Genomic DNA, 144,179 nt, shown 5'->3' on the forward strand with positions numbered 1-144,179 from the left:
ACCCCCCAACATATTGAAATTTTCTCTCATACAACAGGCTGAGTTTCCTGAACATGTCCATGCCTACCAGGAACAGCCTGGATATCAACATCCAGCATGAGGGGAAAGGATCCCAGAGTCACATACACCTGGGCTAGAGCAGCCAACACACTTTCTCCCACTTGTCATTGTCTCCATTCAGACTGAAGGGTGTGCCTTAACTGTAAGGAAAGTTGAGTACCATTTAGAACTTTGTTCAAAAATTACTTTAAAAAAACTTAAGAAACAATGGTTAGGTTGGATCTAAGACTTCCATATATACATCTTTTGTAAATAAGATTTTCGTAGAAAAAGAACATCATTAACTGTCTTTCCCTATAAAGCAGTGGCTCTGGCCTGTACCTGAGTATACGAGTGGCCAATATCTGAACAAATCTGAATGTAATCATAGATAATGCTTTTCTTTCAAAAAGGCCTTAAAGCTGTTCTACCCAGTGGTCAGCACTTGGCAGTTGAAGCGGACTGCGGATGGACATTGTTCTGTGCCCATTTGTCTTCTTTCTTCTTTGGAGGAAGTAGAGTGCTGCTGCTAGGAGCCAAACTGTCTCTTTTAGTTATGAAAAGTTTTTTTTTAATAAATATTTAAATGCCATATTCCTCAGATCTCTGAGCAGTTGAGGGCTGTCTACAGCTACAGTATAGAATCTGCCTGGAGAGCTGTGTCTGAGCTTGACTGTACTGGCTCTCAACTTAACAGGTAAGATTTACACTCGTAAAAAGAGAGAAAGAAGAAAAAACTCTTTGCAATAGACCAGGCCCAGCTGCTTTCAGAGACTTGCAGTGTGGTCTCCTTGCCTGGGACTGTCTGCTCTGGGGCCCCGCTCAGGGATCTTTGGCATGGTCTCATGGCCCGCTGCTGCTACAGCCACTCGGGGAGCAGCAGCATTTTTATTTAATCTATTACATTTGTTTCTTCCTTTTCCGACTCTTTCTCGAAGAGGCAGCTTCTGCCTCTCTTCATTCTCCCCTTCCCCTCCTCTTCTCTCCTTCCTTCCCCCTCCATAACCCGCTAAATAAATATGCAATCGCACTTTGCATGGCATGCCTATCCATGTCTCTGTCTTTTGCCCAATGCTGCGTGTCTCCCTGCCCGGGACCAGCACAGCACTCGGGGACCAGAAGCCGTCCCTGCCTGGGATTGGCTGCTCTAGGGACCCCCTGCCCACTGTCCGCAGTCACAGGGCCTGCTGCCTGTGGCCACCAGAGATCTGCAGCATGTTTAGTTAATCATTTCAGCATTAGTGTTCTCAAAGGCTAGCTGTTTAACTACCAAAAGTCCTGCTTCTGTATCCCCAGTCACCCTTTTTGATGTCTCCATCAGTCTGGAGACAAAGTCTTGAAATAATTCGTCAGGTCCCTGTCTTAGACTAGACTATTCCTCAGCCTAATCTTCAAATGATGGGAGTCTATTCCAGCCCTTCCTAGCAGCTGCATTTATTTGGGCTTATGCTGCCATATCAAAGTCTGACTGCTGATCTGTTTCTGTATAAGGTCCCTCACCTACCAGCATTTCAGAGGACATAGGAACTTGTTGGGCCCTGTTTCTCCCAGCAGTGGCTTGACATTGCTCTGCAAACTCAGTTTTCCACAACAGATAATCCCCTCCTGATAGGCAAGCTTTGATCAGCAGCTTCCAATCCCCTGGGGGCAAAGCTGTGCTGTGGCCCTCAGCTATCTGCCAGGCTTGGAACCAGAGACAACAGCTCAGAGTGCAGTGGAAGCTGGGAGCAGGGCGTGTTGCAACTGGGCTCTCTGGGCCTTTCTCACTGGGTACTTGGGACCAGGAGGTGCGGGTCACTCATTGCCTGCTGTTCCTGGGCGGGGCACACGGTCAGTGGTCTAACCACAGACCTTGAACAGCTGGCAAATTTAGCTCAGGTTCCCAGGTGTCTGCCATTGCCGCGGCTCCGAGACTGCCATGTCCACAGACTTAGGCCGATATAGCTAAGCCAATTTTTAATATCTTTGCTTTTTTTATTTTAAATCTTGTAATCACAAAATTAGGAGAATTCCTGAATCTTCTTCTCTGTTAAAAGCATATATTTACCCATATGAGCTTCTTGGCTCATGGGCCAAGTAGCCTCTAGCTATTTCTTGTTGACTGGCTCCAAGTGCTGGCTGTGGGAGACAGAGTCCTCCAAGCTTTCCTGTCTTCCCCCTTTCCTGGCTCCGCAACACAGAGCAAGCAGGTTCAGCTGGCTACAGCGCATGTGTGTGTGTGAGGCTACACTCTCAGCAGTAACCAGACCACTGCCGGGCTGCAGGCTGCACTCATTTCATTCTTCCCACCCGCTCAGCAGTGGCAGAGGCTGCGGTTCGGTGACCATAGCATTATATACACATGTTTATAGACTCTTTGTTCTCTAGAAGAAGGTATGCACACTATATCTTTGATCATGTTGGGATATTAAGCACTGCTGTAGATTATTGGTGTATTGTGTAGTTGTGTATATATACACATATGTGTAGTTGCATGTATACATGTAGGCATGCGATGGACAGAGGTGGATGTCTGATGTCTTCCTCAATGTCTCTCCACTTTATTTTTCATTCGTTTTGTGAGACAATGCCTCTCACTGACCCTAGAACTCTGCGACTGTTTACGTTACAGTCAACTATCCTGGCTGTCCAGGGACTTCAGGGGATCCACCTGTCTATCTCTCCAGTGCTGAGGTTGTATGGGTGTACCACCACGCTCTGTATACTACACAGGTGCTGGGGGGCTGAACTCCCACCCTAATACAACAAGCACGTAACTAACCAAGCCCTCTCCCTGAACCCCAAATAGAGCACTCTTATTTTGTGATGGAAAAGTGGTCAGACTCGCACCAAACAACTGTTTTGTTTGTCACAGCTGCTCTTCTGGAAGGGTAAAGTAGAGCAGCTCACTGTGCAGCCCCAGGCTTGCTGCCTTTGAATTGCCCTTGCCAATCATCCTTCCTATTTTTCCTCAACTAACTTCAATGTTTGAGGAAGGTAATTTTAGCATCACGAACTCACTATGGATGATCTATTTTGCAAATCGTCACCAATTTAGTATTTTGTGGTTGTACCTTTTGATTTCTTTATCTGACATGAGAGACAAAGCTATTGAATTTTTATGAAATTATTCAAATTCATCAGTATCCAAAAGATACTGAAAAGAAGTTTTTTGGGGTGGTGGGTGGTAGGTGTGTTTGGGATTAAAATAATAATAATTATTATTATTATTATTAATGCTAGCACCAAGGCATTATCTTGTAAAGTAGAAGCAGCTTGCTGTGGTAAGAATACAGCCAAATTCCAGGGTGCATATATATTAAGATAATGAATGAAAACAAGTTCATTTCTTTGACTAAGTCAGCTGCTACTCTTTTCTGAATTCTAATCTTCAGTCACAGTGTGTTGGGCTTATAAAAAAAAGTCAGTTTTAGTTGCTTCTCAAAGGTTGGAATTCTAGCAACCTAATTTCTTAATGGTACACATTTGTTCATCTGGAGATTGGGAATAAGAAGGCTGTTTTATCCTATTAGGGTACACTGATAAGGAAATAAAGAGAAATATTCAACTCACACCTTTACAAACCACTATACAGACCATAGTTGACACAAACATTAATGATCTTGGGGTCAGAATGACAAAGACCCAGCCCATGGTGTTTTCTTGTTTCTGACATTACCTCATGCTCTTGGCCATGGCTGCTGACCTCCAGGGCACTGTGCCAGAGATACCTTTTGTGTTTTTATTCCGTTTCTGGTTTCCTGGTAGCATTTTTTTTTGCCTCTGTTTCATGCAAAATTCCATTATTTGCCAAATACACTTCAGTTAACTATGACTTTTATTTTTAAATAGACAAAGTCCTGTTATTTGTACTCCTATTTTTATTAAATTTAAAAAGAGTTTACAACAAAATTATTAAATGCTGTTAAGCTCAACAGAACTCAAAAAGTATGGCAAAGACTTGAAAACATATAGGAAGAAACAAAGAAATCAATTGTGGTATCTTAATCATGAAAAAGTTATATTTTAGGCAGAAGTTTGTTTTTGTGAAGAAGAAACATTTTAATGAACAAAACAACGACACTTTATAATAAAATCAACAGAAAAAAAAATCTGTACCTGGTGGTTCATTGTAACGTAGTGAGACATTCAAAGAAAAGCACGCCAAGTTTCCTGGTGGCCCTTTGCAGCCCACTGCAGCAGTCAGGGCTTACTCAGACTTTCCCTAGAACAGCCGCCATCTGCTTGAGTAGTCCGTTTCCTTAGTATCCTGCCCATTCTTGCTATTTAAGTTTCTTCTCTATTTTAAGAAAGGTACTCGTTAGGGATGGCCATATCTGTTATCACTTGAGAAGTATACACATTCAAAAGAAATAGATGTGCACCTTGGTGTTTTACTAAGTATAAGCAGGAAAAGACTCTCAACTTCCTTTCCTTTAAATGCTAACAAACCATGGCATGATCTTTAATTTTTCCTCCCTGCTACCAAACCTGTAATTCCATGAATATAAAATAAGAAATCAATGCTCAGTATAGGCATTTTTTTTTGTGACAGACACATTATAAACATAAACAGAAAAAAAATGACATCTGTTAAAAAAATGAAGCTAACTGGAGCTAAAAATACATAACAAATATAAAGCCTATTCTAATTATTCGGTCTTTAAAAAATCTGAAATGGGATGCTGAAAAATGGTATAAATGTTTTCCCCTTCAACTTTCTAGAGAGTACATTCCATATAGGTGAGAATTTCTCCCCCCCCCCACTGTATCTTGAGTATTAGGACACATAGTAAAATCCAGCTCCTTATGTCAGAATCATAAAATGGTTTTTCAAGATTCCCAGCCCCTTATGTATTCATACCTCCTCTCAATTGCATAAATGCTAACTTAGATACTGATGTAATGGGATTTTATAGATGTAACTAATACCTAAAATCATTGACCTTATGATAGGAATATTATTATGATTAGTCTGACTTCATCACAGGAATCTTTAAAGACAGTTTTCTCTGACAATTGTGTTAGAAAGCACAAAAACAATCACTTACTAGCTAAAAGAAAGCAATAGGTATATTGTAAATATGACCCTGTGTAGCAGACAGCAGTGGACAGGAGCTGAGAGCAGCGCAGTCTACAGTCAACAAAGCATCAGGGAACTTAGTCCTGCAACTACAGCAAGTGAATTCTGCCAACACAAAACACACTTGGGCAGTAACTAGAGCCTCAGGTATAGAGGCAGTGAAAACATTTCAGTCTGCTAAGATCCAGAACAGAGAGTTAAATAAAAACTCCTGAGTTTATAAATGTGTGTTCTTTTATTCTGCTGTATTAGTAATGATTTATGACACAGCAATAAAAATACCATGTTATATCAGATATGTAATACATAATTATGGAATAAATAGATGCATGAATGATAGTTTAGTATGATGCATGGTAAAGTTAAGATATTTTTATAACAAGAACAGGTCATTAAACTACGTGGAAAAACAGATTAGTGACTGAAACTAATTTCCATTATAGGGCAGTGCCAGCATCCCGAGGAGACTGCTCCTTTCCTAACCTTTCTTTACCCTATCGGAGAAATGTGTTTCACAAGCTGCTAATTGTACCAAGTATTATCAATGCCAGATTCTAATGATATTATATGCAGGTGGATCCAAACAAATGATAGTTACCACATACAACATTCTTGTGGTTTTATGCCTAGGTTTTAACAGCTATACATATTGTACTCTTCATTTATAGTGATTTGATATCAGTATATTTTCAAATAAAAACAAAGTACTGAAGCAATAGAAAAGGTATGTATAAAGATATGTATATAGTAGTCTCTCAAAATTCACAATGATTGATTTCAAGATCCCTACAGATATTAAACTTCATGGATGATATAAAATGATGCAATGTTTGCATATATCCTATGTACATACTTCCATACACTTTAAATCATCTCTAGAATACTTATAATACTTTATGCATGATTTTTCTATATAAATATTTATTGTACTGAAATGTGCAGGAAATAAGATGCATAACTTAAAAATATGGAAGGTTAACTGCATGTCTATTTACATTTTATCTTCTAAGAAAGTAAGCTTATATTAAGTACTAGTAAGTACTAATATATTTGTACACAACACCACTCAATTCCATTTTGATTTGATGTATACATAACACACACACACATTTTAGTCAAAGAGGCAGATTATTTCACTTAGAATAGTTGGACTGTTATGTTTCTTTCTCTTTCTGAGACAAAGTCTTCCTACATAGCCTCTTCCTACATTTCCCCAGCCTTGGAATTACAAGAAAGTACCACCGTGCCTGGCTAACTTTTGGTCATAACAGTATTTATTTCTTTGTCATTACTTTTCTAGAACAAAGCTAAGCAACCAATAGTTCTAAATAGTTGTGACACCTATGCAGTACAATGACAAGCATGGCAGGATATCCCTAAGGGTGCAATAGTTATTGATTTTAGTGGACTAATTGGATTTATAGCCTGCTGAACAGGAGGTGAATCTTGCCTGGTACGAATAACAAAGCCAACTTCCCCGGGTTATTGACATCATGGATCCTGGAAAAAAAAAACCTACTACCTCCGTTTTACTAAAGCATTATAATTCCTAACTGTATTCTAATACTCATCCTTACAGCCACAGATAAGCGAATGTCTGACACAGCATCAAGGAAACTTCCCTTTGCAGCAGATGGAGACTTAAAGAAAATTACAACTGGTCAAAACGCAGACAACGTCTGATACTGTAGCTTCTGGCCTCAATGTCTACACTACAAGACAACTCCTGCACAAGGCTCAGAGAACAACAAGGAAAGGGCACCGGAGAGAGAAAGATTATAAGAGACGTACGGTGAGAAAACCTATGCGATATTGTGCAGTGCCTTCCGGTGGATAATCCTTTCGCACACTGTATTAACATATATCGTTACAATTGGTTTAATAAACAAGCTGATCGACACAGGCCAATAGCTGAACAGGATAAGGCTAGGCGGGAACGCCAAACAGAATGATGGGATGAGGAAGGGAGGAGTCAGAGGAATCGAAAGCCGGACAGAGTCAGAGTCGCCAGCCAAGTTGGAGGATCAGTCGATCAGTCCGCCGTGCAGGATAAGGATAGAGGTAAACACCAGCTGCGGTGGGGCTGCACATAAATTGATAGAAATTGGTTAGTTAGTAACAAGCCTGAGCTATTGATTGAGCATTTATAATTTATATTAAGCCTCTGAGTGATTATTTGGGAGCAGGAGGATGGGGGATGGAAAAACTCCACCAAACATGGCTCCTAATGTTCAGAACATTTACACGGAGCCTGCAAAACCTTAAAAAGGGGTTCTAAAACCACAAACAAAGGAAATGCAAGTGGTTTCTTGGTAACTGTCTTTCCTTAGGGAGACTGTTTGTTTGTGGCAAATAGAGGCGTGGCTCCATTGAAACTCAGCTTCTGTTTTCCTGTTTCTTTCTGTTTTTCCCAGTTAGGGCTTCTCTATGTTACAGCCCTGGAATTTGCTCTGTGGACCAGGCTGACCTCAAACTCACAGAGATATGCCTGCCTCTGCTTTCCGAGTTGGGATTAAAGGCATAAAGACGCAGTCTCTTTAAGATTCGACTTAAGACACAGCCTCTAAGACTTGGCTTAAGACACTGCCTCTTTCAAACAAGGCATGTTTAACTGCTGCCTTTTGAAGAGGAGGTATCAATTATCCGTGGCCTCTTTAAGATGTGGCGTCTTTATCCGTGTCCTCTTTAAGGCGTGGCATCTTTATTCACGCATATTTTTTAAGATCGGCATCTTTATCTGCGGCCTCTTTAAGACTCGGCTTCCATGTGGTCTCTTTAAGACACGGCATATTTTTCCTGCGTGCAATTTATCCATGGCCTCTTTTTTTTAAAAAAAAATTTATTGATTTTTATTGAGCTCTACATTTTTCTCTGCTCCCCTGCCTGCCTCTCTCCTCCCCTTCAACCCTCTCCCAAGGTCCCCATGCTCCCAATTTACTCAGGAGATCTTGTCTTTTTCTACTTCCCATATAGATTAGATCCATGTTTGTCTCTCTTAGTGTCCTCATTGTTGTCTAGGTTCTCTGGGATTGTGATTTGTACACTGATTTTCTTTGCTTTATGTTTAAAAACCACTTATGAGTGAGTACATGTGATAATTGTCTTTCTGGGTCTGGATTACCTCACTTAATACTATGTTTTCTAGATCCATGCATTTGTCCATGGCCTCTTTTTAAAGAGAAGGATTATCCGTGGATTCCGCGGCAAATTTATCCGCGGCCTCTTTAAGACGCGGCAAATTTATCCGCGGCCTCTTTAAGATGCGGCAAATTTATCCACGGCCTCTTTTTGAAGAGGAGGAATCTTTTATCCATGGTCTCTTAAAGATGGACCATGTTCATCTGGAAGCCTCTTTTGATGAGGAGGCATCTTTCATGCTGTGGCCTCTTTAAGTTGCAGTGATTTTAACCATGGCATTTTTTAACCACAGCATCTCAGTGCGGCTTTTAGATGGCTCTTTTTGTGGTCCTACTATGGAACACTTAAATGGGATTTATGAGCAGCAGTCAAGACACTACTTGGTGACAGTATGAACCCCATAATTGGGGCAATAAATGTGGCTCCCCATTGCTTCTTCCACCATGCAGCTCAGCCTGCACGGACCAAGGAGTGGGCCTAGCCACCTCTGCTTAGCTTAGCAATTTAAGACTCACGTGGTCAGAAAAAGAGAGATATGCAGTAAAGACAGATGCAGATTAAAAAAATCTTTTTTGTCACCAGTCTTTCTCTGTCTCCCCAGCCAGATCACCAACAATGAGAGTGATACTTTTTTATTTTTTGGATTTTCGAGACAGGGTTTCTTCATAGCTTTTGGTTTCTGTCCTGGAACTAGCTCTTGTAGACCAGGCTGGTCTTGAACTCACAGAGATCCACCTGCCTCTGCCTCCCAAGTGCTGGGATTAAAGGCATGCGCCACCACCACCAGGCTTGAGAGTGATACTTTTAACAATTATGAAAACTGTTTTGAAACTGCCATGTCAGCTGCCATGTGACTCAGCTTAGTGAGAAACTGTACAACGAAGAAGGCATGTCTGGTTCAGTGTATGTGGAAATGTGTGCCCCCACATTGACATCTTTTATTTGATCCCAGTGTATAGTTGTTTTATAGTATTAAAACGATACTCACCATGAATTCAGGGGGTTTGGAAGTCAGAAGGTTGCACAGAGTTGCTCGGGTAGAACAAACAAAATCACCTGAATTAGATAAGGAGCTGAATGACATCCATGAATGTTAAAGCAGAGGTGGGTTTTTGAAGGTGCTTCAGGCCCTGTGTAAGCCGTTGCTCACATACACAAAGAACGCCTGTGGCAGGAGCAGAGCAAGTGGTTGGGAACTGGAATCCCACCCACCCTGACACTCTCTGCTCTTTGCTGAAGCCATTCACTCCCTTTTACTTTTGCTTCTACCTTATTAATACCTTGACAAGAATCCAAGACACAGAAAGGAAACTGTGTACTTCTCGGTCAGAGGGAAATAACTGGCAAAAAAGAAACAATTTAGAAATAATGAAGATGAAAAGTTTCTGATCATGAAAAAAAAATCTGCAAAATACAAAAAATAGGGCATAAATATAAATGTTAGTAGACATAATTTTTATCCTTTACTCTTTTAAAACAGTATTTTTTATATTTAAAGTTTTTATTATATATTTTATATTATATATTTTATTATATTTATTTTGTATTTAAAGGCTTTATTATAAATAAGTTGGATGTTCTAGAGGGCTCTTAATTTCTTTGAAGGTTGCTTTACTGCATCAGAGATCAAATTATTCTTTTAATTTTTCCATAATATTTAGGTTTTATAAATCATTCTAAATCAGTAAGATTCATAAAGTAATCTCTGAATGAGAATGATCCCCATTAGCTCATATGTTTGAATCCTTGGTCCCCAGTTGGTGCACTGTTGGTGGCACCCAGTTGGGTGGAGTGGCCTTGCTAGGGGAAGTGTGGCACTAGGGGAAAGCAAGGACTTTACAAAAGGGCCGATTCCACTCCCAGTGAGTATTCTGTCTTCTCCTTTCAGCTCCCAGATGTTTCGGCTGCCACACCTTTGCTCAGACATTATGACCTCTAAGTTTCTAAAACTGTAAGTCAAATTAAATTCTTTCTTTTATGAGCTGTCTTGGTCATGATATTTTCTCAGAGCAATAGAAAAATAACTAACACAAAAGTCAGGAAGAGGGCTATTGCTGTGATCTGACTGTGTGTGGTCCTTTGGAGGGATGTGGAAGACTTTGAGGCTTTAATAAGAAATGTATTTGGACGATGTGAGTGGGGCTTAGTGGGCCATCCTAGTAGGATCTTGAAAGATAGTAGCGGCTGGCAGCAATGTGTTCTGTGGATGTGGAGATCAAGAGGTTTTAGAAGGCAACAATGTTGTGACTGAGCTGCAGACCAATGCTGTGGTAACCAGGCCCGCATCCTAAGGATTTGTCAGAGGCTAAATTGAAAAGCAGTATACTAATTTCTTTGGTAGAAGAATATCCTCCTGACCCACCAATGAACAGTGCTGAGGAATGGAAGTTGAATTTGAGATTCAGCAGAACCATAGGACTCCAGGTGAACTGCTCAAGAGCTCTTTACCGGGCTTCTCTGAAACTTTTATTCCAAGATAGCTAAAGTTTCAAAGCAGGGACAGGAAAGCAATGATAAACATACAGAATAATTCTCATTACTTTCATCACATGTGCTCAGGGTACAGAAAGTCTCATCCTTCCCAATTCCGGTAATGCATATTGTGTCATTGCATGTTGGAAGTATGTAATCTGCTTTTGACTTTTCAGGGGGTTACCATTAAGATGTCTCAGGAGAGACTCTGGACCTTTAAACGGTGTTGAGACCGAAGGGCTTATGGGGACTTTTGATGTTGGAATAAAGGTATTTGCATCATTTTATGGCTTCAATCCTATGGGAGCCAGAGACTGGAATGTGGTGGTTTGAATAAGAATAGGCTCAAATACTTGAATGCTTGTTTTCTAGCTGGTGGAACTATTTGGGAAGGAGGAGGTAGCTGTGTCACTGGAGCCTGGCTGTGAGGTTTCAAAAGACTCCTGACATTCCCAGTGTTGCCCCCTCTGCCTCCTACGTGCAGTTTAAGATGTGAGCTCTCAGCCAGTTCTGCCACCATTTGTTGTCCCAACATCATGGACTCTAATTCTAAAACAAAGCCTGGTTAAATGCTTTCTTTGATAAATTGCCTTGGTCACAGTATTTTTTCATAGCGATAGAAAAGTAACATTGTTGGGTCCCTAGAGGACAGGCCTTCGTACCCCCACTTGATCTGTTTTGCACTCTTGAGTCAAGGGCCACTGTTTCACCCAAACTGGATCATCAGATTTCCAAGTTATAGGAATTGGGGCAGGCATGGGAACAGTGACCCTAACTAAAAATGGCCTAGACCACTTGGGTCTCCCAGCATTCTGGTAATTGGTTTATCTGGTGTCACTGGCTGCAACTGGCCCTGCAGATTTTTTCCCAGCCCCTGTCCTGGTCTCCATCCCAGTTGCTGCATAATTTGGGACGCTGCTGGTGGTGGTGTGGGCTGAGTGGTCAAGACAGCTCCCATCTCACTCAGGATATCTCTTCCCCAGAGATTAACAGGTAGTCCTGGGAGGACATGGATGAAAGTAACCCTCATGGCTTTCATTATCCTGCCATTTTAATATTTTTGTACTCTTCTTGGGCTTGCTTGACCTATTCCTTGTAGGGTGGCAGTACTTCTTTCTAATGGCCACTTCTTAGGCCAGAATTCTAAGGACAGGACGGAGACATCAGCCCCAGAATCTAAAATCCCATTAAATGACTTCTCATCAATAGTCAATTCCAATCGTGGCCTTTCTTTCATATGAGCTACCCAAAAGGCTGCAGTGCCAGATGATCCAAAACCCTTAGCACCCTGACTGGACCTGGCCGCGGGGTTGGAGGTGTTAACTAAGGGTGCCAAGACCAATTGGGCAATATGATCCCCCTGAGGAATTATTGTAACTCCTTGAGAAACTGATGTCATAATTTTTATTTCTCCTTGATAATCTGTATCAACAACCCCAAGATGAATTTGAATTCCCCTCAAGATGGTACTGCTTCTTCCCAAGATAAGCCCCAACGTCCCTCTAGGAAGTGGTCCAAAAACATTAGTGGGTAAAGCTTGAACCCCCATTTGGGCTGTCAAGACTGCTCAGGCGGAGGTACTGAGGTCCAGTCCTGCACTTTCTGGCGTGGCGCGGGCAAGGTCTGCAACACAAAAGGATTGCCCTGTGGAACAAACTGGATACGGCCACTGCCGGGGTGGGACCCCCTGACTCCTGGTGTCATTGCTTCATATGCTGAGGTTCTAGGGCCCTGGAGCCTCCACCAGTTTCCCTGCTGTTGGCCTTGGATGGGCAGAAGTCTTCCATCTATATCTGTCTTAGATCTATAATCATTTGCCCAATAGGCCCCCCTTTTACATCGTGGGCACTTTCCTTGTCTGGCAGCATTTCCCCTAGTGAGTTGTGGACATTCCTTTTTAAAATGTACAAGGGCACCACAGTTAAAGCAGGTTTTATCCCCAGTTGTTTGGGATCCTAGCCCACTGATGTCAGCGGCAATCACCTGGCCCTGAATGAAGCGCCCCTCAATATCCCAGCAGATCCGAATGTATTTGTTTAAGCTTCTTGTCTTATGTGGCCGCAAGGCTTTCTTACAATATTTATTGGAATTTTCAAATGCCAGCTGCTTAACTATGGGCATAGCTGTGGTCACATCACCAAACAATCTCCCTGCCAACTGTAATATCCTATCCACATAGTCCTGAAATGGTTCTGAAGGCCCTTGTAAAACTTTTGACAGCTGATCCCCCGTGGCCTTGTTTGGCAGGGCTTTCCAAGCTTTGGTAGCCACAGTTGCCATCTGGAGATATACGGCAGGATCGAGCACAATTTGATTGGCCAAGTCAGCATAAGCTCCTGCTCCAGTCAGCATGTCTAGATTGTGCTGTGCCTGTCCCGCTTGCGCATTTAACCTAGCCGTTTGTAAGCAATTTTCTTGATATTCTCCCCTCCACAATAAGTAATCTCCTCCCAGTAATACTGCATGGCATAGCTGCTGCCAATAGCTAGGTGTAAGATTCAATGCCGCAAAAGACTCTACCATGGCAAGAGTAAACGTGGCCTGAGAGCCGTGTACTGCCATGGCCTCTTTCAATTGCTTCATCTCCTTAAAGCTCAAGGCCACATGTTGTCTCAGCACCTGTCCTGGATGGTTAGGATCAGGTACCTCTATAACCGGAGCAACTATGTGCCGGGGCCGGAAACAGACACCTCCTCTTCTTCCTGAGCCCTCTTCAGCCTCCCTGTCATCTGTCAGTCTCCCCCTCCTTCCCCAATCCTCATTAAAAGCAGGTGGGGCTGACAGCACACATAAGGAATCCTTTGCCTTACAGCGCTTCAGCCTTTTCCGAAGTTCCTTAATTTCCTGCATTAGCTGTGCTTCCTCATCAGATAAACTATTCTCTGCACTAGGGCTGAGGCTGCCTTCCCCATTTTCTGACTCGGAGGTTATTTGCAGACTTTGTTGCTAGCCTTAGTCCTGTACCGGATTCCAAAGTTCCCCCTGGTACCTCTGACATTTCCTTTTGGTCCCTATGTGACTCTGCCGATCCCATAGCCTGTGCCCCTTCAACATTATAGTTTCAAGACATGCTCCTAATTAGAAAATGTGCTCTGAGGAATCATAATGGATGTCAACAAATGCAGTGGGGGATATCAGGGCTAGTGGTAATAATGGCTTCTTCAGTGGAATCTTTTGCCATTAGACAAATATACACACCAATTGGGATAGCCGAGAATGTGCGTAGACACAAACCCACTTTGGAATTCCTAAAGATAGTTATAAGTAATTTATTACTTCTCACTTAGCTGTCCCATCAACATATTTTCACATATTTGTATAAGCACATTCAGGTTCTCTGCTATGCTCAATGACTGAGTCAGGATTACCTTTTTTTTTTATCTACTTAATATATGGAAGATACAGAAATAGTTAGGAGTGTATTATATTAATATCTGAGTTAATAATGAAATGAGAACAAATATATTGTAAACTTTCATTACCTCCTCATGAATGCCTTTTCCTAGGTTTTTATTATTTATCATTAAATACATTTACTAATACTAAATGACCCAAACAATTTTTGTAAAATCACAGGTATAATCAATTATTTTACCGAATGTAAAAACTGTTCTGCCATCCAGGACCTTTAATACTCTCTGTGAATTTAATTAAGACTGTTTACTTCCCTTTGTTACCTGATGTTAGTACACAAGTCCATACCTAACACCAGTTCCTGCAGAATGTTTGTCAGTTCCCTCTCCAAACAAATACTTTAGTGTTTAAGTAAAAATTGTTCTTCAATTTTTGACTCATGAAGCGTCAAGAACTTTAGGGACTTAACAAGAAAAAGAAGCCATAGAAGCACATGAAACAGGAAGTAGCAGGGGAAACATGAGCGAGGTAGAAAAGGAAAAAAGGCCAAAGGCGAAACTAAAGGAAGTAGGAACATTAAATAATTTTGGGCAAACTAAACGGTCACAAGACATAGAAGACATTAGAGATTTAAAAAGAGTAGGGGCTGGAAAGATGGCTTAGCAGTTGAAGGCATTGACTGCTCTTCTAGGGGACCTGGGTTCAGTTCCCAGCACCCATATGGTAGATAGCAACCATCTGCAACTCCAGGGTCTGAAGTCCTTTTCTGACCTCCATGGGAAAGACACAATGTCTTCTTCTAGACTCTGCAGATAACACGTGCACTTGGTACACAGTCATGCATGCAGGCAAAAAAAAAAAAAAAAAGGAAAGCACTCATGTATATAAACTGAAATATTCTAAAAGTGAGTTGCCTGGCACTGCAAATAGGAATAAATATATATTATACATTACTCTCTCACACACAAACACACAGTTTACAAATAGATATACTAATTACTGACTGCTAGTATGAAATTTATTTCCAAAGAGGTATGGTGATGTTTATTTATGCTTTTAAAGAATGAAGCTCTGTTAAAAGCTGTGAGCATATCCAGAACTGAGCTAGGGGAAAAAGTAGACAAATGGGTTGTTTCTACAGCAAAATTTTCTAGTTACATATATGTAAAAATAACTGGGAAAGATATGGAAGTGTGTAAGAGGAAGCAGACTGTATTAAATATTGATACTTGAGTGCTAAAGATTTTTCAGAAAAGGAGGAGGTAGGTTTGTGATTAGAGTAGAGAGCCAGACCTGGATTTTCAGGAAGATGCCATTTGAACATATACCAAGGAAGACGGTAAGGAGAGCTGGTCACAGATAACCCAAACCAGTTCACAGCCTAACTTCTATCTCCGAGGGTGGTGATAAGGTTTAGAGTTGGAGAAGTAGAATTTATGTGCCACAGGTTTTTAACCTCCGGCTTTGAAGAGAGTTGGTTTGTATTTGTGCTTCAGGCATTCAGTAGGCATAGGTGGGATTTTAGTTTATATTTAAAAGAAAATCTGTTCTAAGGAGCCCACTGTAAGAAGCAGTATTTCATTATTATTTCAATGATCATGGGTCTGATTCATTTTGTTCTCATTTGCAAACCAGTACCCACATCTTACCTATTCATCTAACCTTAGCAAACCAGTACCCACATCTTACCTATCCATCTAATGAATGACAAAGTGCCGCCTTAATAAGCATATTGCAGTATAGATAGAAGTTCTCAAATTTAAGGGTGTTAACAATCACTGGAAGGACTCATTTAAACACAAATGGTGCATTTTCCAATTCAGAAAGGCTAAGATGAAGTTTCTTACAAGTTATTATTGGTCAGAGTTCTACCTCAACCATTCCCTTAACTAACTTACCTTCACCTCCTCAGCTGACACACTGCAGAAGTGGCACACACCACTGTTTGTTGGATTGTTGCTAAAGACAGCATATACCGGAATACGCAGCCTGATGGTGGGGGTGTCCTGCACGTACATTGTCATTTCCTTTAATGGTACCCTCACCCCGTTTTCTCTGGTACCTCAACCTCTTGCCATCTTCAACAGGTTGGTTTGGTCAAACTTTCCAGAAAAAATATGATCAGTATTCAGCAGCATTCAACCTGGCATTCTCGAAAAGGTAGTACAGTCCATGAATCCTGAAGGACAAATTCCTAAAACAGATAATTTCAAATAATCAGAATGGCCTCTTTCTATGAATTTCTATGAACTATCTGCTCTCTATATCATCTAACTATATATTTGTGTGTGGCACACACCTTATATGAAAACATTTAGAACTTGCACCTGCACTGAATATGTACTATTTTTGCTCTTATTCCTCAACAATAATTACATAAAGGAATTTAGGTCATATTAAGTATCGAAAATTACCTATCAGTGATTTAACATGTGGGAAAATATGCACAAATTATCTAAGATACTAAATCATAATCATGTTCTGGAATTCACCAGAGCTCTGGAAGTTATCCCCATGGAACGCCAAAAGATAATACCTTGTGAGTGTGTGTATGAATTTATATACACACGTACATAAACAAAACTTTTCCTTTGGCTACATTAAAGGTGACATCGATCTGTGTTTGGTACTTTTGGAAAGTTCAGACTTTGATATGCCTTGCAGAATCTCGCATCCAAACTAGGACAAACTACATTTATGATTTGTTTTCTGTGGCACTTTTTCCCCCCCACACTTCTTTCCTATCTGTTGTGCAAACGTGTGTGAGAGAGACGGCCCGTAAAGGGAACTTAAGTATACAGTGGTAGCAGTCTGGCTCTGTTTCAACCTTCACAGTTTCCTCTGGCTCCTTTCACCATTTTTTTTTCTTGACTCCCAGATTCTAGGTTTGAATTATTTATATCATGCAACGAAAAGGAATAAGCTAGGACTCCTTTGACCTTCGTTGCCGATTGCACCGGTGGCTGAGACCATTTTTCTAAAAAGTTAGAAAGTAGGGAATGGACTTCCTGGCATCATCCTTTCCTTCCCTCTGCCTCCTCGTCCCTCCAGTCCCTCGGGCCTGGAGATTCTCGCCCCATTAACAAACAAAGCCGGGCGAGGTAAGCTCTCCGGGAGCCCCTTGGCGTGGAGGGACCGCGCCACGCGTCGCTCGCGGCTGGGTTGGCGAGCGTGCCACGCCTCCGAGCGCGCGCCCGCCGCTTCCTGCCCGGCTGCTTTTCCCTCGCCGCCCTCCTGCCGCGCGCCCGGAAGGCGCCTGCGCAGAGGCCTCGGGCTTCTGTTCCCCTCCCTTCCTCCCCGGCCCGCCCTCCTTTCTCTCTCTCACTCGGGTTTCGCTCCCGAGAGCTGCCCGGAGGCAGCCGTCGAGCCGGGTTCTGCGCGCCCGCCCCCTTCCTCCGCCCCTCCCAGCGCTCGGGTCTCCAGCCGGCGGAGATGAGGCTGCGGCGGCCGCGGCTCCGGCAGCCCCGGCGGTGGCTGCGGTGGGGGCGGCCGGAACCCGGGCCTTGAGGCGCGGCGGCGGCGGAGGAGGCAGCGCTGCCCCGGCCGCTGCACGGGCTCCCCTTCCTCTTTAGCGCAGTCAGGAAGTTTGGCGCCCTGTGCAGTGCATGTGTGCGCGTGAGTGTGGGTGTGCGCGGCCAGCTCGGGTAGCGTTTCTTCAGGCGCTGGGCTTTTTTGCCCGCGTCGCTTCCCGTAAGCCAGCCGCCGCTGAGCTTGGGCTGTGGCCGGAGGAGGGGGCGCGGCGGCGGGCGCTCTCCTTTTGTTGTTGTTTCCTCTGCTTGGAAAGCTGCAAGGGGACGCGCCTGGGTGGGGCGGCTCGCAGCCCGGGCCTGCTGGCCCCCGGGGCTCCCGGGCGGCCGGGGTAGCTAGAGGAGAGCGGGCTTCAACATGATGGCGGCTGAGGCCGGCAGTGAGGAAGGCGGCCCGGCCACCGCGGGGGCCGGAGGAGGTGCGGCCGCGGGCTCCAGCGCCTACCCGGCGGCTTGCCGGGTGAAGTTGCCCGCGGTCCTGCCGGTGGCCGCGGCCCCCTGCCCAGGCCTGGCGGACACCGACCTGGCTGCGGCCCTGGGCGGTGGAGCCGCGTTGGGGTCCGGGTTCCTTGGGACGGGGCCAGTGGCGGGTGTCCTGGGGGGCGCCGCGCTGCCCGGCGGTGCTGCTGCTGGCGTGGTGGGTGCTGCTGCTGCCGGACCTGCCGGAGATGTTGCTTTCACCAAGGGGACTCTGTCTTTGGCTGCTGAGACCCTCGGGCCGGGTGGCGGGTTCCCTCCTCTGCCGCCGCCTCCTCTGCTGCCCCCTTTGGGCTCCGGCCTGGGGACGGTGGATGAAGGTGACTCCCTGGATGGACCAGAATATGAGGAGGAAGAGGTGGCCATACCGCTGACCGCACCTCCAACTAACCAGTAAGTCAGAAATGCTGTTGAGGAATTGTGGAAGCTGGCTCCATGAAAGAGATGGGCAAGAAGGAACAAAACATACCATGCTCCTGCGGGTGTAATTTGTTTAAAAAGTTTTGAAGTTTCAGGTTCCATATATAGGGATTTAATTTGATCAGTCATCTTCCCTACAGGCACTGTCCCAGGCCTCCTCGTGTATTTATTGCTCTTCTGGGACGACGTAAACTTTTAAGATGGGAAGCTGGGGAAACTGTATCCAGTGAGAACCGGATATGGTTCGGCCCCTTCCTAATTGAGATAGTGGCCGGTCTTCAGCAGATCTTGGCACTATAAAGGCAGCCACCGTCCATGCTAACTCCCATGCTCCTTGCTCAAGCTAGATTTTAGTGGGAACCGTGTTTAAATGGTATTGCATAAATGGAAGCTGGAAATTCAGTAGTCAGAATGCTTTGATTTTGCTGCAGTTGCAAGTCCCTATTTACCGTCTATGATTCAGAAAAAAGACCAGATCCCTTTGGAAAGCTGCAGAGTATGGAAAGAAGTTCTGTGAATTACAGGTGCAATTAAGGGTGCACATACTGAACACTAACTGGTTCCTTCAGATTATTTGTTAGCATTCGTGTAATACTTCTGTACTGAGACAGTATAAAAATGTTAAAATAAAAACAAATTAATATTGCTCTCAGCACGTTGGTAGTGGTTGATACGGTATTTGGAAATTAATTTTAATAGTTTATTGTGACATAATCAGGACACGTGGCTTTCCCCTTTAAGTTAGACTTGTCTCTTTAATGTGTTCTTTTCATAAGTGAAATGGGTATGCATTTGTAAATGTAGGTTGATCTCGATGGGAAGATGTTGAAATGCCAAGTGGCAATAATTGGCAAAACGTGTTATAGAGCCTTCGAGTCTGTCATAATTGGCCTTTAGAATTTCAACAACATTGGTGAATATTAGGGAAAAAGATTTGGTTCATATACTGACACTTTCTGAACACTTCAGAAGTTTTCTTTGGGAGGGTCAACTTCTTAAGAGGCTTAAGAAATATCTTTAAAAGAATCAGGGAAACATTTTGTAAATGCTAATCCACTTTTGATTTAAGCTACATTTTCTGCTCCTTTAATGGGTGTTGTGATTGGGAAATGAAAGAATGCTTGGTGTTTGTTGTGTCTGCAAACTTCCCACCTATGGTGAAATTCAGCACAAAGTGTAAGCTCTCTTTCTGATTTTATTCTAATTTGTGTCTTTGTATTGCAGTCTGTCCCAGGAATGTTCTGAAAGTGTTAGAAAATTTGCAGCATTGTGTATAATATACCTTTTTGCCAAATTAATTATGTTTTTATAATAATAAAATACAGTTTTTAATACTGAAAGAATGTGGTTCTGCACCATTTTTGTAATTGAATTAATTTAGGCATATTTAGAATCTTTTTGGTTTTTTTGGAGACACAGTTTCTCTGTGCAACAGCATTAGCTGTCCTGAACTAGCTCTTTAGATCAGGCTACACTGGAACTCAGAGATCTGCCTGCCTCTGCCTCACTCTTTTTAAAAGGCATTTGAAGCTTTAGCTATTTTTAATTTATGAGTGTTTGCCTACATGTATGTATGTGCATAGTGACAATATCCAGTGACCGAGGCCAGAAGAGGGAGGGCATGAGAGTCCCTGGAACTGGAGTTACAGAGGGTTGCTGCTCTGTGGGTGGCGGGAACCGAACACTGCTCCTCTGCAGGAACAGCAAGTGCTTTGAGCTGCCGAGCCATCTCTCCCGCAGTATATTATTCTTAAATTATTTCCAGTGGATTCATTTATTTTATTTTGTTCTTTAAGACAGGCTGTCTTCCTAGCGTAGGATGGTTTGGAACTCGCCACGTTGTCCACGCTACCCTTGATTTGTGGTGATCGATCCCTCTAGGCTTTTAAAGAGGAATTTAAACTTGAGAGCAAAGTTGAATGGAAAAATACAAATTCTCACACTAAATTTCTAAGACCAAGTGTGATTATTTGGGGGAAAATTTTGTTTGTGGAAAGTTTATTAGTGATTTTCATTATTTTAAAATATATTTAGAAAGAAACATAAAATTTGACCAAGTTGTTCATATTCTAAAAAGTCTTCTATACTTCTCATATTTTTACATATATATCTTTGTTATTTTTGAGATTGTAATTTAATTACAAATAACATTAATTTCTCCCTCCCCATTCCTCCCTCCAAACCCTCCCATATATATCTCCCTGACAGCCTTCAAATTTATAGTCTCTTTTCATTATTACTGCATGCATGTAGATATTTGTATGTACATATATATTTCTTGATATAACCTGTTGAGTCATATTTAACTTTCATAATTTTTTTGGTGCTGGGAATCAAACTCAGAGCTTTCCAGTTGTTAGATAAGTTTTCTACTACCATGCTGTATGTCTCCCTCTGCAAATTTTCTAGTATGGTTTTAAAATTTACCACTGATTATACAAATTCACTCCTTTCTTTTTAAAATAAGATTTATTCTTGATGTCACAATCTGAAGTGGATTGTAGGGAAGCTAAACTCCATGCGGTGTTCAGGGAACTCAGTTTCCTCTGTCTAGTGCAGTGGTTTTCTTGGAGTCAAACCACCCTTTCATGGGATGATTCTTAACAGTATCAAAGTTACAGCTAGGAAGTTGCAACAAAAATTTTAGGTTGGGGGTCACCACAACAAAAGGAATTGTTTTAAAGGGTTGCATTGTTAGGAAGATTGAGAACCACTGTACTAATGGTTCCGTCATCTTCTTTTCTATTTGATGTGTGTGTATGAATGTGTGAGTGTGGTACACACATGTGATGATGTTTGCTCACGATGTGTGAATGTTCATGCCTGTGTGTATGGTACAAAAAAATAAGACTGTCAGGTGTTCTCTTGACACTTTTCATCTTGTTCCTTTGAAGCCAGGTCTCCCTAAACCTTGAGATCTGATTCATTTTGGCTAGGCCAGCAGCCAGCACATATTGTATTCCAATAAATAAATAATTTTGCCAAATAACTATAATTTTCTTATCATAAAAGAAAATTCTTACTAATTCTTTTGGAATAGGGATACCCTTATTGGTAGCAGGTGATTAATGTTTTGTTAAATCAAAGATCTCAAAATGTTGCCCAAGATGAGGTTGAATTTTTGGTCTCAAGTGATCATTCTGTTTGAGGATCCTGAGTAGCTGGTATTATAGGGATGGCCATGTCACTGGTTCAGAAAACTATTTTACTTAATTTTTTATTTATTTACTTATTTGAGACAAACTCTTACAATGTGCCGCAGCTTGGTCTTTAGAACTCTGTCTTGAATATTGGGATAATAGGTGTGCTGTCTTTTGAGCTCAAGTGCTGCTTTAAGACAAGGCTTAAACTTTTTCCACTCCTGACCCTTTTTGCCCATTTTTGTTACAAAGGTGTCAAATACACAAGCATATAAATCAAACAGTTACTGATAATTACTCATAAAGAAAATGTATTTTCAACAGTTTTTCTATTATATAATTTATTAAAGACAAATTGCAAATTAAAATAGATATTTTTGTCTAAGGAATTAAGTCTTGACTAAATATTTGATACTGGTTTATAGTTGTCAATGGTGAGAATGTTTTTCGTGGGAGAGTCAAGATAGGAAAAAAGGCAAATGCAAGTTGCATCCATAAGAATAAAATGATAAATTGCCTTTCAGCTAGAAACAGTTTTTAGTTACTGTTGTCTGATGTGATACTGCACATCAGTGCAGGTTGTGGTGTGGTGTTTGAATGTGTAGATACTTGCAGGTGTAGTGCCGTGGAATCACGTGCAGTGTGTTTTGTTTCAGAGGAAGTTAAAAATAGTTGTTAGAACAGCTTAATGATTATCTTTTTAAAATGTCTTCACACTTTCAGCAGGATTTGAGGCATTTAGGTGATTGTATTTTTTTTTAATGAGTTAATAAAAGAACACGGGGGAAATAGATGAGGTATTGTTGAGGGAAATAAGATAAAAAAATTAGCCTATAGAGATGTGTTGGTAACCTTTTCAGATTCATAGTATAGTTGTTTGAGGAATTAAAATACTGAAAGTAAATGGAAGAATGGCATTGAAATTTCTTAACATAATCTGGTTGGAAAGTTTGATGCTTACTTTGTAGTGTTGATGGTTGCTATTGTATTCATGATACAATAATCATTAATGACAGAGGGAACCCTGTCAGGCGTAGAAACAAAATTCTGAGTAGCATCTTAGGTTCACATAACTGCGTAATGGTAGATCTGAGATGGAATCCTGTCTCATAAATTTTCAGATTTATTTATATGCAAAAAATTTTCATAACTGTTGGCTTTATTTTGTTTTTGAGGGGTAGCAAGGCAAAGTCTTAGTACCCCAGATTTACTAATCATTTGCTCATGCATGTGCACGCACACATACGCACACCCCTCCACTCCCCACATACATATATACACGCACACACATACACACAAGCCATTCATTCCTTCCACGTTTCTTGCTATGTAGCTCAGCTTCCTTGGCCTAGAACTCATTATTTCTCTTGCTTCTCCTGAGTGCTGGGATTCATTGTGTGTGCTGTCATGCCCAGCTTACAGATTTTGTTACTTATTTTTTATAACTATACAATGAAAGTTGATGCCACACTAATATGTATAATTGGGAAAACTTGAGTGATGGAGAAAATACAGATTATTTTTTATCCAAAATACGTGGGGCAAGTATTTGAAGTTTCAATTTGTCAAATTCTGGAATATATGTGTACATTTTATCAATCCAGCTGGATATGCTGACTTTGAATCCACTTAAAAATTTGGTATTTAGATTAGGAATACTCAGTCTGTACTTCGTAATAGAACTTTTTCGTCAGAACTGCTGATTCTCCAATAATGACACAGACTTACTATTTATGAAAACTTGGCCGATAGCTTAGGCTTGTTTCTAACTAGTTCTTATAACATAAATTAACCCAATTTTATTAATTTCCTTTTTGCCTTTGTGCCTTTATTATGCCATCTCTATAGTGTCCATCCTGCTCAATCTGTACCTCATAGTGTCTCTGCCCTGCCTCCCAGCATCCTTTGGGCCTGGAAATCCAGCCTAATGACTGGCTGTCTAGCTTTTTACTAAACCAGTCAGAGTGACATCTTCACAGTGTACAAAAAGATTATTCTACAACAGTACTTTGCTTGTTTTTCTTTGTATTGTCTCGATCTATGATAGAGAACACACATACACACATATGCACTATGTAAAAATAATACCTCAAGGCTATCTATCATTGCTGTTGTTGTTCTGAGTTGAATTATGTCCCTGCCAGTGTTCATCTTGAAGCCCTCACCTGTGGCGTGGCTATATTTGCAGGTAGTGCCTTTAAAGTGGTAATTATATTAAACAAGTTCATAAATAGCATGGTTCACAAATTTAGCGGCACTGCTGTCTTTTAGGAGAGATGCTGGGAGTGTGCACATACAGAGGATATCATGGCACGATAATGAAAAGTTCACCATCTGGTGCAAAGGAGAAAAGCCAGCCTTATTATACCCTGGTCTTTTAATTTCTAGCTTCTAGAATAGTGAAACAGTAGTTACTGTTGTTCAGGCCGCTTAGACTGTACTATTCTTGTTTGTTATTTTTTTTTATGGCAGCCTGAATTAAAACGTGGTTAATTTGAGTTAATATTAAAAATTTGAGTTGGATAATTTTTTGGAGGTGATTAAACAAACGTTACTTTGAGAAGATTTGTCATTTTATTCCCTTCCATCTCTGTAGGAAAGAAAAGCTTGTGTTAGTTTACGCTTTTTCTTTGTCAATAACATTTCTCTTTTGGCTATATCTGTGTTGACAAGGTAAGGCACATTCAGATGGAAATACATTTAAATTCATGTCTGTAATTGTATGAAAAGAACCTTCACATGATTATGATAGGTATTGAAAATTGTATGGATGGAATTTTCTGATGTGTTTTAAGTTTTGATTTTTTTTTTTTGAGACAAGGTTTCTCTGTAGCTTTGGTGCCTGTCCTGGAACTAGCTCTTGTAGACCAGGCTGGCCTCGAACTCCCAGAGATCCACCTGCCTCTGCCTCCTGAGTGCTGATAAAAGGCATGCGCCACTGCCGCCTGGCTGAATAAATTTTTATTACAGTATTTTCATCTTTTAGAATTTCATACATGCATACAATGTATTTTGATGACTTCCACTCCTCCCCTTAACTACTCCTACATCCTCCTCACCTTCCTTTAGCCTCTTACCCCACTCCCCACACAACTCACTGAGTTTGATTTGTGATGCCCATATATTCATGAATGCGAGATCATCCGTTGGAACATGGTTGACATACCAGGGACAGCACCCTTAAAGAGAATGGACCCTTCCTTCACTAGCAGCTGTCAACTGTCAGGAGTTACTTGGGTGGGTACTTCTCTACCAGATCGTTGACTGGCCTGATGATCCTACGCAGGCCACCAGCCACAGCTGCCTGAGTTCATGAGCGCAGTAGTTCTGGTGTGTCCAGAAGAGAACCATTTTGCCCCAGTCTTCTCCTGATCTGTTTTTTTTTATGCTTTATTCTGAGATATTCCCTGAGCCTTGGGAGATTTGTGATGATTTGTGATGAGATTTTGGGTTAATTGCTGAGTACTTCATGGCCAGATATTCTCTGTGTGTGGACCAGTTGTGAGTTTCTGCATTACTGCTCTCCACTGCACATAGAAATTCCTTGGATGACATCTAAGAGCGGGACTTACCTGGGTATGAATACATATATTTTTCTAATTAAAAATTTTCCCGTTTTTGTGTGGATGTATGCATCATGTATGGGTGTACACACCACTGCATATGTATAGAGATCAGAGGGCAACTTGTGGGAGTTGCTTCTCTCCTTCCACCATGTGAGCTCTGGGGATCAAACTTAGGTCAGCAGGCTTGGTGGCAGGTGTCTTTCTTTATGGCTGTGTCATTTTATCATCCTCAACCTTCTTTTAACATCCTTGTTCTCTAGTGCATCTGTCTCAAACTAAAGAAAAGTGATTCTTCTTAACACTTGAATTTTTTTGTGAGTGTAATTTATTAGACTGGGCTCATGATCAAGAATCTTGTATAATAGAACCATATCTGTTCTTTGTCTTGTACTGTGAGATGTTGATTTTTCAGTTTTTAAGATAACATTTCTCTTGAAGTGATTGAACATTTAGCATGACACTAAGAAAGCAATTATAGTTCCAGGTGTGGTGGTGCATACCTTTAATCCGAGCACTCAGGAAGCAGAGGCTGACAGTCTCTGAGTTTGAGGCCAGTATGGTGTGTATAGTGACTTCTAGCACAGCCAGAGATACTTAGTGAGATCCTGTATCAAAAAAACAAACCAAACCAAAACAGCAGCAACAACAACGAAAAAGAGCACTTTTTAAATCAGTTTTATTATTATTATTTTGGTTCCATGCTTTTAAAAATGAATTTTTTGTTTTTGGAGATTATGATAAAATGGTATTATTTTTCACCTTCCCTTTCCTCCTTCCAAACCCATTCATATACCCCCTTACACTCTTTCAAATTCATGGCCCTTTATTCTCCCACCTGTTGTTATATAAAATACATATATATATCTAAATACACAAATGTGGCTTGCTCAGTTTGTGTAATGTTTGTATGCTTGCAAAATTGGTTGTTTGGTATAGGATGGCAATTGGTATGCACTTCCATTTAGGAAGGTTTGTTTTCTCCCTCCCAACATTCCATAGTTGCCTGTGTTTTCTATAGGGTTGAGGCCTCTTGGGCTTTCCCCCATCCACATTAGCGTGTGTGTTCTTGCCCTTGTTCAGCTCAGGTTTAGGCGGTTATTTTGGTGGAACTATAGGTGTAGCTTCTGACATTCCTAGAAGGCACAATCCCACAGCAAAGTCTCTGATGCTCTGACTTACAGTTTTAGCAGTGTTCCTTGAGCCTCAGGTTCAGGAGATGTTTCGTAGATGTGTATATACATTGGACCTGGGCTCCACAACTTTCCGCCTTGAATGGTTTATGGTTTTCTGTAATGATCTTTGTCTGTTGCAAAGAGAGATTTCCTTGATGAGGTGGTGAGAACTACACCTGCCTGTGGGAATAAGGACAGGACAAATACCTAGAATGTAGATGGGAATTGTGTTGGTTTAGTAAAGTGGATTTTGTAGGTTCTTCTCTAAGATCATGACTTCAGTAACCCTGGGGAGTTGGCTAGGTTTCAAGTACCAGGCATGATTACTCTGTTGCTGAATGGGTCTTAAGGCCTATTAGAGAGCTGCTGGTTACCCCAAGGTATACATGCTACTACTGTAGCCTTAAGATTATTGTGCCATTCTGGTCACTGCTATGGTTCATAGGTATCATAGCTGGGTAGGTCTGTTGGTTGCTTCCCTTCTTTGGAAGCTGCATGGTGCTTTTTTGTACCATGAAAGGTAGTCCTCAGGGAGGAGGCATTTCAGGTCAGGGTGTCTTCAGCTGCAGAGGCCATACCTCTGAGAGGCAAACTGGCCATAGCAATAGCCTGTGATGTTTTGGGAGTTTTTTGGACAACTCTGACCAATAACTCAAAAGAGGTAGGTCTTGACACACTCTCAGCCCAGGAGAGACTGTATATTTATACTTCTACACAGACTTATGTGCATTATAGGCTGCTCCTCTCTTCTTACCTAGATAGTAAATAGTATGGTTTCTTACAACTTCTCTCTTTTTACCTAGATAGTAAATAGTATGGTTTCTTATAACTTTTCACAGATCCTTACTGTTATTTTTCCCTCCCCTCCTCCTCCTGTATTTATCTCCCTGCCCCCTCCCTAATCGAAGATTACTTCCACCTCCCGTTTCCCAATCAGATCACGTGTACTCTACTTTTCTTCTTTTCTATTGCTCCCCAGCATGTCAGTGGTCCCTTTTCCTTACTTGGTTTTTTTAGTTACTTTAGGCTGTATACTCACATCTGACCATTTGGCTCTAGAAGCCTCTAATAAGAGAGAACATGGACCTTAGCCTTGGTGGATCTGGGTTACCTCACCCAGTATAATCTTTTCTAGTTCTATCCATTTACCTGCAAAGTTTATGATTTATTTTTTCATTTCAGCCACATAGTATTCCATAGCATATGTGCACCACATTTTCATTATCCATTTTCAGTTGTAGAACATTTAGGTTCTTTTTATTTCCTGGTTATTGTGACTAGAGCAGCAGTGAACATAACTGAGCGAGTATCTGTGGACTGTGAAGACTAGTCCTTTGAGCATATTCCAAGGAGTTGGCTGGGACTTATGGTAGGCTTATTTTTAGCTTTTTGAGGATTATCCACACTGATTTCCAGTGTCTGGACGAGTCTGCAGTCCCACCGACAGTAAAGGAGGTTAGCTTTTCCTCACATCTCCAGCTTTTGTTGTCACTTGTTTTGCTGACTTTGCCAATTTAACTGGGATTAGATGAACTATCAAAGTTTTAATTTTCATTTCCCTAATTACTAGCAATGAATATTTTAAAAGATATTTCTTAGTCATTTTGTTTTCTGCCTTTGAACATTCTTTGTTTAGATCCCAGGGCCAATCTTTGAATGGCTCTTTTTTTTTTTTTTTTTTTTTTTTTTGAGACAAGGTTTCTCTGTGTAGCTTTGGAGCTTGTCCTGAGTCCTGGAACTAGCTCTTGTAGACCAGGCTGACCTCGAACTCACAGAGATCTGCCTGCCTCTGTCTCCAGAGTGCTGAAATTAAAGGCATGTGCCACCACCGCATGGCTTTCTTTTGTTTTTTGAGTTCTTTATGTATTTTGGATATTAATCCACTGTCAGATGAATAGCTGGCAAAAATTCTCTCAAGTTCTGTGGGCTTTCTTGTCACACAGTTGATTGTTTAGCTGTGCAGAATCTTTTTGTTTCATGTTAATTGTTGGCCTTAATTTTTGGGAATAAAGGCCTAGTCAGGAAAGTCTTTTCTACACTTGTATCATATAGGGTACTGCTTATGTTTTCTTGTAGCTGTTTCAGGGGTTCAGATTTCAAGTTTAGGTCTTTGATCTTTCTGGAGTTAGTTTTTACAGATACAGGTTGTGTTGAGTGGTTTTATGTCAACTTGATACACGTTAAAGTCATTTGGGAGCGGGGACCCGCAATTAAGAAACTGGCACCATAAGATGAGGCAGTAGACAAGCCTATAGGGCATTTTCATAATTAGTGATTGATAGGGGAAGTCCCCAGTCCACTGTGGTGGGTGCCAGTTGTCCGGCAGTGGTCCTGGTTTCTATTAGAACGAAGGCTGGGTAAGCTATGAGGAACAAACCAGTAAGCTACACTATTCGGTGTGACCTGTGTATCAGCTTCTGCTTCTAGGTTCCTGTCCTGTTTGAATTCCTGTCCTGACTTCCCTCAGTGATGACTGCTGTAGAAGTGTGAGCTAAATAACCTCTTTTCCTCCCCAACTAGCTTTGGTTGTGGTGTTTCACCATAGCAATGCAATAGTAATTCTTAAAACACAGGTCTAATTTCATTCTTCTGCACATGGACTTCCAGTTGTCCCAGCATTTTTTGTTGAAGATGCTTTCGTTTTTCCAGTGTCTTTGTCAAATGTCAGTGGCTGAAATTATGTGTGCCCATGTTGGAACTTTGATTTTGTTCCATTGGTCTACATGTCTGTTTTTTTTTTGTTTGTTTTTGCTAGTACTCTGTGTGTGTGTACATATATACATGCATACATAATACATATACGTGTGTATATATAATATTATTGCTGTGTCTATGTGATATTTTAGGGTCTGGAATTATAATTATTTTGCTCTTTTTGCTCAGCTTTGTCTTGGCTGTTTAGGATCTTTTGTAGTTCCATATAAATTTTATAATAGTTTTTTTCTTCTATATCTGTGAAGAATGAGATGAGGATTTTAATTGAGATTGCATTGAATCTGTAAATACCTTTTGAGAAGGTTATTTTTACAGTTTTAATTCTAAATCCATAAGCATTGGTTATCTTTCCATTTTTATTGTCTTTCTCATCTCCTTCGGAGCTTTAAAGTATGATTGTAGAGGTTTTCCTTGGCTAGGTGTACTCCTAGGTGTTTCATTTTCCTCAAGGCTGTTGGAATGGTCATGTGTCCATGTCCTCCTCGTATGTGTTTGTTGTTGGTGGCAAGAAGAGCTCTTGATTTTGTAAGTTGATCCTATCCTGCCACACTGTGAATTTACTTTCAGTGTCCAGATTTTTCTAGTAGAATTTTTGGGATCTCTAATGTATAGTATCATGCCATCTGTAAATAGGAATGCTTTGACTTCTTTATTTGTATTCCTGTAATTTCCATTTGTTGCCTTACTGCTCCAGCTAATACTTCAAACACAATATTAACAAGGAGTGGGGAATGGACATCCTATCTTATTTTTAACTTTCGGTGGGATTGCTTCAAGCTTTTCTCTGTTTAGGAATATATTGGCTCTAGGCTTCCCATGTATAGCTATTATTACATCGGGGTGTGTTTTCTTTAGTTCTACATTCTCTAGAATTTTTATAGTGGCATGTTGGATTTTCTCAAAGACCCTTTCTATAGCTATTGAGATGATCATGTGCTTTTTTGCCTTTACGTCCATTTTTGTGGTGTATTACATATTTTGACTTGTATATGTTGAACTCTCTATTAAAGGGATAAAAGCTTAATTTGGTCATGGTGTATATCTGTATTCTGTTTGCAGGTATTTTGTTGAGCATTTTTGAGTCCATGTTCATAAGTGATACTGGCCTGCAGATCTTTTCTTTCCTCCTCTCCTCTCCTCTCCTCTCCTCTCCTCTCCTCTCCTCTCCTCTCCTCTCCTCTCCTCTCCTCTCCTCTCCTCTCCTCTCCTCTCCCCTCCCCTCCCCTCCCCTCCCCTCCCCTCCCCTCCCCTCCCCTCCCCTCTTCTCCCCTCCCCTCCCCCCCTCTCCTTTCTTGTGTCTTTACATGGTTTTGATATTAAACACTGGCTTCATAGAAAAAGATTGGTTGTGTATCTGCTGCTTCTTTTTTCTTTTCTTTTTCGAATACTTGAAGAATCAAGAAGTCTACTAGAATTCTATGAATCAGTGTGGTCCTGGATTATTATTATTTTGCTGGAAGCCTTTTTTATTATTATTTGAATCTCTTCATTGCTATGAGTCTTTTTATTTGTTGACTTCTTGGTTTAATTTGGTGATTTGATTGAGTCTATTATTACAGGTTTTCTAGCTTAATGAAATACGGGTACAGGGTTTTAAAGTGTTTATAATATTCCGAATTTCTCTGTTTTTCTGTTAATTTATGATTCTTTTAATGTGGCACCAAAGGGCTCTCAGTCTTTATCTTCTCAACAAACCTTGCCTTAGGTTCATTCATTCTTTGTATTGTTTTTTTCTTTCTTTCTATTTCATTAATTTTTGCTCTGAATTTCTATTATTTCTTGCCATGTACTGGGTTTTTATTTGGTTGGTTTTTGTTTTTCCAAATTTTTGAGTTTGTACCTTTAAGTCACTTATTTGTGCTTGTTCTGATTTTTTTAAATGTAGATGCCTATAGGGCTATACTTTTCCTTCAAAGGAATGCTTTCAGTATGTCCCAGAGATTTTGTTGTGTTTTCATTTTCATTTAGTTCCAAGAAGCTTTTTTTTATTTCTTTCTTGATGTCTTCTTTGACCTACTCATTATTCATTAATGAACTATTTACTCGCCATGAGTTTATTTCCTAGAGTTTTTTAGTGTATGTTGTCAATTTTGTTTATTACATTTTCCTTAGAGAACATACATGGGGCTGTTTCAGTTATAAAAATTTGCCTTGTGTCCAGGGTATTGTCTGTTATAGAGAAGCTTCTGTGTGTTGCTGAGAATGTGTGTTCTTCAGTGTTTTGAGTAGAATATTTTGTAGATATCAATCAGTTAAGTCCATTTGAGATGATGTCATCTGTTTAAATGTCATCATAACTTTTTTGTCCAGGTGGCCTGTCTATTGGAGAAAGTAAGCTATTGAACCTACTATTAATAAATTGATGCTAATCTATATCTCTACATTCTTTTTTAATTAATTTTTAAAAAACAATCTTTTCTCATTTTACATACCTATCCCAGTTCCCACTCCCTCTCCTGCTCCCACATTCCCCTCCACCCCACCGTCAGTCGTCCATTCCTCAGAGGCTTCCCATGGGGGTAATCAAAGCCTGACACATCACTTTGAGGCAGGACCAAGGCCCTACCCCCTATATTTAGGTGGAACAAGGTATCCCTCCACAAAGAATGGCCTCCAAAAAGCCAGTTCAAGCACTAGGGATAAATCCTGGTCCCACTAACAGTGGCCTCATAGACTGTCCAAGCTACACAACTGTCACTCATATTCAGAGGACCTAGTTTGGTACTGTGCAGGTTCCCAGTTGTCAGTCCCAAGTCATTGAGCTCTCACTAGCTCAGGTCAACTGTTTTTGTGGGCATCCCCATCATGGTCTTGATGGCTTTGCTCATGTTATTGCTCCTCTCTCTCTTCAGCTGGTCTCCAGAAGCTCAGCCCAGTGCTCATCTGTGGATCTCTGCATCTGCTTCCATCAGTTGCTAGTTGAAGGTTCTATGATGACAATTAAAATAGTCATCAATCAGATTGGGTGGGGGCAGTTCAGTCACTATGTCTTTAAATTCAGTGCTTGCCTGCCTTCCTGCCTGCCTGCCTGCCTGCCTGCCTGCCTGCCTGCCTGCCTGCCTGCCTTCCTTCCTTCCTTCCTTCCTTCCTTCCTTCCTTCCTTCCTTCCTTCCTTCCTTCCTTCCTTCCTTCCTTCCTTCCTTCCTTCTGTGTATGCATGTGTGTGTGTGAAATCGGGTGTCCCAGAGTTTGGTGCATATATGTTTAGGATAGTAATGTATTGCCTAATTGTTATTTTGATTAGAATACAGTGTTTCCCCTTTATCTCTCTGATTGGTTTTAGAATGAAGTCTATTTGTCAGCTATTAGGATAGAAATATCTGCATGTTTCCTGGTCCCATTCTAGGTTGGTGTCTATCTTTAAAACTAAGTTGTGTTTCTTGTAGATGACAGATAGGTGGATTTTTTTTTTTTTTGGTCCATTCAGTCAGCATGTGTCTTTTGCTTGGGGAATTGAGGCCATTGCTATTTACCGTTATCGAAATGTGTGTGTTACTTGTGGTTATCCTGTTGTTGGTTTTTGATTCTCATTTTGGTTCTCATTGGTACTTTGTATTTTTGTAATTAGAGGTACTTTTCCCCACATTCTCTTGCCTATGCTCATTCCTCTCTTCAGCCCCAAATATTGTCGTCTGTATTTCTCTTTAAGTTTGGTTTGTCTGATATAAATTGTTTCAGGTTGACTGCATGTATTATGGAATGTTTTTTTTTGTTCTTCAACTTTGTTGGATATTTTTGTGGGGGTGTATTAGTCTAATGTGGTCATCACAGTCTTTTAGGACTTGGAATGCATTGGAATTCTGTCTTTCATAGTTTTCATTGAGAAATCAGCTTTTATTGTGATGAGTTTTCCTTTATGTGTATTTTTTTCTCTTGCAGCCTTCAATATATTTTCTTTGTTCTATATACTTAGTGTTTTAACTATGGCATGCAAGGGGATTTTCTTTTCCAGTCTTGCCTGTTTTGTATTCTGTGTGCCTCTTGGATCTGTATGTGTATGTTTTTTTTTCCTGAATTTGGGGTGGTTTTCTTTCATAATCTTACTGAAATTATGGTCTTTGTCATTAATTTGGAATTCTTCTCACTCATCTGTGCCTGTAATTTCAAAGTTTGATCTTTCGTCCTGTATTTCCTTTATATTTCTTCCTGCTTTTTTCTTTCTCTTTCATATTCCTTATTTCTTTGGTCTACATACTCTGCCTGTCTTTCAGGCCTTCTACTTGATCCATTCTACTTGCAGTATTTTTTTGAGTTTTAATTTTTTAAAAAAATTTTCCAAAGTCAATTAAGTTTTATTTTAACAGTGAAAATACAATAAATGTGATGTAATGTATTTTAGTTGGAACTTTGAGAGGAATCGCAGGATAGCTCCAGAGCAGAAAAACTAAGCCCTGAAGAGGCAGCTAATTCTCCATCCCCAGAGTGGGCTACTGAGGGCATGGGCATCTGAATACACACACAGCACAACAATATTTATAAGCACACAAAGAAAGCAAAGAAAGGATGTGTGTGTAGAAAATGAGTAAAAAGAAGAGGTAGGTATACTTCACAAACATATAAACTGGGTTAGAAAGGACATACTGTATAACATATATAAAAAAATACTTTCATATATTAAGAGGGATGTCTCAGTCCAGACTTTGTGCAAAGCTTTTGAAATGTAGCCAGACAAGTCTTTAACAAAGTAAATAGTATTATTTATATAATAGTAAATATGTACTATTTAGATGACATCAGTGCATTAAATATTCTCATACAACTTATATGCATCACTTCCTTGCAATGACAGTAAGTATGGCCCTGATTTCTACTTTATGATATTTGTGCCTATTCTTGATCATAAGGACCTAAACTACTGCCTCTATTAATCCTCCTTTGAGTTTTTTAGTTGGTTCTCTGTCTCTCTGTCTCTGTCTGTCTGTCTGTCTGTCTGTCTGTCTGTCTGTCTCTCTGTCTCTCTCTCTGTTTGTGTGTGTGTGTGTGTGGCCCTGACTGTCCTGGGTCTCACTTTATAGACCAGGCTAGCCTCAAACTCTGGTGGACCTACGTGTTTCCCTCTGCCTCCTGAGTGTTAGGGGTAACGGTGTGGGCCACCACACCTGGTGGATTTTAGGTTTTTCAATCCCATCTTCATTTCAGCTTGAGCCCTGTTCATTGTTTATATCTCTGTTGAATTCTGTTCTCAAATCCTATACTGTCATTGTTATTTCCATCAGCCTTCTGTTTCTGTTTTCTTGGGCATCACCCAGGCATTTATTCTTCTTAAGTGCTTTCTCCTAATTTTAGTGAGCTTTTTGTTCTTCTTTTTCCTTCCTTCATTCCTCACTCCTCTCTCCTTCCTCCCTTTGGCGCGCGCACGCGCGTGTGTGTATGTGTGTAAGCTTCATGAATTTTTTTTGGTGAAGTTTATGATCTTTCTTTAAAGTTCTGTGTTCTGGGTTTCTTGGTCAGTAGTTCTCAACCTGTGAGTCATGACCCCTTTTGGGTCTTGGGTCACTTATCAGATATAATGCATATAATATATTTGCATTATATAACAGGAGCAAAAATTATAGTTGAAGTAGCAACAAAAATAATGTTATGGTTGGGGTTCTCCACAACATGAGGAACTGTATTAAAGGGTTGTATCATCAGGAATGTTGAGAACCGCTGGTGGAGGCAATTCTCTTTGGTAAACATTTCTATAGGACTGGCACAAGACACCCCAAGGTCAAGTTCTCAACACAAAGGAGTTTTATTTACTCCAGAGGGACAAAGGGCAGGGAATAAGAAACAAAGATGGGAGATAGATGACAAGGGAGAAGGGGGAAAGGAACTTAAGGGAGGGGGAGGGATATTTGTTGGGGGTTAGAGTAGGGCAAAGGATTGCTTCTGGATAGAGAGGAGACAGATAACGGCCCATGAGAAAATGCCAGTTTATAAAGAGGAAACCTTGTGTTAGGATGAAGTGTTTAATTTTGATTGGGCATGTTGATTAGAGACCCAAAGGGTACTTTGATTGCTCAATTTTAATACGTTGAAAGCTAGACCTTGGTAGTTATCCTCAGGAGGAGGAAGTGGCTAAATACGGGTAAGTCTAACTTTAGGAATGTAATCTAGTAGTTTTTTTTTTTTTAACAAGGTAGAGAGGACTAGGGGAGAAAGGCAAGGCCTATCAAAGCCATGCTTGTCATGCTCAGGCTGGCTAGAGTCCCTTCAACTGGTAGTTTTAGAGAGGAGATACTGACTTGATCTTTCATAGTCTTCCTGTTTTAGGGAGGAGATCCGGACATGTGAACTCTTTTATTAGTGTAAAGTCTGATGTTGTCAAAGCAGGTGGGGGTGGAAGAGAGATTGTGTACTTGGGTTAGGGATTGGGCCTAGAGGTTGAAATGCTTGGGTGGAATGAAGTTAGGTAGACAGGGGCCTGAACTGGTGTACAAGGTGTGTATTCTGGTCTAAGCCTGGACTGTGGTGGTAGCTCTGGGTAGAAAGATTGGGTATTGTGTGGAAGTGGACTTTGAATTGGTGGACAGGGCCAGTTGTGTTGGAAGTCTAGAGCTTTGTTTCTGAACAGGCACAGGTGGTCAGACTTGGCTGTGGCTGTGGATGTGGGACCTGGTAGCTAGATCTAGTATGGTGAAAGGAGGGAGGGGGGTCAGGGAGAGTCTTCAGGCTAGACCCTGGAGAAGGATGTGCGGGATTCGACTGTTTGGCAGTAGTAATATTTTGTATAACTAAAGTACAGTATCAAAGCAAGGAACTAATATGTGGGAAAAGTTTTTAATTTTTTACTTGGTTTATGTGGTAAAAAGATCCGTTTTAAGATAATATCTTCCCTCTGCATTAAAATTCCTGTAGGGGAAATTCTAGAAGGCAATGACTAGAATACAATTAAGATTCAAATTTACTCTTATCTACATTTGCCTCCTCTAATTTCTCTTTAACAACCATCAATTCTTTTTCCGCTTCTGCTGTTAATTCTCTGGGATTATTTAAGTCTTTCTTGCCATCTAAGGTTTTGCTTAAATGAACTGTTAGGTCAGGCGATATCCCAACAGCTGGTTGTAGACTGGAAATGTCTCCTAACAACCTTTGAGAGTCATTAAAAGTCTACAATCAGTCTCTCCTAATTTGTGCCTTTTGTGTTCTAATTTTCTTTAAACCTATTTTGAAACCTAGGTAATTGACAGAATCTTTGTATTTTTCAGGAGCACTTTGTAATCCCCATTTAGGCAAAACTTTCTTCTTCAAACATTCTATAGTGTTTGCATTTGAGTCAGATAACAAAATGTCATCCATGTAATGGTAAATTATAGACTTAGGAAATTGCTTGCGTATTATTTTTAATGGCTGATTTACAAAGTATTGGCACAGGGTAGGACTATTGAGCATTCCCTGTGAGAGGACGGCCCAGTGGTATTTCCTAATAGGCTGAGAATTATTACAAGTAGGCATTGTGAAAGCAAATTTTTCTCTGACCTTTTCTTGTAAAGGTATATTGAAGAAACAATCTTTTAAATCAATAAGAGGCCATCCTTTTGGTAATAGAGAAGGCAGAGGAATTCCAGACTGTAGAGGGCACATAGTTTGAATTACCTTGTTAACAGCTCTTAGATATGTCAACATTCTCCATTTTCCAGATTCCTTCTTAACAACAAATAGAGAAGTCCAAGGGCTGGTTGACTCTTCAGTATGGTGAGCATCTTTGAGAGGATCAATAAAAGAATAATGTAATAATGTAGATGTACTGTGTTTTGAAGACCACAGAATGGTTACATACTATAAGGAAGATATATATATATATGGGATCTAGGCAGTCCTTTTAATTTTTCAAGACAATTTCTTAGTTTTGTTTAATATGTTAAATTTGTATGTTTTTTTCTTCTCTATCCTAATCTAATCAGCTACCAAGAATTTTCTATTCTAATTGCTTTAAAATTTGACCTCCACATTTTTTTCCTTATTGGGGGTTCTTTAAACCCTACATTTCTCTTTCTTCCTTTTGGGATACTGTGTTAATTTTCCCCTTCATCCTGTCTTTTCCTCAACTAACTAAGAAGTCTCTTGATTAAACTTTTTATTTCAACCTAAATAATAATTAAGGAAATCATTATACATTCTGAAATATTACATATTTATTAGTCTAAAAGGAAGCCTAAAGCTTAATGAAAAATGCCTTTTAAAGTTATTGTCTGTGATGTGTTCTATTCTCATTTTAATTTTGTTCTATTCTACTTAAAACAAATATTGATAGAAATCAGTTAAATTAAAAACTTCTTTATATTACTTCCCAGAATGATCTTGCAGAGATAAATCTTAGACTATTTCTTGAAACCTTTTGGGAATATCCTTGTCTAAACAGTAGTAGCTTTTAAACCTAATTTTGACAAAGATGCAAAAATAGGCCTTCATCAGTGACATAGCATATATACATTAACAGACAAAGAGAATGGAGACAACAGTTTGATAAAGACCCTTACAAACTGTGATGCACCCTATTTATAGTCTCTTTTTTTAAAAAAAATTTTCTCTGTTTATCTCATTTAATGAAAATATATGATGATTTCTTGTCCCAATACCTGGGGCTTGCACATTAAGCAAAAACATTAAAATCACCTTAACTTGTTCTTCAGGGTTGTTCTTCTGTGCTCTACTGCTTATTCTGTAAATCAGAAAGTAAAAGTTCATGATTGAGCTGGGCCATCTATTCACTAGTGGAAATCCCCTTTGCTAGATCACAAAATGACAGACAAGTGGGAGGGAACTGAGTTTATATGAAATAGGTCAATCAAAAACAGTAGCCACACGTTTAACAGTGAACTGAGGAGATAGCTTATTCTACAATACACATTAACCCACCCCGCGGATAACCTATGAACCAAGTCATCTCCCACTAGGTTCCACTTTTTAAAAGGCCACTTTTCTCCTTGCAGTGCTAGGCAGTGAACCGAGGGCCTAGTGTATGTATCTAGGCAAGCACTGCTCCACTGAGCTGTATTTTTAGCCCTTCCACTGCCTCTTAGCATCAATATATGGGCACCAGATCTGAATCCTTGAGGGAATCACATCCAAATTATGGCATATAGCATGCTTAATTTTGTTATTGTATAAGTAGATTTTGTAGTGAGGACAGGATATTTATGCACAGTATTTTTATACTAACATTTCTGGTGTTAACTAAAAGGTAACTATGTAAAACAAAGGCATTGCATTTTTCACAGGATTTTTGTATGCCTTCTTTTTCGTTTCTCTTTTTATTATGAGTGGGCTGTAGTCTATAAAATACTACACAGTTATCAAAAAGGAAACTATGCAACAGTTATTCAAAAGGAACAGTCTTAGGCTGAATTCTTGAAATAGTGTGACTAGCAAAGAGGCTTGCCCTCTTTGTGTGCAAAAATAGCTTATGATCAATTTGAAAATGTTTACTAATCACATTTTGTGTATTTTCAGATATCAAGTTCTGCGTTCGTTTTACCTTTAGAGTATGTGACAGAAACCGGATAGTAGACGTAGTATTTGCTAGCTGTCAGCTCTTAAATCCTTAATATCTGTGTAAATATTTTCCTTAAATACTAATTAAAATTTACCATTGAATAACATCTGGACTAGGAGTATACATTTTTGAGAAATTATTAATTGTTGCCTTAATTTTTAAAAATAACTTCAATTCAGATTATCTTTTTCTGGTGTGAGTTTAGGCAGATTATGTATTTCAAAGGATGAGTACTCTTCATATAGATTTTTAAATTTCTGAGTAGCGAATTATTATAACTGGAATTTATTATCCTTTGGAGTTTATGGGATCTATAATAATACTTCAATTCCTGATACTAATAATTTTTAGCTTACTTAAAAATATCAATTTTTGGATGGTGAAAAGTAACAACTTTAAAAAAATAAGATATTTTTATATTGTTTTGCATCCATGTATCTTTACATGCCACATATGTACAGTGCCCTTAAAGGTTGGAAGAAGGTATCTGATCCTCTGGAGTTACAGATGGTTGTGAACGTCCATGTTGATGCTGGGAATGGAACCTGGGTTCTCTGTAGGAGCAGCAAGCGCTAGTCTTAACTGCTAAGTCATCCTACACCTTCTTTTTTGATGCCTAATGCTTTTTAAAAGTTTTCTTATTATTTCTGTCTCCCAACTTATCCATGTGTTTTATACCTCCCTTGTTAGACTGCTCAGTATATTAGTCACAGTGTTTTAAAGTTTCCATCCAAGAGTCCAGAAACTTTTGACATGTTCGGTTGTGGTACTTGCATTGTCTTTTCAAACTGTATTTTGTATTTTTTAGTATGTAAATAGTAAATGTGATATATTACATGGAAGGACTGTTATAAACAGGCCATTAGGAATGCAGTGACAGAGCAAACAGTCTGTGTCCCATGAGTGGGTCTGAGTTTAGGTGATTCTATGTTCTCAACAGTGTTTTTAGTTATCTCCTGCGACTCCTGTCCTTAAATGGGACAGAATTGCTATAGGAGTCCATTATTTCTCTTCCTCTTTAGGAAAGGCTAAAGGCAGCTGGAATCTTCCACCTACCTAGTTAGGCTTTGCTAAATTAAGTTTCTTTGAAGGGAGGTATTGTTAGAAGAACTTAAGTACATAGTACAAAATGGTAGTAAATTTATTTACTCAAATAAATAAAAAATATAAAGAAAATAAAGAACAAATAAATAAAATTATTTTTTAAGGGAGAAACCATACCCTGTATAAAAAGTTAGTGCATCTTTGTATTATACTGCATATTAGAATGTCTAATTTTTAAAATTACTCTTTGATGCTGGGGGCATATCCCTGTGGTTTACCTATTGTGTCTTGCCACAAGTTCAATCCCTAGTACTGAATAAAAGGAAAATGTTTTCAGTTTCTGTTTGAGATAGGTATAGTGGTGTACACTTTTAATCCCATCATTTCTATTTCATATTTAAGGTGGTAGGAGAGTTGTGGATTTTTAACTTTGTCCTGTTCATTACTTTTTAAAAGGTTAAATTCTCTTTAGATTTTCTTACATGCTACACAGGAAGCTGGAAGTGTCTTTGAAAATGTTTAAAGTTTTTTTCCCCCCCTCTTTACTTTGAGACAACATCACTATGTTTCTCTAGATCCAGGTCTGGTACTTATTTCAAACATGATGGGCTAGAACTCATGGTAATTCTTCTGCCTCAGCCTGCTGGGTGCTGGAGTTACATGCATGTACCCCCATGCCAACTTAATTTTTAATAGAGAGATTGGTTTATGGAAATTTGAGCATCTTTTAGCAGTATAAGCCAAAAACAATCATTTATGTGTACAAAGTGTAGTAGTAAAAGAACGAAAATGGGTATACAAGATCATAAAGTGAGAAGTTTTGTTCAAAATAATAAAAATGATGAAATTTGGTTGGTAGCTTTTTGAAATTTTTTTTTTTTAGTGAGGTTGGGTATTTATTTAGTGGGTTATGGAGGGGAAAGGGAGAAGGGGAGAAGAGCAGAGGCAGAGACAGTGAGGGGGGAGATGGAAGCTGCCTCTTTGAGAAGGAGACCGAAAAGTCTGAGAAATAAACATTTAACTGTCTTTTTCCAACTATTTAGTTGATTTTCTTGTTCTTACCTCTGTACATTTAATAAAAATACTGTAATGTGTTTAATTAAAACCTAGATATTTTTCAGAAGGAAGCAGTTTTGAACAAATAACAAGGAATTATAGCAAGTCAGTATGCCAGCTTTTTATATAAGTGTACAGTAATATTTAATCACTGTAAACTGATATTTAGTATAAAAAAGCAGGCAATGTTTGATCTTTTAGACAGATAAATAACTTAGGATCTTCTGTATTTCAGGTATGTGTTATCTGCAATCCAGCATGGATATTAGTATAGGAATTCTCTTAAGATTGTTAAATTTAGTAAACTTCTTTCTTTCCTTAATTCAGCTTTTCCTAAATTTTCATAATTAGTGATTGTTTGTACAGTTTCAGGAACATAGCAATAGCACCATAATAATTTTCTAAGCTTTTGGTGCTTATAAACTAATACAGGGGAAGAAATGTTTCGGAAAACCTGTTTGTGGCTTTAGTTCTCTTAATGAATTATTGTTTTGAAAGAGTATATTTAAATTCCTTTGCTTCAGTATTTCTTTTTGAGAATCTGGTAGCATTTTCTTTTTTGATTCATAGTGATATTGATGCTTTATAAATAGCAAAACTATTTAACATGATGTATTTAGTATATAAATTTTACATACAGTTCTTTTCCTTATGTACTTGACACACAATGGTTTTTTTTTTTAGCAGCATGCTTATTTATTCCAGTCATATAAACTAATATTCCCAACATTTCAAAGTTAGCTGTGTAAACAACTGGAAGAAATATGGAGAGTGCTGTCTGCAAGCAGGGTCATTGTTAATTTCTGTGTCATTCCATTTTTTAGTGTATGTGCAAAGTGAACATTGTATGTATGTGTGTATGTGTTCCTGTGGAAGAAGGGAGGTGTCTACCATCTACTGTCTGATACTGCTAAAATTATCGTGATACTAAGGTCAACTGCCACAGGAATGGAAACCCGTACAAATGTCTAAAGAGTAAATGAATCTCGACTATGCAAGTGAATATTGTTAGCATTGTGTATGTACAGTGATATCAATAAATTATGCTCTTGTGCTTTTTCCCTCCCTTTTGGACATATAACTGTGATGAGTAGGACAGTTATAGATACATTAGTTTTAGAGAAATAAACTATAGTGGTATATTATTTGTGTTTTAATTAATACAGCTTGCCTGAAGGTCATAAGGCACAGAAGCCATACTAGTCAGCCATACAGGTCAGGGAGTGGTGGCATACACCTTTAATCCCAGGACTCAGGAGACAGAGGCAGACAGATCTCTGTGAGTTGTCACCAGGGTCTACATAAGATTGAATCTGTTTTAAAGAGAAACACAGCTCACACAGAGGTGATGCCAGCACTTGGGATTACATGTCTTTAATCCCAGCTCCAGGGAGATGGAGACAGTAGTGATGTGGCTGGGTGGAGAGAGGAATATTAAGAAGAGACAGGAACTCAGTGGAGTATAGAATCTTGAGGATTTGTGGAGACAGGATCTCACCCTTTCGATCTGAAGATTTGGTAAAGGTAAAAGGTCTGTCTAGTGGTAGGCAGCTTTGCTTTTCTGATCTTCAGATTGAACCCCAATATCTGTCTCTGGGTTTTTATTATTTGTGATACAATAAGCTGCTGCGTTGTTAATTTTAATAGATTCATTTTCCCTTTTATATTTGATGTGTTTTGGGGGTCATGTGTAAGAAATTCTTGTGTATATTTAGTTGTATACATACACTTTTCTACATTACTTTCTTTTTCATTAGAAGCTTTATTTTATCTCCCACTTTTCCATATATATATGTGTATTATGTTTGTATGTATGTAAGGAATTGTTTTTTGTATGTGGAACAAGGAAATAATCAAGATTAACTTAAAAAGTAGATATTCTGTTCACTACTTTTCATCAAGTAAGAAATGTCTTTTCTAGCTTATTATCATAGAGAACGCCATTCTCATTACTGAAAGCAGTTGTTGGCAACTTTTTTCTATTTGTTCAGCCTACAATAGTTCAGCTACAATCTTCCAGGTTTATTAACATGAGAACTCACTTTTTTCTGGTGTTATATTGTACTTTTGATTCTGGTGTCACCAATCCTGTCTTCAGTATTTATTTTCTACCTTTTTAGGTTACCTTTTTCTGATTTCTTGAGGTAGAAACTTTATTGATTTCAGCCCCCCCATTTTTTTTTTACTCTTTTTTTGGTAATACATTTTCCCCCTTTTTATTGAGCTATATGTATTTTTTTTAAAAAAGAGAATCCTCTGAAGATACTTATTGTAAATATTAGAGTCCTGTCCAGTTTAATTTTATTAATCTTCTAAGTACTTCCAACGAAAGACCTTAGTGCAAACATCTTCATATCTCAGTATTTGGACAAATATCAATATAATTCAGCTTTGTAAAATATCACTTTATATATATAAAACCTCATCAACAACTTCTAGCAATTTAAATAAAAAACTTAACCTCCAAGGTAACCTTATCAGGAATATTCTCAGTGGAATAGAAGTGCCCCAGCACCATGGGATGATTCTAAACTTCCTGTCTGCTTTGTACCCATAAAGATCTCCAAAAGAGCAAGGTCAAAGCCATTGCGTGGATTCTGGTGGTCAGGATGCTTGGAAAGAGAAAAACACACTCCAAATAACGTGTTTTCATATACTGTTCTATTGAGCTATATATTTTTCTCTGCTCCCCTCTCTTCCTCCCCCTCCCCTACCTTGTCACGATCCCCACGGTCGGTCCCAGTTTACTCAGGAGATCTTGTCTTTTTCTCCTTCCATTTAAATTAGATCCATGTATGTTTCTCTTAGGGTCCTCTTTGTTGTCTAGGTTCTCTGGGATTGTGAATTGTAGGCTTGCTTTTCTTTGCTTTATGTCTAAAAGCCACTTAGGAGTGAGTACATATATTTGTCCTTTTTTTATTCTGGATTACTTAACTCAATATGATGTGCCTAGATCCATCTGCTTGTCTGCAAATTTTAAGATATCATTTCTGCTATGTAGTGCTCCATTGTGTAAATGTACCACATCTTTTTTGTTCATTCCTCAGTCATGGGGCATTTAAGTTGTTTCCAGGTTCTGGCTATGACAAATAATGCTGCTATGAACACAGTTGAACACATGTCTTTGAAGAATGATTGAGCATCCTTTGGTTATATATGCAAATGTGGTATTAGTGGGTCTTGAGGTTCTTAAATTTCTGAGAAATCGCTATACTGATATCTGAAGTGGCTGTATCAGTTTGCACTCCCACCAACAATGGATGAGTGTTCCATTTATGCCATATCCTCTTCAGTATGAGTTGTCATCAGTTTTTTTATATTGGTCATTCTTATAGGTGTAAGATGGAATCTCAGAGTTGTTTTGATTTGCATTTCTCTGATGACTAAGGATGTTGAGCATTTCCTTAAGTGTCTTTCAGCATTTTAGATTCCTCTGTTGAAAGTTCTCTGTTTAGGTCTGTACTCTATTTTTTACTGGATTATTTGTTCTTTTGGTGACCAGTTTCTTGAGTTCTTTGTATATTTTGGAGATCAGCCCTCTGTCTGATGTGGGGTTGGTGAAGATCTTTTCCGATTCTGTAGGCTGTCTCTTTGTCTTGTTGACCACGTCCTGCTTTACAGAAGCTTCTCAGTTTCAGGAGGTCCCATTTATTAATTGTTTCTCTCAGTGTCTGTGCTACTGGAGTTCTATTTAGGAAGTTGTCTCCTGTGCCAGTGCGTTCAAGTGTACTTCCCTCTTCTCTATGAGATCAGTGTGATTATTGATGCCTTTGATCCATTTGGACTTGAGTTTTGTGCATGGTGATAGATACGGATCTATTTTCATATTCTACATGTTGATATCCAGTTATGCCAGCACCATTTGTTGAATATATTTTTTTTCAATTTTATATTTCTTGCTTTCACTATAATCCGGTGTTTATAGGAATCTTCGATTCCATTCCATTGGTCTTCCTGTCTGTTTTTGTGCCAATACAAGGTTGTTTTCTGAACTGTAGCTCCATAGTAGAGTTTAAAGTCAGAGATTGTGACGCCTCCATAAGTTCCTTTATTGTACAGGATTGTTTTGGCTATCCTGGTTTTTTGAGTTTTTTTTTTTTTGAAGTTGAGTGTTGTTCTTTGAAAGTCTGTGAAGAATTTTGATGGACACTGCATTGAATCTGTAGATTGCTTTTGGTAAGATTACCATTTTTACTGTGTTAATTCTACCTACCCAAGAGCATGGGAAATCTTTCCATTTTCTGGTGTCTTCTTCAATTTCTTTTTTCAGAGATTTAAAGTCCTTGTCATTCAAATCTTCCACTTGTTTGGTTAGAGTTATTCCAAGATATTTTGTTATTTGTTCAGGTTTTATTTTTCAATATTACAGATTTCTATTTAAGTATAGTATTTGTAAGTCAAAATTGGTAGAACTACCACTTTTTGATTTACTTCTTTGAATTAACAAACTATTAACAAATACAGAAATGCTTAATTTGTAAATAAATTAGTAACCTTTAAAGTTTTAGTAAAGAATAATAATTACTTTAAAATTTTTACATTTCTTTTGGTTCATGTCTTAGAATAGTACCAGGTGTGTCTTTGGAAATTTCTTCTCTCAAAACTTAGGACCTAAAAGTAGTGAAGGGACTTTTGCCACCTAATGTCATTTTTTATATATTTGTTTTGTATGCATGTGTGTGAGAGAAAGAGAGCACGAGCTCACATGTAGAGCGGAGGACAACTTGTGGCAGTTGGTTGTTTCCTACTGTGGAGTTTGATAGCGGTTTGTCAGACTTTCAGCAAGAGCTTCAAGCCATCTCACCAGCTTGAAGATAGTAATTTTCTGGTTAATTATATTAAGGCTAGATAATGTGCTCTGAGCATTTTTGGCTATTTTTAATGGGGTGTGGTTGATTCAGCATATAGTCAGTATTAGGTAACTGCCTGTAGTCACTTGTTGTAGAAAGATGCATTTCTAATATATATGGATGTTGTTATCTTATGCAGTATGATAATCCTGGTCTTTTAGTGGTTCTTCTGAGCTTCTCAGAGTAGTGAGAACAAAGCAGCCTCCAGTAACACACCTCCTTCAACAAGGCCATACCTCCCTAAACTTCTGTACACTGTGCAGGACCACGTATCTAAATGCCCAAAACTCTGGATGACATCACAATCAAATGTTATCACAGCATATATGCAAATTATGTTCTATCTTTCATTTTTTAAAGATTTGTTTATTTATTATTATTATTATTTTAAATTTATTTATTTATTAAGGATTTCTGCCTCCTCCCCGCCACCACCTCCCATTTCCCTCCCCCTCCCCCGATCAAGTCCCCCTCCCTCATCAGCTCAAAGAGCAATCAGGGTTCCCTGAGCTGTGGGAAGCCCAAGGACCGCCCACCTCCATCCAGGTCTAGTAAGGTGAGCATCCAAATTGCCTAGGCTCCCCCAAAGCCAGTATGTGCAGTAGGATCAAAAACCCACTGCGATTGTTCTTGAGTTCTCAGTATTCCTCATTGTCCGCTATGTTCAGCTAGTTTGCTGTTCAGACCCAAGCCAGCTGGCCTTGGTGAGTTCCCAATAGAACATCCCCATTGTCTCAGTGTGTGTGGGTGCACCCCTCGCGGTCCTGAGTTCCTTGCTCGTGCTCCCTCTCCTTCTGCTCCTGATTTGGACCTTGAGATTTCTGTCCGGTGCTCCAATGTGGGTTTCTGTCTCTGTCTCCTTTCATCGCCTGATGAAGGTTAATATTCAGGAGGATGCCTATATGTTTGTTTATTTATTATGTATACAGTGTTCTGCTTGCATATATGCCTGCAGGCCAGAAGAGGGCACCAAATCTCATTATGGATGGTTGTGAGCCACCATGTATTTGTTGGGAATTGAACTCAGGACTTCCAGAAGAATAGCCAGTACTCTTAACCTCTGAGCATCTCTCCAGCCCCTATTATTTGTCCTTTTCTGTATTTTTTAATTCTATTTTGTTGTTTAGCAAGCAAATTCTGTTTTCAAGTTTATCTGCCTCGTATTAAATGCTTAATTTCCTGCTAATCTCATTTAGCTCTTAATTTTGTAAACTTGATTACTTATTTGTAAATGTTCTGATTTTTATGCTTCTATTTTATGGTTATGTTTGTATTTTCTCTTTTCTTGATTTATATTTATATTTAATAATTTTATCTTAATTTTTTGTGGTACTGAAAATTTTGAAATTCTGATCTTCCTTCTACTCCCAAAATACTGAGATTACATGAAAATGGAGGCTGCATGCCGCACCCTGTCTGGTTAAAATTTTCCCTGTGAGATAAAGCTTTTCCTTTTGAGACTTTTTAAAATGAAATAGAAGTAGGTTAATTTCGACTAATGTCCATATGTAGTATAGTTTAGAAGGAGAACATAATGTTTGCAGCTGTAGATATATAAAGGGTTTTATAGAAGTATACTTTTGATAGGATCTCGACCTAGACTGGTATTTTGATAAGCAGAAGCAGGATGATGAGTTTCTATGTGAAAGAATGTGTGTTAAATAATATCTGTGATACAACAAACATTCTAATTTGGCTAAGAGAAATATTGCAGCCCTTCACACTGTCCTTTGAATTGTCTGTACTTCATTTGTTTTGGGGGGTTTATAATTTTAGCAAATGTCCATACCAGTCTAACATAACTAATTTTAGAAGAGACAAATGTTGTGTAAGACAGTTTGGATGACATTTTGAAAGTTACAGAAAATCTTTGAAGTAGTATGATCAGCTACAGGACCATGTAATTCAGGTCACAAAGGATTCCCTGGCCATTGAATTGGCACACCAAAAAATATTTATATTCTCTGTAAGAGGAGTTGAGCTTAAATATATGGCTGTCTTAAAATCCAGGGCACTGATCAGTTTCCTGTTTTCCTGTCAGGGTAGTAAAACTTAAACTAGGCAATACTATTTTCTACGAGATTCTAAGTACTTTGTTATATCAGTGGATTTTTTTATATAGAGAGTTGTTGTAAATTATTTCTAATTACTCAACTTAATTGCTTTGTTCCAGGAAAGGGTTTGATACAATAAATGTTTCTATTCTGAGCAAATATAGGTAAGTCTGGAGCAAGGGGATTGAAGGAAAGAAGATGTTCATCAGTGAGATAACAGAGTTTAGTATTTGAAGAAATTAAAAAACCTTGTGAAACAGTGTTCTTAGTGAAGTTGAGAGGAGGTGAAAAGTGGAGTTAAAATTGAATTGTTCAGACTAAACAAATGTTTAACATTAAATAAATGTTGCATGTGAGGGTTTAATACCTATAGTATTATGTCTTTCAGTCTGCACAGAAGTTTTATGGTGGCTAGTTTTATTTTAATTATTTGTTTTCCCCCTAGGTGGTATCATGGAAAACTCGATAGAACTATAGCAGAAGAACGCCTCAGGCAGGCAGGAAAATCTGGAAGCTACCTTATAAGAGAGAGTGATCGGAGGCCGGGGTCCTTTGTACTTTCATTTCTTAGCCAGACAAATGTCGTCAACCATTTTAGGTAAGTCTCTGTCCTGACTTTAAGGTATTTAATATGGCACTTAGGTATTTAATCTGACATGTTTATAAATATATTCACTTCTACAAAAGTGAATGATGGCATAATTAACTTGATTTCAATTAAGTTATTTAATCAGTGATTTAGAGTAAATATTTTTGAGATGTTGAAACTTTTTGTTTAAAGATAGTAATAGTAATCTTTACAATGCCAGTTTTTAAATATATTCCTCAGATTTGAGGAATGTATTATTACAGATACATTTTGAAAAAGATGAAAGCTAAAATGAAAGAAATAAAGACTGGGACTGTAGAGTAACAGAAAACATTGTATAGGATTAGTTCTTTTTAGCTTCACTATCTTAAATTCTGTACATGTAACTTGTGAGTTAAACAGGTATGTATGTTTTCAAGTAAGGTGTCATCTCTGTAAACATTTATTTACATATATAATTTCATAATATTTGATTATAATTTTTATGTAACATTTTTATTATATTCTACATGAATTTCATGAGATTTTTAAGCTACTTCTAGCCAGTAATTTTTATAAAATAGCTGAGTCTTAAATATAGAAAGTGAGGAGACTGATCTGAAGGTAGTAAATTTTCAAGTATTTGATTCAGTTACATAATTGAAACTTATAAATATGTTGTCATATTAACTTTATAAATACTTAAAATAACACTCAGTTGCCAATGATGATACGAAGAAGTGGTTTTTGAAGTACAAGAATGTATGTTAATGGAAAAGAACATGAAGTTGATAAAATTGTCTTTATGAAACATGGTTCTAAAAATTAAACATAGAAGCTAGACTTTAATCCCAGCACTTGGGATACAGAGGCAGGCAGATCTCGGTAAGTTTGAGGCTATCCTTGTTTACATGTGAGTTCCAGGACAACCAGAACTGTTACACAGAGAATCCCTGTCTCGAAAAACCAAAAAAAGAAAAAAAAATGAGTGTAGGTGCTGGAGGGACATAGCACCATGGTAGAGAACCTGTGTTTAATTTTCACTCAAAAAAAAAAAAAAATAAAAAAGACTGGTTTTTAGGATACTTTCCAAACTATGTTTCTTTTTTCTTTTACTAACTAGGATTATTGCTATGTGTGGAGATTATTACATTGGTGGAAGGCGTTTTTCTTCACTCTCAGACCTAATAGGTTATTACAGTCATGTTTCTTGTTTACTTAAAGGAGAAAAATTACTCTATCCAGTTGCACCACCAGAGGCAAGTAAAACATGAATGAAATACCATAACTTTTATTTTACAAAATCAGATGAATTTTGATCTGATTAAATTTCTTAAGACTTTTATAATTTTATGCGTCTTAATTCTGGTTATAATGCTAGAATAAAAATTAGTTTCCTTATTAAAATAATTTAGTATTAAAGTAACTAGATTTTTAAGATAATTCTTTGCATTTATAGTTTACCTTAATTGCTAGGGAGTTAAAATGTCTTACATTGTAAAATGAAGATTAATTTCTGTATTCTGTGTAGCTTATTTAATGATTGTTCAGATTATCTGAAAAAAAAAACCCAACTCTGTTGTACTTTTACACTAATTTCTGTAAAAATAACTAGCAAGAGTAGCAAACATTTTTAGGTTCTTTATAGAAGCTTAGTAAAGATTAATTTAAATGATTCTATGGAGTTTATAATATTCAGTTGGCTTTAAGGTTTGTGTGGATGTATCTTTTTGACTTGGATACAGATACTATCTTTTGATTGTGTATGTGAATATATGTATAGGTGTGTGACTGTATAGAGACTTGTGTGTATCTTCGTCGGGGTTGTACGTGAATACTCATGACTGGTGACTAGAAGTTGACATCAGGTGTTTGCCTTGATTGTTCTCTACTTGATTAATTAATTAAGCATAGTCTCTGGATGTAGCCAGAGCTTTTCAATTTGGCAAGTTTGACTTGATAGTTTGCTTCCTAAATGCTGGGATTATAGACAGTTGCCACACCTGTCACCCGTAGTAATTTTTATGTGGGTTTATGTGGATCCATTTTGGGTTTTCAGAATTAGGGATAGGGGCATGAACCATCTCCCTAGCTCCTAAGTATTACTATTTTCAATGGTTTCCAGCCAGTAGAAGATAGAAGACGTGTTCGAGCCATTCTACCCTATACAAAAGTACCAGAGACTGATGAAATAAGGTATTTTATACTATTTCTTATGTATAAGCATTTGAAAGAGCTAGACAATGAAGATTTATTGCTCTCAAACAAGCAAAGGTTTTGAATTTGAGGAAATATGATAGCTATATAAAGTTGCCTTTAGTGCTGGATCTGTTGTGTTCCCATGGGATATCTTGTCTATTCAGACTGAAGATATAAATCAGGGTGGCCACAGTGGAAATGACACAGGAAATAACAGCTTTTTTTTTTTTAAATAAAGTTTTCTGAGAAAGTAGAGTTCTTTCACAATTTGTGTGTGGTTCATTTATTTATTTTCTGTATTTTATTACCTGTAACATTTATGCCTCAGCTATAAATGATACTGAATATAATTGTTGAATTTTGCATAATGGGTGAATATTTTTAAATTTCAAGACTATTATATAACCATAGAGAATCATAGTTTTTGTTTGGATTTGCATATAATTTGATTATAAATCAATTATAAGGCTTGATAATCAAATTATCCTTCACTAGAAGCTATATATTCATTCTATAGAAACATTTTTTCTTAACTATAAAATGTTTGGCTGCTTCTGAATAGTTGAATAATATATATAGACTATATAGTGTCTCTTTGAAATAACAGGATAATAAAATAACATTTTTTGTGGCACTAAAATTTTTGGAAATTATTATTAGAAAACAAAGACTTATGAAATTATTACTAGAAACCAGATTTAGTAGTTTGAATCCAAAATAAAGGTTCCATTTTTATATAGTTGTCAATAGAATGACTTCTCATTTAATTCTTATTGACACACTTATTTGTGAATTAATGTGAGAAATAAATAAAAGCAACTACAAGAAAGAAAGTCATTTAGTAAAGGTAAGAAGTTTTGAAATAACAGTTTTAGAAAATTTGTAACATTTTAGTCTGATCATCTAAGGTAGCAGTTCTCAAAGTATACTCTTCACAGAGAGCCCATGTTATTTGGGCTTCTCCAGAGAAGATTTACTTCAAGATTTGGAGGCAGATTCAGGAGACTAATGCAGTAATTGTATTAAATCTAGAGGCCGGAGGAGACCATTTTAGTAAGTCTAAGTCCCTATCTGAGGACAGAACAGAGAACAGCACTAAAGTGCGTAGTGTTCTGGCTAAACAAAAATAGCTTCATTTGATGTTCTGCATGCAAAATGCTTATTCTATTCTGTTTTTACCTTTCACTGTATGCCTTTCTAGTATTTCTTATAGTAAATGAAAAGAGAAAATACTTCATATAGGTGTAATGGTACATGTGTTATTTATTCCAGTAGATGGGAAAGTGGTTCTAGAAAGGCTTAATTGATTTGGTTAAGTGATAAAAATCTGCTGCTGTTTATCTCGGAAAATATTGGGCACTGTTAAGGAGAACAAGATGATACTATTCTGTGGCTTTTTAAATACAGAGTCCTGTGTATAAGTTCTGTTTTGTACAAGATTTGTTTTCTGAAATTTGAGAAACAATAATGGTTGTGATCATTTAGAGAAAACAAAGCTTTCAAGTATATGAGAGAAGGATTCATTTAATAAAACTATGGTTTATGAGTATTAAGGCCAAAAGAGAAAATTACAGAAAACTATTTGAAGATGCCTTATAGACATATTGCCAATGGCAGCATCCCACACCAGAAGAATGTTTAGAGACTTTTTTTTTAAGCCTGGAAGAAAAATTGCAAAGAATTCCTGATGGTTTTGTTTTATATTTATGATATACATTGGTCAGCAGCTGACGACCCTGATGGTCTAGAGCTTAACAGCATCCATTAGTAAAGAGGAACACTAAGCTGTGTGCATCCATCTAGTCTGAAATACATAGTTTGAGAAAAAGCATAGATGGTTTCTAATACATATCTAGGTGCCATGTTTAGACAAAGAAAGCTGTACTCATTGCACAGTAGGCATTTGAACCAAATTAATTAGATGTGATTATAGATGCTAATTAATATTAGTATCTACATAGTAAAATTAAGTGAGATTATCTAAAGGAAATTTTCTGAATTTCTCATACATATGTTGCTTTTTATTACATATACATATGAAAGAATAACTTGAAACTGTAAAATTCATTTTTGTTGGAACTATTCCCAATACATATATAATTGTTTACTATTAGAGAAATTTTAATTTTACTCTAATCTAGCAAAGTAGATAGAGGAACTCTGATTTTAATGTAATTCAGCAGATTGACACCCTTTTTGAACCTATAATGAAATTAGGATTCAGATTATTAACTGTCTTCAGTTTCACTAAAAATGTCAGAAACAGCACAGAACTTTAGGTTTTATAAGGTGTTTTTTTTTTTTGCATTTTTTTCAATGTTGTAATATCCTGTGTGGTAGTTTAGGACTACTTCAATGCCCATTTTTAACATTTTAGTGTCATTTTCTATTTTAGTTTCTTAAAAGGAGATATGTTCATTGTTCACAATGAATTAGAAGATGGATGGATGTGGGTTACAAATCTAAGAACAGATGAACAAGGCCTTATTGTTGAAGACCTAGTAGAAGAGGTGGTGAGTTTCATGTTTTCCTAAATTTCAAATCGTATATCCTTAATAAAAGTTTGGAATTGGTCCATTTTCTGGATTATTAGATAGGAACAAATTTCTTGTGAAAAACTTTAATTCATAAGCATAAGGAAATTTTAAGACATAAATGATATTTATGTACAAGGAAATAGACAATATATTAATATGTTGTAATATATAGCTGCCTTTGCAGGAAGTATTTCTCTGCTTGTGAACTCAGTTATCACTTGTACTTGTTTTGGTATTTTTTTTGTATACCTGTTCTTCATTGGGTATATTTGAATCATAGAGGAATTTTAAGTGTTGTATGTTTGGAATAATTTTTCAAATGTGTTTATAATTTTTAATAATCTAGGAATATTTAAATTATATGTAAGTAATCCCAAAGTCCTACAGATTGTATATTCTACCTCTTTTCTTTGCTATCATATTATATTTTATTATTCAGCTTAGTACATAATATAAATTACCCCATATATTTTTAGATGGAGATCAGCACATTTTTAAGTCTCAGTTCTAGATTGTATGCTCCAAGAAAAGACATCTTTTTCTTGTTAGTGTTGTTCTAATTCACTGCTCTGTCCTGAATGATTCTCTGGCATCTGAAAAGTTTGAGGAGATGAATGTAGTGTCTCCATGCCTATAGTGGTCCCTGTCTTTTACACTTTTGGTCTGTTATCTTAGGTTGCCTTCTGAAACTTATTTATTACTAACTGGCAACTTCTTCCCTGCTTTCTCTGTCTGTGTGTCTGTCTCTGTCTCTCTTTCTCCCCCTTTGGCAGAGATTTTGTGTCTAGATACTTTTTTTTAGGCCAAATTGTTTCTCCCTTTGTTCTCGCAGTACTCATTGGTTCTATATTCCTTAAATAGACCACTTTTTGAGAGAGGGCAGTTATAATATTCATTTTGTAGTTTCTCTAGTAAGTATTCATTGACTGATTTTAGTCTGACTAAATACTTAGTGAGGACCTAATTAAGAGAAGTCCCTGCTAATATTTTTTCTCCTTTTTTCCCTTTCATTATCAGTTTATTGAAAAGTCAGTGTAAGCTGCTATCTATGATGACAGTTCTTTATATATTCAGTGAAAACTATGAACTTAGACCATGTTTGGGTGGTGGTGGTAGAGAAAATAGCTTAGATTTTAATAAGGTAGTCAGTATATTTGGAATGAATAATATTAATATTAGAATAGCTTTAAAACTTGGAGTACAGACTAGAAAAAGATAAGGTTTAAAAGATGGCAGAAAGAAAGTATGTATTTTGTATTCCAGAGAAGAGAAAGTGCTCACATTTTAGGGTCAAAGTGTTAAACTGTAAGGAGGTAGCATTTGAGGTAGTTTTCCTTAATGCCTTGGTTTTTTTTTTTTTTCCCAGCAGGTAGGTAACAATGAATTGAAAGGACATTCTGATGGCAACAATAAGAACAGAGCACAAACTATAGTAGAGAGGTGAAATAGTTTAGCAAATGAGTAGTTAAGATTGGTCATGGCAGAGACACCTAGAAAGAAGGTGGGTAGTATAAGGCCAGAAACACATACTTGAGGCCGATGGATGGTTAAGGGCGCTGGTTAAGGGCATGGGGAATCTGTAGACAGTAGGCAGGCTAGAAAAGGGTTGGCTTTAAAATTGTTTGTTCATTTGGTTTATTTATTCTTAAGTGCACATCTACAGTTGACACTAATGAATTCAGAGAGGTTGGAATGGGCAGAGCAGTAATATACTGTAGTTGGGCTCCTTAAATCATCTATTAAAAAGAAGCAAGGGTCTGATTTAAACTGACAGCAACAGGGAGAAGAGAACAGACAACTAAATGTCTTTTCTCCTAACACAGCTAGGAAAAGTATTGTGGAGATAGTTTTGAAGATTGGGTTCTTAGGAATTTTAATGAAATTAGATTAGGATTTAATTTTCTGAAATTAAAAATTATGCTGTTTTGCCGGGTGGTGATGATACACACCTTTAATTCCAGTACTTGGAAGGCAGAGGCAGGTGGATCCCTGTGAGTTCAAGGCCAGCCTGGTCTACAAGAGCTAGTTCCTGGACAGGCTCCAAAGCTACAGAGAAACCCTGTCTCGAAAAACCGAAAAAAAAAAAAATGCCTGGTCTACAAGAGCTAGTTCCTGGACAGGCTCCAAAGCTACAGAGAAACCCTGTCTCGAAAAACCGAAAAAAAAAAAAAATGCTGTTTTAATCTCTTTCTTCTCTTTAGGGCCGGGAAGAAGATCCACATGAAGGCAAAATGTGAGTTTATATTAATTATTGAAAGAAAAAAAATGTTAGACTGTAAATTAGAAAAATAGTCAAAAATACTTGATGAATTTTAGACTGATTGATTTTCTTTAAATTTTGGTTAGAGAACTGATATTTCTTAAGGATCTTAGGACTAGATCCTTAAGAAAAAGGCATGCAGTGGCCTAGACCTGTATACAAATCTTGTATCCCCAAGCTAAACTAAAAGCCTTATCAGTAAGCACAGCTCCTCCTGTTTCTCTTCATTTTCTTACTAATGATAGTATTTATTTTTGTGGCCAAATCATTAATGAACTTTGAAACTCAGTTTTTATTATGCACATGTGAGAGAATTTCTGACAATTTTAGTTTAACCCAGATAGGTTTTTTTAAAATAAGTTTTTCAGACTGCTTTTATATGTACAGAATTCCTTTTAAAATCTTAGCTTTCAATTGTATTCATTTTATTCATATTATTTCAATGGAGTATTCATCTATTATCTTTTCATTCCATTTTATTCTTAATCAAACTGTCAACATTTATAGATGGAATTTAAAGCTTGCCTCAGACATTTTATTTTCTTGTTCCCTAGCCATTAGAAGAGGAAATATATTAAACCGAATAGAACATGTAGTTCTTTCATTACCTTTTTTTCTTAATAGAATATATGTTATATCTTAAGAGGAGATTACCCTTCAGTTGCTTATCTAACTTAGCAAATTTAAGTTCAGTGAATCTTCATGTTGTTCCTTACATATACTAAATGTAAAAATAAAGCCCCAGGGGTCAGAAAAGCAAAGCAGGTCCTTTCTCTGTTCCTCTCCAAACTTCCCAGCACACACTGTACTTACTAAACTGATTTTTCCCACCAGGTTCTGGACTTTTTATCTTGAGTAAAATTATGTAATTGGATTACACAGTTTTATACAAGAATAACTCCAGGAAATAATATTACCCATTACCCCTTTGCCTCAAGGCTATTTTTCTTAAAGTTCAAAATATTATATGTTTAAAACTTAACTACGGATTTTTTTTTTTTTAACACTCTTCTGAGTTTTGTTCTTTACTGGGGAGAAAAGTATATGGCTGGTCTTGTATGACATCTAGCTGACTCTCCTAGAATATAGAATTCAAATCTAGCATGTGTAGAAAATGGTAGTTTAGCCTTTACTTAAATGCAGTATATAGCCTCATACATTTAAAATCATTTTGGACTGTACTCATGTTTGCTCTGAGAGCATCAGGAAATTTGGATTAGTAAATTATATTGTTGGAATAATTTCTTTAAATTTTAATTTCCTTGAAAATTAATTTGTATTTTAACTTTCCTAAGTAATGGAATGATTAATCTGAAGCAGAATGAAAGAACTTTAAGCCAGTAGCATTGCATCTTAGAACACTTACGTTTTATGTCTTGTAGTAGTATGGGTACTTTACAACTGAAACTTAACTCATAGATCTTTAGAGGAGAAGAGATCTGAAATTACCAGTGCGAGGAAAATGGGATTTAATGTAAACAAGAGGAAAGCTTTAGAAGTTTGACTTTGAAATAATTTGGTTTATTTTTGAAACAAGGACTCAAGTGGTATGATCCTGGCTAGCCTGGATCTTGCTGTGTAGACCATACTGGCCTCAATTTATAGTGATCTGCTTGGCTTTGCCTCCCAAGTGCTGGGATTAAAGGCGTGTGCCACCATTCCTAATCCTCAAGTAATTTTTTTAACATGTCATTTTATAAAAGGGCAAATACTAAGTACTTGAAATTTTATGCCATATTTCAGCTATTATAGTTTATAATGATTTCTAAATGATTACTTCCAAAATGAAGATTATAAAATACTTTAGCAGTCTAGAGTAGAGTGATAGGCTCAGAATTAAAAATAGTTTTAGTTCTGTTTCTTGGTATGTACTTGTTCCTTCCTTTGTTAGCATTTTAATTTTATTGGGTGAGATCTTATGTTAAAAGAAACTAATTTTGAGAGAAACATGAGAAAATAATTTGTTTCTTTCTTAAATCATCTCTCCTATCCCCTACAAGCCATCAGAGTAAAAATAGAGGTCTGATAAAAGCATGTAACAGATACCACTAGATTTTTAAAATAGCATAAGTAATATGGAAATTGTAGTTATACTTGACAGTTCCTAGTCCTTTTTACTTTGCTGAAGTAAAGCAGAGTAAGTTTACAAAATACAATAGAAATGTAATGGATGAAAATTTGATTATTTCCATTGCATTTATTTCATGTCAACGTGAATTATAAAAATTTTGCTTACTTTTGAGTATATGAAAGCAGCAGCACATGAACTTTTAATTTACATGTCAAATTTGTTCTTCTTTTAAGATGGTTCCATGGGAAGATTTCCAAACAAGAAGCTTATAATTTATTAATGACAGGTACTTTTGTATTCATTAATGTTTTTATTTATAGAATATAAAATTGAAAAAACCTTTTCTCATGTACTATGCTTTCCTTTAGCATTTGACTTATGCTTATGTATATTATAATTTCTTCCCAATGCTGGGAAGCTGGTGTTTTCTGATTTTGTTTTAAATTAAAATGTACATGTATAATAACTCTTGTGAAGTAAGTATATTTTCTTTTTCCTTAGCCCCTGTCCTGTTTCCTTCTCCATGTGTTATAGCTTATGACTATATTTTTATGTGTGTATCTCAAATATATCCTACATATAATGTACTTAGGATACACAACATACTTTTTAATGATAAGAAATATATTCAGAAAATATTTCATATTTACAAATACAAATTTTTGTCATTCTTTTTATTGATCATATGATTTCTAGTTTACAAATATCATATAACATACAGTGTATCAATAGAGGAATACCATGTTATCGTTTTTTTTTCCCATTCATTTATAATGTACTTACCCACCCCCCCTCAAGTCAGGGTTTCTCTGTGTATTTCTGGTTGTCCTGGAACTCACTTTGTAGACCAGGTTGGCCTCAAACTCACAGAGATCTGCCCTCTTTTGCCTCCTGTGTGCTGGGATTAAAGATGTGCACCACTGTACATTCTTGTATTATTTGTGTGCATGGTGGAATTACATAATTTAGCAATATTTAAAATGTACTCCTAATTTCTTTGATTGTTACAGGAAAATGCAAATTTATATTAAGGGTTTATTACTTAAAGCAGCAGTTCTCAATCTATGGTTTGTGACCACTTTGACAATCTATCACCAAAAACATTTACATTATAATTGATAACGTTAGTAACATTACAGTTAAGAAGTAGGAATGAAACTAATTTTATAGTTGGTGTGGGTCACCAAAACCTGAGGAACTAAATTTAAAGGTTGTAGCATTAGGAAGGTTAAGAACCAATGTTTTAAAGAAACAGCTGTGTTACTTTGTTCTTTATTATTAACTGCTTATTGCTAGCCTAATTTATTGGTAAACTATGTTTGACAAAGATTGGGGACAAAACCAATGTATTATATGTATTTTAGGTGTTGTGGTTCTTGAAAAATTGGTAGTTTCTGTACTTTGTAGGGTACCCTGAAATAAGTAACTATAGTAAATAAACTCTAATTGTTAAATGTATGATCTTATTTGTTTTAAGATGTCATTGTTTAAATCAGTGATTTAATGAGGTAGTTTTTGAAGTGCTTAATGTTAATGTCTTAATCTGCACTGAGAGGTTCAGAAAAGAGTTTAAAAGATGCCAATGCTAGAGATAGAGATAAGGTTAAACTAGGGTGCTGTCATCAGCCTTCTGGGTAGAACAGAACTATTTATTTTAGTGAGTTGTTGGTGTAGTTAATACTTAAGATATTGAGTCACCAGGTATTTTAAAGCATCCTTTAGTTTTTTAGGTGGGTAAACATGGAAAGAATCTAAAATATTTCCCACATTAGTTTGTATTTTCGTTTATTTATATACTGTTTTTGAAAGAGCGGCCATTTTCCTGAAACTATACAAGTGCATTCATGTATAAATTTACATGTGATTCCCACCTTACATTGAAGAAGCAGAGAGTATCAGCACTGTGAACTAAGGGTTTTCTTTATATATTAAATTGCACACTTTCTACAGATTTTTATTATTTACTCTGAAAATTCAATATAAGAAGGTTTACGTTTTACTTCTTTGTATTGAATACCAACCAAATTACTTGTTAACAGGAATGTAAGCTAGATGGTTAAAGTTATCACTCATTGCTACAAGAATTACATGTGATAGATATTGTGTTAGTTATGCTTTCTTAGAAGAGTCAATTTCTAATCTTTCTGTTAACCAGTTTTTTGGTTTTTTTTCGAGGCAGGGTTTCTCTGTGTATTTTTGGACCCTGTCGTGGAACTCACTCTGTAGACCAGGCTGGCCTCAAACTGACAGAGATCCTCTTGCCCCTGCCTCCCCAGTGCTGAGACTAAAGGCTTGAGGCATCACCACCCATCTTTGTTAACCAGTTCTTAACCACAAAGGAAACATTATAGTATTAGGAATCATTGCTAATTGAAGATGGTCCTTTGTGTGCACACCTTTCAAGGATGACACCTAGTGAGAAAAATGAGATGTGTTTATTGACTATGATAATTACTCAGATACTTAAGTACTTACTTATATTACAGTTTTGCTTTTTAGTCATCTACTGGAGATCCAGAGAAAGAATAGACTATTAGTCAAAATTAGCTTAACATTTAAAGATCTTGAGATTATATGATGTAACAGTTTTAGTTACTGTGACTAACTGTCCGATCCTTCTTTCTAAGAAGGAAAGACATAGACCTTACTCTAGAAGTTACCTTTAGAGATGTTTAAAAAAGAAGACTAGCCAAGCTACACCAGGAACAATGTGAGTGGTTGTAAGTCATAAACTGAAAATAGGAAACACTGTCTTAAAGTTTTATGATAAAATTTACATGTGGCTATGACTTTGAATATACTTCCTAATTAGATTACATAATGTACTTTTTTTTTATTTGATAGAGTATAAAGCTAACAACTTACTTTTTACAGTTGGCCAGGTCTGCAGCTTTCTTGTGAGGCCTTCAGATAATACTCCTGGTGATTATTCCCTGTATTTTCGGACCAATGAAAATATTCAGCGATTTAAAATTTGTCCAACACCTAATAACCAGTTTATGATGGGAGGCCGATATTATAACAGGTAAATTATGAAACAGTTTAAATTATCTTTTAGATGTGGTAAAAATAATTGAATTCAAAATATAAAATTTTTTCAGTTTCTAATACAATAGCTGTAGTCTTATCTGAGAATGCTTTAACAAGTGTCAAACATGAATATTATTAACTTGTCAACTCCCAAATACCTTGTTGCTTAATCAAATATTTATATATAGGCTAATTGTAGGTAATTCCTAGGAGTCATCTGGTTTTTACAGATGTCATTATGTATTTGGATTATTCTCTGAAGTTGATACTTTTTGTGTGTTGTAATTAGTTTGTACCTCTCACCTTCTGAGAAAACTTTGTCTTAAAACTCATAATAAATTTTAGTTGCTTACTTTGCAAAGTAAATTAATAGAGGAACTGTAAGATGCAGAGCGGCAATATTCTGGAAAAGAAAAGGATGGATGAAACACTTGCCTACTTTAATAAGAAAGAACTAGTGCTTCCTCTTTTGGAGGCTGACAGAATCTTTTTTTTAACTTGTTAGTAATGTCCTAGTACTCCCCATCTCAATTAGAATTCCCTAAATTCTAGTCTGAGTTTTAAGTTAATAAAGCTCCAACAGCTGGCCTATCTGGAAAAAACAAAATTATAGTGATAATATCTTTTGCTTTTCATAAGTTTAGTGGACAGCTATAAACATTAAATCAAAGGTATAATTTTAGACACTTGCATACCTCATCATATTAAGCTACCCAAGTACCTTGACTTTATACATCTTCATCTTGAATCTAGCATGCTCTAAATTTAATTTGTCTTAAATTAGATTTTCTCATTATCAAGGATTTGGGAACATATATTTGAAAGCATGCATATGGAACTAAACTACTAAATATTCAAATTGACATTTTTAAAAGAAGGTTTTATAGCTGTGAAGAGAAAATATGACCATAGCAATTCTTATAAAGGAAAATATTTAACTGGGGCTGGCTTACAGTTCAGCAGTTTAGTCTATCATTATCATGTCAGGAAGCATGACAGTGTGTAGCAGATGAGGTAACTGAGAGTCTCTATCTTCATGCACACGCAGTAGGAGAGAGGGTGACGCTGGCCCTCAAAGCCCACCCCTAGTGATGCACTTTCTTTCTTTAACAAGGCCACACCACCTAATAGTGCCTCTCTCTGGGTCTGTGGGGGCAGTTGTCATTCTGTCTACAAGTATGAACTAATTTACTTGCTATTTGTTTATTGATCTAAACTTCTTTATCTCTACAAACCTGGAAATATTTTTTATAAACTGGGTTGTTGACAGGACTTATAAAGGTAGTCTTTGTAATTAGACACCACAATGGAACAAGAAGAAATAAATCAGGAACTTGTTACAAATTTTTGCAAAATTATTAGAGTGATTGCAAAATAATATTAAAAATGGTCTCTACCACTCCCAGAATCTGACTTTCTATTCCTTGTGGATGTATTAATCTTAAAATGCCTTATTTCTAGGTTTGCTTGTTTGTTTAATTCTTTGAAAGAAATGTAAAGGCTGACAAGATAGCTCAGAGTCAGAAATCACATTCTGTGCAAGCCTGTCATGAGTTTGCTTTCTGGAACCTGTGGTGGGGGAGAGAACTGGTTCTCAAAAGCTGCCCTCTGCCCTCTACACACATGCCATGGTACACACACATGCCATCACAGTACGGTATCTGAGAGCAGCTTTATCTACCTACATAGGGTGCCTCCATTCAATATTTCTAAAATTTAATTTGAAATTATCTTACCAAGAATCATTTATATAATTTTAAAACATTTTAATTCTATAAATTTCACTGAAATTTCCATCCCTGGATTGATCACACACTTTTTACATCTACCTTCCCATGCATAAAACAGTCATCTTTGTGATGGTGTCTGTCTGTTTTCTGTTCTTCCTGGTTTTCATTTTTCTTGAAACAATTTTAGATTTACCATATTTTCAAAATTTATTTTCCATATCCTTTTAGAAAAAAATCTTGTTTTCACTCCACCTTTCTACTGTTGTTAATATTTATCTGTATTTATAGTTATCTTTTATTAATCTTTATATTTTACTTTTGAATATTATAGTTAATTTAAATTAGTTTTGTAGTATAGGAAACTATGGAAAGAATAAATCAAGGGGCAGGTTAGCAGAGTTTGTTTGGAAACATATTTCTTGGGTATCTTAAAATTACTCCTCCATTTAGTATATAAAATGAAAGTTTAAAATTCCAGAAAGTAAATATCTGACTTTAATCTGACCTAATAATTATAGAAGATGCTTTTATTTATTAAAAAAATATTTGGTAGCATCCTAAACTATGTGTTATGTCATTTTACTTTCAGATTCATTAGTAATAGTTCCCAAATATATAGAATAATTTTTGGTACTTTTTAATCAATTCTTTTTAATTAATTCTTCCATATCAAAGTGACCACTATACAAGCAAAATTATGTTATTTTTTCTTTTTCTTTTGATTTGTATTTTCACCTAACTATTAATGTATTATGACTTAATGACATTCTGAGCAAAAGCAAATATATAAAGTGATTTGATGACATAAGTTCTTAGTTTATCATTTACTAAATAAATGCAATTTTTGTTAGTTCTTCATATGTCAGAAGGATTGTCTTTTAAAAAAACCAAAGACCATAACTTGTAATCATTTTCTCAATGAATGCCACTTTTAGAGTATCGTGTGTAGTGTCATTGATTTGACTGTGTGTTTGATATATGTGGGAAACCAAAATCTTTAGCTTACATATTCCAACCTGCAAACCTGTATTTGGAACATTTCTGTTTTTATAAAATAATGTGACTGTTATAATAGTTTATTCTGTATTGTGTGCTATCAAAAACTACATATGAATAGATAGTCCTGGTAACATGGTTTATTTGTATTCTAAGAAATTTATAGAGTTATTTATTACTTAACAGTATTGGGGACATCATAGATCACTACCGAAAAGAACAGATTGTTGAAGGCTATTATCTTAAGGAGCCTGTACCAATGCAGGTCAGTGTTTTGTTTTTTTTTCTTGCTTGAAATAGTGTCTTTTTTTTAAAATTAATTTTTGTAATGATTATATAAACTTCTGCTAAAACTAGATAAAATTTAAAACTATAGATTATTTAGATCATGAACTTTAAGAGAATTTCTTACTTTTTAATTCTGTTCACTTTAGATAATCTAATTAGTAAGTCGTTAGTAGATACCAAGGAAGTCCTTAGTATCTTCTTTTTCTTTCTTTGGTTTGTTTTATTTTTATTAACTTTGTTTTTTACTTTTACACCTACTGACTACTTTTATTCCTCACCCCTGGTCCACCCTATGTCCTCCACAAAAATACCTCTCATTCCGTCAATTCATTTTGTTTTGTGACCCACAGAGTTTAACCAGGGCGTCTGTGTAATCCTGTGTTTGGAGTTGTCCTTTGAAGTCGTGCTGTGCTCAGTGGTATCACAGCTAAAGACAGCGATTCTCCATTCTCCCAGAATCTTATCAGTAGATCAGACATAACCGAGTAATACCTAGTGACTCCCACCCATTCTGCAATTGATTGTTGATAGGACCGGGCCCATATGGACCCAGTATACATATACCTGCAGTTGTGAGTTGATATTGAGCCTAGAGAATGGCAGTTGTAGCCTTCACCCATTTCCAGCTCTCACATATTTTCTGCTGCACCATTGTATGTAATGACTCCTGAGTGGTAGAGTGGGTGGTGTAAATTGTGTGTGTGCTCCTGTCCCCTTACCCCCACAGACCTGGGTTATTTGCCAGGCTTATAGTACTTGGTACCTTCTTGAGGAATGATAGCAATGGTGAAGACAGATTAACACTACGGAAAGGAGTGAATTCTTTTGAGGGAAAAATGAAAATGGCATGATTTTTCACAGACAGTCTTATGTAGGCTTAACAAATGATGAAAGAATATTAAGGCCAAGAGAAGTTTTTATTATTTTTATTCATTAGTTTTATCAGGGAAAGAGCATGTCTATATACTCGAGTAAAGAGTAAAAGGGCAGTGAGAATGATGTAGTGAGTGCAGCACTTGCTGTACAAGGTCCTAGATAAGGCAGGGATGATGGAACCAGAGTTCAGTCCCAGGCACTCATATGACGGAAGGAAATAGTGGACTCCAAATTGTCCTCTGTCCCCTACACGTGTACTGTGCCATGTGAATACCATCATTTGTTGGAAGACGGGCACATGTTTGTCCTGACTGCCCAGAACCGAAATAATCACACAGAATCTGTATTAATTAAAACACTGCTTGGCCTACTTGCTGTAACTTTATTGGCTAGCCCTTACATTTTAATTTAACCCATCTCCATTAATCTGTGTATCTCCACGTGACAGTGGTTTACCAGCAAAGTTTCAGCATATCTCTCTGGCGGTGGCTCCATGGCATACCTCTGCCTTCTTCTCCCAGCCTTCAGTCCAATCTTCCCTGCCATAGGCTCAAAGCATTCTTTATTCATTAACCTATAAAGGCAACACAGAGACAGAAGGACCTCCCACGCCATTGCTCCTAAACAGAAAATAAATAGAAATATTAAAAAATACAAAATTATAAAAGACTTCTTAATATATTTAAGGTATTTTCTATGCATATTAATTAATTACTTGAGCAGTTTGGTCAAGTTGACACTATTTTATATGCCTATTTTATATTTGTTAATAACAAAATTTAAACCATAGAAAGGCTAAGTATATTACTCAAGGGACTAAATCATCCTTGGTTCTCTTTGTCAGATCTGTGTCAGATCTGTTGGGGACATTGTTCTTACTCTGACTTCAAAATATGTTTAGAATATGAACAACATGAAAAATATTGATCTGTTTCATTTTGAGTGTCTTTTCCCCCCTTACACCATAGAACAGTCAGAGGTGTCCATCTAAAACGTGAGTTGAGTCCCTGCTTATGTTTAATACTTGAAGATGTCCAATATTTCAGAATAAAAGATAAAATCCCTTTTGTAGCAGACAAAATTGCATACTGACAGTTCAGCGTTCCCACCTATCTTATTCTACTGTCCTTATCTGTTACTGAATTCTTATTTTGGCTCTGTTTGTGATTTATAAATATACTAGGCTTTTTTTCTTCCTTTGTATCTTTGAACTAACTTTTTTTTCCTCAGAAATCTACTTAACTTTTTTTTGGTTATTCAAAATTTTACCAAAAAATTAGCTTTACAGTGAGATTTAGAGATCAACACCATCTCTGCTTTTACTTTGCAAAGCACTCTACGTATCATGATGTTTATAACATATAATGTACTTACTATGTTTATTGACTTTCTCTAATTAAAACTTTAAGTACTGATCTGTGACTATTTTAGTGTATTGATTGTTGAATGGTGTTTTTAGCCATTGAGTAACAAAGTCAGAATTGAAGTCTGGCTTCTGTAGCCTGTGGGTTCTGTTTATCTACTACTCTCAGGGAGGACTGTGTAAGATGAGATCTCCTTGTTCAGAACTGTGTAGAAAGTGGGCCAAGATAAGGAAATGCTTGCTATCATTCAGTGATTTATTACCACCTGCAAGTGAAGCTGCATTCTTACTCATGACTTAGAAGATACTGGAATCCATTATGATTTGTAGGTCAGTATACCTTAATTTAATTTTTTAAAAAGCTGGAGAGATGGTTCAGTTAGTAAAATGCTTGCTGTTTACTAAACTGGGAATTTGATTCCCTAAGTCCATTTAAAAAAAAAAGAACAACTGGATGCAGTGGTGTACAACTATAATCTCAGAACTGAGACAGTGGAGACAGAAGGATCTTTGGAGCTCTCTGGCCTTCTAGTCTTGCTTAATTGTCAAGCTCTAAATTCAGGGAGAGACAGTGTATCAAAAACTAAGGTGGAGAAAGATGGGGAAATGTCCTTGCTCTCAAGCCTCCACATCACACACACCTACATACATAGAACCATAAAACACTTACAGATTACCTTGGAACCACGTATTTAAAGCTAAGCATGAATGTGGTATGTTTTAAATGATAAGAGTACCCCATTCTACAGCTAATACACAGTCTGCCACCCATGGAATAAAAAGTCATGAGTACAGATTTGTAGTCACATGGAAATTAATTGATACTAATTTTAATCTCAGTCTATTTTAATGTTTAAATTACTTAAGTACTTTAACACATAATGTATACAAGAAATGAATAAACCTAAATAAGTTTTACAGAAAATGTTATGAGTGATTAAGTATAGCAATCTTTTGCTTTTTATTTTCCTCATGTATACTCAACAGCTTTCTCAAATTAGCCAGTCTTTGGAGTGCAGCTAACCTCTCTTCAGCTTTTCTATATGCACTTGAACAACCTGTCTTGTGTATTCTGATAAGTCCTGCTTGTAGTTACTCTGGCTCTTAAAATGCAGTAATAATAACAAACTTTAAATCACGAATGTAGTTCACCTCATCAAAACTGATGTTTTTGAAAACACTGAAGGCAATTTTGTTGAAAAGTAGGGTTTATTGTTCTGTAATTGTAAAATGTTTTTATACTTACAGAAACCAAGTAAAATGTTCCAGTGATTTTTTTTTCTAATTCTGTTTTGTGTTTTATTTTAATAACCCTTTTATACAATTTTTCTTCATTAATTCACTACCCTTATGAATAAATATGATGTAAAAATTTCAACAAACATGAATAACTTCATTTTGTCTATCATAGTAAGAGATTTGGTTATCAAAGTCATTTTCCTCACCGTAGAGCCCAGAGTACAGCTATTTCTTTAAATTCATTCATTGTTCTGGTAAACATCATTTTTTTTCTTCTCATTTCCTTTTTACCATTCATAGCAGAAGATTAAAAAGTCTATAAAGTTTTAATTAGCTGTTTAATGACTAATAACAAAAGGCAAGAAAATGCCCTTTTAACCCTTTTAAAGATACTGTAATACCTGGCCGTGCATTTAAAAGCCAATGGTCATACAACAGAGAAGGGATTATTTCACTATTGCATCCTTGTATCTTTTCAAGGGACTGACAAAAGGTCCAGGTTAGGTTTTATCTCCAATCTATTTCAAATGATAAATCTCCTTTGGTAATTGAAAAGAACTACAGACAATATATAATAAACATGTCTGAGGTTCAGTAAAACTTTGTGCGAAAACTGAGGATTAGGTTTGGAGGTGGTGCACCTGGTGATAGAATTGAGCAGTAGAGCACTTGCCTAGCATGTAGAATGTCCTAGGTTCAAACCACAATACCACAAATGGGCTCAACTTAGCATGCATACCATAGCTTGTCACCTTTAGGTGGAAGGTAACTTACCATCTTAGTGCCTGGGCATAATTGCTGAATAAGGAAACGAAACAGTATAATGTCCAAAAATAGAACATAAAGGTTATCATGAAAATGGCTTAATGTTCTATATTTACAATAAGTTGAATAGGCTTTTCAGAGCATCCAAAAATAACTAAATACCATAAAATAGTAGTTTTTCAGAAATAAAAGAATTGTTATGAATGAATGAGAAGACTAACATTCAGCTTAACATACCTTGATACAATTGGAAATTATTTTATCTGAGAAGATCATGTTTTTGTACATTCTTTGTGACAACGTAGGCAATTTAGCAATTGATGTCAACTGTCTTTTATGCATTACTGAAGCCTATTATGTAAAAATCAAGCAATAAAGACCTAGAACTTACAGGAAAAATAAGAGTTCAAAGTAAAACATTTCATCATTGACACATAATAGAATGGGAACTGAAAAATGTAGTCTGGCTTTTAAATATCCTTAAAAAAAAAGATGTAAAGATTATAATAAATATTGTACTTTTAGTGTAAAAAAGATGTAGGTCATCGAAAGTATTGAAACAAGAGGAAGCTATGAAGTAGTGGGAAGAAAAGAATCTTAATTCAGATTGCTTATAAAGAATGGAAATTTTTATTGGTATTATTTATAAAGCAATAAAAATAATAAAAAACTTAAAGACTTACCAGGTGTGGATATAACAATGTGCTATGTTGTGTGTGATGAACTGAGGGTTAACGTGGGGATTGTCCGAATTCAACTGGCTAATTTTCTAGTCTCTCTTGGTGTTTCTCAGAGGTAATAGTATTCACCAGCATGACTTTGCTCTAATTCATGTTCCCCCCTGATTTGCCAGTTAGTTCTGGAATAAGTAGATACTTTCAAACAGTTTCATTTGATGTAGAATACATAAGCTTACCGCGGTTTTGAAATAGCATTTGCCCTTGAGGCATGTTTTTAAGAAATAATAACCATTCTGGGAATTTCTTTATAAGATTTAAATTTAGATTTTAGCAGAAATATTTTACCTGCTTTTTATTTACTGATTGGATATGGTTTTATAAATAATTTTAATGTTTCTTTACAATTCAGGATCAAGAACAAGTACTCAATGATACTGTTGATGGAAAGGAAATCTATAATACAATTCGTCGTAAAACAAAGGATGCCTTTTATAAAAACATTGTTAAGAAAGGTTACCTTCTGAAGAAGAGTAAGTCAACTGTTAGGACTAAGAATTTAGGGATTTTAGTGATCACCATATGATAGTCATAAATACACATAATACTTACTGTAAGACATAATCAGTTGTTTTGTCATTGATTATAAGTAACAGATACTTGTTTAGAGCTTACAGAGAGCATGCTTCAAACTTTAGAGATTAAGTCCATGTTCTAAACAGTGTTTTAGAGCAAGCTTGTATTCCAAGTATGTCATTAAATCCTGACTTAGTTTCAGGCTTTCCCTAAGGTTTCTTAGAGAAATTCCTGGTGGCACTTGGCCTTCAGGGTACTGAATTTCTTTTTCTTTTTTTCTTCTTCTTTTATTTTTTTAAATAGATCTATGTCAGTTTGATATTGAGGGGTGGGTGTTGTTGGAAAACAATTACTCTAAAATAGGAATTTTGAAGATTTTATAATAATAAATTTCTGAAGACACAGTTAAAGTATTATGATGAACTTCATCCACCATTCGTTAATTCATTACACAAGCAATAATAGCAAAAAAACTTATCTATGCAGGTATAGGATTTTGTAATTATATATTGATTGACCTATTCTTAGAATGAAAATTGAAATATATTTAATTTTTTTTGTATTCTGAAATACTATTTCTTAGTTCCTAAGGAAAGAGAATTATTTTTTTCAACAGGCAAAGGAAAACGCTGGAAAAATTTATATTTTATCTTAGAGGGCAGTGATGCCCAACTTATTTATTTTGAAAGTGAAAAACGAGCTACAAAACCAAAAGGGTTAATAGATCTCAGTGTGTGTTCCGTCTACGTTGTCCATGATAGTCTATTTGGCAGGTAAGACATTGGTTTTTCTTAAACATTGTTGTAATAATAAAAATTGTGGATATTTTCAGACCATTTGAAGTATAACCTATTTTAAGAACATAAAATTGTCTAAAATTGATTGATTAATTGAATAGAAGGTTTTTTTTCTTAACTCTTGACTAAGCTCTGTGTACAATTCACCTCTGTCAAGCAGAGACATCTTTGGAATGGCCTTTCAGTAGGACTAGCTAGCTATTGAAGTAGTTCATAAGTTCACTTGACCTTGTTATTCTTTCTTCCTTTTTAAAATAAAACAGGATGATGATAAGGATAAGAATTCCACCCCAACACACTCACAAAATGAAAGACTAGGGATGGAGCAATAAGACCTTCTAGTCACAGTCTTCCCATGTTGATTGAAACAACGATTCTTGTACAAAAGTATCTTTACTAGAGCGAAAGGAACCAGTTAGAAGCAGAAATGTCACTTGATTTTAGAAACATGAGACAAGATCCACGGAAGGAGTCAGGATGGAAATGATGTGTTACCGTCTTCACAGCTTCAGTAGTAGAGTGTGGAGAGAAGTGTCCTGGGGCAAGAGTTAGGACCCAGTTGAGGCCCACCAAATCAGACGTTTTTCTTCTTGAACTTAAGCAATATGGGCATGGACATAGCTTTTGTCTGTGGACTTGAATATATATATTAAACAATTTCATTTTTAAAAATACGAAGGATGTAAGAAAATCCAGGGTGCTTCAGCTACACGTTTTGTTTTTATATGAAAAAAGGCTCAGACTATAACTATTAGATATCGAAGAATATTAGTTAAAAGGAGTTTTGTTAAAATATATGTTCTGTAGAAAATATCCTCTTTGTGGAAATAATTCTAACTTCATCTATTTATTGAATAAAGAGTGAACTTCTTCAAAAATAAAGTAGAATAAAGTTGTGTTCTAACCGTTGGAAAATAATACACACACATGTACCTTCACTGTATTATCATTTCTTGCTTCTAGTGCAGAGTTCCTTTAGAAATTGACTGTAAGTATGACATCTTAGTTATGAATACTTACTGATTCCAGATCCAAAACCTGATAGGAAAAGATATGTCTGTGAAAACAGGTAAAATCGCTCCTTTGAGAAAACAGATCTTTGTTTCTGAAATCGGCCGGTTAGGGTTAACTTTCTTTTGTATGCACCTTTATTGGGAAGTGACCAGGAAAGGAAAACAAATCAGCAAAGCCTGTTTCCTTTCATGAGAGTAAAGATCACATAACAGGACAGATGAGATTATGTTGATACCAGTTATCTTTTATTATAAAGTACAAATATCATAGGCACAAAAAGGCGTATTTGTGAATCTTTTAGCATGCTTTGCACTTTCATGCTTTGTGTGAGAGTATAAAGCCTAATATGTAGAATTGTGGCATTCAAGTAAAGTCTAATGTGAAAGAAAGCTTTCTTTGAAAGGTAACTTAACTGTATGCATGCTCTGTCTTCTGTTGAGGAAACATTGAAATAACAATGTTTGTGTAGATGTTTGCCTGCATGGTTATGCAATTTTCCCAGATTTTGTTTGTTTCTTCATATTAAACATTGGATTTTTAATGATGCTGTATATTATATAGGAAGCATTTTAAGAGCTTAAGTTGGAAGTTGCTTCAGTGACCATTATTCTAATGACCATTGTTGGCAGATCTGTTACACTTATTTCTCCATAGACTGGGTAATTCACTCCGGCATTTTTAATGTAATTTAAAAGGAAAGCTATTACAGTGGATATTAAATTTTTCTTTGGCAGTTTTCTGTAGACATTTAAAAAGATTTTTAACCCACTGAGTCTAATTAATGTTACCCATATGAAACTGAGCATGGCCTCTTCCACTTGGGCCACACTTCTAAAGAAAAGTAACCCTCTTTTCCCTATAACCATTAACTGCTAGTAGTTCCTTAGCTAGGAGTAGGGTTTTGGGAGCCCTTCCTGCTACATACTGGAATCTTTAACTGGTTTGATTTGTGCAGGTTTTAAGGAGGTAACTCTACTGTTGTTGCTATGGGTTATGTGCAACCACAATGCCATGTCAAGAGAGCAGCATTTTACAACACTCCTTTCCCATTATATTTTCCCTGCTCTTTGTGATATTCCCTATACCTTGGTAGAGTCTCTGCCGTTGATAACTGGTATTCTAAGGCTGAGCAGGCACTCCATTGCTTCTTCGCAGCACTTTGCTCTTCTAATACATGCTTCTGTCTGAATGAAGGATGGATGTTTTGTGTGAAAAGCTGTGAGTAATGCTACTGGTTCCAGAAGACACTGTTCTTAAAGCCTTTGGGGGTCAAGTGAAGACAGTTCAAGGTTGGGAAGGCAGCCTTCCTTATGTGAAGACACAGTCAACATTAGGGGTCTAGCATGAAAGCTTCATTTTTGAAGGACCAATGAGATTCACTTTCCTCTCTAGTCACTCTGGAAATCTTGGATTTTTGGTCTATCATTTCACATGCTACTTTTTCTTTGACACATTGACCTCAGACTCAATAGCTTTGAAGGGTTGAAAAGGAAACAATATGGGGAAAGTCAAACTCCCCTTGAAATGAGCTTTTCCCTTCAGATTTCCCAATGTTGGTTGTTCGGTATACCTTCACATGGCATGGCCATTTGTTATTCTAGTCTTGAGGGTTGATCTCATTCAGACTAATTCAGATCAAATTCTCAGTTCACATTTTCCATTATTTCATAATCTTCCTAAGCATAAAAACGTTTTAACTTTTTAAACAAGTATACATGATAAAAGTAATACTTAGGGAGTTCTGAAAACTTAAAAGGCCCTTCCTTGTTAAACATTTTATTAAGATTTATCCAGTTTAACTGTAAAGTCAGCCCATCTGCAAAACAGATACAAATTATTAGGTATTATAAAATTAAATTATCTGACAAATGATTTGTAGTAGTTCATACTAGGGGAAGACATGAACAAACATTGTATGATCCCTGCTATGTCATTAACCTTCAGAACAAGTGATTTAGGGAGATGATGTTTTTGACTTAGTGAAAAAAATGATCAAGTTTGTAAAAAAAAAATAGAAAATTACAGAAAAGAACTTTGAAACCACCTTCAGCCTGTTTAGAGACAAGCATTAATATTTTTAATTCCTTAATAATTAATAATAGTTAATTAATAATATTAACATTTTTACTTTTCAGTGCATGTACAGTTTCTGCATATAAGTTATGTGTAGTTCTAGAAAGTCAACTTATTTTTTTACTTTTTTTCTTTGATATATCTTAATATTAATTTATATTGCATTTTAGTTTAAACCTTGAATAACTAATGAAATTTCAATTTTATAATACATATGCATGTGGCATCTTAATCTGGCAGAATTAATTACCTACTTCTCTAAATTAATAATTATGACTTAAATCATTTGGTGTATGTTTAAAGCTGGTATAAATACTTTAATAATTTTTTTAAGTTTTTTAATACTTTTTTTTGTTTGTGTTCCAAGGCCAAACTGTTTTCAGATAGTAGTTCAACACTTTAGTGAAGAACATTACATCTTTTACTTTGCAGGAGAAACTCCAGAACAAGCAGAGGTAAGATCACTGTTTCCTGAACTGCTGAGATCTTTGTGCTAGCCTAACTTTATTAACTAGGGAAGAAAACTACTGAGGGACAGTGTTAAGAAAGTATGTCTGGAATCTTAATACTCTAACAAGTGAGAAACTGTCCCAAGCTTTTGTTGTTGTTATTACTTTTTTCTTTTTAACAAAACACAGTGAAGGGTTATTAGATATAAAAAGTGCCATTTAAAATTAACCATTAAATACTCTGTGAATTCAGTTGAAACTAATCATTTACAAATAATTATATTTCCATAAGTTAGAGGCATCCTCCATATATTCCAGAAGCACGCCAGCTAGTTGTAATATTTCTGGAGGGTTTAAATATATTTTGTACAAATATGACTTTTCTGAGGAGACTCTATGAAAAACAAACAGAATTAAGTGAGTGACTGGCTTTGTTGGCAGTAGAACCTATCTTTCAGCCCTGAATATGAACTGCATGACTGTATCACTGTGAACCCTACATTGACCCTTAAGTATTAGAGTGAGAGAACTAATACTGTTTTGTTTCTTGTTTCGTTTTGCTGAGACAGAAAATTACAGTTTATTATATTCTGAGACTCAAAATGGCAGTCTAGAAATGGAAATAATTAAATATAAAGAAAGTAAATTGATAATTGGATAAACTCATATATATTTCTTTGCAATACTGTTTTTGTTTTGTAGGATTGGATGAAAGGTTTGCAAGCATTTTGCAGTTTACGAAAAAGTAGCCCAGGGACATCTAATAAACGTCTTCGTCAGGTAAAACTTCATTGTGTCTGACTTACAACAGTCTTATTTTCATATCACTTTGTTCTTTTTTTGCCTATACATTGCTACTTTTGCCAACATTTCTCTGCCTTGCTGTCAGTGCTTGACTTGGTAGCAGTTGCTCTGTGAAAGAGACTTCTTTATGTCCATTCTCTGCTTCCCTTCTGCTGCGCCAGCTCCTAACAGAACAAGCCAAAGCAAGGCACCCTAGCTTTGTGCACCTTTTTTCCACTTGGAAAATTATCTCAGGTAGAATCAATGAAAGGTACTTCTGGAGGAGTATCCTTAAAACTTGTTTTTTATGATATAGTTGTTTTTGAGACTAACTAGGCAATTTTTAGGAACTAAAACGTGAACCTTGTTTATACTTTTGTTTACAGGAAGTCAAGTTTTGTTATCTAGATATGTACTGCATGATTACCTTTTCTTAATTCTTTTTCCCTGTTAGAGGTAGGGGTTTTGTGTGTAGCCTAGGCTGGGGTCAGAATTGCAGTGATCCTCCTGCACCAGTGTCCTGAACACTAGGATTAAAAGAATGAGCCACCCACCATAACTGACTTATCCCTCATTACTTGGTCTTCACATCTTTCTTTCGTTGTTTCATTAATGTGATTTCTAGATAATTGGAAATAGTCAAACTCTAATGTGGTTAGAATTTTGAAGAAAGTTAAGACAGTGTGTAAGTGCAAAGTGGCCCCTGTGAATTTCCAGTAAGCTTGTTGAATTTAACAGCCTGTTTCATGGACATATAAAACAGTTGTTACTAGGTAACTAAATACTCTGTAACAAAAACCCTGGCTTTTATCCTAAGGATACACACATGCATACACAAATAATTATTTAATATATACAAGTTGTCACATATCTTTGTACACATGTAATAACAGTCAGTATCTCTATCCACTTTGATAGCTAAATTAATCTGCTGTGGGTTTAAGGATTGTTTTCAATCCTTAATACAACATAGCATGTATGCAGTCTTTTACATTTGACACATTTGCTGATGGTAGAGTGTTGAAGAGTAGGAGGTAGGTGAACTTCTCTGGCACCCATATGGGGAATACATATCCTTAAAATCAGTGTCTTAAAAACATCTTAGCCAGGGACTCTTTTAGAGTAGTAAAATCTTTGTGATAAGCATATTTGGAGTTTGGAAATGGGTGGTGACAGTTGATTAGCAAAGTTTATGTTTTTTTAAATACTAAGAAAAACAAGTTACTATTTTTCACGTTTATATATAGGTCTTAAAATGTTGGGTATGAATTTTTGTGTTCTCTTTAGGTCAGCAGCCTTGTTTTACATATTGAAGAAGCCCACAAGCTCCCAGTAAAACACTTTACTAATCCATATTGTAACATCTACCTGAATAGCGTCCAAGTAGCAAAAACTCATGCAAGGGAGGGGCAAAACCCAGTATGGTCAGAGGAGTTTGTCTTTGAGTAAGTCCTATTTTATCATATTAATCCGTTTTTAGAGTCCTATTTTTCTCATGCTGTTTAAGTTTCTGTTGTTTTCTAGGTGTTTTAATATTTTTTGTTGGATTTCTTCATCTTCATTAATAAAGATGGACTACTGAAAAGTGATGACAAAAAGTTTTCTATATTTTCTAGATCTTGTTTTAAGAGATTATTATTATTTTAGGAAGTTTTAAGAAAATGTATATTTATCAACATTCTTGTGTAACAAATAATGTAAATCTTGTTTTAAGTATTACACAATGAATTTTTGAACAAAAATAAGGTAGTTTGATACTAGAACATTTTTTCTAATTTTTCTCCTTCTTTAGTGATCTTCCTCCTGACATCAATAGATTTGAAATCACGCTTAGTAATAAAACAAAGAAAAGCAAAGATCCAGATATCTGTAAGTTGATTTCAAGCTTTCTAAAGTAATGAAAGCATGTTGTATATATTTTTAGAACGTGTATGTGAAATGTCTACGATGCAGATGAGACAAATGCTGTGCAGTCTACTACTAGACATTGACTGTCCCGAGACTATGAAGGATAGAACAAAATGGCTAAAGTGAATGTGCTGGATGTAGTCCTTACAATTTCAGATATGCAAATATGCCTTCCCTTACCCAGAGAATAGGACAAGAATCATTTTTTATCTTCTTTCCTTTTTTTAGATTCCCTTACTTCCTACACTTCAAATCCAAAAGGTTTTACAGACTAGAGTTGCAGCTCAGTGGTAGTGTTTGTCTAGCCTGCAGTCACCTGGAGATTAATCCCTAGACCTGCAAAGAAATAAGACACAGAATGTTGAGGTGTGCCATTTATTTGTTGTAACATTCAATGCTCTGTTCCTATTCCGAGCAGGACACATCCTCCTGTTCTGTTGGTAGGACAGATCGCAGTGGAATTTAGTGATTCATATCAGGGTGAAATAGGTTAATGCCATCTTACAACTTAGGCTGCTTTAGTAAACAGTGATAAAGATTGGCAGACACAGACCAAAACCAGAAGCTGAGTAAAATGTTGATTCTGTAATTGCTTACATCTTTAAGTATTTCTCCATTACTTGTATGACAATGTTCTAGTAATGGCACAGAAAGAAAGCCATACTTCCTATTTTGATTGTGGTGTTTATTGCTCTACCTTTTTACCTAACCTAGCTAACTCAACTCACGGGTTCCTGTGCAATGGATTTTTATCTCCCCTAGGCTGTTACATATCCTTGTGTCTGAAAGTATTATTTACTGTTGTAGCACTTACACTGCACCCTCTTTGATAGCTTAAGACATTTTCCACGCACGTCAGACACTGTGGCTTAATCATTTCTTAATCCCATATCCCTAGCCTATGACAGAATGTCACATAGCAGGCCTTTAAATGGAAAAAGTAAGCAGTTAAGTGTTGACTTTGTGATGTTATTGAAAACTTGCTTAATGAAAAGCATTTAAAACTACAGGAAAGTGTATTGAGAAAATGTAATTGTATGACCATAGTGGTTTTTCTTTGTAGTATTTATGCGTTGCCAGTTGAGCAGGTTACAGAAAGGACATGCCACAGATGAATGGTTTCTGCTCAGCTCCCATATACCACTAAAAGGTATTGAACCAGGATCCCTGCGTGTTCGAGCACGATACTCGATGGAAAAAATCATGCCAGAAGAAGAATACAGTGAATTTAAAGAGGTATTATTTAGAAGTCTAATTATTTTAATAACAATAAATATAAATGTTAAACTATTTAATAAAAATCCATTAAGCTAAATAGTAATTCCTAAATTAGTACCACACTAGTAACCAGAGGTAAGAAAACATGCATGATCTTGATCTTACAAGGGTAGAAATATATAGGCTACGTACTTACTCCATTTTATCAACTGTATTCAATAATTATGTTCTTCCACTTAATCTTACATATATTTCCCATTGGTCCCCAAGGATACATAATGCTGTGTACTTTCAGCATTCTTTTTTTGGTGTCTTTTTTTAGCTTATACTACAAAAGGAACTTCATGTAGTCTATGCTTTATCACATGTATGTGGACAAGACCGAACACTACTTGCCAGCATCCTACTGAAGATTTTTCTTCATGAAAAGCTTGAATCATTGTTGTTATGCACACTAAATGACAGAGAGATAAGTATGGAAGGTAATATGGATGTGTAATTTTTTTTAAAGAAATGTAAAAATACGATTTTATGTATCAAACATGTGGGGTCTGTCTTTAAATATATTAAACTGTTAAGCCATTTTACAAAGTATCTGAGATTCTTTGTTTAATATGGGAATGGGTTGCTATTTCTAATTCTGTCATGGAAAATTAAGTATTAGAAGCTGTAAGAAAATGATTTCTTTGTCTAGACTCAGTGTGTGAGTATCAACAATAGCGTACATAGTATTTATCATTACCTCAGGTTTTACTGGGACGTTTATGAGTATTTTATTTCTAGATTTTGTAGCAGTTCTGAGGCTAAGGTACATATCACTGTGGTTTTCACAGCTTTTAATGTATTCATTTTCTTCTCAATATTTATGTAAAAAGTATGTTACCAAAAAAAAATTTCCAACTTAGTTGTATTAGTACAGTTTTCTAAGTATCATCTAACATTCATATTTGTGTAGATGAAGCCACTACCCTATTTCGAGCTACAACACTTGCTAGTACCTTGATGGAGCAGTATATGAAAGCCACTGCCACACAATTTGTTCATCATGCTCTGAAAGACTCCATTTTAAAAATAATGGAAAGCAAGCAATCATGTGAGGTAAGAGTTTATTGTTTTAATCTTTGCTGCAATTGGCAAATTTTAATTAGAACTTAACAAATTACAGCTTTGGGAAAGTACCTCATTTCTAAATTTGTCAGTGCAGTTATGCCCTCTCTAATAAATTTAAATCCCCTCCACACCCACAAAACCCCATAACCATGCATGCACTCACAGCTCTGTTGGCATTTCTCCTTATTTCTACTAATGATCGAGTTTACCTTACTTTAAGAAAATGTGTGTAACATAAATTGAACATTCTTCAGGGACTTTTGTTATTCATATCGAGTATCATATTCCAAAAAAAATATTTTAAGATTTTAGGACTATTTCATATATACAACTTTGAGAATGGTACCTAAGTCTACACATAAAATTCATTTATGACTGAAGTTAATTTTACACGAGTTCTAGGAGGCTTGTGTTAGCTTTGGGCCCATCATGTGAAGTCAGACGTGGAGTTTCCCATTTGTAGTACTATGTTGGCATGCAAAGTCAAACTCAAGGAAAAACTTGTAAATGTAACATCTTTTCCATAGAGGTCTCTATGAGTTATTTTAAAGATGATTAAGGTTTTAGTGCAAGTTTATAAGCAACTATACAGTCATAAGCAGAATCCTGCTTATGTAACTATTCTACTTGATGGGTGCTACAGAGCAATTATAAAGGAAGACTGTTATCACACAAGCCTTGAGAGTGTGTCAGTAAAATAAGGAAGTACTTGGTAACACTTGGACCTGTCAAATGTTAATTCTGCCATAACAAAATGAGTGTTTTATTGGTAGAAGCTGAGGATAATCCAGTAATTACTACGAGAATTGACAAAAGTATTTCAGATTTTTAGGTACATCTGGCATATCAGAAAACAGAAATTAGGAGTGTTGTCCTTGAAAGATTCTAAGTGTTCGTGATTCTATTTGCACATTTTGGCTATCTTAGCCACTATTTTGAACCTCATTAAAAAGTTTTTTCCTCAGATAATTAGAAATGAGTGGCTTACTATTTGGTTGAGTGACAGAATGAATGGAATTTGCGTATGTGGGAGCAGCTGACATCTTTGAAAAAATAACTGCACATTTACCATGACTTACCTGAGTCTATCGTCACCAAAATGAATTTGTATTGGTTTGTTCCTTCTCTTAGTTAAGTCCATCAAAGTTAGAAAAGAATGAAGATGTGAACACTAATTTAGCACACCTATTGAACATACTTTCAGAGCTTGTGGAGAAAATATTCATGGCTTCAGAAATACTCCCACCGTAAGTTGTCAGATTGTTTGCCAAAAATTAATGCATCTGTGTTTTCTAAGTTTTCTTTTAAAGAATGCTTTCTATTAGTGTTACTGGTATTGGTATGAGAGGTTTTTAGTCCTTAAATGGATTATGAACTGGATGTGGCGGTGCATGCCTTAATACCCAGTACTTGGGAGGCAGAGGCAGGCAGATCTGAGTTTGAGGCCAGCCTGGTCTATACAGAGAAACCTCTATCTCCTCTCAAAAAAGATGGATTATGTTTAAGGAAAAAAGAATAGATGAGTGAAATAATGGTTTAAAAAGCCAGAGTAAAATATAGACTTCATGGCACCTGCCTGTATTTTCAGTATTGAAGTGGGTAATCCAAGATGATGATGAATTTCGGCCACATAGCAAGATCTTGTCTCACAAAAGAGGAAAATAGAAACACATAAACTGTATGTCCATATGAACTGAGTAAGCCTGGCATATATTGTAGCTTAGATAATGAGTAACATGTCTCAGATCTGAGGGCAATATTTGTAAATCTAGTTTCTAGTTCTTGCCTAGCGTTAGATTCCCAGGAAAGAAAAACCAAAGTCAAGTATGTACACAAGATACCAGTATCGTGTCTGCTTACAAGTCAGTGTGAGTAGACTCACTTGTTTAGATGGAGAAGTCAGAATAGTAGAATATGTGCCACATTAATTCCTCTATAGTCTCATGCTTAATCATTTGTTTCATAGTTTTCATTAACAGAAGTTAAAATCAATGGAGCCAAACCTACTGCATTATGTTTCTACACCCATTACTAAATATGCTTCTTTTACTTTTGACAAAATACCTTTTTTAGATGAGAAGGTCAAATGAATTAAAATATGGTATATTGGTTGGGTAAATTAAAATTTTGGCTGCCAGTAATTATGATGATGATATTAACTTTCTGTATTGAGATATTTATGTTATTCTTTTTATTTTGGCAGGACACTGAGATATATTTATGGGTGTCTGCAGAAATCTGTTCAGCGTAAGTGGCCTACAAATAACACCATGAGAACAAGAGTTGTTAGGTAAGAGTCACTTCCCATTTGTCGTAGTCACTGTATGCAGTATACACTGATTTGTGTATGTAGGCAGAGACAGAGGAAATTGGTGCCTGGAGAAGTACAGTAGTTGAACCATCTCGATTTTAATTGATTTGAAACATCTGTGATTCCAAGCTAATCTCTAACTATACATTCTAGCTCTCATTTAGTCTGTTTGTCATATATCAGGAACTGCTTTAGCAGCTAATTTGAGAGTACATATATGGACTTAAATTATCTGCTTAAGTTACGAACCGTTAAGAACCATGCAGAACTAAAGCAAAATTCCTATGACTACCTAATATATTAATATTGTTCAAAGATTTTGTTAAGCATACCTCAGCCAGTACAAAGTGGTGAGAAATTTAGTAGAAATGCATCAAATACAGTTTTCTAGTAATTATAGAAAATGTACATTGCCAGTCACATTACGTGTAAAATATAAATTTTAAGGACACATTTCTGATGTAAATTTTGTCAGGAGGCTTTTACTTATCTTGCAGAGAGAATTTCTATTAGTGGCCCAAGGGCAGTTCTGAGGTAAGGCACTAGTTTAACACTCAGAGCTCCTGGATTTGATTCCTACCTCTGAATAAAACAGGCTAGCCAAACCCCTCCTAGTTAGCTTCACTAAGACACATGCAACAATTGTAGGAAGAAAGAAAATTTACAAGCATACTATTTGAGCAGTTGTGTATGGTGGACATTAAACTGTTATGTATAATACATGTTTTAAATGTGTAACCATTAAACTAGTACAGCAGAGAATCCTTTAATTGAATTTAATGTGACAAAGTGCTTTAGAGGTTTTTCATGCCTAAGGTGATTTCTCTTCCTAATAATAAGCTTTTAAATTAAGTACTGTCAATGTATTATTTAATTTAAAATCACCTTAAAATTCAAAAATACATTTTCACTGAAATTTACTAATGGGTCAATGTTTTCAATTTAGGTTTCTAGTTAGGTATCAAAATATTTTCAGTAAACCTTATATAGGAACTTTCTTTAAGAAGAAATATCAAATTGTAAAGTTATTAATTGCTGTAAGGAATTTTATAAACTCTGGGGACTAATGCTTTGTAAGGTTACTTATTACCATAGATTCTTTTTAAAAAGAAGTAAAAATTTATACAGCATATACTTAATACTACTGATGGAAGGAGGCAGAGAAGGGTATCTATAAGCTTACATTAACTATAGAACTTTATTGTATGAATTTTATCAAGGATTCTTTGATAATTACAGCATATTCCAATGTCTATATAAGTCGGCAGCAATAGTGATACAATCATCTTAATTCACACTTTTCTGTTTAAATAAACTTTAAAAAGACAGCAAGAAAGTGGGTAATTTGGAACCTTCTCTATCTATAAAACATTATTTGAATCCTCCTAATCTTTCAGCAGTTCTCAGTGTTTTAATACAGTACTTACCAGGATAAAACAAATTACTAATCTGCAATAAACAAGTATTTCCAAAGTAATTCTGAAATTATGTTTGCCTTACAGTTTTCTTCATGACTGTGTTTAGGCTTTCCCATGTTGGAAATAAAGGTTGTGGTTCTAAGTTTAAATATTTTATGTTTATATTGTAAACATATAGTTTTCTAAAAGAATTTTCCCTCCCAATTAGTGGTTTTGTTTTTCTTCGGCTTATCTGCCCTGCTATCCTGAGTCCACGGATGTTTAATATCATTTCAGGTAAAAACCTTTTAATAAACTTTGAAATGGGAAAAGCTTCATTACTTCCGTAACATTTGAAAAAAATACTTGCACTTTAAATCAATGCTCAGTAATGCACTATCCCCTGCCTTCTTTATTCTTTTGGTATCCAACATGTTGGATTTTTTTCTGTTCCTGTGACTTTAGTTTGTGTTATTTTTTTTTTAAGCATACGAGTGTATATGTACAGGCATTTGCTTGCCATGATGTGTGTACAGGAGTCACAGGACAACTTCTGGGAGTTGATTGTCTCTTTTCACTCTTTGCCTGGCATTGAAATTAGGTCAGCAGGCTTGGTGGCACTGAGATATGTTACTGGCTCTCACACTTAGAGCGTTTACAGGATAGGAATTCTCTTTTGTCCTAGTCTACATCAGGTTGCTGTAAGCTGAAAAGATGCATCAGTGAACATTTAACAAAGAAGGTAGACCAGATTCTTCCAGTTATATAATATTAATTGACCGTTTTATTTTCTAATAAGTTTGGTCCCATTTTGCTTTTTACTCATTTGTCCAAGTTTGCAGATTTGTAAGCTTATGAAGGGAAAACTATTAATATAACTTCAATGTAGTAATGAGCCAATTAATATTAATGGGAAGAAACAATCACTTTTATACTAATAATTTGAAGCTCAAAGCTGTATTAAAAATTATTTGAGCTGGGAATATATTTCACAGAACTTAGGAGGCTAAGGCACAAAGAAAGGTCATTGCCAGCCTGGACTATATAGGTAGACCATGTCACTCAGCACAGTGCTGTGTACCTATCATGCAAGACGTTGAGTCTGAGAGTTCCCTGGATCTTAATATCATGCAAGACGTTGAGTCTGAGAGTTCCCTGGATCTTAATATCATGCAAGACGTTGAGTCTGAGAGTTCCCTGGATCTTAAAAACAAACAAAAGACTTTTTTTCAATATTTTAATTTTAGTTTCATACTCCTCACATGTCTATAGTTACTATTCATTACTACTAAAGTAAGTGAATACATGCATATTAAGAATAAAGATGGGCTGGTGAGATGGTCCTCACCATACTGCTCTTTATACAGAATTCAGTTCCCAACACCCATGTCAGGTGGCTCCAAAGGATCAGACACCCTTTTCTCCCTTTTGTGGGTAGCTGCATTTATTTGTACATATCCACACACAAATACACTGAAGTTTTAGAAAATGAAATTGAAAGGCTTAGAATTTGTTCTGAGGGTTTTATTCATTGCTACTTCAACAGTATGTGAACTTGAATTAAAATTTTACGACACAGTCTAAAACAGTGAGTCAGAATATAAGATGTGAAGTTATTAATCTTGGGCTGGTAATGTAACTCAGTTGGTAGAATGCTGGCAGAGCATACATGAGGTCCTGGGTTCAATGCCTTATACCTGATGAAACTCAGGAAGGAGAAAAGGCAGGAGGTTAGAAATTCAAGGTTGTCTCAGACTGAGTTTAAGAATAGCATATATCTGAACATAGCGGACAATGAGGACTACTGAGAACTCAAGAACAATGGCAATGGGTTTCTGATCCTACTGCACGCACTGGCTTTGTGGGAGCCTAGGCAGTTTGGATGCTCAACTTACTAGACCTGGATGGAGGTGGGGGTTCCTTGGACTTCCCACAGGACAGGGAACCCTGATTGCTTTTTGGGATGGGGGGGGGGACTTAATTGGGGGAGGGGGAGGGAAATGGGAGGCGGTGACGGGGAAGAGACAGAAATCTTTAATAAATAAATAAATTAAAAAAAAAAAGTTCCAGCCAGAAGTCAAGGGTCCAAAAAAAAAAAAAAAAGAACAGCATATAGGACATAAGAGAAATCGGGGGGGGGGGTGTTAATTGTCAGTTTCTGGTTTGGTAGCTACAGATACTTTTTTTGTATTCCATTTTCCATGTTCTACAGGGAAGTTTTTCATGAGCTTGAAAACTGATCTTTCAAGTGAACTATTAATGTCAGAAGCAGGGAACTGCTAAGATAAAATGGTTCCCTAAGTTGGTTGAAATTAGCCTTGTGAGTGGTTCTGAAAGGTTTGTAGAGTGACAATCTTCTTAGCAATAAAGCAGCTTTTTGAGGTATTCTGAAATATTATAAGCCAGTTGGGAATTAATCAAGTTTGTAGTTCACAAAACAAGAAGCAATTAAAAATGTGTTCAGTTTTTTCTCCTTTTAACTTAAGTTCTTTGGACCTTAAGGTCATTTTTTTTTGACTATTCTGAATATATTTTGAGTAAAGGATTGTTAGTGCATAAGAGTAAAGAAAAATGCTAAATTTATAATGGTTTACCTCAATGCACCTTTGGAGTTGGTGTCATTAGTTGTACCAAATTCTCTTCTAGATTCCCCATCTCCTATTGCTGCAAGAACACTGACATTAGTGGCTAAGTCTGTGCAGAATTTAGCAAACCTTGTGGAATTTGGAGCTAAGGTAAACATATTTTGATGTTTAAAATTCATTGACCACATTTTAAATGGTTTTTTATTTCACAATCAACGTACTCGATCTTCAAAACAGTGTACTATGTAAATACTGGAATAATACAATTACCTCTTTTGTAACTCCTTGTCCAACTCACAAGCATGTACTGCTCTCTTACCAACCACTAGTTAGTATGCTGTCCTCTGTCAGATATTCAGATGTAATGTATTCTCTATACTTCCTTTCAGATTGATCCAAAACTTTGGGGTATAATTAATAATTAAATACACATTTTAGGCTTTTGCCTAAATAGGCAATTTCCTCTTAATTTCTTGCCAAATTCAGTAATTTTTCCAAAAAATGGTTTACTTTTATGTATATGACTGTTTTTGCCTGCATGCATATAAGTACACTGCTGTGTTCCTGGTGCTCACTTAAGCCAGAAGAGGGCACTAGATTTCCTGCAACATGACAGGAACCATCATGTGAATGCTGGAAACAAAACCTTGGTCCTCTGCAAGAACAGCAAGTGCTCTTAATGCTGAGCCATCTCTCCAGCCCCCAAGTTAATCTCTTTATGTTTCATTACTTGTCTTAGAAATTTCATGCCTACATCTTATTACATTTGAGATTTATAGTTGATATTGTGTTACCTATAAATTGTAACACTTTTGAATTTATCTGAAATCCATGGCATATTTTGTCTCATTGCAATCATAGGGAATTTTTTTCACTGTATTTTAACTTCCTACAATATGTTGGATTCTTCATAATTCATCAATAATAAATTCTAAATATTATAAATAATTTGTTTCTGCCAAGCTATGTTAAATGATTTCTGATTTGTAATTAACTCTACCAAGTTTCATATAGTAAATCTTGCTTTATGGATAGTTGTTGTAAAACAGTTTTTGTTAAGACATATGAGGCCTGTCTTTTTAATTTTTTAGGAACCTTATATGGAAGGTGTTAATCCATTCATCAAAAGCAATAAACATCGCATGATCATGTTTTTAGATGAACTTGGGGTATGTATATAATTTTCACACTTTTTGAGAATTTAGTCATATGGCAATAACCTTTAGATTTTAAAATCAGAAGTTCAAAGTAAAATCTTTTTTATGCACTTATTCTTGCATAAATGGCTTATACAGGCATACACAATTGTGGCTTTCAACCAGTCATATTTTAGATCATCTTTTCATTCTTTTAAGTTGTAGCTAAAATAAAATTTGAAGCCAGTTAGATTGGAACTTAAAGTTAGAACTAGATGAAAATGTAATTATTAGAACTCATTTGAACTTTTATAAATAAAATTATGACACAAAATTAAAGAATATGTTTATAATTTCTGAGACCCTAAATAGTAAGTTAAATTTTCTACATCATTCCAAAGATACATTTCAAGGACTGAATGAATTTTAAAACAAATATATTCATATTGTAGTGTGTGTACACAGAGAAAAATTTGTGTTGAGCCAGGTTTATGTCATCAAAATTATTGAAGATTGGGTTGTCTTATGTTTTGGAATACATTAGTATATCCCAACTCAGTGATTCATTTCAAAGCACATGTCACCACTATCAAACCATTCTGACAAAAAAAGGGGGTGCAAGTAAGCACAATATAATAAGCTCCATATTTATAAGAAACTTCTGAGTAAACTCCTGTGAAAGTTCCATTTGGAGTGTTTCTGATAAAAATACAGTTAGTCAGTTTTCCTTGAACTTTTTGTTGTTTCTACCAGTCTTCAAGCTCTGTGAAGGTAAGCAAGATTGTAATGTGTTTCATCTTACAATTTTTTTTATCAAATCACTTATCAAATAAGTGATTCAGTTAAAATGAATGCATTTGAATTATTTCTTCACTCCAAACAACTAAAATGCTCTTCAACTTTTAGGAAAGTGTCTAACAAGCACTATCACTAAAAAGTAGAATAAATTTAAGATTAATAAACCTGTTCAGTGTTTAAGGCCTAAAATATTACTGGCATTTAAGGTAATACAGTAATCTAAACTTATTATGATGGCTAAGTTACTCCACGAATGTTCAACACTATAATGCCCAGTGATCCCACATTTTTATCTTGAGTAGTTTACAGAAATTGCAAAGGAACCCTTTATTACACTTTAATGTAGTTCCTCTTTAGATGCTCATCAGTTTACATACAGTATCTTAGTTTTATTCAGTCTAAGCACTGAAATTGTATTAATCCAAATCAGCAATTAACGATGTTACAATTTATTTGACATATGCTCTAAAAAAATCAACTCAAGATACTGTCATCCTATGGAAGAGTATGGAATCTGGCTTCCTTCCTTGTGAATAGAGGTTCTAAAACCTGTTTAGCAAAATTATTTGAATAAAAGTTATTAGGAAAATCAATGCTTTATATGTAGTTAGGATAATTTTAGAAAAGACTTCAAGGATTTCTAAATGCAGTTTTATGATTTCCTTAAAGAATGTACCTGAACTTCCGGACACTACAGAACATTCTAGAACTGACCTGTCTCGTGACTTAGCAGCCCTGCATGAGATTTGTGTAGCTCATTCAGATGAACTGAGAACACTCAGTAATGAGCGTGGTGCACAGCAGGTAGGTCATTACAAAATGGTAATGCTTATACTTAAGATAAGATAGTACACATAAAAATGGCAAGCGATAAAAATAAAAGTGCCAAGTAAATTATTTTCAGAAGGAAGGCGTGTTAGTCCTTCAGTTAAGTCTCACACCAAGTATACATGAGCAAAGTTACTTGTCAAACACAGGAGAAATATATGAGAATTTTGAAAAATGTCTACAGATGATACTTTATTATAATGATTGAAGTCGGTGTGGATCATAGGTCACACCTTAAAAAAATACTAGTCCATAATAGATTTCTCCTGTCCTTACCAACGGATGTAGGGGTATATTCAAATAAGCACTAGACCTGGAAAGGGTTTCTAACTAACCTAGTGTTGGTCATTGGAGACAGTCTTTCTTGAGCTTAAAGGCACAGGGGAAGTATAAATCAAGGTACATACATCCTAAATGCTACCACTGTACTCCTTTCCTGTCTGGCGAAGATTTCACTTAAAACAGCTCATGACCGAGGTTTATAATGGCAAATATAAAGTGATATAAGATTGTCTCTTTCTTGGTTACAACTAAAAATGTTCAGTTTAAGTAATCAGAACTCAGTTTTATGTAAGGAGTAGAATGCTAGGTCCTTAAGAATCCCATTGGTTTGACATAGTTTTTATTAAATTAAAGTTTCTGCATTGAAATTTTGCACTCTGCTTAATGATTTTTACTCACACTGTTTTTCTTTGTGTCTAGCATGTACTGAAAAAACTTCTGGCTATAACAGAACTGCTTCAACAAAAACAAAACCAGTATACAAAAACCAATGATGTCAGGTAGCAGCCTGGTGTTCTGCATGGATCAGCACCCCAACATGGGAATTCACATCACTATGTCTCCTTTGCTCTTGCCAAAAAATAAAAAATAAAAAAAAAAAGAGAAAGAAAAAAATTAGCACACCTTTCCACATTCCAGTGATGTGTAAGCTATGCAAACAAAAACCCAAGATTCTGCTGGCTAGTAACTGCCAGCACCTTTGTAAGCTATCTGTGCAGAATATTTGCACTTTTTCCACATGGAATCTTTACCAAACTCTGAGCCTTGGTGTACAGTTCAACTTTCACAATAAAGAAAAAAAGCTATGTCTTGAACTTTGAAAATATATTTTCAATATATCCAATTGCCAAAGTTTTGTTGTCTTTTGGAAAACGAACTATGAAATCAACTGACAAGAAAACGCATTCTATTGACAACAGAATTTAACTGGATTGCAGACTGTTCTTACTTCTTATGAATATGACCATTTGACTGTTCACTGAATTTATTTGTATTTACAGTTTCCAGAGGTTGACATTATAATAGGAACAATCTTGCTGTATACTTTTTAAAAGTACTGTGCTATTCTTCCTGGAACTGTTGAAAGACAATATATAGAATGGATGATGAATATATGCTCATCAGCTTTATTTTTTAAACATACCACTTATTTTGTTGGAATTGTCAAAGACTGTATTTAGATTTCATGGTTTTGTTAAAATGTTTACAACAAGTAAATAGTTTAAATTCAATAAATATTATTGGTCATTGTACCAATCAATGCATGTTACCCATTTGACCATTTTATAAATTACTGATGTCTTTTATGTTTAGACAAACTGCTAGAATACTTGTGTCTATCCTAAGATGATTTTTTTTGTTACTGTATTATGCAGACAACCTCATCAACCACTTAACAACTTATACATCTTTGAACTTCTTGTACGTGTTTTACTGCTGGATAATTTAGTTTGTATAGTTCATCTGTTCTTATGTTTGTATTTTTTTGTGAAGTATCCACAGGGTTAAGTTAAAATAAACCAAGGGATAGCTTGCATAATTAATCATCTTACTATTTAACTTTATTCTAATTTTCTTTCTGCTTAGGGATAGTTCAAGCTTTAATATCAGAATAACGCCCAGGAGGATTTTTATTGTTTCTTTCACAAAGAATTTTATTTATTCACTCAGTGTACAACTTGTTAAGCAATGTGTCTTGTGCTGAAGACTTAAAAAAAAAACAAAACAATATGTATCAGACTGTCCTTAGTAATCAAAATAGGTTCCTGTTTGTTTAAAAAGAACCACCAAGGAAGGTATTAATAAAATGTTCCCTCAATAAAAATGTTTTCCTGAAGGCCTAGATTCCAAAAATATTTGATTGCATTCCTCAGAGATACTGTATATAGTGAAAGAGGTTAAATAATCAAGGGTTTATTTCCCTTTGCTGAGGAACAAATTGAAGAGGCCTCAATGTATTCTTTCGAAAGGTGTTAAATACTACCATTGAGAGATTTCCCTGGCTTAAATATGGATCTGAATGTAGCCATAAAGCTAAATTACTGCCCTTATTTAGCTTCAGCCAGATTAACTGAAAAAAAAAAAACAAAAAACCACAGATTGTGTTTTGCTTTGTAATCAATGCAGTCCCTTTCTCTCCATAATCCATTATAGTTCCTGTTCTTATTGGCTGCACTATGACCGTAACTCATCTTATTTCCTTGGTTTGCAAGGTGGAAGGGCTACAGACTGTTTAATGTAGATAAGGACTTTCAAAGATAGGTCAAGGTCCAAACTCTAGTTTAAAGCATTTTAGTTTATCCTCACTAATTGTACTTGACTGTTCAGCCATGATGGCCTATCTGCCATTCCTGACATGCTTCTCCTTTTTAACCATTTATTTTTAAAGAAATCTGAAAGATTTATCCTTATTTTTGTGTTTTACTGACATGTTCATGTCTTAAATTGGAGTGGGAAGTTTGTTTCTTACCTTCATGGGCCCTGTAGTAGCTAGGTGATTAGTGGCGAAATTATACCTTTCAAACTTTTTTTTTTTAAACTGGGGCTGGGTAGAAAATTTTCAGAGGTATATATGAACCCTGCTTTGGTGTCAAACTTTAGTGTTCTAAAAGAAAAACAGAAGACACACTGAGCATTTGCAGTTCTGTCTATAGTCTATCATGTTGCTTAACTTGAACTATACTTGGGTGTATATGCTTTGGTTTTTAGTCTATTAAAAAGCATTACATTTTATCAGTTTTACTCCAGAACAAGAAAGAAAACAGCAGAAACTCAAGCCATACAAGTAATTATTAGAGATGAACATGAGCATAAATCACCATATTTTAGACAGAACTAAAATGCTACCTACCCTCGTGGAAAATGTATCCTTGAGTATGTAAAGCTGGGTAGATTTACATTTGAGGTAGTTTAGTTTCATAGTTTCTTCAAGAGAGTTTTCGTGGGGGGAGGGGAGTAGAGAAAAAGCCAAAAAACAGAAACCAAAACAAAACACTGACCTAATAAAGACATACCTATCTGTACTTTGGTCCTAAGGTAATATCTACTACTTGCTACACTACGACAGTGTTAACAAACAACAAATACATGCACTGCTGTGGGTAGGCCTTCCAGGAGCAGGCATCATGATCATCTCCATTTTCTACTTGCTAGACTAGTACACTGAGGTATAATTCATGAAAGTCACAGAAAAACAAAGGTATATCTAAATAATGTAATTCCATGTTGTGGATTTTTATATTATTTCATTTTTAAGCTTTTGAATATTTCATTTACAAATTTCTAGTGACAGTAATGCCTATTTTATATGGATTCACTTATAAATCATTTAATGATAAAACTGACTATAATTTGCTATAACTTACCTGTGGTTACTTAAGATTTTTATCTAGACTCAAAAATTTTATTTTATTTAAACCCAGATGTCAGTAACTTAAGTTATTTAACTTAGAATAAGGTTTAGCACCTAAGCACTAAATAACTGCCCAATACTCTATAGCTCACAGTAATTCATAAATAGTTCAGTCTATTGAAGAAACATTTTGAAAAGCCAGTTGTAAGACCTTCTGGAGAATTAAAACTATTTCCTTAGCACTTCTAAAATTTACTGTTACTAAGTTTGGTTTTTCTGAATTTCTTCTAAATGGATAGGTTTGTTTAATCACATTTTGTTCAAAACAGCATAAGGAAGCGCACCACAGTACGACTTTGGCCACCATAGAGGGCATTTTGCTACTAATCTTAGTTATGATTATCCAAAATAAATGGTGTTCAGCCTCTTTTGAAGTTATATTTTATATAAAGCAATCACAAACAAAAACTATAATTAGAAAGGTTTAATATATTTTGACGTTTTCACATTGTACTAAAAAGAAAGTTAAATGTCACACATGCTTCCTACTTCTGTTGCTTAGGACTGCCGTAGTCATTTCAGATGGTTAGAGAGAATCTACCAGGTCATCATCAGTCCATTCCTCCTAAGGGGGAAAAAATGTGGTAAGGGTACCATTGAATCAGTGAGCCAGTTTTTCTTTTTACTTCCCTTTAAGAAAATGCTGACTGACAACAGTCTACTGTAGATTTATTTGTTTATTTATTTAGTTTTTGAGACCTCTCTTGGGGCTGCAGCCAGCCTCCCAAGGACTAGGACTGCAGGAGTGTGCTACTAAGTTCAGCTCCTGACTTTTATGACAGGACTCAGCCACCCACTCTAAGCAGGAGTTCTATGAAGGCTATCCTTTTGCCTCTCCTTATTTATCTTTGACTTTCAGAGACAATTTTAAAAACTGGGGTAAGGCAAGGGGGAAGAATCTTTTGAGAATAAGAGATTAAATTTAGCACCACTGCCTTCTAACATAGGAAGGACTCTTCAAATTTTAGAACTGGCTCATACAGTAGTGTAAAAAAACCAAATCCTCCAGCCAATGTCCTGCTTCTTGTTCAGCACCCTGTAACAAGCAACTGCCGCAAGTGCTCTCGCCCTCTGCCTTACCTTCCCTGCTGTGGATTCTAACCATCCTGACTGGTACCCAAAATAAATCTTTCAAATAAAGTTTATTTTCTTTTTGGTTTTGTTTTGTTTCTTAATTCAGACTGCACATAAAGAGGTGAGTAAAAAATTGTAATTTCAAACTTCAGAGATACTCGTTGGGAGGACTGAAATAAGAGTATTGGGTGATCAAGACCAGTTAAAACACTCATGGCCCCTTGAGCTGGGAGGTGGTGGTACACACCTTTAATCACAGCACTCCGGAGGCAGAGGCAGGCGGATATCTGAGTTTGAGGTCAGCCTGGTCTCTAAGAGCTAGTTCCAGGACAGATTTCAAAGCTACAGAGAAACACCCCCCGCTGCCAAAAAAAAAAAAAAAAAAACCCCATGCACGGCCCCACCTGTCTATAATGCTTACACTACTCCAGAACAGTACATCTTACTTAGGTCATGCCAGAAAAATGTAGAAATTATATAAAAGTTGGCCTTTAGGAGTAAACATACCTCTTCTTGTTTGAATTTCTTTGATACATAGTCATCATCTTCATAGCCTTTCCTCTTCTTCCTATAATTAAGCAATTAGCAACACTGATGGTGACAACATATAAAATAGGAACCAGCAAAGATATGTGAGCTATAACCCAATATGGTAGCTCACAGCTATAAATCCAACCCTCAAACTGAGGCAATAGTACTGCCTTACGTTCAGGCTAGCCTAGGTTAACACAGTGAGACTTTATCTTCAAAAGCAAAAATATTTGTTTACTGAATAACAGGCACTAAAAACTGGAAAGAGATTATTTGTGACTATAAAAGCAATACTTAACCCATTGTAGCAACAACCTGCAAAGATTATAAAGAGGCTGAGCATAGCTATAAAACTCAGTACTAATTACTCTAATGAGATTTTGGGACAATCCTGAGCTTACAGTGAACATAGCAAAGAGAATCTAGAGGAAAAATGTGTTGGGAGATCTTGCCTCAGTTATCATAAAAGCATACTGAAGTGGAGCCCAGTGGTGGTACACACCTGAAATGTGAACACTTGAGTGGGTGAGGCAGGAGGACAGAGTTTGAGGCCCACTAGGTCTCACGCCTAGCAACAATAAAAAGGCACAGTATAAAAGCTATGGTATTAAGAATGGCATCATATACATCAGTGATTAAAGCAGACAGGCAAAAGTGGCTCCACACATCTGGTGACAGGTTCACTGGGTTTAGACACCATGCTGGACAGCCTAAGTTTGTTATCCCAACCCATATGGAAAAAGAAGAGGACTCTTACAGACTGTCCTCTGCCCTACACACAGGCACCCACTTGCATCTGTACTCAACACAATAAATAAATCAACTGCTACATCTTTGAATTTACCTATGATAAAAAATTGTTATCTAAAAAAACCATGAAATATTCAAAAGCAAACTACACAAAACTAATATTGTAGGGGAAAACCTTAACATTCATAAGCATTTCTTTATTAAAAAAGCAAGTAAGTATCAAAGTAGTAAAAAAACTATATAAAATAACTACTAAAAATTTAAAGGTGAGAATATAGAAAGCATAAGAATATCAGAACCAATACAGAAAAAATAAATAAATTTAAATGGCTATCAAACCTGGAAACAGTATTCATAGTGATTGGGTAAATGCAAATGATCAAGGTGATACTTTTTTTTTTTTACTCAGACTGGCAAAGTAAGATTAGTAATAGTAAATGCATGATGTGGACACACGAAGTATTTCATGCATTTATACACAGAAAAGATTGGCAGAGGATAGACCCATCTGGTAAGTTACTTCTGAGGCCATGATTCAGATTTGCAGTTTGCTCAAAGGGAACTTTGGTTTTTATTCAATGAGCAACATAGAATACAGTTACTGTATAATGAAACATAGAGGCAAAAATCCTAATGATCAAGGAAAACAAATTCTTTGTGCTGAAGTACTGCTACTTGGTGGTGTCATAAACTGTTTTCAGCCTGCACTGAGATGAGTAGAACAGACACTGTATACTTAGAAACTACACAACAATCTGACAGACTTTGACCACTAAATCTAATAAAATAAAATAATTTTAAGTCTATTTTACTTTGTAGAAATTTTGGTTGTATTTTATAAAAAACCTATGTCTGTAATATTTTTAAGTCCTTCCTATACAAAGAAATACTGAAAACACTTTCACAGAAATGTGTAATTTCCTTGGTAGAGTACAAAGCAAATGGCAACTTGGAGTAAAATGTACTCTCTGTTAACTGGAAATTTTGGGTGATGACCCATTCCATTATTAGCTAGAACAGAATTAGTAGTTGAATGGTCCAATGAGGAGGACAAGTTAGTAAGTACTTCAGGGTTTGCAGGCCTTACAAGTTGGAGTACCCTGCACTTAAAAGTCTGCAGTCTATGTCCAGACAAATCTCTGGGCCCCAGTGCAAAATGGAGGAACCCTTTCTAGCAGGGTTCCCTCCCTACCTGAATAGGCTCTAGGCTCAGAAGCCTGACCTTATCAGGAAGCTGTCCTTAAACCTGGATGCCAGACCTACCTACCTCAAGTGTGTCCATTTGATAACTAGGAATGGTGCTCCAGCTGTCTGATACGAGCTTGTTGCCAAATGCACATGAGGTGATGCCCCAGCTGCTGTTCCCATTTATATGTGTGTCTTAATCTGGAATAAAGGTGAGCTGTAACACTGAAGCAGTCTCCCGGAAGGCTATTTCTGTTCATGTTCACAGCCATCTGAACCCTGCTTCGCTCCCTCCTCCCTCATGGACTGATGGCCAAGGATCCCTGAGGAAGAGGGAGACTCACACAGAGTTTCTGCCATAGCCACTTAACTTTTCTGCCATAGAATGAAAACAAGATAATTACATTAACTAAAGGGCATTCAGTGTTCTAGTAACTAACTACTTCTAGAAAAAAAAAAACAACAGGTGGGGAATAGATTGGTGGGTGCTGGGCTTCATATCAGAAATATGATACTGAAACCTAAAGATTTCAAGATTTACTGGAAGCCACAGCTTTAAGACAACAGTCCTATAAATAATTACACTTAATTCCTTAAGGAATTAAGTCATGGCTACCTTGCACTGAAGTCCTTGGTATGCTCTTCAGCTTTCCATACATATTTGTTAGTATTTCTTCAATAATTTCTTCAGCTAATTCCCATTACATGTTAAATAATAGAACTTTCGAGTGAGTCCACAAAAGATAAATTCTTTTACTTGCATTATTCCTATGACATGCTTAAAAAGAGTTAAATCTCGAGATCTTTTATGCAGAGCATAACAGATTTTATGGTAAATTCCACATTAGCCTATTAAGTATGCTCTTATACTTACAGAAAGTAACTTAACAGTCCATTTTATTGGTTCTCTGATACAATGTTTTCTCAAACAGAAATGAGCCAAGTTTCCTTACTAGTTAACAAAGATTAAGTCTAAAACAGTATACTTGTTTTTCAAACCAACCATAAGGTTGGTTTAAAAAAAAAAAATGAAAGTTTAAGGCTCTCATAGAAGACTGACTCCCAGTAATTCCATGAAGTGGAAAAGAAAGCCAAGTTACACAGTAATGATCAGAATCAGAACTGTGGGATGAAAGCCAAATATTTCTTCCTTGTGTTTGCTCCCACTAGAAATGTACACATCAGACGGCCAGTATAGGGATGAGGACAAGACCCTGGGTCAAACTCCCGGCACAAGCAAAATCAGTATACTAAATTGAAATATATATATCTGATTTAGGTAGGTACCAGTAAAATAATTTAAATAAAGTTGAACTCAGTGACTTTATGAACATAACTTTGGAGTCATAACTACTTACGTAACCACATTAAGCGCAAGGTCAGCAGAATGACATCGCTCTAGCTTCTGTTTCAGAACAGCAACTTCTTCAGACCTGGGTGGCTCATACTTTTTTACTAGGTTTCTCATGCCTAAATAGAAATACAGAAATATTTAATAATCTGTTTTAAGCTGGGTGTGGTGGTACAACCTTAATGTCTACACTCCAGAAGCAGAGGCAGAGGCAGGGAGATCTCTTGAGTTTAAGGCCACCCTGATCTACAGAGTGAGTTCAGGACAGCCTGTCTCAAAAAGACAAAATTTGCTTTCATATAAAGAAAGGAAAATAACATGCTTTAGGAAATAAAAGACAGATTTACATTCTATATTAAAATCAAGAAGCACTAGTCTTTTAAGTTCAAGTAATAGGTATCTGCTATTCATTTCATTATATATGGCATAAACAGAAGCATGCTGTATGATTTAGGTAGTATTTTTATAAGTACCTCCATGCTTATATTTTGCTCAATTTAGGGCATTTGAAGTAATCTCTATGTGATATAGTAAATATTCTTTATTCTGTGCCACCAACCGGGCGATGGTGGCGCACGCCTTTAATCCCAGCACTCGGGAGGCAGAGGCAGGCGGATCTCTGTGAGTTCGAGGCCAGCCTGGTCTACAAGAGCTAGTTCCAGGACAGGAACCAAAAGCTACGGAGAAACCCTGTCTTGAAAATCAAAAAAAAAAAAAGAAAAATATTCTGTGCCACCAATCATATTCATTAACAAATGGTGGCCTAAGAATATACTTTTTTTAACCAAAAAAACCCTAACATATAAAAAAGGATACCTCTGTAACAAATTATGCTCTAACGTCATTCAACATAATAAACTAAATAAAAATTTCAAGATTTTTTTTTTAGGAAAACATGAATAAGTCCAAGGACTTATTGTGTGGTCATGTGCTTCAGACTAGTAACTAAACTGGAATCAGTACTTATGTCAACATCTTTAGGGCAATATCTGTCCCCCCCCATCCCATATATATGTACCTTCATATTAAAGCTGAGTATTTTCTGAAGCAGTATCCTTGTGTCATATTTATTTAAAGTGGAACAAAATAAAGATGAGAAACCAGTAATTAAATGTTAAGCTTCAAATAAACAGTGTATTATCCTTATTTATCTTCCTCTACCAAATTGTTAGGAACTACTATTACAAATCACAATTAGCTTTGGAAGTGAACCCTCTAGTGGTAAAGACGAAGACTTACAGTTTATGCAAAGAAAAAAAAAAACTAAACATTTATTCCATTACTCCAAAATCACTTCAATCGAAGAATCATACCATGGCATGAGAACTGCATACCTTGATTCCCAGTTTTTACAATAAACATTAAAGTATAATTTATACACATTTGCTATCACCTAAATAAAGGTCTGCAATCCTGTATTTTACTGGTTTAAAAGGCAAGTAAGCCTTTACCTCTGAAGTACACCTCAGTAGCTATGAAATAATTGCCAAGACAGGTAACGAAGAACTGAGTATGGTGGCATATTCTACAATCTCGGCTCTCACGAGATAGAGGCAAGAGATTCCAAGCTTAGGTCCAGCCTGGGCTACATTCTCAAAAACATATATAAGTGATATATATATAGTATACACATACTATATATGTGTTTTTTTTGTGTGTGTATTATGCGCCGGTCAATCAAGCAGAAATTCTAATCAGAATTTCTAAAGCTGATTTCTCAACACCAGCACTACTAAGTTTTTAGTATGTGTTATCAATGTCTTTCTAAAAAGTTTCCCAAGGCTACTATTAAAATTATCACTAAGTTCATGTATTTAAAAAATGAAATGTATTCTCTCACCCTTTATAGAGTCCAGGAATCTGAAATCTGTTTCTCTGAGTCAAAATCATAGTATTGGCAATGAGCTAAATTCTGCCTGGAGGCACTGATAAAAATCTATTCTGTTTGTTCATTTCTGGTGACTGCCAGCACTCTGTTTTTTTTTTTTTTTTTTTTTTTGGTTAGGCTGCTACAGTTTTTAAGGCCAAGACTGCACTTCTCTTGCTGTCATGACACTTTTTTTATGGCTGTCTCAAGTTTCTTTCTACCTTTTGTTCATGAGGATTCATCTCTTCAGTAACTCAAGTCACCACCCGCAGCTTTTGATACTAGCATTTACAACGTCAACTCTCGTTTACGGCAACAAGTACAGGTTCCAAAGATAAGACATAGACCTCCTTTTGGGGCCACTGTTTTAGCAGCACCCGTCATGTTTATTTTGTTGTTGTGGTGGTGGTGGTAGTGATTTTGTTGTTGTTGTTGTTGTTTTGGTGCTAGGGTCTGAACCAAAATTGGAACATGCCGGATGAGCTCCACCACCAAACCCTAATCCAGGCTCATCTGACAAGCTACATTTTTATCAAACTCTAAGCTGTAACAGTCAGTGTCTTCTGAAATTGACACTTCATCCCTCTCAACTCCACTTGAAAATGACTGCCTTTGCATCAGTAACAAAATATTAACTAGTTAGTATCTGTCATTTTGTAAACTTACTTTGTAGTTAGTTCCCTTGGGTCTGAATGTCTCTCACATATTTGGAGAAACTTTTAAAAGAACCTTGTTTTGACTAGGTCTTTTCTAAATCTGATAGTCAAATTCTCCTTTTACATATAAAAAGGATTTCCTTCCATATACCTTTTATTTATTCTCACCAGTGTATCTTCAAGGCATCATGACACAGTAATTCAATAAAAGTAAATGTAAACAACAATCTACCACTGCACATTAAATACCAAAACATTTACTTAGAGAGCAGCTCTGTAATAGCACTTACTTTTCATTATATCCAGGAACTGTGACAGGCAAGTTCTATTTTCTCTCAGCATCAGACTCTCTGATAAATAGCTATTGAAGGGAAAAAACGGCATTTTAACTCAATGAAATCATACAGCACATTGAAAAGACAAGGCATAAATTATTTTCCTCCATGTTTATTTCATCAAGTACAGTTTTAAAACTACTTAAAAATATTACATAATATTGGAAAACTCCACAGTACTAAAACCTACAGCTATTATAGTCTGAAAGATTTACTATCATTTTTTGCTTAAGAGATGTGTACTGTTCAAAGTTTATTTAAATTTTATTATGTATAACCTTTCAGAGATAAGATAACAGTACTAATGACCAATATGTATCGTTTTATATTAAATGTTCGATATAGGCATTCTCTCAGCCTAACTTTATGTGATTCATGAGGAGTGTGAGCTGTAGACAGATTAACTAAGATCAAAGCTAGAAGATACAGAATATGGTCCCCCTTAGTAACAATGTCACTCTACCTGTGGCTGGATTTGAGCATTAACAAGAAATCTATATACAAGATATCATCTTATGCTTTGTAATTCTATTACATCTTATCAAGTCCAAAGCAAACATGTTAAAATCTTTCTACGAATGTTTTTATAAACCCTAATTACATTTTGTTTAAATTTTAGTTCCTCTGAAATTTTACATGCAAATACATCATGTATAGGTGCTATAATCCCAAATGATCCTATATCTTTAGACATAAATATGAAAAGTATTTTTTTCTCCCAGATAAATAGGTTATAAATAAAGAGTTTTAAGAACTGTTATTGCAGTATCTTAAACTATCTAGATTAAACTATATATGAAACTTTGGTTTGGGTAATTATGGTACATATTAACTAATTTCCTTATTCCTGTCTTGTTATACATTTGCCATTTTCCTTGTGTTTCTTTTTATTCTTTCAGTTTTATATCATTCTAATTTTTTTTTTAAACAGGGTCTCATGTAGCCCAGTTAGAACTCATTATAGCTTTTGAAGACAACCTTTAACTCCTGACATTCCTGTTTCCATCTACTACAGGCTGAAATTAAAGATAAGCTATCTCTTACAGAGGCTCCACACCTAAGAAGACAAGTCAACTATTGACATGGATGTCTTTCCTATTTAATGCACGGTTTTATTCTTGTACCTAAGTGTAACATAGCAGAAGCTCACTAAACGTTTGCTTAGTAAATAAATGGGATATAACTCACTATAGGATTAAATCTACACAGAGTTGTACTTGGGGCTGAAGAGATATCTCAATGTTTAACAGCATATCCTGCTCTTCTAGAGACTCAAGTCTGGTTCCCAGAACTCATACCTGGTAGCTCATGACTACCTAACTCTAACTCTAGCGATCTGCCACCCTTTTGTCTTCATAGGCATGGCTACTCATGGCATATATTTTCATGTACACAGTTAGAAGGTGGTCACAATCCCTTACCCTAGAGGCAAATGTGTTTCAAAATTTGTAACTAAGTTATAAAAAGCTAGCTTGGTATATATGCTGCCTTACATAAAATATGGTATCTGAGGGTCAGGAATATTGGTACTTCTATAATGATAAGAAATATTCCCAATGAGAGAGGCCAAAAACTAAATTACATCTGTTCATGTTTGCTACTGTCTTACTACTGTATTTTGAAACTGTAAGTATATAAGATAGTTTAAGCTTAGAAAATTTTACCTCCTTCAGCTATTTATAAAAATGAAATAAAAACATTGTCATAAGAAATTATAAACAATAAAAAGTATTATAATTTGGAAAATAATGAATGTAATATTTCTAATTTACTATTCTTCTAGCTCTCTAGTAATATACCAAAAGTACTGTTACAGGTTTAAGAATTAATATATGCATAAGATAATATTAAAAACCAAGTGCATTTAATTCCCATAAAGTACTCACGGGAATGTCTGCGTCTGTGTGTGTGCTGCACATTATTTACAGCTAACTTCAGTGTTCATCTGGATACACCCTAAGACATTACTTCTACAAATTCTTACTGCACATTATCTATGGCTAACTTCAGTGTTCATGTGGATACATCCTAAGACATTACTTCTACAAATCCTTACTGCACATTATCTATGGCTAACTTCAGTGTTCATGTGGATACACCCTAAGACATTATTTCTACAAATCCTTACTGGATGTGTTACACATGCTCTCCAACACACGACAGATACAACAAAGCAGGATTGCTGCATTTACAAGTTCATCAACTTGAAAATCTGTCATACAGCTATAGTTGTCTTCCAAAACTACCTGTTTCGCTTCTACCTTAGTCAGAAATGTGTTCTCTTAAATCAACAGTACTTTATTAAATACCTTTTTAAAGGCAATTTCATTTCTTCAGTCATGAAACTTAGCTGATATAAGACATATACAAAGACAATTATCTAATGAACCCTACTTAAAAACTCAAGACTCTACGAAGATGTAAAACTTAAATTTGAATTAACGTAAACAAATCGATACCTTTCCATAGTAATTCCAGCCCTAGAGGCACTTGATAAAATGGCAGTCAGGGCAATTTGTGAAGGTGTGTATAAAAGATACGCATCTGTCAATGCAATTCTACTAAGAAAATCATCAGCTGTTTTCCTCAGAATCTCTGGATTCTCCAACATGGGGTATCGAGTCTAGAAAGAAAGTATACAGATGTCACAATTTCTGAGAGTTTACTGAAGATCAATAACCATTAAAAAACATACAGCAACTAGCAGAGGCTTAATAAAGAATGATTATTGAAAGTAGTTCCTTTCCTATGTCCCAAAAACTAATCTTTCATTGTTAGATTGTTTGTATGTACTAATTGAATGTAGCTTAATTACAGACATCAAATTCTCAACATTTCATTCTGTTTTCTCTGATATGGCTTTCAAACACTTTTGGAACCAGAACCATGATTAGAAATATATGCCTCTAAGAAAAAAACAGAAACACATGCTTCAAGACAGTAATACTTAATACTATTCTCAAATTTAGTCCTTTTCAAAGTTAGATGAGTAGGCTCCTAGAGTTTCTACTGCATTCAAGGCAGATCCAAGATATATTACTTTCAGGTAAAGTCGAACCAGGCAATACAGGCAATTGTAATGTCAAATTAGGAACCGTTGTACCTTATCACTATCGTAGAAAATTTGTCCTAATGTATACTGTTGAGGAAAATAAATGGAAATGATTTTGGATCCATCAGCCTTCCCAAATAGCTAAAGAAATGTGTTTAGACTATACACACGAAACCTGAGACCTTATAGCACCTGTCAATTACTGAAGTCTCAATCCCTCAGACTGATTTGAGATGCTTATAGTCAAGTCCTGAAGCAGTAAGACAACCTGTAAATATCAGGTTCAAATGTGGAGCCACACATGGCCAAGTCATTTCCCCCAAATGTCTGACCCTGAAATAATGGAACCACTCCATTCCGACTGCAGATGCCCCGTTTTCTCAGGATTCTGCTTATTTTTTTCATGTTGTTCTTGCAAACCTCAGACCATTGGGGTATGAATCCTTCTACCTGATCTCACTTATCAGAGTCTTCAATCACTTCTTTCCTGTACTTTTAAAGATTCATTTTTACTTTCATCTGTGTTTGTGTGAGTGCATGCATCATGCACAGTGCCCACAGAAACAGAAAAGGGTGTTGTGTTGGATCTCCGGCAGCTGGAGTAACAGTCAATTTTGAACCACCAGATGTGGGTGCTGGGAACTAAGCTCAGTTCCTCTGGAAAGGCAGCTAGCACCAATTTCAACAGTACATGAATCCAATTGCTATACTTTTGATTTCTTGGCACTGCCAGAAAACTCTACAAAAGCGGTTTTGGGATACTACTATAAACCCAAATTCTCTCATCTTGATACGTCTCTCAGCTTTGTCTACCAATATAATGTTGTCCTAGAAAATTTGTTCTTTCATTTGTTACTGATGATGGTCAGTATTTTCTACCTTAATGTCTTTACTAGACCTTAAATCCACCATTCTGTGGAAAATTATCTCTGCATTTAAAAAGGAAAAGCACTATTTCCACCAAATCCCCAGATACAACAGCATCTTCATCCAGACTCTCCCTTTCTCATGTCAACACAAAAGCTTGTCCACCTTTCTAAGGCTAACTGTACCGTTTCAAACCCCATGCTTATCTCCTGTATATTGTTCATAAAGAATCCATAGCTCTATTATATGGTCTCTGCTTCCTCCTTAGTCTTTTTTTTTTTATTACTACCTCCTTGGATCAGTATTGAAACGTGTCGATTCTTTTCTGCAAAACTAAACACTTTTATAGTCAGTATTTCTTCCATCTTACCTCTTTCCACTTCAAAGATAAACTGTTTAATGAAGTTATGTATGCAAGTTTTGTGCTACAAAATTGACAAGAGACATCTCGCTGCCTGGACAGTCACCCAAACTTCTTCTGTACCGTTGGGGCATCCATCCTCAGCCCACAGGCCCATAATATCCAGCAGACTTTTCCATTAAGCAGGAAATTTCAAAGACAGTTCCATCTATATTGGCAGTTTGCCAGTCATATTTTTCTGAGTCTTGTAGAATGTCTAGTGGACTCTTTTATGAAGCAGGAGCCTCGAAGGATTATCTCACCTTTAGACAAGTTTAGCAGTCATCTCTGTGGGTCCTGCACGTTCAGTTCATCAAACAGTCCAGGCAAGAGCAGTTTCTTGCCCAAATGGCTAGCAAACTCTATAAGGAGACTCTTTGATGCCCATCTTCCTCTTGAAGTAGATTGTTGCTGCTAGGAGCAGATGTGTCTCATTGTTATGAAAAGTCCTAAGTTCTTAAAACATTTGAATGCCATATTCTGAAGGTCTCTGAAAGATTTGAAGAATACCTAACTAACTGAAATCAATCTCTATCTAGAAAACCTAACATGACTTTAATCTTGACTATTACAGATGATTATCTATTATCCTGTATTTCTTAATTTATACATTGCATTTTTAAATGAACTGCACAAATACAATGCCTTAATCAAGAGCAGAAATTACATATAACAAAATTGACCTAAAACTTGTATCAATAAACCAAGATCCATACCAATACAAAGTATCCATCTCTAGAGCACAAAACAAATTTTTCTTTTAATAGTAAGAGACATGAGTTCTACAAGGCTCTAATGCAGCTGAACATTTCCTACTATTTAGTGATTTCACATCCATAACAAGTACGTTTGTAGTGATACTTGTGCAAACAATACTACAATTCAGCATAAGACACAAGTATGTACATTACAAAATTCTGAAAAATGATAAGCAACTATGTTACTGGTCTATGTTACTGCTGCACTATATATTGTAAATTACTATTTTAGAGCATATTCTACTTACTAACAATAACTCTAATTATAAAATACATCATGCAGGCCCATAATTGAGTAATAGAAGCCACTGTTATGAGAACATATGACTGCTCCATGCATGTAGCACTTAGCCAAGGACAATAAGTAAAGGTGGAAGACAGTGATATAATTCACACAATAACATATTCATCTAGTGTCTCAAAGTATATGTAGTCATTAAGAAAACATAATAAACACACTTTTTTCCCCCTATTTTCCCCTTCCTGGACAGGATCTTACTATGTAGCCCAAGTTGGCCAGACACAATTCTGAGTTCTGGGACTCTCCTTTCTTTTCGTTATAATTTTTTTAAATTTTATTTACTTTGATGCATATGGCGTGTATAGGTATTTGCCTGCATGTATGTCTGTGCACTACATGCATGCCTGATGCTCAAGAGGAACAGAAGAAGGCACTGGGTCCCTTGGAACTGGAATTATAGGCAACTATGAGCTGCCATGTAGGTGCTGGAAATTGAACCCTGTGCAGTCTCTTTACTGGTAAACCATCTCTACAGTCTGTTCTCTTTCAATTTATTCCCACAAAGCCACCAATCTTCTTCTTTTCCTTCTACACTTCAAAGACAAATTTCAACAAAATCATAAATGACCTTTCTGGTACTAAACTCAGCAAACATTATTAACCTACTTTTTCTTTGCCTGATCTGAGCAGAATTAGAAAGCTGATGAGCTTTCTTACAAAAGCACACTCTACTCCCTTTGTTTTCCGTATAGAGTGTAGTCCCTTAGGAGTCTCTTCACTGCTCAGCTGCCCTTTAAATGTTTCCCATGAGCAGTCCTCACTGTTACCCCTCTCTGCACAATGCATGACACATAAAGATGTCCAATCTTATCAGACGCTGTGATGGCTGTTTTGACTACATCAGGAATTAAATGAAGCCAAAAATGGCTGGGCGCACCAGTCAGGGATTTCTGCTTAATGAAATCGTTTGAAGGGGGAAGATCCCCGTCTAATCCAGACTTCTGAAGGAAGAAGATACACCTTTACCAGATCTTTTAAGGTGGAAAGATCTGCTCCTAATCGGTGTCACGCCTTCTGCTGGAATCCTTTACAGGACGTGGAAGAAAGAAGGCCCTCTTTTGCTGCAGGAGCACCTTCCGCTCCTTCAGCCACTGAAATACCAGCCCACTGGGGCGTGGCCTATTGCTCTAAAAAAGAGCGGCAAGCCTCAGCTCCCTTGGTTCCGGCTCTTGCACCAGCGAGTCTGACTGACCGTGTTCTGTAAGTTTGCCCCTAAAATAAATACCCCTGTGAATCCAAACTGGTATGGGATTGATTCGCGCATTACTCTTTCTTGCCTGCTTGTCCTTAGGTTCTAATGCCAGTGAAGGATCCACTAGGAAGGTCTCTGGTGGGATGTTCTTTTGGCACCTGATTCCTAATCTTGATTTGAATTTCACTTCAAGTGATGCTTTCTCAACAATGTCTTCCTTGCCTTTCAATTGGCCATCTTCTTATAGAGTATTTACATTTCCCTCTATAAAATTTAGTGAACTAATAGCTATCTAACACACTAAACTGTAAGGCCTATGAAAGTTGTCATGTACTGTCTTGTTTCTAGGCTGAATGTTCAAACATATTTAGCATATAAACGTATAAACAATATCCATAGCTGCTTAACTGAGAAAAACCAGCTCTTGACTTCTCTTCAACCTTACTTAGACTTTTCAACAAGTTAAGTTGACTATGACAATATTTACCTATGTATCAATACATGGCACATATAAATACATAAAACATGCACATGCACTTATCTGTGCTGCATGTTTAGTGGTGCAGTATCACTACACTGCCAGGCTAGTCTCACACTTCCAGGTTCAAGTGATCCTGCAGCCTAAACTTCCCGAGGACCCAGCTATTTACTTATAATTTTGGTGCTTATGTTTGTGACCTAAGTTCATAAAACATTAAAAATAGGAGCCATTTATAATTTAGTTTCAGGTTGGTACCTTTTAAAGGTTCTGTAAGTCTCTAGGCCCAGATCTATTAAAATATACATCAATTAGAAGAATTACCATAATTCTTTAAGAGCATTACTATAAACTCCCAATCTCCTACAACAGATCAATAAACCAGAAACCTGGAAATTCCTATCTAACAATCTAAGATAACAAACTCTTCAGGTGGACGCTAAGGCACATTAAAGTTTAAATACTATTACCCTAGAAGAGCCAGCACAGACTCTCAAGTTGCAAATATACTGTGCCATTTAGAATATTACTAGTTAGTTTTCAGTTCTTCTTAGCAAAGAATAACAAAGGAGTACATATATTAGCTCATTTCCTATCAGTAAGTTTACCTTTATATCAATGAGGAAGCCTTCAAACGGTCGATACGGATTGTGGACGATAAGGTGAAAATTAAGCTGCTGTATAAGTAGTAGTTCATATTCCAAAATTTGTTCCAGTGCTTTCTCCTGCCCAAGGGGACTCTCTCGAAGATTTCCAACAAACTGAGGACTAGACACATTGAATTCATCTACTTTGCAGGCCAAAAATGCACAAGTGAGCCTACATGAAGAAATAATGGAGGGCAGAAATATGTAAATATTCCTTAAAGTACTTTGTACATTGTTTAATATTTACATGCGACTATGCTAGACACTGCAGGACATTAAAAAAAGGAAATGTAAGTTAAAAATGAGTTCCTCTTCAAACTTTTATTCATTAGGAGACTTAAGAGAAATGGTAAGTTAAGTAGAGCCATCATCTAATACTGCTACAGCATTTAGTCAATATTAACTTCATAAAATTCAGACAGAAACTTAGAACAAAATAAAGAATAAAAGTAGTGTGTATCAAGAAATATAAATGAAGAGTTAATTTAAAAACAGAATAGTACACATGTATGTACCTTGTGACCAAAGAAGACAGGTAACATAATTAACATTGCAGAAGGTCGTCAGTAGACGTCTCAAATTCTTTGAGTAGAGTTACCAGTTTATGGACAAGCAGGAAATGCACCTGAGTACTAAATTTAGGTCAGAGAGGGTAACTAGTAGGAAGGCTACTGCTCACAGCTTTCAGAAGCTAGTAAGAATAAAGGCCTGAGAATAAAGTGGGAAAATAGAGTACACAGAATAAAGGTGGTGAGAATAGAGTGGGAAAATAGAGTACACAGAATAAAGGTGGTGAGAATGGAGTGGGAAAATAGAGTACACAGAATAAAGATGGTGAGAATGGAGTGGGAAAATAGAGTACACAGAATAAAGGTGGTGAGAATAGAGTGGGAAAATAGAGTACACAGAATAAAGGTGGTGAGAATAGAGTGGGAAAATAGAGTACACAGAATAAAGGTGGTGAGAATAGAGTGAAAAAAAAAAAAACAGAAGCATGAATGACAGCAAATTCGGTGATGAGTCCTATACTAATTCTGTACTTATCTTTAGTAAGTATAATGCTTAGCAAAGAGAAGAAACCAAATTTTCTTAACCAAAATTGATATGAAGCTACAGGATCGATAAACTGATGAGAGTGGAGAAAGTAATTACCACAAAAGATTCTTAGCCTGAACAATCGGGAGCATAAAGATGCCATTGACAGTGGTATTAGCAAAATTGCTAGGTTTAAGAAAAATTCTGTGAATGGTAGACAAATAGCAGTTCAAATGCCATTAGCAACATAGAAGATAATGGCAAGGAAGGAGACCTTACACTCAAATAGGAAAAAAAAAAAATCAAGACTAAACTGGCCTTAATTAAGTCAATAAACTCATATAATTCCCACAGACAAATGTCCACACATTATAAACATCTTCAATGAAAACAAAAAGACAAATTTATACTCACATTATTATCCGGGGGTGATATTCCATTACTGAATTATTAAGATAAAAACGCTTGAAATACATACAAGCTGTACCCTAAGATTAAAAGAAAGAAATATACGCATCTATAAAAGCAGGATCTACTTACATGGTCCACGTTAAATTTTGAAAAAATTACTGACTCATGCTCAGGAGGCTTACTTGAAAAGGTTCTCCACACCAATACTTCTGAATTTTGCTTGTATAAAATAAACTGGGACGCAATACAACAAAAACACCACAATCAAAAGAGCCTCTTTTATGTTTCAGCTACTTGTCCCCAGCCTACGAAGAACAATCCTTTCTGCAGTCACTGAATTTAAGAGTGTATGTGTGTGTGTGTGTATGTATGTTTGTCAGAATTCAGAGCAACATGAATACTTAAAATCAGAAAAATTTAAGCATTAAAATAAGTGATCACAGGTTACCCAATCTTGAAAACCTGCTAACAGAATAAAATGACTGTCACTCCAGATCTGTGGGGAGCCAGGACGACTGCTGCCAACCTGCAGCACCTCGTGTCACCTGATACATCCCATCCAATAAGGAAGCTCACTGTGTGAATCTCAAAACACCAATATACTCCAATCCTTACAACACATTAGTAAAATACTGCTATCTCTATAAAGTAATATCACAAGTTATCTGATTTATTCAGACATTTATCAAAGGTCAGAGGCTATACTTAACTAAGAACTACCTGAAGCTTCAACTATTATCACATGACAAAACAGTAAACTAACCATTTATTTAACTGATAACAGTAAAAATCCTTCACTAAAATTTGCTATCAATTTATGTTAAACAACAAAATTTGTATTCATTGTATAGACAAATTTTGTAACATTCATTCAAGAATTGCTTGACCCAAAGAGATAATTTAATCCTACCACCTAATTCTACAGCTCTTATAATGAAAAAGACAAAATCCAAATTTCATTATAGAAACTAATCAATTGTATCTAATACTGTTCATGACTGTTTCATCTCTCAGATAAGTCTGCAACTTAAAAATAAACTATAAATATGTGTATTTAATATTCTTCCATTTTTTTTCTACTATAAAAATGGAGGATCTTAAGTAGTTCTTCTCTATTCATTCACTTTAAAAACAGCCTTTAATACTTGATCTTTACAACTAACTAGCCATGAGAGTAATAAGCAAGGCAAAGGTGCTTTAGAGAGCAAGCCTTAACACCAGCTTTTTTATTTCTTTGTTGTTTAGCTTTTTAATACCAGTTACTTATTCCTTCTCACCACTGACCACCCTCTCTAGTAGGAAACACAACACTCAGAACCATATAAACTAATAATCCCGAGCCATTTGAGCCTGTGATACAGCTCAGTTGGTAGTGTGCCTACCAGCATGCATGCACTCCAGTACTACATAATACCAGATTGGCAGTTAGGTTGAAGGGATGGAATCACAAGTTCAAGGTAGTTCTCTGGAACATAATGAACTCAAGGCTGATGTGACCTGAGACTATCTTGCCAAGAAACCAGTAATAAGCCAAAAGATAAAGCTCTAACAACTTCTAATGAAAGTTTCAAAAGGTCTTGGGGTAGGAGTTGCAGCTGGAAGGCAAGGGATGGCTTCAAACAGGCACTGACCTGAGCAGAACTGAAAATGCTCTAGTTATACTTGAATCCCAATTCTACTTTCTCTAGTCAAGAAGGCCAGAAGAAAAATGGCTTTTCTTTTCCCCCCAAAAAATGAGGATGTCACAAACTGTACAGCAGACTATGAAATGGCGTTGAAGATGCCCTATTCACAAAATATAGCAACTTATGATTTAAGGCCTTTATTTAAAAATCTCACAAAAATCAGTTTTTCTCACTCATATTGATACATGTATGAATATATCAATATTTACAAAAAAACTATAACTGATTCATAGACAAGTTTCACTTAAGATTCATTACTGTTCAGGCCTTGACTCAGGGAAATGAGCACCTAGGCAGAAGCCACATTCCTCAGTCTTGCTTCTGTCTATTAACATAATTAGTGGGATGTCTGCCGATTTTCAGCCCAGAGTTCAAACAGTGGATATGCCTTCTCCAGACTTCCCTCTTGTCCACTCAGAAGCAGAGGTCTACTAGGTGAGCCAACATTAGAGGCACGAGAGAGCAGGAGCCTGAGATTCTAGTCAAGACTAAAGAGAGCGACTTCCTGATGAGATGCCTGTACTGGACCACAATATGAGAAGATACAATTGTTTTTTTTTTTTTCTGTTATGTAGTTGGGGGCCCATTTAGTTCTATAGTTAAGACTACTCTAGCCTAAAGCCTAATTCTAACATAAATACAATTTTGCTACTTGAAAAAAATGTGACAAAATTAAGCACAACTAAGGTGAGTCTTCTAGAGTAAAGAGAGAATTTAACAGGAAATTTAGAAGAGTTCAGTTCTCACAAGCTTGCTAAAACATTATATTCACAACCATGACTTACCACAACAGAACGTGGCATTGCTGGTTTAAATACCGAACAGAATTCCAATAATCTTTTCTCATAGTATTTGCAAAGTGTCATTTCTTCATAAGGCTCAAGAAACACTGGATCATTTGGAAGAACCTTTAAACAGAGCAAACATTTCAACATAAATTCAGTGAATTAACCGTAAAACCGTCTTCTCCATCCTGCTTAAATTTGATTTCTATCTTCAACAAAGGGAAAATACTTCACACCACTTTCTCTTTGTACGTTTGCTAAGCATTACACAAAATATTTTAGGAAATAATAAGCAAAATAAATAACCTGAATTTACACCATCATCTCTCAATTTCCCCAAATATCAGTTGGATATTTGTAAACAACCATGGCAGAGCATGTACCTATATGCTCCCAGGTCTGATACCATTATCTGTAAATCAATACTTTTTTCATTGGTTAGATATCTCCCAATTCCCATTTTTTCAGTCAATCTCTCTGTCACCCAATCTAAAGAAATCAGCAACAAATGACTCAGTATATTTGCTACCTCGTTGTTTTGGGAGTGCAAATATTATTTACTTGAAATCTGTCGGAGCTAGTATAATGTCACCTTAAGTCAGTACAACAGAAAGAAGACCTGAGGAGAGGACCACAGATCAAACCATGCTCAACTGGTTTGTCTACTTCCTTTCCTGGTGCAACCTTGTGCGTGAGGGTTGTTTATGGAAAGCAAACCCAACGTATCATTTCCCCATTTCAAGTCTTGGAAAGACTCTCTTCAGTTTCGGCATGAGTTTCAACCTTAGGCTTCCGTTTACAAGTTCCTTGGCTACGTTCCTCAATCCCTGTAGCACAGGTACAGTTTTGCCCACAATGACCACGATTCTGCACCAGCGGCTGTGTCTGCCAGACCATCCTTTGCCCCTCTACAGTGCCAACTACTGAGAATGGTTTGTCCTGACATCCTGCAGGACAAGTGACCAGTTCGAGTCCTGCACAAACTCGACATCCCCCAAGGCTTAACTGCGGCCTTTTCCCAGGAGTTAGTCATCCCTGTGACGGCTAGCCTGGGTCCCGCGTCCGTCTGCACCGGCTCCAGCCAGAAGCGCTCTCCGCGCTCCCTGCCCGCCCGCCTGCAGGCAAAGCGAGGACTTCAGGAGAGGCCGCAAGTTCCTGCAGGCGCTCGCGTGGGCGCAGGGCCTGCCCTGCGGGACCTCACCTTCCCGTTAGCCACCGCTCTGCACTTGAATTTACGGTTGGCGTCGGCCCGCAGGCGCGCCAGCTGCTCCTCGCTCGCAAAGGTCCAGTGCCGCTTCTGGCTGCTGCTGTGGTACATGGTGCAGCCCTAGCGGGTAGCGACACCGGGACAGCGACACACCAGGAGACCGCGGCCACGCGCGACCCCGACCGCGCGAAGACGGCGACCAGGACCAGAGACGCGCGCGTGACGTCACGGTCACGTACCGGCATCTGCTGAGGCGTTTCCGGAGCCCGTGGGGGGTGTTCCGCGGCGCGGGAGGGCGGAGCCTCGGGGCTCCAGGGCCTTGGGCGGGGCGGGAGTCTGAGGGGTGTGGCCTCGCCCAGTCAGAAAGTGGGCGTGGCCGCGGGAGGGCGGACTGGGCTCAGCACAGAGAAGGAGGGGGAGGTTCCAGGGTCCCCAGAGGATGTGTGTGCACACCCAAAGCTGAAGTCTTTCAGGCCTAAAGCCGGCGCCGTGGAAGCGGGGAGGAGGGCGGATATGCGTTTTCGTGCTCCTGCTAACACGACCTTTCTCTGCGTGGTTTTCTGTTCCTCCTAGTATTCCCATCTCTGAAGCACCAAGTGGAAGATAGTTTTATAGTTCTTGGTATTCCCATCTCCAGTATTGCTTTAAACGAATCTTACAATAAACTATCATAATGTTTAAGAGATTTACCTTTTGTTTTTTGTTATTAGGACTTTCAAAATTGCATTTGAGATGTCAAGTTTACATTGGTTCCAAAAGTCTTCACTGTTTTGTTTTATCCCTTTTTTTTTTCTTTTTTAAGGCAGAGTGCAAAGTACTCCACTCCCCACTGGCATAAACTGCAGTCAAGTTTTCTGCCCTCTCATTTTGCCCCGCTCCCCGTTACACGTCTCACTGTGTACAACAAGTCACTATTTAGTTCAGGGTGGTTTCAAACTTGCGACCCTCCTTTCTAACCCTCCTTTCTAAGCCTCTCAAGTTCTGCGAACTCAAGCATGCATAATCACACCCACCTCACCTTATCTTTAGATCACATTTCACTGCTACTGAATGGAGCTTATTCAAACAAAACACACTCTAGTCTAGAAAGTGTAGATTCACAACGTGGTGACAGAGATACTACTAATGATGTCGAATGAAAATTAGACAGCACCAAGAAGTAAGAAATTAACAGTAAAATTTTCAGTGGTTTTAAAAAATAAACATATTTGTCATTGTGCAACAGTTCTTAAAATGTGCTTTGTATTAGTTGTAGACAGATTCTAAGTATTTTGAGTGCAGATATTGCCTGCAACCCAAGACTTGCAATCAGAGATCTTGCCTTACTAGCACTGTTACCTTTTGGGCTCCAAAGAAAGGCTCTTCATTCTTTGCTAAAGGAACTTGCAAGAGCTCAGTAATGGGAATTCCTTTTTTCCTTTGGGTAAATCTTCCCTGTATGGCCTAGGTCTACCCTTGCTCCTGGGGTGCATCTTGAGGACAGTTTCTGGTCAGCCAGCTAAAACATTCTGTTTGTTCCTGTGCTCCCTCTGCCTGCCTGGTGATTAGCTGTAGGGCATTGTTGATTCCATCTTTGGTGTGGTAATTTCTCACCTGCCTGGGTAGAAATCCTTGTGTAGCAGCTACGTACACAAGGATTTCCCCAAGGTTAAATAAATGACATTCGGCTGATCTTACAATTGACCCAGGTCTCTTTGTGTGTTCTTTCAATCTCCAGGCCCTTGCCTGACTCTCTTATGGTGCAGTGGTATGTGAACTGTACCAAGGGGGTAACACAAAATCGAGTGTTACTCTTCCCATTTTTAAAAGCCTTATCCTAGTGACCCTAATGCTGTGAGAAAATTAAAGAATCTGAGATGATGTGTTCTTACCACACAAGGATGTAGTAATAGGGGCGACGGCGGGGCTGCGTCCCCAAACACCCCAGCCGCCTGCCCTGCCCGGCTAGCTTATGCCCCAAATAATTACACGGACACTGTATTCTTTTAAACACTGCTTTGGCCCATTTCTATCTAGCCTCTTCTAGGCTAATTCTCACATATTAATTTAGCCCATTTCTAATCATCTGTGTAGCGCCCCTAGGTGCGCTTACCGGGAAGATTCTAGCCTATGTCCATCCTGGGTCGGAGCTTCATAGCGTGCATCTTCCCTGGAGCAGGCAGCATGGTGTCTCTCTGAAGGCGTCTGCTCCGGAGAGGAGAGCTGTCGAGTCTCTGAGCTCACTTCCTCTTCCTCCTGGCATTCTGTTCTGTTTACTCCACCCACCTAAGGGTGGGCCTATCCAATGGGCCTAGCAGTTTCTTTATTGCTTAGCCAATGAAATCAACAGATTGATATATGACACTCCCACATCACTTCCCCTTTTTCTGTTTAAACAAAAAAAAGGAAGGCTTTAACCTTAACATAGCAAAATTACATATAACAAAACAGTTATCAAGTAAAGTTCCATCAGAAACATTTATACATATAACAAAATTGACCGTAAATCTTTATCAATAAAGCGAAATCTATACTAATGCAAATTATTCATGTCTATATCATATCCCCCTTTAAATGTAAAAGAACGTTTTATAAACCATATTTGGGAACATGGGCGCAGTTTTTTCTCTCCAAACTGCTTCCTGCTGAATGGGGGCGTCGTTAATTAGGTCTTTCATGGTATAACCTGTGTGCTAGTTTCATCTCAGTTGGCAGTTGAGCAAAGCAATTTTCTGAAGATGTTCACAGCAACCCTTCAGGAGGACGTGGTCCATCATACCAAATCGGAATAGAAGAAATGAACAGGGTCTCATCCTCTGTGAAAACAAAAGAAGAATCTCTTTTCCAAAGTATCATATCCTTAGATCCAAATTCTGAAATCATACCCTCATGATATCCGTTCTGGTTCCACTTGGCAGCCCATATAATGAAATGTCTCTCTGTACTTAGCTCCTTCACAGTCAAAAATTTTAAAGAAAACACAATGTACATAATCCAGACTCTCTGTGAATTTTCCATCTTTACGCAGCTTATTTTTATTTATATCTATAACTATCTGTACTCTGTCTCTTTAAAGACTTTACCTTTTTTTTTAACCATTAACTTTATTCTCTATATTCTTTTTCTTCTCTCTCCCAAGCCTACGTACATTCATCCAACAGTGTGACTCATTTAGTGGTCTGAATCTGTCCTATTGTGAATCTGCAATTTTTTTACTATCCAGGAGCACTTTTGATTTGCGCCTTTAAATCATTAGGCGCTTAAGAATCTAAGCTGAGACATTCCTAAGTTAACTTTTTGCTTTTTGAGCGTATATCTGTAGACCAGTAGACCAGGCTGTCTTTGAACTCTCAGAGATCCGCCTGTCTCTGCCTCCCACGCATTGGGATTAAAGGTGTTTGCTACTACACCTTGAACTCACAGAGATCTGTTCGTCTCTGCCTTCTAGGCACTGGGATTAAAGGCGTGTACTACCACACCTTGAAGTCACAGAGGTCTATCTCCCTCTGCCTCCCAAGTGTTGGGATTAAAGGTGTGTACTACGACACACAACAACTCTCTTCCTTATTTTGTTTTTTGCTTTAAGAACTTCAACTTTTAGCTTGCATATATTTTTAACATACAGTAAACCATTTAGAAATTTTCTTTGTCTTTGAATCTCTCTTTATTGTATATCTCTCTTTTTCTGACCACATGAGGCTTTAATTTACCAAGCAATATCAGTAGGACTAAAGGCGTGGCTTTGCCGGCTAGATGTAGCCCATTCCTTAGCTTTTCAGCCTCTTGGCTGAGGTACTGGCTGTAGCCATGTTTATAGCATTTCAAGGTCCCTGCCAGCCAGCGAGCTACAACAGACAACACTCAAGTCCTCTCTCTGTAGCCGGCCCTCCTGCCTCAAACAGTCAGAGTTTGCCCTGGCAGGATGGCCCAGAAAGCCGGCATTTTTAAACGGCGCAGCTTTTTTCCTGCTACGCCTGAAAACCGAAAAACATGCGTTCAGCTTTTCATCAACACTGTTTAAGTGTTTCGTGGCAGGACCTCTTAATGAGCTGCAGGCTTTGCAGCTGAAGCTGAGTCAGGAAGCCTCTCTTAAATGAGGCGCTTGCTTGCCTCTAGCAAGCAAAGTAGACCAGAGAAATTGTCACAATCAAGAAAACATGCTTTACTCTTTCCCAAGCTTTCTCAGGCTTTCTGTGGACTCAGTTAGCCACACGTCTGGGCGTCAATTGTAGTAATAAGGAGCGGCGGCGGGGCTGCGTCCCCAAACACCCCAGCCGCCTGCCCTGCCCGGCTAGCTTATGCCCCAAATAATTACACGGACACTGTATTCTTTTAAACACTGCTTTGGCCCATTTCTATCTAGCCTCTTCTAGGCTAATTCTCACATATTAATTTAGCCCATTTCTAATCATCTGTGTAGCGCCCCTAGGTGCGCTTACCGGGAAGATTCTAGCCTATGTCCATCCTGGGTCGGAGCTTCATAGCGTGCATCTTCCCTGGAGCAGGCAGCATGGTGTCTCTCTGAAGGCGTCTGCTCCGGAGAGGAGAGCTGTCGAGTCTCTGAGCTCACTTCCTCTTCCTCCTGGCATTCTGTTCTGTTTACTCCACCCACCTAAGGGTGGGCCTATCCAATGGGCCTAGCAGTTTCTTTATTGCTTAGCCAATGAAATCAACAGATTGATATATGACACTCCCACATCAAAGGAAGCAGAGGAACCAGAAGAATAAGGTATTGATTTTATTTATGCAATTTGAAATCACTTTTTGCATGTGTATTTGTATGTATGGTTTGAGTTCATGTATGTATGCATGTTTACAAGTGTGATAAATATGTAAAAGCTCAAATTTGATGGCAGATGTTTTCCACAATCTCTCTTCAGTGTATTTATTGAAACATCATTTGAATGAAACCAGAGCTCTGCAGTTCCTGCTAGGCTAACTATTGGGAGATCCAATAGTTGTTGGATCCTATTGGGAGATCCCCTATCTCTGTGTTCAGAGTGATGGGCAGGGTTACAGGTGCCCAACAGGCACATTAGGTTTTCACTTGAGTTCTGGGCATCCTAATGCTGGTCCTCACATTTGAAAGGCAAATGCTTAATCTACTGGGCCATCCCCCATCCCCAGCTTAGAGTATTTTTAATGTCAAATCTTGTATAAATTTCCTTAACCTATTGCCTTTATTTCACTGACACATAGTTTCTGATTTAAGAGACACACAGCAAAGGGAGGTTACAGAAAAAAAGAGCCAAGCCGGAAGTGGTGGTGAATGCCTATAATCTCAGCACAGAGTTGGTGTCAGAAAAGTTAAATATGATGAGTTTTAGGGCTGTCTGGCAAGCATGGCACTCTTATCTAAATTTTTGTTTTTAAGGAAAAGAGTGAATTACACTTAAGCTCACAAAAATAATATGCTTTGAAGTATGACATGTTACTGTATTCCTTTAGCTATTGACATGGGCTTCTAATGTTTTATAAAGATATTTACATATTATACTGTAAAACTATTAAATGTATTTCGATTTTATTTTTCTGTCGTACAATTAACATTGGTTCTAAAATTCTTTTCTAGTTTTGTCCCTAGTCTTTGAAGTTACCACTAAGAGAAAAGGAGCTATCTATAGCAAATGCTTACTTTTTCCAAAACAAAGCAAAACTAAGGGTAAAGAAAATATCTTCCATCTAATGCGGCCTAAGTGTGAGGCCTGCTACTCAGAAGGCTGCAGCAGGAAAATGAAAGTTCAGGCTCAGCCTTGGTAACTTTGTGGGGCTCTGTATCAAAATACATGAAAGGAAAGCCGAGAATAGAGCACTTGGGTATGTTGAACGAGAGGTATAGCCCTTGTCTAATGTGGGAAATCCTGGGTTCAGACCCCAGCACTACAATAAAATATGCTGACCAATAAAAAATAACACTATCTTTTATTTTGATGTGATTGCCCCAAATTGATACTTTGTTCTGTTTTAGGACTATTTAAAATATGGATGCAAAGAAGTCTTTGCAACATTTTATATAGTAAGTTATGCAAATTAATATTCCATTCATCAGGTACTTCCTGAATCACCACTATAAACCTGATCCTAAGAGTTAGGGGTAGTGATAGGAACATAAGCATGCTATTGTTTAATTCCTGCTTCAAGTGTTGGGAACCAGCCACGACAAAAATACCTCTTGCCATGGTAAAGACGTGGGGATTAGGAATATAGTAAAGAATATGAAGACACAAATGAAAATAATAAAACAGAGAAACATATAGGATAGTGTTAGGAATTTCCCAATGCAAGCTTTCTGCCGATGCAAAAATCCCAATCAAGGCAAATCACAAGCCAAATTAAAAAATATCCAGGTTTAATGGGATTCCTGCACTCTCGAATGCCCCCCCAGGTGGGGGAGGAACCAGAAAGCTGTAAACACGACCATGGGGGGGAGGGAGGGGGACCAAGAGGGAACTTTCCGGGGAAGCAGTTTAACTAGATTGGGGGAGTTGTCAAGATTTTGGCGGACTATCTTGACCCTCCTCCAGGGAGGGGGTCAAAGCTTGGTGGGCACAGGGACAGGTCCTCCCAAGATGGAGGCCAGAGACCGGGACTTAAGTTCCAGACTGTTTGTATAAGGGGTAACAGGAAGAAGAGGTGATATTTAGGCTCTCTTAGGAAAAAGGGGCCTTGACTCAAGTCTGGCTACTTCCTGCGGGCATGGGGCAATGTGGGGAATGGGAGAGCTGGGTGTTGGTGGGTCCACACTCAGTGAGAACTGTGGCTGGAAAAGCATCTCGTGTACTGTCATCCCAGAGAGACCAGGCATCTGTTCCGTGGGGGAGGTGAGAAGGCAGGTGTCTAAGAAAAAATAGTTATTACCCATCTTGTTTGAATCACCAAAGATGAGCGTGTCAGGATGAGGAGCAGGTAGGCCCTTCATTGTGGCATCTTGGAAAACTGGAGGCTGGAATGTCCTGTCTCCTGGACAGACCAAGTGTCTTGAGTAGGTGCCTGCTTGAGCCTGGAGAGATGGTACCAGCATGGGTGTTCTAAGAACTTGGCAGCTGAGGGGTTGGTGAGGATTACCGTGTGAGGTCCTGTCCATCAAGGTTCGAGAGACCTAGAAATTAGCTGTTTGAGGAGTACTCTGTCCCTTGGGGAGAGTGGGGCAGGTTTAGAAGCATTAGGGTCCACTGGTGTGAGGGCAGGTAACAACTCTCAGAATGTGAACAGAAAAGGGACCTTAAAAGAGAGAGGTAGGGTTGGTACCCTGCCAGTGGAGGAATTTGGATTGGGAGGAGATGGTTAAGGAGCAAGGGCCTGCCATAAAGCAGCTCAAAAGGGCTCAGGCCCATAGAAGAATGTGGGGGTGGGCCTGAGGCGAGTAAGGGCAATGGGGTGAAAAGAGGGCCAAGATAACCTGAGTTCAATGAAGAGTTTGATTAGTTGTTGCTTGGTGAGACAATTGGCCTTCTCCACCTTTCCCCGGGGATTGTGGGTGGTAGAGGGTGTGGAATTTCCGGGAGATGTTGAGAGCTTCTGACACAAGCTCCATGACCCTGGAGGTGAAGGCTGGTCCATTGTCCATCTGGATGTTTCGTGGGACACCAAACCAAGGAATGATGTGGTCCAGGAGTACCTGAGCCACCACAGCTACTATTTCCCTAGAGGCTGGAAACAACTTTATCCATCCAGGAAAAGTGTCCACAAGTGTTAGGAGATAAGAGTTTTTTATGAGTAGGCATATGAGTGAAACCAACCTGCCAATCTTCACTCGGTTGGTGTCTGCGAAGTTGGTGTAGACACTGACATATGTGGAGAGCCCCCTGTGGGTTGGCCTGGGCACACGTCTGGCAGGAGGAGTGAACCTGTAAACTAGAATCTCGGAGATGGGTGAGGTCAGAAAGGGGCTCCAAGAAGCGGAACAAAGCTTTGCGGCCTATGTGTAAGGTCTGGTGGATGTCTGAAATGATTGGCAATGTCTTGAGGAAGGATGAGACGGTTATTTAAATAGAACCATCTGTCCTTTGTTTTTGTGGCCCCCCTTTTTATAAGCTCGTCCCTCTCATTAGGTTGGTAACAGAGCTGATATGAGGGAGTTAAGAACAAAATGTCCCATGGAGTCCAAGGAGCTGGAGACCAGCCCCCGGGCCACTGAGTCAGCCTTGGCATATTTAGAGTCAGTGTAGATATTAGCCAAATGGTCCTTAGGTATTTGGAGTGCCCTAGTCAAGGCAACTAATTCAGACTTCTGTGATGAGGTTCCCATTGGCAGGCGGGTCACTTTGACTGTGTCAGTGGAAGTGACCACTGCATATGCTGTCTGGTGGTTTCCTGATTTATCTATAAGGGAACTTCCATCAACAAACAGGGTGAGTTGGGGATCTGTACGTGGCTGGTCTAGAAAACCTACAGGGCGATATTAAAGCCTCTACAGCCTCTGGGCAAGAGTGAGAGGAGATGCCAGAGGGGGAGGGAGCAGGAAGGAGAGTTACAAGGTTTAAGGCAGGACTGGAAGCGAAAGTAATTTGGGGGTTTTCTAGAAACAGTAGGTGAAAAGCCTGGACTCATGAAGGCCCAAGGAGGAAGAGAGAGTAGTATCTCAGAAGGTGGAATATACCATGATTGGCCCAGACAAGGCAATTTTGAGAGCCTCCCGAGTGAGTTCAGCTGCTGCTGTCAGGGCTCTCGGGCATGGTTGCCATCCACAGATGGTGACGTCCAGCTGTTTGGATAAAAAGGTGACAGCCTGATTGGAAGGCTCAGCCTGTTAAGTTAGAACTCCCATGGCCACTTCTGATCTCTCATCTGTATAGAGATGGTAAGGCTTTGTGGGGTCTGGAAGAGCAAGAGCAGGGGCTGTTACAAGGGCATCCCACAGTAGAGAGAAGTGGCAATGAACGATGACCAGGTGGGTGAGAGGTTCTGTGGGTGTCTCTCTGGCTGCCTGGTACAGAGGCTTGGCTGTAATGGAAAAGTTAGGGATCCAATGGGGAAAGAACCCCAACCTACCCCAAAATGAGAGGATCTGAGCTCCTGTGGTTAGAGACTGTAAATCTCACAGTGCCTGGACCCTGTCAGAGGTGAGGGTCTTAGACCCCGGGCTAAGTCGAACACCCAAATATACCACTGTAGGAGAGCATAGCTGAGCCTTATTTGGTGAAACTTGATATCCCAGGGATCCGAGGAAGTTCAGGAGCACAGAGGTGGCCTGTTGGGACAGAGACAATGTAGGACTACAGAGAAGTAGGTAGTCCATGTACTGGAGGAGTGTGCTGGAAACTGCATCAAAGTTTGAGAGATCTTGAGCCAGAGCTTGGCCAAAGAAATGGGGCCTGTCTCGAAAACCTTGAGGGAGAACAGTTCATGTAAGCTGTCTGAAGGACCAGGAGTCAGAGTCCTCCCAGGTGAAGGCAAAGAGGAAGTATGAGTCAGGGTTTAACGGGACAGTAAAGAAGGCATCTTTTAGGTGTAGAACTGTAAAGTAGCAAGTTGTAGGAGGAACTTTAGACAGGAGATTGTAAGGGTTGTTAACCACTCGGTGAACTGGAATGACTGCCTCATTTATGAGCGGAGGTCTTGAACGAGGTGGTAAGCACCAGAGGACTTCCACACAGGAAGAAGTGTTGCAAAGTGAGTTGATAGTGATTAAAAGTCCTAGAGACAGGAGACAGGTGATGATAGGCTTAAGGCTTTGGTGGTGGGTTTCAGAAACAGGAAACTGGGATCTGGAAGGGGAGGATGAAGGGTCTTTAAGGCAAACTGGCACTGGCTGGTGGTGAGTAACAGGAGTAGAATTTCCCCATACTTGGGGCTCTACTGGATCAGGGAGTGAAGGGACAGAATAGTCTGGGGTAGGATCCTGAGAGGTTGTTAAAGTAAGAAGAAAGTGTGACTCAAGAGAGTGTGTGGGGGCTAAAGTGAGTGTGGTCCTGAAGCAGCTAAGGATATCTCGACCCAGTAAAGGTGCTGGACAAGCAGGTATCACTAAGAAAGAATGAGAGAAAAAATTGTCCTGCAAGAATGCAGGATAGTAGCAAAGTTTTAAGTGGGGAGGAATGGGTCCCATCCATCCCCATAACTGAAATTGGTGAGGGGAACATAAGGCCCAAGTGAGATGTTAGAACAGACCAGGTAGCTCCCATGTCCAAAATAAAAGTAATAGATTTACCCGCTACCTGAAACTTTACCCTAGGCTAGGATAGTGTTACTGGATATAACAAGTCTGGGCAGCATTAATTCTCTTCAAGGCTGAGACATTTGAAGGCTGGCACAGTTTCACTTGCTGATGTTGGTGAGGCCAGACCTCCCTGGCGTGGCATAGAGGACAAGCCCACATGGGAGCATTGTGATTTCCAGTTTCCACGTTGCTGGAAGATAGGGTATAACCTCAGAGGAGGCATAGTGCAATACCGTGCCACATGACCATTTAGGCTACACTTGAAACAGCTTGCCTGTGAGGGTGACTTAGGCTGGGCTCCAGCAGGGTAGAGCCTTGTGGTTGGCTTCCCTTGTCCCCCTTCCTGTGACCTTAGGTTAGCTGCTAAGGCCTAGACCTGCAGATTAACTGCTTGTTGTAGCCTTGTCTGTTGGGAAGACTCAGCTGTTTCTTCTCAGGCTTTAAAAACTTTAAAGGCCATTTTCACCAATTCCCATATAGGGGTTTGGGGACCCTCCTCAACCTTTCTTAACTTTTTTCTAATATCTGGTGCTGACTGAGAAATAAAATGGGTAGCCAAGACCGTGGCTCCTGCTGGGGAGGCTGGATTTAGCCTGGTATATTGAAACATGGTCTCTTGTAACCGATTTTTAAAAATGGCTAGATTTTCATCTGTTAGCTGTGTAATCTCTTGTAGTTTGTCAAAATTAACTACTTTCTCCAAGACCATTTCCATACCCTGAAGGAGACAACAAATCATGATGGCCTTCCTCTGTTGGCCGCTTTGACCCTGTTGGTAGTTCCAATTTGGTTCTGTGGCTGGCACAACCACTTCTCCCACAGGGACTGTATTCTCTACCAAATGAGTCTGGTCTGCATATTGCCTAGCTGCTACCTGAATTTTATCTTGCTCCTCAGGAGTGAGAGTAGAATATAAGCAGAAGTATTAGTAGAAAAGGAACCTAGCCGCTTTCCTATCTGAGAGAGATTTGGAAGAGATAAGGAAACATGAACTTTCATAAAGCCATTGACTCCCACTACCTCCTGGAGAGGGCAGAGGAGGGCAGAGCTTTGATGGGATCTGTTAAGGGAGGAGACTGGGGAGGATTGGGAGGGGCTAGCCCAGTGAGCAGAGGGGGTCCAAGGGTGGGAAAATGAGGTTGGAGGGGGGAAGAGGGAGGGTAAGGTGGGTAAGGTGGAAGTTGACCTTGAGCTTCCTGATTGGCAAGGGAGGGGGTAGGCAGGGAAGGAGAGATATGTGAAAAATGTTGCTCCACAGGAGGGGATTGGGTAGTATGGGCTTGAGGGAGTGGGGGATAGGCCAGTGTTTCTGGCTGCACGGTCCAGCTGGAATTGTCAGGGTCCCAATTCCCAGATGACCAGGAATTTGGAGGCATTGCAGCCCTAGCTACCAAGACCCATGCCGTGAGACACTGGTTAGTAAGGGAAGGGCAAGAGGGCAGAGCCCCAAAACCATGGGCATATGTAAACTCAGCCCATTTGTCCTTAAGGCAACAAAACTTTTCTAGGTAGTGGAGGATGGTAACCTCAAGATTTCCTTTTGGTGGTCAATGTGTCCCATTGTCAAGATAGTATTGAGGCCAAATCTTAGTGCATAGGGAAAGTAGCTGTTTGGGACAGCTTGTATCAGACAGCCCCAATTTATAAAGATTTTGTAAGAGGCATCCCAGGGGCCTCAGCAGATCTGGCTTTGAACTGTAAGTGCCCATTTTAAAGTCTATGTCCAACCACGTGGCCTAAGTCTAATACAGTGTGTCCACTAAAATAGTTCTTAGGCCTAACGGGGTCATGGAAATTGAATGCTAGGCATCCCTAAAGCAAACAAAGTCCATCTCAGCTAGGCCTGGTCTTGCTGAGGTAGCTGCTGAGATCAAACTCTTGGCGTGGGCCCGCAGCTTCCACAAGAATCCGATAATCTACAAAAGTAAGTATGAATGGGTCCTCCAAAACCATATAGCATAGACAAGAAAAAGGGACTCACCAAGATGCAGCCACTGTGGTCTGGGAGCCGGTTTTAGCATGGCGTGGAGAGCTCAAATTGTGGACTAGGGGGCTTTCGACACATGGCCATAGGCCATGTGGAAAGGCTGCCCTACCTGGTGGGATGCTTCAGTAAGTACTGAAAATTTACCTCCATTTAATTTCCAACTGTTTAAAATACCCTTGACCCCAAAAGGTAAAAGTAAGACAAAAGACTGCATTAACATGATATAGGAAATGAACATACCAATTGAACGGCGCAGGTTACATTCATATTTAAACATTCTGTTGTTAAAAAAAATGTCACCAAGTCACGCTCACACTTTAGACCAAAACATTCTATAGGTAAACCACTCCCTGGGTGGAATCCTAAGTTATCTCCATAAAGAGAACCAGAGCTTAGTTGGATCCGTAGACTTTTATTTGAGGTAGGAACAGATCTACTTCTTTATTCCTGGAGTACAAGGTCTGACTTTTAGCCAGGTCTCCTCACACAGGACATTTATTGGAAGGGAAAAATCCTGGAGAGTGGCTGCCTCTAGGTGAGAAAGAGCAGCAATCTGAACAGGATGCAGGGTTTATATATACAGTTTCTTGGGAAGAGGGTGGACCTTTACAGGGTGGAGATGGTTGGGATTTCACCCAGAGACTGAATTTTTGGGGAAGAGCCTAGCAGTTAGGGCAGTTAGAGTATTTTATGAGTAGAATCTGGCAGTTAGAGGTCCTTTGGGGAGGGGCCTGGCCACTTGTGTGGATCAAGGGGCTCACACTTTTGGCTGGGAGCTTCTGACTCTGTCACTGTAGTATCCTAATTTATGTAGAATCCTGTATGAGCAAGAATCCTAGTAATTCAATTTATTGACAATTCCGTGCCCTTTATGAGATGCCATTCTCAATAAACAGAGAGGTACAAGGTACAAGATGTATCTGAAGTTGAGCTCAGAAACAAGATGAGTTACCTGAAATATTACATACTAAAATAAGAAGGTTACCAAAGGTCTTTGAACAAGTTGTTCATATGAATAACATTTTCTTTTAGAGACAAGAACATTTGAAACTTAGGCCTCAAACTCACTCTGTAGTTGAGAATGGTGAATTCCTGATTCTACTACCTCCACCTTCTAAGTGCTGGGCCCTCTACAAGACCTGGGTCAAAATGCTGTTTAGGGCTAAGGCTTCTGCCCATTTGAAGTATTGTGAAGGTACCTTGAAAGCTTCTGGATTTTGTTTTCACTAAGTACCTTCAGGAAACATGTAGCAAATTAGCCAAGCCACAATTTACTTGGATTCACTGTTTTTATATGCTGTGGAGAAAATCATGCTCACTGGATTAGTAAAGAATCTACTGGAGGCATTCCAGATACCATTTGCTTTGAGCATGCATGCATATGTATATGAGCTTTGCATGACAGAACTGTGCCTACCTTTCCATGTATGAATGAATATTTCCAACATCAATGTGTAAGTTTTCTAATGAATGCATTTTAATTTTTTTGAAGAAGGAACTGCTTTGTGAATTATCTATAGTGTGCTGTTGTGTTTTTTTGGGGGGTGGGGGGTAGGGTCTTCCTCTCTAGCTCTGTCTCTGTCTCTCTCTCTCTCAAGACAAAGTTTTTCAAGACACAGTTCCTCTGTGTAGATCTAGCTATCCTGGAACTTTCTCTGTAGTCCTGGCTGGACTTGAACTCATGTATCTGCCTGCCTCTTGTCTCCTTAGTGTTGAAATTAAAGGTGTGCCACATCACACCGGGCTCTCAGTCTACCAAATCCCAAGATTACAGACATGGGCCTTCCCACTCATCTTAATATTAGCTTTCCTGTTGTTTATTTTCTTTCAAGACCACATCTCCCGTAGCTCAGGCTGGCCAGGGATTACCTTGAACTTTTGATCTCGCTGCTACCACCTCCCTCAATATTGGAATTGCAGGTGTATACCCCTCCCCGCACTGGTTTGTGCAGTACTGAGCACTGAATCCTGGATTTCATGCATGCCAGGCAAGTACTCTGTCAACTGAGTTCTATCTTCAGCACTGTGGTGTGTTCCTTCCTCCTTCAAGTAATAAACTTGTATTTAAAAAATTATTCACTTTCATTTTCTGTGTATGAATTTCTGACCTGAATGTATGTATGTAAGTTAACTTCATATATGTCAGATGACTGCACAGGCCAGGAGAGGGCAATGGTTCCCCTGGAACCAGAGTGATAGGGCTATATGTCCCCATGTAGGTGCTGGAAACCAAGCCCAGGTCCTTTCTAAAAGTAAAAGGTGCTCTTGACTGCTGAGCATCTCTGCAGAGGGATAAGCCTGACTTTACTTTTATCACCTGTTTGTGCTTCCTGACTTTGCGCTCACTGACTGGTGGATTTAGTATGTTTGGTTACAAAATTGGGGACTCCATTTCAAAGGATCTGAAGAGCCTGGGATTATGAATTCTTAGCAAAACTTCTCTTTAGTTACACACTTTTCTGAATCTTTCTTTCTCTTTCATGTGTATCTACACATGAGTACGCTTGTGAAGTCAGTGGTAGAGATGTCTCCCTTGATTTCTCTGAAACACACACACACACACACACACACACAGTCTTCCATTTGATCATGGAGCTCATTGGTTTATCTAGTTGAAGTAGTCGGTTTGCTCTGAAGATCTGTCTCTACTTCCCGAGTCCTAGGATTGCAGGCACCACTACACCTGTCTAACATTTATGTGACTTCCATGGACCCAACGTCTGATCGTTGTGCTTGAGCAAGTCCTTCACCTACTCACTCATCTCCTCAACAGCTACACATTACTTTTTATGCATAAAAATAATTAGTGCAAATTCCCCTTTTGTAAAGTTGGAACCTATATGTATTTTGATAAACAATGCTAACTTTCAAGTAAACATAATGGGAATATTGCAATCCTTTTAATATAATATAACTATACCACATCCAAGTAAACATGCCCTGTGCTCTTCCCCCAAACAAAAGAAAAAGTCCTTTACCTGTTTGCTTTTTTGTTCCCATAACTGAAGTACTATCATATAAAATTAAGAAGACTTAAATATTGTTTTAATATTAGTATAAATTAACGCATCCTTTGTTGCATAATAATGGAATACATTAGGGAATAAATATATATACATTATATATATATGTATATTTGTGTGTATATCCTGACATAAGTATACATACCTAAAGCAAATGTTTAAACCCGGAAAAGGGAGCATAATTATAACTTTAATTACTACAATTGGTCACACGATTATAGATGATATTTATAATTCCATTCTTTCATGATCCATTCTGTGTTCTCATTGTCTGTAGCAAACACTTCAGCTAATTACTTATCTTGTGACGCGAACCAACCTTTTTATCTCAGGAAGGTCTATATCAGTAGTTCTCAACCTTCCAAATGCTGCAACCCTCTAATACAATTCCTCATGTTGTGGTGATCCCAGCATAAAACTATTTCATTGCAACTTCAAAACTGTAATTTTGCTATTGTTATAATCATGATATCAAATAGGCAACCCCAAGGGAGTCATGACATACAGGTTGCAAACCACTGGTCTAATGCATTAGTAGTTCTGGCTGAATTGAATTATTGTCATTTTCCATTTGTTTTAGTTACTAATCTTAAAATACTAGACACGCTGAAGAAACCCCGTATACCAGGCACACCTTTTCTCACCAACCTTGATGGAATATTAGTCCAGTTTCTCACAGGTAGCAGTGATCAATCATCTCACAAGCACAATTACTCCTTTGCCTGTTTATTCAGAGACCTGAAGAATACAAAGTAACTGAGCAGGAGTCTTATCTTCTAGATCAATGGAATCATTGTTGTGTCTCTTGGAGCTAAAATTCCTGTCTTTGGAATCAAGACTTTAGGCCAGGAAAGTATAAGGCCATAGGAACAGAAAGCACAAACTTTGCTAGGTGGTTATTGAGAGTAATAGTGATTGACACAGTTCCCATTTTCACTCTGATTCATTGAACCATGATGCATTTCTGAGGAAGAAACTTTTCCATGCAAGACCTACACAATATTGCTATAAAGCTAATGTTATAAATAAATCTTCAAACACTATTTTAAGCTTTTGTCAAATCTACTGCTCTAGGATAATAAAAAAATGTGGCAAGATATACCTCATACATTACAGGAGTATGGAGCCCATTGCCATAATTATTGCATTGTGAAGTGAGTTACAATGAAGTGATAATTGATTGTGTATGGTGTAGAAGCAGAAAAAGCAAATCCAAATCCAAAGTAAGTGATTATAGCTTCCACTGCAATATCTATCCAGGGCTATGAATTTTATATTCCTTCTACCATTATCCCTCACTTTTATCATCTCTTCCCAAACATGGTATCTGTATTTATATCTGTATCAAGTAGAAAACCAAAGAAACTTTTCTGGACTGTTGTTGTGGGATATTTGATTACACTGTTTGAAGATGTCTCTATCCTTCCTTGCCTGCCTCAGGCACCTTCTGATTGGTTTAATAAAAAGATGAATGACCAGTAGCTATGCAGGAGAGGAAAGACAGAACTTTCAGGGAGAGAGAGGAACTCAGGGGACGAATCTGAGAGACAAGAGATTTGCCAGCAAGATGTGGAGGAAATCGGACATACCATATGGAGGAGAGGTAACAAACTATGTGGCAGAATGTAGATTAATATAAATGGGTTAATTTAAGATTTAAGAGCTAGTTGGGAAGAAGCCTAAGCTAATGCCAAGTTTTCATACTTAATAAGAAGTCTCCATGCATTATTTGGGAGCTGGTGGTCCAAAGAAATTCTGACTAGAGACTGAAGCTCTTATTTTCAATGGTGGCACTTTGTACTTCATTTTTTGGGCTTCTAGGACTTGAGTCTGATGTGGGAATTTCCTCTGTATGCTGTGAATACTTTTTTTTAACCATTGATTAATAAAGAAGCTGCTTTGGCCTTTGGCAGGGAAGAATATAGCCAGGCCGGAAGAGATAAACAGAGAGAGTAGGCAGAGTCAGAGAGATGTCATGTAACTCCTGAAGGAGAAAGATACCGGAACCTTGCCAATAGGCCATAGCCTCATGATGATACATAGATTAATAGAAATGGGTTAATTTAAGATATAACAGCTATCTAGAAAGCTGCCTAAGCCTTTGGCCAAACAGTGTTGTAATTAATATAGTTTCTGTGTAATTATTTGGGTCTTGGTGGCCAGCAAACTAAAGTGTGGTCTCTGTCTACATGAGTCTAATTACATTCCTAAAGGTAACGAAGAGAGACGTGGTATGGTGTGGGTTGTGAAGGGGATCCACAGAGGCAGCCATTCCAGGTGCTCAGACAGTGAAAACCTGGTACTCTCACACGGTAACACTGAGATTGACACTGTGGGATAAGGTGTGCTCTTCTATGAACAAAGACTGGAACTTAGGGCCTCAACTCCCTCAGTTTCTTCCTGATTTTTTCATCCATCCCATATTATAGGATCTCATTCTTGCCTATTTAGGGCCTCCACTTTTATATAAACATCCCATGAGGTAGAAATTGAACTTGAGTTATAATTTCGTCAGAGACAAAGTGAAATTACGTATTTTATTTTCAATGATCTCAGTCTACAGTTCATCAACACATACACATATGGCACTCAGTTAAGAGATTTACTCTCTAACTGATCCTTCTCCTTGATTACTTTTATTCAGTGACAGTGAAACAACCAGAAAATTTTATTCTATTTTGTAGTTTTTGTTCTCATTTTCTTTCTGTTGCTGTGACAAACATCATGGCTAAAATCAACTTTGGGAGGAAAGGGCTTATTTCATTTTACAGCTTATAGTATATAATAAAGAAAAATCAGGGCAGGAACTCAAACCCAGTATCTGGAGACAGGAACAGAAGCAGGAACCATGGAAGAATGCTGCTTGCTAGCTTACTTTCTCCATGACTTACACAGATTTCTTTCTTAAACAACCAGGTCCACTGGCCCACCTGTCTAGGAACTTGGGCAGGCATTAAAAGGTCCCACAGTGGAGTAGACCCTCCTAAGTCAAGAAAATGCCCTTTATACTTGCCTTCAGGCTAATATGATGGAAACATTTGCTCAGTATAGGTTTCCTCTTCCCAGATGACCCTTGTTTATGTTGACAAAAGCCAGCCAAAACAATTTCCGAAAGAAGTTCTATAGTGTGTCCAGAGCCACACAGCTCCCAGCTTCTTGTAATTGACTGACTGACAGCATCCAAAGCAGATATTTTAAGTACCTATTACCACATCGCACCATGGATCCTTACTGTGCTTGTGCATGTGTTTAAGAATTATTAACACAATTGTGGAAGCTGAGAAATCTTATATTCTGATCTCCTTTCTGTAAGCTCCAGCCCAGGGGACGGTTCCAGTGAGAATCTGATGGGCACTCATGGAAATTGTAGTTTGAGCACAAAAGGATGAGGACAGGGAGAGAGAGTTCTCACTGAGGTGCTCCTCCCATCTCTGGTGCAGCAGGTGTTTGCTTGAGGTCAACCAGCCCTGCTTCCAGGCTGCAGCCGTGGAGACAGAGCACATGACCTGCAAGGCCTGAAATATTTACTCTCTGGCCCATTAGAGAGCAGACTTTAGTCAACGCGGTCCCAAGACACTGGTTTTAAGAGTTTAATATGCACACACGTCACTTGGGAGATCTTGTTAAAATGTTGACTTTGATTCAGGAGGTCAGGACCCAGTTTCATTTCCATCTAGATCCTCAGGGAGGCCATGCTGCTGGATTGCAGACTGCACTCTGTTTCCCAGTTTCCACTCTTGTCCCAGCTCCTGACTACAATGTCTCAACCGGATGCCTAGATCAGTTTCTTTAGGTCCATTTAACTTAAACCCCATTACTTCTGCGCCTTCTCCAAACTGTACCAGTGGTGTGAATCATACGTTTTCCAGTACAAAACTAGCACTAAATAAAATCCAAGTTTTTAGATTGATATATTGTTAGACCGTAAGGTTGAAATTTAAATGATAAAGCCCTTACACTAAAAACTACACCTCAATTATGAACTGAAAAAACTGCTTATTGTTCAAATTGCCTGGTGACTGCAGAACTAAGAATATGATGTTAATTTCCCATCTTGATAATCTCATTTTTGGAATTTTCTTGAGGAGATATCGATAAATTGTAACAGTTAACCCTGTATGAAAGTTTACAGACTATGAAAATGGTTTATTTTGCAATTAGGAGTCATGCATTTCAGCCTTTGAAAAGAATTATTTGAGTAGTTAAGTAAGATGAGGAACTTCTGCAGTCAAAAATTAGTCAATTTATTTTGCTTTTTGCCTAATAAACAGAAATTTCTACCTGACTGTTTCTGTATATCCCGAGAATGAATGTAGTATGATTGTGGGCTGCTTGAACAGTATCCTAGAGACATAAAAACCAGTGTTAAGTGTTTGGTATTTCAAAAAGCCTCGTAGCGACTCTATCTCTACCTAAAATTACATACAACGATTTCACTGTCTAATACATTTAGATGCAATAAATGTAAATAAATACCTGTTTCATAAATGTGCCCAAAGAAATATTATAAAAAATATATACACAACATTACTTCAGATCTTAATAAAGTATTTGAGTTCTAAATATTTTTAAGAGTCAAAATATTTTTCCTTTAATCAATGTATTATTGCTGGATTTTTAATTTGTTGCTATTAATATTTAAAAGTTGAAAGAATCAGGATCAGGAGGGAAAAAGCACTCAGCTGCCTTGGCACAACACAGTTTGTCCACATGGTGGAGCCATGCGGCTAGATCCTGGAGACTCTTGCTTTATTGTACTCATTGTTGTGAAACAACTGATGGCAAACTCAGCCAACCAAAATTCCTACATGCAGTTTTGTCTGGTAATCTCTCTCTGTGCCCAGGGCAGGCTCATTCCAGCCAGTGGGTCTCCAACCTTGGCTGTGCACTAGCATCACCTGGGCAGTTTTTTAAAGGCCCTTACTGGGCTCCTTAACTCAAGGGACCAGAATCTTTCCACGGGACCAATTTTAAAAATCCACAAGTAGATCTATAATAATGCTGCAAACATTATTACTGTAAATGCTTTTTTAAAAATTAAATCTAATTGCATCATATTTTTGGTATAACCATTTGTTGGCTCCCCTTTTACTCTACAATGTAATCACCCTCTTTCACATGATGAACAAACTGTAATGCCTGACCGTTTCCTTTTTACTGTCCTCACTGCCATCTCCTATTCCAGTCTGTGCAGACTTAGCCTATAGAATTGCTGTCAGGTTTCTAAACTCAGCAGACTTTTCTACACTTTTAAGCTGGTACTTGTATGCACAACAATAAATACCGTAGGTAATAATTAATATTTATTGAATGGCAAAATGAATAATGTCAACTGGCTTCCTCCAATTTAGGCCACGGATATTTATTCTGTCAAACACTTAACGAGTGTTCGCTTACCTTCCAGTGTGTTGGAGTACCAAGTGTGGCATCTGAACAGCAACAAATTTGGCATATATTTTAAATACTCTGTCTTCTGCCAGCTGACTCAGTTTAGAGGCAACGTTTGAAACTTTCTTGAGAACAGTTGCTTCTCCATTGTCTCTTTTATCCCCTAAATTTCTTCACTCTGGCATTAGTGTTTAAAGCAACAGAATACTGAGTAATACTCCATGATGCTTTCTGAATGTGTGCAGCTTTGGAAAGCCACTCAGGAACTTTTGCTCTGATAGATAGTAGTTCTCATCCTAGAAATGATATCAGTGTGTCTGCGCTTTATCATTGAGGTCGAATCTCCCTGCCTGCAATACACACATAATGAGGACTGATATCAAACACAAGGCTCCATGCTGGGCAAGTGCTCTAACACCCAGCTTCACACTCTACCCTTTAAAAACACTGAAATAGCCTGTAAATCAGAGACATAAATCACTACACTAAAGGAAAAATTTTATTATAAAATACTAATATATCTTCTTGCTGACATGCTGATTAAAAGGCAATAATTACTTTTTTCTTGAATAACCAGGTCAGGAAGGTAAAACTGCCTAAGGTACAGAAAAATCATGTAGCCTTCATTTCAGGGAAACAAGATATATTATAATTCTCTAAAGATACAGAAACTGATAGAATGAAATATATATGTATGTATATATGTATACACATATTTCATTCTCTCAGTTCTATTTATAGGGCTACCTTTTAATGCAGGCATGTCTTGACATAGTTTGAATAAACAGATGTCAATACCAGAACAAAATAATAATGTTCTGTTGTACACACATATATAGTCTTCATAATAAGTTTTGTATAGTGGTTTCTGGTGAATGAGTTTGCTTGAAGTTTTCAGGTTCTTGAAAACACACATTTCTGAAAATATTAATCATTGTGAAGAGTTCACATTTAGAGGAACATCTGTGATGCTGAAATCCATGAAGAGAATATGGACGGCATTTATGTACAATAATAATCAAGGGGTTTTGCCTTCAAATATGCTGCTGAATCAATTAGTGTTTCTGTGATGTTGAGTAGGCTTGACATGATTCTTTACTAAAGACAATAAGTACGAATGAATTCTATTTACTTGTTCATTTTCATATTTTGAGATAGGTTCTCATGAAGCTTAAGTTGACTTTAAACTCACTGTGTAGCTGACTAAGACTTTGAACTCCTGATCCTCCTGCCTAAAGCTTCAAGGTGCTGGGAACTTCATTTCTTTTGTTGACTATATTAGGAAATTCATACTTGGTGATAACTATATTTTATAGTTGATGATCATTGAAAATTGGGGTGTGTGCAGGATGCGTTTTGACTGTACAGATCAAGTATATATGTATTTGAACCTCAGTGTCATGCTCCTAAAGAGTAAAGAGCTTTTAGATATGTGGGTCTGGCTCCCTATTGGCATTCCAATTGCATACTTGGACAAGATTTCACCTTCTTTCTTTAAAAAATATAAACTAAAAATACTGACACAGCTACTACATAACTTTAAATGAAAAGGGGTTTACAATTGTTTAATATACTGTTGATAGATTTTGCTTTTTTTCTTTCTTTGTGGTCCCTTTTTTTTTCCTTCTGGAATTAGCATCCTACCTTTAGTAATGGTTGCTGATCATAGAACACTGTAATGTGGTATGTGTAAGGCAGGTTTAGAGTGTCAGCTCTACTTGCAATCTGCCAAGATCGTTAGTATTTTCCGAATGCTAGAAGATGATAGGAGACTCCTAGATCAAAGACAAGGGACTTACGTTCTCACAGCAGACAACAGTGAGCACTAGGGTATTTGCACAATTCTCCTCGTCAAGTCTCCGAGACAGGCCAAACAGATACTACATATACGGTGGTCTGCAGGAGAGGATCCAGAGATCAAGGGCTCAGTGACTAGTCACAGAAATTACTTGACATCAGGGTTTAGATAAGTTTTACAATCTGACACAGAGCAAGACCATGCAGGACATGGCAGATATTCCCAAGAGTGCCCAGGCATTGCTGCTTCCTCTTCATCCTAGGAATCATCTCTTTATATTCTTTTTTTATTAAATACATTATTTCTGGTGATTGTCTCATCTTTCACTGAAATAAGAAGGCTTTATCCAAGGTGATTATTCAAAATATATGGCTGGCTATAAGCTACATATTCTGAAAATGTAGATCTGATCCTGCAGTTTGTTTCCTTAGTTCTCATTATTCACTTCCTCATGACTTTGCATTGTCCATAGTTCCTCCATGATTACTGGTGTCCAAGGACTTCCTTAACATTGCAGCTGTTCTTTCTTGTTAAACACAAATATAAGTTTTACCCAGCCAGTGCAGAAAATATGAACATGTAATTGTCTACTAGTATTAAATTTACCATTTGGAATTTTACAGCATTAACATAGGACTACATCCATTCCAATCCTATCTTTTCCTTTTTTTAATGTAGGGGTGTTTTTTTTTTAGAATTTCATACATGGTTATTGTATTTGTATCATTTCCATCCCTCCCCAAGTTCAACTACTTTCCTGTTCCTTCCACTCCTCAAATTCATGACCTCTTGTTTATTTATTACTGTCATATATACATATGTATGTATCTACCATGTATGTATGTGTGTATGTATGAACTTACCAAATCCATCTGGTGTTGCTCAGATGTACATGTGTTTAGGACTGACTGGGATTGGATAACATTTCAGGGGCTCATCCCTAAAGAGAACTGTTTCTCCTTCTCTCAGTGCCATTATTTCCTGTAGCTATTTGTTCTGAAGATAAAAGTGTGACACTATTGTGCTATTTGGGGTGTCTTGCCAGGCCAGTATGGTTGTGATTCGTAGGCTGTACAGATGGTTAGGACTATTGATAGCCTTTCTCCCTTGGCAGCTTGTATATCATCCTCAGATACGGTGAGGATTAGTTCTCAAGGAGGAGGCTTCCAGGTACGGTCCACCTTGATTCCAAGTCCTAGGTCCAAAGTATGAGGTATTTTCAGCAATAGAATCTTACCTTCAAGTTCTGAGAGGCAATCAATAGTAAAGGTGTGATGCATATTCTTGGTTGACTACATCTGGAATGAACTGAAATCCAAAAGTGAAGTCATACACCTATGAGGAATTTTTGCTTACTTTGAAGTAGGAAAATTGACTTCTAATCTGGATCTTTGAAGTAGAAAGCCCAACCTTTAGTCTGGATCTTGAGATGGGAAGACGCACTTTTAATTCAGATCTTGATCAGGCAAAATCCACCTCTACTCTGGATCATGCTTTCTTCTGGAAAACGTATATAAGGACATCAAAAAAAGAAAGACTTTTTTCTTTGCTTACTTGCTTTCATCTTGCTAACAAGCCCATTCCTTCACTGACACTAAAGCTTAATTTTTTGGAGATTCTGGCATATACTAAAGATGAGCTGAGACATCCAGCTTCATAACTGAATAACTACTGGATTCTTGAACCTTGCATTTGTAGTCAGCCATTGTTGGATTATCTGGACCACAGCCTGTAGGTCATTCTAATAGACTCTCTCTGTGTGTGTGTGTGTATGCATGTGTGTGTGTATGTGTGCATTCACATATATATGAATATATAACATATATGAATATAAATTCACTGTGTGTGTGTTCTGTTACTTTCTTGTGCTTGATACTGAGGTTTTTGTTAGTTTATGGCTCCTGAAAGAGCATTGTATGCCATTTACACTCACACATATAAGCATTTTTACTTATACTTACAAAATAATATATTACGTTTACTATAATATTTTCAAACACATTTAGTGTTGTTTATCTTTCTTTCCTTCTCTTTTTGTATTACTCTCCCCATCCCCAGTTAGATCCCTACCTCCCATCTTTTGTTATATTTTCCCATTCATATTACCTGTGTCCTGATATTCCCCTCTCGAAAACTTCTTCAGTCCATGGTGCCTTTCCACTTTGTTAGCATCTCTGGTTACATCAAATTATATAATAAAATCTAAAACTTCAGAGCTAGGACATATGAAAAAGAGGGAATATCTAATGGGTGCCTTTCTAGGTCTGGGCTACCTTACTCAATACAATATATCTTTAGGTCAAAATCACTATATTTCTAAAATGTTATTTCTTTAAACTGTGAATGTCTTTCTTTCTTCTGCATATTGTCACTATAAACAATAGGGAATATTTTTAGGATATAGTACAAAAGGAGAAAAAATGATCAATATGTTCAAAAAGTCTATTCCAAAAGCTCTTTACATCAGGTTTATCAAGGCAAGGGTAGATATTGGTGCAAAAATCTTATAATATATGAATGTGACCATACCCAGAGAACCACCTGATAAATTGTGTGGAGACTGTAGAAGGATAGGTGATTGTCCTATCGGTCAGTAGCTAAGAATACATGGACTAAAGTCCATTAAACCAAAGCTGAAACTGTAGTTAGCACTGAGATGAATGATAGATATATACATAGTTCAAGTCCAGTGTCTAGGAGATTCTTTATAGCTTAGAGTTCTAAATCTCTTATAATGATGACAGGGTCAACCCATCTATTGCTAGTTAGTGCCATTCTGGAATCTCTCCCATTCTTCTACAGATGAAAATGATATGCTAACCACTAGAAGAAATCTACTCTCTAATCTCTTCTAGAACAGAAAATCAGCTAGCACATTACAGAACAATACTATTTCACCAATGTGAGTCCTATAGTCTATTATGCATTGGACTGAGCTTGTGCCCTGGAGGGAGATCGGAAGACTTCACCTAAGTGGAGAAATGGACCGCAAAGCAAAGGGTTGATTTGAACTTTTAGACTTAAACTTTTTACACTAAGCTCTACTTCTTCTTTCAAACCTCATTACACTTATAGTTACACATTAATTGAAAAAGTTTCTTTTAAACTGCTAATATTTAACCAATAGTTTGATACTGTATTTTATTCAAGAAAACAAAGAATTTCCTGTGATTGAGATGAGACCTGACATGTGATTCAACTCAATACAAAGTATCTTAGTTAGGGTTTCTAGTGCTATGAAGAGACCCCATGACCATGGCAACTCTTACAAAGGAAACCATTGAATTGGGATGGCTGGCTTACAGTTGAGAGGTTTGGGCCATTATCATCATGGCGGGGAGAATGGCAGCATGCAGGTAGACATGGTGCTGGCTACATCTTGATCAGAAGGGAATAGGAAGTAGACTGAGACACTGGGTGGTACCGAGCATATCTGACACCTGCCTCCACAGTCATACATTTCCTCCAATAAGACCGACCACACCTATGCCAACGAAGCCACTCCTAATAGTGCCATGTTCTTTGGGGGCATTTTCTTTCAAATCACCACAGGAAGTGTTCCAGTTTTCAATCCTGTTTAAATACATGTATTTCTTCATTTTCTAGCTTTGAATGCATGATATTATGAGTTTCTTATAATTCTTTTGAGGGGGTTGGGGTGTTGGGGTTGATAGAGGGTTTCTACATGTAGCCCTGGTTCTGAACCTTACTCTGCAGACTGAACTAGTCCGGAACTTAGAGATCTGCCTGCCTCTGCCTTCTGAGTGCATGTATTAAAGGTGTGCTCAAACATCTGGCTTACAATTCTTAGTCTGTTAAACTATTAGATCAATGTGTATTCTGATATAGTTTTTTGTAATAATGTTGTTTTACTTTCTCATCCTAAAAGCTTAGGAAAGCAGAATATAGGTCGTACAAATAGCTGCTGTAGAAGTTGAGGAATCTAAGGTGAATAAGTGGAGGTTGTCCAGGGTTACATGTTTGATGTCAAAGCCATGAACAGAACCAGGCTCAACGGATTCCTCATCTGATGCTCTTGTGCTTTGGTACTACCCCAAGCACACCTGCCATGATAAAGATAGTATTTATGCTGCGTCTCTTTCCATTGTCACATCTCAGGAAAGATAACATGTCATTTTTCTTTTTTTTTTGATGCCTCTACTGCTTCAAGGGAATATAACTTTAATATTCAGTTGTGAATATTAAATACATTTATTAAACATGATATATGACAAGAAATCTATATCCCACATTCAAATTTATACTGTTATTCAACATCCTGATGTATGTGTCAATTCAGAGAACACAATGGATCATCCTTTTAACTACCCAAGTCTCATAGTTCTTAGGACTGCAGGCAGGAAGCTTCTGCAGCTTGTCAAACTTGATGCCCCCATGCCCCTTTATTAATCTTGAGAAAAGAACAAAAAGTACTACTGCCCTTATATGGTTGGTAACTGATAAGCAGACATCTGCTCCACACTTTCAAAAGAACTGATGCTGTCACAACCTGCCCCCAGGGTTCCAGCAGGGATTCCTGACATTCTACATGAGACTCCCATAAAGTGATAGGTTCATTATGATCTCTCAGATGTGCAGGCAGACTTTATACAGCTAGGTGAACAGCTCTGAACAGTGCATCCTGGAGTTTGGAAGAATTGGAGTGATTCTTTTTTGCCCGTCATGAAGCATTAGCAAACCACTTGTTCATTTGTGCTCAAGCCAACCTTTGTCCTTCAGAAAAACTGCAAATAAACACTTGTTCACCTTTGTCTTGAAATAACTTAAAGCATTGGTTTACCGGGGTACATATTTTAAAAAATTTAAAAAATTTTTGTGATTATATCCATTTATCTATAGAGGACTGATGGAAAAAATCTAGGAACAGAAATTCAACTTCACACACTATTCTTTTCCAATTCTTCTCATCTTTCATTTTCTTGTTATAACAGATCAAGTTTTAATTATTATAACAAATCACAGTATCTCATGTAGCACAAGGATGAAGATAAATGGAAGGTATTGACATACTTTAGAAAAGTATTGCGGTAAGGCCTTGGACTTGAGAGATGATTCGGTGTAAAAGGGCTTGCCAATTTAAAAAAACTTAAATAGAAAGGAAAACCTAAACACTAACAAATTATAGGAATTTTAACTGTGATTTGTGCTTTTTAGATTCATTCAGGGAAATGATGATACCTATAAAATGCCTCTGCATATGGTATGTTTGATAAAGTGTTGCAGGCCCAATATGGTCATACTCCTACTATGGCAGCAAAACCATTAAAAACAATTAGAAATTGGTATCAAAGAAGTTAAGAAAATTGAAAGGGAGAGTGAACTTCCAATGTGTACATTAGGTATTACTTTCACTCTCCTAAGAAAAAGTACCCCAGAATTTCTACAAATCCTGAATGGCCTGGTGGAGAATGGTTCATTTCTTCTGCCCCCTTTTGAAACAGTAATATATAAACAAAAGAAAGGAACTCAAGACCACGAGGGGTGCACCCACACACTGAGACAAGGGGGATGTTCTATTGGGAACCCACTAAGGCCAGCTGGCCTGGGTCTGAAAAAGCATGGGATAAAACCGGACTTGCTGAACATAGCAGACAATGAGGACTGCTGAGAACTCAAGAACAATGGCAATGGGTTTTTGATCCTACTGCACGTACTGGCTTTGGGGGAGCCTAGGCAGTTTGGATGCTCACCTTACTAGACCTGGATGGAAGTGGGTGGTCCTTGGGCTTCTCACAGGTCAGGGAACCCTGATTGCTCTTCGAGCTGATGAGGAAGGGGGACTTGATCGGAGGAGGGGGAGGGAAATGGGAGGTGGTGGCGGGGAGGAGGCAGAAATTTTTAATAAATAAATAAATAAAAAAGAAAAATACCCAGACTAAGTATTGTGAGACAAAAATATCTTCCCACATCTCATTGAGTTTATTTTCTGTAGACCATCTACTACTGGGTCTACCCTTAAGTGTAGTTTTTTATCCAGGGAGACTCCATTGGAGAAAACTAATTTTTTTCTTTGTAAGTAGTTGTCAACTGGAGATAGCTTCTGGATATGTGGTAGGGGCTTGTGTTCACCTCTCTCGTTGCTGGGACCCCATCTGACTTATACCTATGTAGACCCCTTGTTTTCTGCCAAAGTCTTTTTGTGTTCATACATGCATCAGTGCTATTGTGTCCAGGCCTCATTTCCTTGATGTCTTCCATTCCCACTGGCTCTTACAATCTTTTTGCATCTCTTCTGCAAAGTTCTCTGAGCCCCGAGGGGAGGGATTTGATAGAGACAGTCTAAGAATGAGTATTCTAAGGTCTCTCTGCACCTTGTCTAGCTATGTGTTCCCATACACTGCAAGAGGAAGCTTCTCTGGTGAATAATGAGCAAGATGTTGATCTATGACTATAACAGAATGCTATGAGGAGCCATTTTATTTGTTCATTCCTTTAGCAGAAGAGTAATATTTGGTTTTCTCCTAAGACCTATTTAGTCTCAGGTTCTTGGCTACCCAGACAGTGCTTATCTCTCGAGGGCCTAAATTTCAGATAGTAGTTGGTTACTCCTACAACATTTGTATCACTATTGTACCAGTGTATCTTTAAAGCAGGTCAGCATTATAGATCAAAAGCTTTGTAGAAGTGCTGGTTTTTACTATTCATCTTTGGTAGGTAGAGTGCTTTTTCTTATATCCTGAATAGTTGTCTGTAGGAGTGAAGGCTATAGATAGGTAGGCACCATCTTGACTTCTCTACATTCAGTAAGTTATGCAAGTGCTGTCTTTAGCAAGTAGGCCATACCACCAATTCGTGTTGTGCAATAGCCTTGGTAGTCGTTTGGTTGTATGGGGGTTTCTTCTTCCCCGTTCTATTAAAAAATAGATTCTTTTCTTATACAATATATCCTGATAATGGTTTCCCCCCTTCTTCTCCTCCAAGTTCCTTCTATTTCCCCTCCCTTTCAGATCGACTCCCTTCTTGTCTTTCATTAGAATAAGGTGGAATTCTCAGAGGTAACAACAAAACATAACAAAATAAACCATGACACTGAAGTTGAACAAGGCAAATCAACAAAAGGAAAGGAACCCCAAGAGAAGGCACAAGAATCAGAGAACCGCTTCTCCATACACTCAGTTCCATAAAAATACTAAACTGAGCTGGGCAGTGGTTGCGCATGCCTTTAATCCCAGCACTTGGGAGGCAGAGGCAGGCAGATCTCTGTGAGTTTGAGGCCAGCCTGTCTACAAGAGCTAGTTCCAGGACAAGCTATAAAAATTGCTACAGTTTAACCCTGTCTCGAAAAACAAAACAAAAAAACCAACCAACCAACCAACCAAACAAACAAACAAAAATCCTAAACTGAAAGCTATAATATGTACACAGAGGACCTAGTGCAGACCCATGCCAGCCCTGAGCTTGCTGCTTCAGTCTCTCTGACTTCATATGACCTTTGCTCAATTGTCTTAGAGGGCCTTGTTCTCCTGGTATCCTTCATCTTCTCTGGCTCTTACACTCTTTCCATCTCTTCTTCCATGGGGTTCCCTGAGCTCTGAGGGATGGGACGTCTTCTTTAGAGCTATCTCTCTTTCTCTCTCTCTCTGCATACTGTATACTGTGGGGTCTCTCTATTTGGTGTCATCTGCTGCAGGAGGAAGCATCTCAGATGATGACTGAATAAGGCACTGATCTATGAATATGAATATTATTAGGAATCATCTTATTGTCACTTTTCTTTTTTAGAACAGTAACATTTGGCTTTACTATGGGTCTCTGGGCTATCTAGTCTCTGATTCTTGGTCACCCAGGTAGTGTTGGGTATAAATTCCATCTTGTGGAGTGGACCTTAAGTCAAATCAGACATTGGTTGTTTATGACCCGACATATTTTACAGGCATGACAGATTGTACATTAAAGGTTTTGTGGCTAAGTTCTTGTTTATGTTTTTACTTAGGTACTATGCAGAGTACCTTCCCAACTGAAGGCACTAGAGCACAGGAATGAGAGTTCTATGTAGGTATCAGCTTGACCTCTCCATCTTCAATGACTGTGTAGGTGTGGTCTTTAGCAATGGGGTCTTGCTGTCAGTTAGTGGAGATCAATCTATTCTTTTGACAACAGTCAGTGATATTTGTCCAGAAAGTTGTTCTCAGTTGAGGTTTCCTTTTCCTCTTCCCAGATGACCATAAATAATCATCAAACTGACAAAAAAATTAAGAAGCACAATTTTAAATTAAAAAAGTCAGTTGTTTCTTTAGTTGCAAGCAATCAAACAAAAGTGCAGAGTGTATGGCTGTTAAAAAATGTCACTGTCTTCTTTTCTGGGCATGGACATGGACTAGGAGAAAGGTTTGATTCTTCTAGTTAACAATTGTAAACCTTTCTTTTTCTTAAGCTACGTATATGAGGATAATACTGTAATGTAGGGATGTTAGAAAATAAAGCCTCCTTATGTGCTTAAGAGCATAAAATATGCATTAGTCTTTATACTGAATTTCAGATATGAAACAAGCACTCTCCAAACACAACTGTAGCAAAAGAGTAGAGTGATTATATTGATTTATTAAACACTGAACTTATGTTTAATTTTCAAAATAATAAGAACAAAGAAGTAATACATTGAGATTTAAAAAGCCCAAGTTGTCTGAAAAATCTCTGAAGTTGAAGAGTACTTATTTTTCTATTCTTCCTTACTTTTTATAGAAATATTACCCTTTAATTTATTTAATTTTTGACATGCAAAACATGGAAAGAGCAAGAACATTGACTAGCTGACAAATGTCAGGGCAAAAATAAGATGTAATTATAGCTTCAGATGCTGTCTAAATTCCCCATAGCAAGTAACACAATTCTCTGCAATCAGGGCCAAATAAAACCTAAATTCATACATGGGCAAAAGATGGAGAATAACTTTGATATTATATCACCAATCACACCTTTGAGAATTTAAGAAAAATGCAACTAAATTTGAGATTTTCACCATTTTTAAAATTCTAGAAGCAAATAAGACGTAAAGTATAAAATTTTCACTAAGGTATTCATTTTAAAAACGTCTATTTTAGCTATTCTATCAATGCTTGGTGTAACTGTACATCCTTCATCATCTCCCCCCCCCCCCCCGAATTAATGTGCTATTTGTGTGGAAAAACTCTTGCCCTTTAAGGGATTGATATTATGACTACATTTACTTTTCAGTGTTTTTCAAATAAGCTTCGAAAAAATATTTTAACTTTCAGGTAGTGTTTTTCACATCTACAGAGCTGCTTTTTAAAATGGTCTGGGCTCATTTATCAGTTGGAATGTTTTCAGTTTCTGGTACAAGGTAATTCATAAGCATGCCTTAGAAAAATGATTTAAAGACTAAAATCAAATATATTTTGAATCTTTTAAGCTGTTCATTAATGTGGGTGATTAGTACATGTTAATTGCCTAGGAAATGTCATATAATTCTAATTTCAATAACTACTGTGCTTGACAAGTGATTTCTGCCCCAGACATATATGTGAAATAACAGTTTTCAGTCCAGGAATTGTCGAAGCAAAGGCCCCATGGTTAGACAGTAGCTCTAGGCAAACCAGGAACATTAGTGGGGAACTTAGCACAGTTTTTCTTCTTAACATTTTATTTTGAAAAAAAAAATCAATCCAATAGACTACCCCTAGAATAATAAGTCAACCCTAATTCCCCTTGTAACATTGGCCTACCTGTTTACATAATTATTAATGTTTCATTATTCTGAGGCATTCACAAAAACTTGCTTTCAATTAAACTGTGAAATTATTTCCCCTCACTATTTTTGAATTTATCTCCTAAGTAGCAAAGACTTTCTTCTGTAGGAGAAAAGTCTGATCATGGCAGGAAATTTAATAACACATTATAATGAAGGGTACAATTTATATTCAAGACCCCCACTTATCGGGCGGTGGTGGCGCACGCCTTTAATCCCAGCACTCGGGAGGCAGAGGCAGGCGGATCTTTGTGAGTTCGAGACCAGCCTGGTCTACAAGAGCTAGTGCCAGGACAGGCTCCAAAGCCACAGAGAAACCCTGTCTCAAAAAACAAACAAACAAAACAAAAAAAAGACCCCCACTTGCCCTCCTTATGTCCTTCATAGATGTACATTAAAAATCAGGATCTGAGCAAAGATCTTGCAATGTGTAAACTTGCCTTCTTTTATTTTTCCTTCTATACTACCAAGCATGTTTATCAGGAGTAGAAATTCCCTGGTAGTATTCTTGGGCTCACTTATGTATATTATTGTAGAAGGAGTGGTGGACTGCATTCCTGGCGCCTGGCCACCCGCTTGGCTGCTTTACACCCGAAATAACAACACACAAATTGTATTCTTTAAACACTGCTTGGCCCATTAGCTATAGCCTCTTACTGGCTAGCTTTCACATCTTGATTAACCCATTTCTATTAATGAGTGTAGCACCAC

General features: G+C 37.5%; 2 protein-coding genes across 5 annotated transcripts; one reads left to right on the forward strand and one right to left on the reverse strand.

The window, feature by feature from the left end:
• Positions 1–17,816: 17,816 nt before the first annotated feature.
• Positions 17,817–88,972, forward strand: Rasa1 (RAS p21 protein activator 1). 2 transcript variants are annotated; one of them, XM_075976364.1, is made up of 25 exons: positions 17,817–18,462; positions 48,010–48,162; positions 49,256–49,395; positions 50,262–50,328; positions 52,727–52,844; positions 55,070–55,101; positions 57,433–57,485; positions 60,074–60,224; positions 63,142–63,220; positions 68,576–68,696; positions 69,356–69,512; positions 72,991–73,078; positions 73,775–73,852; positions 75,143–75,300; positions 75,648–75,724; positions 76,827–76,999; positions 77,304–77,463; positions 77,937–78,079; positions 79,223–79,338; positions 80,295–80,381; positions 82,029–82,096; positions 84,446–84,534; positions 85,476–85,553; positions 86,988–87,122; positions 87,849–88,972. In XM_075976364.1, exons 1-25 carry the CDS (start codon positions 17,951–17,953, stop codon positions 87,930–87,932), a joined length of 3,117 nt encoding a protein of 1,038 aa, XP_075832479.1. In that variant the 5' UTR covers positions 17,817–17,950; the 3' UTR covers positions 87,933–88,972. The 2 variants fall into 2 exon arrangements, with proteins under 2 accessions (XP_075832479.1, XP_075832480.1); XM_075976365.1 differs by having other exon boundaries at positions 49,256–49,391; positions 50,258–50,328.
• Ccnh (cyclin H) lies at positions 64,677–111,657 on the reverse strand. Of its 3 annotated transcripts, XM_075976368.1 has the most exons (10): positions 111,402–111,657; positions 110,201–110,323; positions 107,734–107,807; positions 106,246–106,456; positions 101,049–101,212; positions 98,545–98,615; positions 95,739–95,850; positions 92,422–92,482; positions 91,330–91,405; positions 64,677–64,739 (listed from the first exon to the last, which is right to left on the reverse strand). In XM_075976368.1, the coding sequence occupies exons 1-9, from the start codon at positions 111,516–111,518 to the stop codon at positions 91,367–91,369; spliced, it is 972 nt and encodes a 323-aa protein (XP_075832483.1). In that variant the 5' UTR covers positions 111,519–111,657; the 3' UTR covers positions 64,677–64,739; positions 91,330–91,366. The 3 variants fall into 3 exon arrangements, 2 of the variants coding, with proteins under 2 accessions (XP_075832483.1, XP_075832482.1); XR_012910903.1 differs by lacking the exon at positions 64,677–64,739 and having other exon boundaries at positions 91,250–91,405; positions 94,463–95,850; XM_075976367.1 differs by lacking the exon at positions 64,677–64,739 and having other exon boundaries at positions 91,250–91,405.
• Between the last annotated feature and the right edge of the window lie 32,522 nt (positions 111,658–144,179).

The sequence above is a fragment of the Microtus pennsylvanicus genome, chromosome 6 (assembly GCF_037038515.1).
Source record: "Microtus pennsylvanicus isolate mMicPen1 chromosome 6, mMicPen1.hap1, whole genome shotgun sequence".
Taxonomy (NCBI): domain Eukaryota; kingdom Metazoa; phylum Chordata; class Mammalia; order Rodentia; family Cricetidae; genus Microtus; species Microtus pennsylvanicus.

Excerpts from the sequence above, each read along its gene's own strand:
- Ccnh (XM_075976368.1), bottom strand. The coding sequence starts at position 111,518 with ATGTACCACAGCAGCAGCCAGAAGCGGCACTGGACCTTTGCGAGCGAG. Across the intron at positions 110,324-111,401 it reads GAGCGGTGGCTAACGGGAAG|GTTCTTCCAAATGATCCAGT; the intron begins GTGAGGTCCCGC and ends CTCTGTTTAAAG. Across the intron at positions 106,457-107,733 it reads TATCACCCCCGGATAATAAT|GCTCACTTGTGCATTTTTGG; the intron begins GTGAGTATAAAT and ends TTCTTCATGTAG.
- Rasa1 (XM_075976364.1), top strand. The coding sequence starts at position 17,951 with ATGATGGCGGCTGAGGCCGGCAGTGAGGAAGGCGGCCCGGCCACCGCG. Across the intron at positions 49,396-50,261 it reads AGTTGCACCACCAGAGGCAA|TAGAAGATAGAAGACGTGTT; the intron begins GTAAAACATGAA and ends GTTTCCAGCCAG. Across the intron at positions 63,221-68,575 it reads AGGAGCCTGTACCAATGCAG|GATCAAGAACAAGTACTCAA; the intron begins GTCAGTGTTTTG and ends TTTACAATTCAG.